Source organism: Chlorocebus sabaeus, chromosome 4 (assembly GCF_047675955.1).
Source record: "Chlorocebus sabaeus isolate Y175 chromosome 4, mChlSab1.0.hap1, whole genome shotgun sequence".
NCBI lineage: Eukaryota > Metazoa > Chordata > Mammalia > Primates > Cercopithecidae > Chlorocebus > Chlorocebus sabaeus.
Genome location: NC_132907.1, coordinates 1,400,838 through 1,545,016, shown reverse-complemented (window position 1 = coordinate 1,545,016; position 144,179 = coordinate 1,400,838). Strand labels below are relative to the sequence as shown.

At 41.2% G+C, this 144,179-nt stretch overlaps 2 protein-coding genes and 2 pseudogenes across 4 annotated transcripts; 2 read left to right on the top strand and 2 right to left on the bottom strand.

Moving 5' to 3' along the window:
• Positions 1-29,303: 29,303 nt before the first annotated feature.
• On the top strand, positions 29,304-92,889 carry RHOBTB3 (Rho related BTB domain containing 3). Its single transcript, XM_007978923.3, has 12 exons — positions 29,304-29,649; positions 29,819-30,044; positions 34,875-35,061; positions 45,843-45,997; positions 49,746-49,857; positions 52,564-52,929; positions 60,655-60,767; positions 65,144-65,264; positions 77,973-78,146; positions 81,442-81,608; positions 86,465-86,561; positions 90,823-92,889. Coding segments are annotated over exons 1-12 (1,836 nt in total). The 5' UTR covers positions 29,304-29,647; the 3' UTR covers positions 90,939-92,889.
• On the top strand, positions 66,027-68,004 carry LOC103224892 (60 kDa heat shock protein, mitochondrial-like; annotated as a pseudogene).
• An 18,174-nt stretch (positions 92,890-111,063) lies between the features above and the next one.
• GLRX (glutaredoxin) lies at positions 111,064-119,943 on the bottom strand. Of its 3 annotated transcripts, none has more exons than XM_007978938.3 (3): positions 119,659-119,942; positions 113,836-113,955; positions 111,064-112,223 (listed from the first exon to the last, which is right to left on the bottom strand). In XM_007978938.3, exons 1-2 carry the CDS (start codon positions 119,863-119,865, stop codon positions 113,842-113,844), a joined length of 321 nt encoding a protein of 106 aa, XP_007977129.1. In that variant the 5' UTR covers positions 119,866-119,942; the 3' UTR covers positions 111,064-112,223; positions 113,836-113,841. The 3 variants fall into 3 exon arrangements, with proteins under 3 accessions (XP_007977129.1, XP_007977134.1, XP_007977144.1); XM_007978943.3 differs by having other exon boundaries at positions 111,064-112,070; XM_007978953.3 differs by having other exon boundaries at positions 111,241-112,218; positions 119,659-119,943.
• Positions 119,944-129,656: 9,713 nt separating this feature from the next.
• Positions 129,657-131,058, bottom strand: LOC140711556 (gamma-glutamylcyclotransferase-like; annotated as a pseudogene).
• Between the last annotated feature and the right edge of the window lie 13,121 nt (positions 131,059-144,179).

The following is a 144,179-nucleotide window of genomic DNA, read 5'->3' as shown; positions in this document are numbered from 1 at the left end:
TCAACTCAATTACTTAAAAAAAGACTATTCATTTATTACCTGAGGGCAACAACAATAACTATAAAATCTCCCCGAGATTTGAAAGGGGTGGGAGTGGAGCACTGTGAGCTGGAACAAATGAAAGGTGCAGGCTTGAAGGTCAGTGGGAGCTTTCAGCATGCACCCTGCTCAGTTCAACTCATTTAATAAAGTGCTTTCAATACCTGCGATTCATTGAGCTTCTATTTTTGCCAGATTGAGGTTCTGCTGGGTATATTTTAATGAAGGAACAAAATGTATTTATATTTAGGGGAATGGTGTTTCATAATGATTGTAAACAGGCTAACTTGAGTTCATATCCTGGCTCTGCTACTTAAACAATGTGGCACATTTGTAAATCTGTTGGATCCTCAGTTTTCTCATCTATAAAATGAGGATAAATGATGCCTGCTTCACAGGGCTGTCATAAAGAGTAAATGAGATAATATATGTACAGTAAGTATCACAGTGCCTGGTATACAGTGACCACTCCATAGGTAGCATCAAGGATTATGATCACGCTCTTAGTGTGGTGACCTAGCCAATGGGAAACATTTCCCGGAAGTTAGTATACCAAATAGACTAAAGAGGAATCACGACTAAGAGCAGGAAGAAAAATGAGAAACATTTAGCTACAACAACAAAAACACAGTAACCATAGAAATGAAATAGAAGGGACGAATATAAAGGATATTTGAGAGGAAAATAGACACAAGAGATAACTGCTAAGACATATATGGTAAATAAAACTGAAGGAAGAGTCCAAGGCAGCTTACATTTTAAAAGCTTGGTTGGATTAGAAAATAGTAGAAATGGGAAAAATACAGAAATTGCCAGAGTGAGCAAGTTTGGTGGGTGAGCATAGTGGGAAGAAATTCTGGTTTTGTTTTGCTATATTTCGAATTTAGAAGACTGTGAGACTTTCAAGTATAAATTTCGTATAGCTATTTGAAAAGTTATTTATTTATTTATTTATTCATTCATTCATTCATTTAATATTTCTTGAAAGCCTACTGTTTGTGTCAGACACCATGCAAAGATATAGCAAGAGCAATCTAGTAAAGAGTTGAAGTTTGAATGGGACTTCTGGGCCAGATAGAAAGATCTGGGGACTTCAACATAGAGCTGGCCCCCGAAACCATGGATATGAATCAGTTTTCTATGAAGAGCGTCAAGAAGAAAAAACTTGTGAAAATATTAACAGTTAGGGAGTCATGAGGAATGATCAAAGGGGTGAAAGCTAAAGCAGTGTCTCATGTGGTAATTATTTTTATATTAAATTCTAACCACCTATAGTTTATAAATATTTAATCATGTCAAAAAAGCAATTGCATAGTAGCTATCTATATTTTTAAATTTTTGTTTTAGTTAGCAGTGAGTTCCCATTTGCCCTTCATGCAGTTTTCCCCAATAACTAATTTAAATTTTTTTTTTTAGACGGAGTCTTGCTCCATCACCCAGGCTGGAGTGCAGTGGTGCAATCTCAGCTCAATGCAACCTCCACTTCCCAGGTTCAAGTGATTCTCCTGCCTCAGCCTCCAGAGCAGCTGGGATTACAGGCGTGTGCCACCATGGCTTGCTAATTTTTGTATTTTTAGTAGAGACGGGGTTCCAGCATGTTGGTCAGGCTGGTCTCGATCTCCTGACCCCTTGATCTGCCTGCCTCAGCCTCTCAAAGTGCTGGGATTACAGACTTGAGCCACCGCGCCTGGCCAAAAAAATTTTTTTAGAGATGGGATTTCGCCATGTTGGCCAGGCTGGTCTCAAATTCCTGGCCTCAGTGATCTGCCCAGCTTGGTCTCCCAAAGTGCTGGGATTACAGGCCTGAGCCACCGTGCCCAGCCCCAGTAACTACATCTTATATAACTGTAGTACAATATCAAAACCAGGAACTTGACATTGCTCTAAACCACTGACTTGATTCAGATTTCACCAGTTTTACATGTACTAGTGTATGGTATGAGTATAGTTCTAAGCCATGTTATCACATATATGAATTCATATAATTTTAATCTTTATTTCTTAAAGTATTTTCCTTTTTATCACTTCAGTTACTTAGATGAGGTGAAGAATCCACACCACAAGAATTTGAAAAAACAATTTCTGTAGTTTACTGATACTCCCTAATGTTTAAACAGCCAAATATAGCAAAGGCCACAAAGATTCTTAAAATAGTTAATTAACAAGTAACACGTATGTATTTTACACTATTTAACAGTGCTTTATCTGTAAAATGTGAGTTATGATTTCTAAAGTCCTTTATAACTCCAAAATTCTAAAATTCTAGAATTCTAATTCCTAGGTCACTTAACCTCTTGATATAAAGCAGAAAATGGTGGCAACTGCAATAATTCTCTGGAGGCAGGATTAGTCTCTTACCTTATCAGGCCAGTGCCCAGTGGGACACAATTAATCACTGTCTTATTGTAGTAAAAACACTCTGCTAGCTTGGGAGATTTAACCACAGTCCCACAGGAACCTGCTTCTCCAAGAGGGCTTTGTAAACCTTTGATAAGGAGAGAATAAACTAATCAATAGTTGTTCTAACAAAAAAATCTACTATTTTTTGCAATAAAAATATTTTTATCATTATTGTTTTAACAATATTTTAACTAAAACATCTATACTGGTAGCATACAGTATATTAGTATTGAGCTTCATTCCCACTCACTTAAATCCAAATCTATAGTGTTCTGATCTTGGCTAGACAAAGAGAAAGCATCTTCAGTTTAGGAAGAAAATAGTATTAAGCTAGTTGTCCAGAAAATCATTCATAAACTAGATCCCCCCAACAGGTCTATAATTAATTTCATGAAAATAGTGAAAGCTTTTGTGCTTAGACAAAATGTTAGAAGATTCCTATAAGTAAGAGCAGTGTCAGAACAAATATTTGCAGGCTGAGAAGACACCACTTTGTGAAAGTTTCCATGAGATGTAAATTTGTACAACGGTTACATTTGAGAGCTTGACAGACTTCATATGTTTTACAGATTGATGACAATACACAGCAATCATAAAGCTAGATTTCTAATTCAGTGACGTTCCAGAAAAATACAGTAACAATAGTGGACTACATCATTTTTACTGAACAAAAGTTAATGGAGTATATTTAAATCCTTAAAGGATTGTTCAGTAGCTTTTTCCATTTTAAACTGTACTAGTACTTCCATTTCATGATACCAAAATTCTCTCAAGGGGAAACTTAAGAGCACATAGTACTTGCTTTCAGTCAACAATGTCAGTAGAGGAAAAAAAAAAAAAAAAAAAAAGCCTTTTCACTAAGAGGAGTAAAACATGACACCATAAAACCCAGGTGTTAAAAAAAAATTATGGCAAAACCAAAACCACACACACACGCACAATTTTTCATGTTATCTTCAAATTTTTGGCAGAGAACCACAGCACATCCTGGGGTTCAAAAAGTAGTTTGTCCTCCTATTTAAATATATGTATCCAATTTGGAAATATTCATCAAGGGATAGAATTCACACAGAGACAGAGACCATTTGCAGAGCACTTCCAGGCACAACTCTGGAAGAGAAGCCTGAGCGTCCCCAATTTACAGATGCTCAGAGGCATCAAGTGACTCTACCCTATCACTCAGCTGCCCAGGGGCAGAAATAAAATAAGAACCAATTTGTCTAACTCAAGAATTTGCTGCTCTTAGATATATTCTACATTACCATCTATGAGTCATTCCTGTATCTTTATTTAAATAGTCAGAGGCCAGACACAGTGAGTGGCTCACACCTGTAATCCCAGCACTTTCAGAGGCCAAGGCAGGACCACCACTTGAGACCAGAAGTTCCAGACAAGCCTGGGCAACATAGTAAGACCCCATTCCTACAAAAAAAAAAAAGTTTTATAAATGAACTGGGCATGTTGGCACACACCTATAGTCTAGCTACTTTGGAAGTTTAAGAAGGAGGTTTGCTTGAGCCCATGAGTTTGAGGCTGCAGTGAGCAATTATTGCACCACTACACTCCAGCCTGGGTGATAGAGGAAGACTCAACTTCAAAAAAATAAAAAGAAAAAAAGAAAGAAAGCAAACATTCTACTGAGGAACATTCAGCACTTCGCTCCTGTACTTTGCATTTACTTCATTTATTTCTTTAAAATTTCCTATAAAGTACCATTTGCATTAAATCTGAAGTCTTTTTCATTTAACTAAGTCTAACTATATGTTTGAGTATTATTTTCTGTTCTTTTGGTAAAGAAAAGTTTAAGTATAAGCAGGGGAAAATAGTATTTGGAACATATTTAGCAAAGGGCTAAAATCCTCACTTCATATGGAATTCATAAATAAGTACAAAAATATTCGAAATTAGGGAAAATGGCAAAGAACGTATACAGATGATCACAAAGTATTTCTCTATTTCTTTAACAGATACTTTCTGAATGTCTACCATGTACTCTATGCTGTGCTATGTATTAGGGATAGAATGAAAAAGTATTTATTGACTTCATGCTACATTGTTTAAAAAATGCTTTATTTAGGGCCAGGCACGGTGGTTCATGCCTGTAATCCCAGCACTTTTGGAGGCCGAGCCAGGTGGATCCCTTGAGGTCATGAGTTCGAGACCAGCCTGGCCAACATGGTGAACCCTCATCTCCACTAAAAATACAGAAATTAGCTGGACCTGGTGGCACATGACAGTAGTCCCAGCTACTTGGGAGGCTGAGGCAGAAGAATTGCTTTAACCCGGGAGGTGGAGGCTGCAGTGGGCCGAGACTGCACCACTGCACTCCAGCCTGGGCAACCAGAGTGAGAGCTCATCTCGAAAAAAAAAAAAAAAAAAGTAAAAAAAAAAATTTTCATTTTTCAAAAATATGTATGCATAATTCATAAAAATGTCTGGAAGGATATAGATCATATATTCACAAAAATATCTGGAAAGGTATATATCAAGTGATTATCAATGGTTGGTTGGATTTGTTTATTTGAAACAAAATAATAAACATTTCTTTTGTAATGAAATAGCTTCATAAAAATTAAAAACCTATAGACATTAAATCACTCAATTATTTCACATATTGTTCAGAGTTTTTGGTAATAAAAATATATTTCTTTTTTCTTATACAATGGAAGATAGACTCCAATAGAAATGGACTTTCTTCCTTTTATAACATTATCATCCCACTTCCTATATTCTACGTTCAAGACCCAACAGACACACAAACACTGACAAATGTGCATGCAGATACACAAACAGACAGAAGAAGATGGTCTCCCTCACAGTGCACACACACACACACACACACACACTCACAGAGACAGACAGAGACAAAGTCTCACTTTGATGTAAGTGAAAAAGAGTTTGGCAGAGATCTGATGGTCTTGACCTTGGAAATACTTTTTATTATTCTCTACATTTCTCTAGACTTTTCTTTCACTTGCAACCCCTGAATGCGGAATTTTTCCTGTTTGTGTATTATAAAATGTATAAATTCTTTCATTGGGAAAATAGCTCTCTGTGTGACCCCTCTGTTTGTTTTTGTGCCTGAATAATCCATTCTATCAGCTCCGAGTATTAGACAGTCTAAGGACACATGACTATAGCAGCTGCTAGTCTAAGGAGGTGGCAAATCTTTCTGTGGAATCAAAACAGATTAATGTGAAATAGTTGATAGGAGGTAGTAATTTTTCCCATTTAACTTTTAAAATTATTTTATTTAGACTCATGGATAAAATGTTACATGTCAATCTATAAAAATAGTTTTAAATAAAATACAGGTCTCCTTTAAATGATTAATAAAATAAAGTCTTAATTAAAGAGTTAAAACCAGCCCCATAATATGTTCCTTATAAATATATTGCCTTAAAAAATAAATAAATAAATATATATATATTGCCTTAGTCCATCTGTGCTGCTATAACATAGTACCTGAGACTGGGTAATTTATAAAGAACAGAAATTTATTTCTCACAGTTTTAGAGGCTGGGAAGTCCAAGACTGAGGCACGGACATTTGGTGAGGATCAGTCTCCATTTCCAAGATGGTGCCTTATTGCTGCATCCGCTGAAAGGAAGAATGCTGCATCCTTACATGGTAGCATGGTAGAAGGGACAGAGGGTCAAGACAGTGTGCCCTTCAAACTTGAGCCCTTTTATAGGGGTATTAATCCCATACATGAGGATAGAGTACTTTCTTTTTTTTTTTTTTTTTTGAGACAGAGTCTCCCTCTGTCACCCAGGCTGGAGTGCAATGGCAAGATCTCAGCTCACTGCAGCCTCAACCTCCCAGGCTCAAGTGATCCTCCCACCTTCGCTTCCTGAGTAGCTAGGACTACAGGCACACACCACCGCACCTGGCTATTTTATTCATTTATTTATTTTTATTTTTTGTATTTTTTGCAAAGATGGGTTTTGCCAAGTTGCCCAAGCTGGTCTTGAACTCCTGGACTCAAGTATTCACCCACCTCAGCCTCCTAAAGTGCTGGGATTACAGGTGTGAGCCACCAAGCCCAGCCAGGATGGAGTATTTATGACTTAATCATCTGCCAAAGGCCACATCCCTTAATATGGTTGCATTGGGGATAAATTTTCAACATGAATTTTGGAAGGGACACCATAATTTCAACCATAGCATATACAATTAAGTATTTCATTCAAGAAATTCAATAATTCCATGTTACTAGCAGGTCAATGACCATTTAAAAATATATTAATGGTTTAATCACAATGAAAGGTTATCTGATTTTCAACTTTTTCAGTTTTATGTACAGAACTCAGTGACTAAAATTTTTCTTTAAAAATACAATAAAGTTCAGCTGGTAATAATGTGTATGAAGTACACTCCTCTAATATAACCTTGTAAAAAGAAAATGAATTGAGTGTTTGTGGGGAGCTCGCTTTAAACCCAACTCTATAATGATTATAAACTAGATTAAATGTTTTCTGTAATCTAATAGTTACCCAGTTTTTTACTTCATTGTGAGAATTCTTTTCATTTTCAATGATTATTTTTCAGCTAACAACTGTCAAGAAACACACAAACATTAACTGACATCTCAACAAGAGTTGGTCAAAATCTATCTCAATATAATTATATCTCTAGTGTTTTTTCATGGGTTTTTATTACTCAGAAACATTCCCAGATTTTCTTTTTTGATATTCCAAAAGGAAGTTAGCTATCTCCTTACTTTTCCTCCCTCTCTCAGCAGCGAAACAAAAACCCATGTGGCAGACCTTCTTTTAGACTGATTAGTAACGGATCCTTTAATGGCCCACTTGATTCTATTAGGCTGTGAAGTCTTCCTGAATAAGGAGAGGATTCACTTACTTCCCAGAGGAACTGCCCAGTTGATATGGTTAGGATTTGTGTCCCCACCCAAATCTCATGTCGAATTGTAATTCCTGGTGTTGGAGGAGGGGCCGGCGGGAGGTGATTGGATCATGGGGGCGGATTTCCCCCTTGCTGATCTTCTGATAGTGAGTGAGTTCTCATGAGATCTGGTTGGTTAAAAGTATGCAGTACCTCCCCCTTCCCTCCCTTCCTCCTGCCCCAGCCACTAATGGGTGGAGACGTGCCTGCTACCCTCTCGCCTTCTGCCATGCTTGGAAATTTCCTGAGGCTTCCCCAGAAGCAGAATCCTGTACAGCCTGCAGAATTGTGAGCCAATTAAATCTCTTTTTTTTAAATAAATTACTTAGTCTCAGGTATGTCTTTACACTGTATGAGAACAGACTAATACACCAGTAGATAATCTAAGATAGATCTCCTTTACATCAGGTAAATTAAGTTGTTTCTCTCCCTTCTCATTCCTTTCATCATTTATGTAAATTCTTACATTCTAATGTTTTTTTTCTTCAGTAACTAGAAAAGAGGACAATTTCTCCCCTTCTCAATCTTATCTAAACAGAAACTCTGAATACATTATCCAAACCTTCAACAATATTTATGTTTTAAAGTCACACAAATACACATGTGCATATATATACATAATTTTGTATGCAAAGTATACCTTTATTAATATTTAATATTTCTACTTTAATGTTAAAGAGACAATAAGATCCCTGCTATCAGAAACAAGTCTTATCAAGTCACTTGTATAATATAACAGGGCAATGTAGAGTTTGATTTTGCCATTTTGACCCTACTGTTTTTGACCCTGAGGGTATTTTGATGCGAAAGTATTTTTTAATAAAAATATGTAAATCAGAAGCTAACATTAGTGAATCTCAGAATTCTATAGTCAGCTAAATTATCATTCAAGAAAAAAAGTGAAATGAAAGCTTATTTTCAGACAGAAATCAGAAGAATTTACCATGAATAGGCCCTAGCTGTGAAAGAACTACTAAAGGAGGAATTTTAGGAACAAGGAAATCCTGGAGGAAGAACAAATGTGAGAAGGAAAGATAAGAAAAGAGAATGATTAACACATGGATTAGTTCAAACAGACATGGACCTTTAGAACAAGAATAATGACTAAGTTTTACAGTTAAAAAAAAAGAATGCTGAAGTATTGGACAACAATTACATGTAAGTTGGGCATGGGGACATTCACATAAAATTTATATATTAACTAATTAAGAATTGAGATTCAAATGATGGCAAGCTGTTTCATCCAAGAACATGTATGTCAGATTACATTTTCCAAAGATGCTGCATCAGTATTTCCCATCCCACAATGTGACCTTGACACTCCTCTCATCAAGAAATGGGGTCTACGTCCTTGCCCCTTTAACCTAAGCCATCTTGTCTCTGAGTTGTAACCGGTAGAATGCAACTGAAGTGACACTGTGTGAATTCTAAGACTAGGTTATAAAAAGTGATGTAATTTTCTCCTTGTTCACTGGTACACCCACTTCTGTACCCTGGCGCCACCACTTCTGTACCCTGGCGCCACCATGTAAGATGTCCAACTACCCTGAGGCCTCTATGCCGTGAGGAATGCAAGGGCAGGGTACGTGTAGGGCAACTGGTTATCAGCCCCAGCTGAAGTCCTAGCCAACAACAAGCATCACCTGTCAGACATGAAAGTGAAGGTGCCTCCGGATGATTCCAGCCTCGAGTCACTGGGCCCCTTGAGGATGTTGAATCACCGCAAGTCATTTCAGTTTTCCCACCTGAGGCCCCAGACATCATGGAGCAGATATAAGCCATTCCCATTGTGTTCTGTCTAACCTCTGACCCACGGAATTTGTCAGTAAAATGAAATGGCTGTTTTAAGCCCCTAAACTCTAGGATAATTTTATTTGTTATCCTAATAGTAACTAGAGCAAACAGGGAAAGCCTTTTCCATGTTGTTTTTTTAATTGCTTTTCTTATTAATGTTTAAAGTTTTCTTCATATAGATCTCATGCATTTCCAGTTAGTTGCATTCCAAGAGACTTTATCCTTTTTGTTATTACTGTCAGTGAAATATTTTCTCCTATTAAGTTTGTAAGTGGGTGTTGTTTACATATATAGATTATGCGTGCATACATTTGTTCCCAGACAATTTACTTAATTTTTCAATTTGTTTTAGTTGGTTTTCTTGTTGATTCTCTTGGGACTTCCAGGCATACAATCGTATCATCTGAAAATGATGATTTTATCCCTTTCCTCTAATTTTTTATATCTCTATTTTATTTTTCTTTTACATTTGCCATGGGTAATTTAAATTCTATACATGTTGAGTTTGCATAGATACATTATTTTAGATAAAGTTAGTGAATTTTTATTATTAAGCTTGCTGGGGAAGATCAACTGGGGATGACTAGGCAATTGGATATACAGGCTCGAGGCTCAAGAGAGTAATATGGGATCTGAGAATTTGAAATCTGAGAATCATCAATGTAGGGGCAATCACTGAAGTCATGAGAGCAGATCAAAGGGCTCCAGGAGGAACAATGTATAGCAAGAGGAGAGAAAAGAGTCTAGGACAGAACCCTAAGAAACATCAACATGTAAGAGACTGACTGAACAAGTAATCCTGCAGCAGAGAAGTTGAAAAAACAAGAGCATTTTGCAATAGAAGGAAAAAAAGATGGCATTTCAAAAAGGGGGAAAGGTCTGTAAGCTCTTGAGAAAGCTAAGGATGTCCTTCGGATTGGGCAATTTGAGGGCTGTTGGTGACCTTGAAATAGCAGTGTGACTGGAGTGGTGGAGGAGGAAATAGTTTGTAGTGAGTTGAGAAATGAATGGCATGTAAGAAAGAGAGAATCATTTTTAACAAACTTTGAGGAAGTTTGTCTTAATTATTAGAATTAATAATGGGACTTAGCAGAGTTATGAAGGCAAATCAATTTCAACAAATCAACTGTATTTTTATATACCAATAAGAAAGAGGTAGATGATGAAACAGGAAATGATTCCCTTTATATTCACTTTATAATAACATCTAAAAATATCCAGTATGTAGGAATAAAACATTACTGAAAAATATTAAACAAGACTTAAATAAGTGAAGAGATACATACTATGTTTATAAATTGGAAAACTGAATCCCATATTAATTCATAGACTTAATACAATCCCAATTAAAATCTTAACTTCTTTCCTTTGTGTAACTTGATAGTCTGGTTATAAAATTTATGTAAGATTGTGGCCAGGTGTGGTGGCTAATACCTATAATCCCAGCACTTTGGGAGGCCAAGGCAGGCAGTTCACAAGGTCAGGAGATCAAGACCATCCTGGCCAACATGGTGAAACCCTGTCTCTACTGAAAATACAAAAATTAGCTGGGCGTGGTGGTGCATGCCTGTAGTCTCAGCTACTCAGGAGGCTGAGGCAGGAGAATGGCGTGAACCCGGGAGGCAGAGGTGGCAGTGAGCCGAGATCACTGCCACTGCACTCCAGCCTAGGGAACAGAGAGAGAGTCCATCTCAAAAAGAAAAAAAAAAAAAAATTATGTAAGATTGCAAAGGGCCAAGACGAGACATATTTTTCAAAGGTGAAACAATTAAGGCAGCATAGTATTGACAGGATAACCAAGTAGATGAATAGAAAAGCACAGATACTTAACATATGAAGTAGATGGCACTGCAGAGCAATAGGGAAAGGAAACTCTTCAAAAAATGAAATTCAAACAATAGAATATCCATATGGAGAAAAAGAAAATTGTTTTCCTGTTTTGTGTTATGTATAAAAATTATTTGCAGGTAGATTAAATACCTACATGTGACAGGCAAAATATAACGCTACTAAAAATAATATAGAAAAAATTTTATGATCTCAGGGTAGGGAAGAATTTCTTTAACAAGACAGAAAAGTCCTACTCATAAAGGAAAATATTGATAAATTTGATTTCATTAAACTAAAGAACTTCAGTTCAGCAAAACAAAGAAATTAAAAGATAAACTACAGAATGAGAAGCCATAAGTAACAGATATAGCTAACAAAAACTAAAATCTAGAATACAGAAAGAATTTGTTCAGATCTAGAACAAAAACCACTCAATGTAAAATATGGACAAGAGTTCAACAGATACCACATAAAAAGACAAACCCAAAATGGCTAATAAAGTCAATCTTATTGTTGTCAAGGAAATGCAAATGAAAATCACGATGACTCACTGCCCACCAGAACTGGCAAAAATACAAAAGTGTGAAAATAACAGGATGGTTACTTTGGTGAGGATAGAGAGTAACAGAATCACTGTGTACTATGGGTGCAGTGTAAATTGAAGCTACCACTTTGGAAAATTGTCTGGCATTCTCTCATAAAATTAAATATATGTATATTTTATGACGTGGTAATTCCAATCCTACATATATACCATAGAGAAAAATGTGTATATAGATGCATATATCAAAATGTTCCCAGATGCACTGTTTATGATAGCTTAAATCAGGAAACAACACACATAGTCATCAACACTAGAATGGATACATAAACCATGGTATATTCATGTATTAGAATTCCATACAGCAACAAAGATGAAAGAACTGTTATATACAACAATATGGATGAAGCTTCTATAAATAACACGGAACAAAGGGAGCACAACACAGGAAAATATACACCATGACTCCATTTATATCAAATTCAAAAGCAGGTAGTTATATGATTTAGGATTGCATGCTTGGAAAGTGTATTGGCATACTTAAGCTGAATAATTAAGGACTGATTAATAAAAGGTGTGGGCGGAGTTTAGGAAAAACTGCAAGGAATGGTGCATGCCCTCGGGCTCATAACAGCCAGAGCCATAACCAATCCTAGGCCTGAGAGAGGTTCATGGAAAGGTAAGTCTCATAAAAAACGTGGCCTTTTGGGCTGAGCGCAGTGGCTCATGCCTGTAATCCCAAATAGCAAACAACAACAAATAAATAATAGTTGTAATGTCAAAATACTTGAATAAGGGGTCCAGATATTAGCTACTTTAAGCCATTTTAGTTAGGGAGAAGATTTGTAAAAAATGCAAAGCTCTCAGGACCCTAAATTAGGAGTGAGTGTGTGTGTGTGTGTATTTTAAAAATAAAAGGCAGAATTCTCTATTTCTAAAAAGGTCTATTAAAGTTTTAATTGGGCCAGGTGTGGTGTCTCATGCCTGTAATCCCAACACTTTGGGAGGCTGAGGCAGGCAGATCACCTGAGGTCAGGAGTTCAAGACCAGCCTGCCCAACATGGCAAAACCCCATCTCTACTAAAAATACAAAAAAAAAAAAAAATTAACTGGGCATGGTGGTGATGTACTCCAGTAGTCTGAGTTACTTGGGAGGCTGAGGCAGGAGAATTGGTTGAACCCGGGAGGCAGAGGTTGCAGAGAGCTGAGATCGTACCACTGCACTCCAGCCTGGACAACAGAGGCTCCATCTCAAAAAAAATAGAAATGTGGCCTTTGTTTGGTGTGACGGTTAATTTTATGTGTCAGCTTGGCTGGTGATATGGTTTGGCTATGTCCCCACCCAAATCTCACCTTGAATTGTAGCTCCCATAATCCCCATGTGTCACGGGAGAGACCTGGTGGAAGGTAATTGACTCGTGGGGGCAGGTTTTTCCTGGGCTGTTCTCATGATAGTGAATGAGACTCATGAGATCTGATGGTTTTATAAAGGGCAGTTCCCCTGCATATGTTCTCTTGTCTGCTGCCATGTAAGACATGCCTTTGCTCCTCCTTGCCTTCTGCCATGATTGTGAGGCCTCCCCAGCCATGTGAAACTGTGAGTCCATTAAACATCTTTTTCTTTATACATTACACAGTCTCAGGTATGTCTTTATTAGCAGTCTAAGAACAGACTAGTACAATAAGTTGGTACCAGTACAGGGTGCTGCTGTAAAGATACATGAAAATAACAAGCAGAGGTTGAAACAGTTTGGAGGGCTCAGAAGAAGACAGGAAGATGTGGGGAAGTTTAGAACTTCCAAGAAACTTGTTGAATGGCTTTGACCAAAATGCTGATAATAACATGGACAATAAAGTTCAGGCTGAGGTGGTCTCAGATGGAGATGAGGAACTTGTTGGGAATTGGAGTAAAGGTCACTCTTGCTATGCAGAGACTGACAGCATTTTGCCTCTGCCCTAGAGATCTGTGGAACTTTGAACTTGAGAGAGATGATTTAGGGTATCTGGCAAAAGAAATTTCTAAGCAGCAAAGTGTTCAAGAGGAAGCAGAGTATAAGAGTTTGAAAAATTTGCAGTCTAACAATGTGACAGAAAAGAAAAAGTCATTTTCTGGGGAGAAATTCAAGTCAGCTGCAGAAAATTGCATAAGTAAGGAGGAGTCAAATGTTAATCTGGTGATTAACAAAGACAATGGGCAAAATGCCTCTAGGGCACATCAGAGACCTTGCAGCATCCCCTCCCATCACAGGCGCAAGGACTAGAAGGGAAAAATGGTTTCCTGGGCCAGGCCCAGGGCCCCCCTGCTGTGTGCAGCCTAGGGACTTGGTGCCCTGCATCCCAGCTGCTCTAGCCATGGCTAAAAGGGGCCAAAGCTCAGGCCGTGGCTTAGAGTGTGAAAGCCCCAACCCCTGGCAGCTTCCATGTGGTGCTGAGCCTGCAGGTGCACAGAAGACAAGAATTGAGATTTGGGAACCTCTACCTAGATTTCAGAGGATGTATGGAAATGCCTAGATGTCCAGGCAAAAGTTTACTGCAGGGGCAGAGCACTCATGGAGAACCTCTGCTAGGGCAGTGCAGAGGGAAATGTGGCAGGGGAGCCCCCACACAGAGTCCCCACTGGGGCACTGCCTAGTGGAGGTGTGAGAAGAGGGCTGCCATCCTCCAAACCCCAGAATGGTAGATTCACCGACAGCTTGCACTGTGCACCTGGAAAAGCCGCAGACACTCAATACCAGCCCATGAAAGCAGCCAGGAGGGGAGGTTATACCCTGCAAAGCCACATGGGCAGAGCCATGGGAGCCCACCTCTTGCATCAGTGTGACCTGCATGTGAGACATAGAGTCAAAAGAGATGATTTTAGAGTTTTAAGATTTGACTGCCCCACGGGATTTAGGACTTGCATGGAGCCTGTAGTCCCTTCATTTTGGCCAATTTCTCCCATTTGGAATAGTATATTTACCCAATGTCTGTACCCCCATTGTATCTAGGAAGTAACTAACTTGCTTTTGATTTTACAGGCTCCTAGGTGGAAGGTACTTGCCTTATCTCAGATGAGACTTTGGACTGGTGGACTTTTGAGTTAATGCTAAAATGAGTGAAGACTTTGGGAAACTGTTGGGAAGGCATGATTGGTGCTGAAATGTGAGGACATGAGATTTGGGAGGTGTCAGGGGTGGAATGATATGATTTGGCTATGTCCCCACGAAAATTTCATCTTGAATTGCAGCTCCCATAATCCCCACATGTCATGAGAGAGACCCAGTGGGAGGTAACTGAATCATGGGGGTGAGTTTTTCCCATGCTGTTCTCATGATAGTGAATAAGTCTTATGAGATCTGATGGTTTTATAAAGGGCAATTCTCCTGCACACGTTCTCTTGCCTGCCACCATGTAAGACATGCCTTTGCTCCTCCTTCACCTTCTGCCGTGATCATGAGTCCATTAAACCTCTTTCCTTGATAAATTATGCAGTCTCAGGTATGTCTTTATTAGCAGTGTGAGAACAGACTAATACGGCTGGGTCATGGGGTCCATATACTTGGTTGCTTCTGTGAAGGTATTTTTTGGATGAGATTGACATTTAAATTGTTGGACTTTGAATAAAGCAGATTATCCTCTGTAATGTGGATGGGACTTATCAAATCACTTGAAGGCCTTAATAGAAAAAAGATTGTCCTCCCTCAACCAAGAAGGATTTCAGCCAGCAGACTGCCTTTGAACTCAAACTGCAACTTTTCCCTAGGTCTCCAGCCTGCCAGCCTACCCTGTAGATTGTGGATTTATTTGAGTCTCCACAATTGCATGAGCCAATTCCTTAAAATAAATATATATCTCTCTCTCAATATATAGATATGTGTGTGTATATGTGTGCATATGTGTGTGGGTACACATATTATATACATATATGTATATGTTTGTATTTACAAACACACACAACACACACATATATATACAAACATCATGTTGGTTCTATTACTCCAGATAACTCAACTAATACAGTTGGTGACACAGGAGACTCTGCAGGGGCGGAGCCAGGGGAAGGAAATATCCTGTCTCATTCTGCTCCCTCTGATCTCTGCATTGACTAAACCTAACTAGAAGCCAGAGGCCAAAGGAATCTGTTGATATACAAGCTAGCTTCCCAGTGGATGGAGCAGGATGGAGAAGGGGAGGAATGGGCCTGGAGGGACAAAGAAAGGGTTAAACCCATAAAGAAAACGTGAGGAATCATTATAATAAAATTCAGGATGGTGGTTATCTCTAGAAGGGTGAGATCAATTTAGAAGGGACATATAGGATGGGGTTATTTCCTTGATCTAAATGACAGTTAAGCGGGTATTTGTTTTATAGTTATTCATTAAACTATACATTTATGTTTTATACCTTTTGTATATTTTGTAATTTAAAAGTTTAAAGAAGAAAACAACACTGAGCAATTAAGAACTTATAAAATATTTGAATTCTAAGTGGTAAATAATTTTCCAGGTGAGCAATTTTGTAGCATTTAAAACCAGTTTGCTTTAAACACTAGAAAATATGTTATAGACCATTATACAAGTCATAACAAGTGAAAAAGTTAAATAACCCTGAACTAAAAGATACTTTCTCTTTTTTTCTTTAAAAAAAATGTTGCTTCTAGTCATATGGGGAAGAAAGAATAATAGCTAGAGACTTGCATATGTTTAAACGCTAACAGTGAAGAGCAGTAGAGAGATAAAAGTTGAAGACAGGGGAGAAGAAAAGGGAAATAGATGCCGTGCAGTCCCTCCAAGTTAAAAGGTCTACCCACAGCACCATCAGAGGGATCAGCCTGAGATCAGATAACGCATTCTTATTGCATTTTGACTGGAGGAAAAAGTAAAGGACGGATGTGGCTACATGCACATTTGTTAGCTAATTGTGGGAAGCTGAGGGAAGTTCCCCAGTTGATGCCTCCGTTTTCTCTGTGACAGAAAACATGAGACTGAGGGAAGAGATATCAAAGTTATAGACAGGGGAAAGTGAGAAGACTTGAACCACTTTGGAGAGCCAGGCAATACCAAATGCTCAATTGAAGTTGGAGGCCATGAATTTATAGTGCCATCAATATGCACTATTTTGAGATTTTCTACCGCAATATTTTACAACCCAGATATGGGTATTGAAAAATCACACACTAAGGTTGATCCAGGGTTGGGGTTTTAGACTGAAAAACAATAGAAAGGAGCTATGAGAACAGAGACAAGAGATGCAGCATGAAATCTCAGTTGGATGGGGAAGAAAACAAAGACAGAAGAGGACTAGCAGAGAGGAAGAAAGCAGGAGGATCAAGAGTTAGCAGGTCCCAGGAGAGCAAAAGCGGGGAGCAACTGGATGATGGAAACAGGGTAGAAAGCTGCTTGTCCAAGTTGTTGGATAACTGAATGTGTTGTTTTAGATGTGGAGCTGTTGCAGGCAGTGACATTATCTAGGGTCTGGCCATGGTAAGGAGGTATAAAGTGGAAGGGAGGTGAAGGTCATCATGGAAAAAGAGGCTGAGATATTGAAAAGGAGTTCATGAGGCCATTGAGATCATAGAGGACCATGGACATATCTGGGGTCGAGAGAAAGTCAGAGGCTAGATACTGAGCATTTAATGAACAATGTGTGTGTTGAGGGGAATGAGGTTAGGTGGTTGACTGGGAGGTTGCTAAATGACAGCAACAGGAGAGAAAGACGGGAGTATAGTAAATGTCTTCCTTGAATCTCAGAAGAACAGAAGTGCTTCAGGAGGATGAAAGAGTAATTAACTGGTTCTCCCTCTCTACCCAGACTGGAATTCCAGAAGGTGAACTAGAAAGACTCGACAGGAAGCAAAGCATGGGTAAACCTAGATGGGTAAACCTAGATGGCCAAGATAAGTTACAGCTGGGCCTGTAATAAGGCTATCAGGGAATAGGGCAAGTTAGGTTAAACTGGCTATAAAATTTTCAAGAATTCATTTTAGTAATACCCTGATACTGGGCAGTGAGCAGTATTGGTCTAGCTCTGGAGATTCCAAGTTTTTACATCACTGCTTGATACGAGAATCTAACAGTAAAACACATATATGCATTACATGGAATTATTTGCATACCTGTTCAGTTGTAAGATTTCTTTGAGGAACCATATTCAGAGACTGGCTTTGTGACTGTGGCTCTTGGATGATCTTTGTAGTTAATGCCATAATGCAGAAAGGTCACCGGTCTTTCCTAAATGGCTGAACCTGCCAATCAGAAGAGAAAATTTTAGAAAATTGGTCAAGGCATAAATTGGCTTAATGCAGTTTACTCTGGAAATAGTATCTCTCTGTGATAACTCGGTGTTGGTATAGTTCTAATAAAAGTGTTTATAGACACAAAACATCCTTGGGATAAAATGTACAGGTCATTTTGATCCAGGTGCTTAAAAAATGTCTGTTGAACTGAAAAGATAATGATAATGATGCGCTTCCCATGTAGACTTTCCTATAAGGGAAGACAGTATTTGCTACCTATTATAAGTTTCTACCCCTTTAATAGTCGAGAGTCCCATTACAAATGAGCAAATAAGTATTCTAGTTTACACACTGGCCTCTTGTGCTTTGGATTGGGACAAACCTAGTCCCCTGAGTGTGATCAACCCTTGGCACCTTGACAAAATAAAGTTTGTGGACTTGCAAAACTGAAGAATGAGCCTTGGACAATGTGACTTAACAGGCAATGTCATCCTGAGGCCAGCCTGAGCAGCCCAGCTGGCCTCTCCCCATGACATTTCTAGCTCAGTTGTTTAGAATAGTGACTCTATTTAGATCAATTTCACTTCCTGCAATAAAAATCTTTGAGATCATGATGGGGATCATTAGCAAAACATTGTTGTAATCATAGTTAATGCAAAAGGACTGAGGAATTTATATTAGATCATAGTGAGTTAATAAAATGCACTGGCTGAAAATGTCTCCTAATTCTAGAGTCTAGCATGGAGAGTTACTAATAGTGTACAATTTGTGGCTGTTTGTGGGTGGTGGCCTAGTAACAGACTGTTCCATTTCAAGGCTACAGCTAGTGAGAAATAAAATGCTTGTGCTGAAACAAAACAAAGCAAAGTAAACTCTGCTTTTTTTTTTTTTGTCTGTTTTGTTTTGTTTGTGTTACATTATACTTCACTGCTGCTTGTGTTATACCAGGGCTGCACATTTCTGAGTGTCTCATTCGTTTTATTCATAGATAGACTCATAGACTTTTCCCATGATTCTGAAGAGTTAGACATACTGATCAGTAAAAACAGATTTTTGCCAATATGACAAACATTCTAGTAACAATGACTGATTATCCTTTTGTTTCTGTTCACCTACAAAAAGAATTGTGCACTAATTTGTTCAACAAAATGTCATTTGTTGCCATGTTTTACTGAAGAAAAGGATTTTCTGACTCCTTAGAATTTAATAGGTTCTTCTTATGATTTGTCAATTTCTATGGTGGTAAACCAAAGTATATAAAAGAAAAGTCAGTCTAAACATGGCACATCCCTTAATTTTACCCAGTGGTTAAGTAATCCTTATTTTTATATTAAATCAATAAGGATACACTATGACTCAAAGGCAAAAAAACTCTGGGAAGACTTTGAAGAAATCAGGGCCTGCACTGCACTATTTACATTGCAGCCTGAATGAGAGTTTAGGGATGAGAATAGTGGAGGCTCTGCTCAGGTATCTCTAACTTAGTGGAGAAGTTTGAAAAGCTCTGCTTGCCACTGAGATTAGTCCAGAAGGACCTTTGCTTGGCTATCCATACTTATTACATCACTGAGAAAGGTCTAAATGCCTTTTAATGTAGTTGGAGAGTGCCCTTGTCCTACCCAGGTCCTAGAACTGGAGGGAGCTGGTAACACAAGAACATGTTGAAGATGAACATTGAAAACACTCCTTCATTAGCACAAACAGAATGGGCCTTGTCGGAGTTGTGACAGTTACTGACGGGGCAGGGGGTTTGGATCTGGCTAAATATAGCCAGGGGAAAGAAACTAGTAGTGTAACTGGAAAGATAGTAATGATTACACGAGTCCATATGTTTTAATTTGAAGGTAAAAGAGGAGAGACTATCAATCAGAGATATTACTGAAGTCCCAGCTTAATATTTTAAATATTTAAGGAGATCTAAAGAGGAATATCTGATTCTACTTGAGAGACAGCATTTAAAAAAAAAAAAAAAAAGGAACATGAAGATCAAAATAAGTAAGAATGTGTCCAAGGGAATCTCAGGAAAGAATAAATGAGCAGGAAAAAAAAAAGTGAAAAAATGTCTGTAAGATAAGCCAAAATTGTTAAATGTTTCAGCTAGGTGATCTATTAGAATGCCAAAAGGACTATTCATGAGGGGTAGAACTGCCAACCTAATATATAATGGCATTAGCAGGACTTTTCTCAAAGAAAAATCTCTAAGAAAATTTTAATTACTATTAACTGTAAAATCAAATTTTTAACTGCAGACAGGATTATAGAGTGAGAAGTGAAAAGTTATAAACAAGTTGAGAAAAATGAGGACCAAATGTATTGTGTGAGGGCAGACGAAGTCAGGGGAAATGATCTGTGACAGCTTCTGAATAAAAAAGGAGAACATTTCAAAGCATGTTTGTAAACTGTGCCAGCTGGGATAGTACCAATGGATGGCCATAGCAGAGATGCAAGTAAACAACACAGCAAGCAAGGGAGTGCAGGAGATGGGGAAGGCTTTTAGTACAGTTAAAACATGAGCCAAATTATAGCAATACTGAACAAAATCTATTTTTTAACATATTAGAGTTCATTGAAAAGAAGACATACCAGCAAAGTATTATACCACTTAACTCTAACATACTGTATTTCTGTATGACTACAAATGGAAAACTTGAAAAAAATTATGCATAACTACATAATACACAATCAATGGTGCTTGATAACAATACTTATATTTATTTATATACATCCCTGGGGGTGGTATTTTATAATTTAAAAGAGGTTTTGTTTTTTTTTTTTGAGATGGAGTCTCGCTCTGTCACCCAGGCTTCAGTTCAGTGGTGCGATCTCAGCTCACTGCCACCTCTGCCTCCCGAGTTCAAGCGATTCTCCTGCCTCAGCCTCCCAAGTTAGTGGGACTACAGACTCCCGCCACCACGCCCGTCTAATTTTTGTATTTTCAGTAGAGGCAGGGTTTCACCTTGTTGGCCAGGCTGGTCTTGAACTCCTGTTGATCCTCCCACCTCGGCTTCCCAAAGTGCTGGGATTATAGGAGTGAGCCACTGTGCCTGGCCTAAAAGAGTCTTATCCCTTTTCAAGAGCTAAATAACAGAGCAGGCATATTAAAGGCCAGATTACCAGATTTCTTTGGCGTTCAACCCTTTGAAAAACGCTAGTAGAAAAAGGAGGCTCTGATTCAAAGAAACGTATGTTCTGCTATTTGTAAGTAATATTTTAACTGTAAAACCAAACAGTTGTTTTAAAAACATCACTGAGCACAATGATAGAGGTGGGTAGATAACCGAAGTTCAAACAAAGAAACAAACATCGACATTTTCTGAAAGAGTTTAGGATAGCTGGATTTCACACGTACATAACATTCTAGATCAGGGCTTCCCTGGGCCACACTGGAAGAAGAAGAATTGTCTTGGGCCACACATAAAATACACTAACACTAATGATAGCTGATGAACTTAAAAAAAAAATCTCATAATGTTTTAAGAAAGTTTAAAAATTTGTGTTGGGCCACATTCAAAGCCATCCTGGGCCACGTGCGGCCCTGAGGCCGCAGGTTGGACAAGCTTGTTCTAGATTCTCACTTTGACTTCTCCAAACACAACTGAGCTTACAGCCTTGCAATTTAAAAGAAATCAACAATTTAGAAGAAGACTGTAGGCTCCTTCTCTGGGAAGAATGACCCAGGGAATAAAATAAGTAAAGTCAACTTTGCTGAAGACTGACTCAGTGGTCATTGGTCTTGGTGAATTACTTTGCTTAGGTTACTGTCATGAAGTACATGCAAACTCTTGTTGTTGTTGTTTTTTTAAAAAAGCTAATCTTGAATTTTATAAATTTTGTGTAAATTTGCACACTTTATCTCTCATTAGATTAGTTAAAACAATACAAATACATTTTTTGCGGAGCTGATTTCTAGGCAAACGGGTCTGCAGTTTATCTGTGTTGCTTTTCCCTATCTCTCCTTTACTTCCTGTCTCGCAGCCTCCCTTACCACAGTAGCCAGCCCCAGTGCTGTGTTCTGCATCCTGGCAGGCCCAGCTTCACTGTGGTGTCTCTAAGCTTGTACTCCAGAGCACAGCCCAAAGCACCAGCCAGGAGTCTCCGAACTTTTTTGACTGAGCACCCCATCAGAAAAAAATGTGAGCGCACTCCCAAGGGCTATAAATTACGTGCATATATTACTATGAATGCAATACAACACAAACAGAAAATTTTTAATAGATGAGATACAGATCAAGTCAATCGTAGTTTAATGTATTAATTGTCATACATTATTTGATAATGACACATACATTATGAAATTTTCCTCTCAAAAGTTATTGTGAATAAAGCTTTACAGGGAGAAGGACAATTGAATATGTCTCATTTTAAAATCTTGGTTTACATTTTATGACACAGCAATACAGTTATCTGGTTTTATGTTCAGTTTATTTAAAGGCTCTCTGAAAAGAACTTAAAAAGATCTGTGGAATTTATCAATGAAGAACTGCTTCATGATTCTCCTTTTTCAGTCCCATTATGCAAAGGTTTTAGTTGATATTTGATGAATATATTTCCTGCTTGCAAAATGTTACTCATCTGTTTCTGAAACTAATCAAAAGTGTAATACGTTTTTACATGTTTAACACATAGTTTCAGAACTGATTGAAATTATATTTGGAAAACGCTTAGGGAGTTAGAAAATTCTATAATATGGAAGAGTTTTTATAGGTTACCTGCCTTGTTTTCAATCACAAACATTACATGATGAAGGAGGCAGTTTCAAACACTGGGTAAGGGCACAGACCCTGGGGCCAATTGTCTGAATTGGAATCCCAGCTCCTCTGCTCCCTACTTGGGTAGCTGGGATTACTTGCCTCAGCCTCCCAAGTAGCTGGGACTACAGGCTCCCACCACCATGCCCAACTAATTTTTGTAATTTTAGTAGAGATGGGGTTTCAACACGTTGGCCAGGCTGGTTTCGATCACCTGACCACAGGTGATCCACAAGTTTCTTTTGCCTCTTTTTTTCATGTGGCCAAGTTTCTTAACCTCTTGTGCCCCATTTTCTCTCCAGTAAATTAGGATAATAACAGAACCTACTCCATAAGGTGGCTGTGAGAATTAAATGAGTCAATATTTGCAAAGCACTTAATGTAATGCCTGGTATGTGGTAAGTATACTTAAGTGTATCAAGAATTATGGAGCTGGGCATGGTGGCATGCACCTGTAGTCCCAGCTACTTGGGAGGCTGAGGTGGGAGAATCAGTTGAGTCTAGCCTGGTCAACAAAGTGAAACCCCATGTCTTAAAAAACAAAATTATGTGTAGAACCCTGGACATACACATGCCATGTGACCTAGCACACCCACAAATATACTATATTTTGAAGCAAAAGTGATCCTAGCAGCTTTGTTTATAATAGGCAGAAACTGGAAATAGCCCATGAGTCTATCTACAATGGGATGGATAAATAAATGGTGGCATATATTTGCATTGGATGCTATTCAGCAATGAAAAGGAGAAAAACAAACCACAGCTACATCAACACCATTTAATCTTACAAATGATGATGAATAAAAGAATCAAGGCACAAATACATACAGTATGATCCCACTTAGAAAGCGTTCAAAAGGAAGCAAAACCAAAATATCTGTTTAGGAATGCACATAGAGGTAGTAAAAGTCTAACGAAAAATGAATAATCATTACAAAAGCCAGGCTTATTATAATCTCTGAGGGAAAGAAGAAGAGGGCTGTAGCTGAAGAGGGGCGCCGTGCGTGCACACACACAAGCACACGCCTTTGCGTGAGCACTGAGACTGCTCTCACTTTTGACCTGAGAGATTTTAGGAATGTTTATTTTATAATTATTTATTAAATCATGCGCATAGCTTTTCTGCACTTTTCTTTATGTGTGTTGTATTGCACAACAAAAACTTTTTCAAGCTGCTATAAAATTCTTGTTTCTACAAAATTAACTACTTGTATAACCTCTTACAGTGTTGTGTATTCTGGCTCCAGCTTCTTTGTTAGAATAAATTGCATAGGAGATATGCTGTGAATGAATTTCATGTGGTTGCTCTCATTGTAATGTTAGCTTGGAATTCTTCTTTTCTATTTTTTTTTTAATGTTTAGTCAAAACAACTAATCCATCAGTGGTTACATGTAAAGAAGTTTTGCATTAAACACAGTTTTTATTTTTAAACAGTCAATTATTGTTTACAGTATTGTTAAAAGATGTAGAAGAGAAAATATGTCTTCTCTACTACAGCTTTTCTTTAGTGGATCACAAAAAAAGTTATTTCAAAACGTATTTCATTTGTTGGAACACAATGTAGTAAATACTGAACTGAAACAGAATTTCTCAAATACCATAAAGTGGAACATATTAAAAACATCTGTGCTTTCAGTTTAACCTTATAGTAAACTTCCCACATTGTTTAACTTGTTCAGATACTTATGACTGGATGTTTAGCAAAACTTCATGTGAAGATTCTCAAGGTATTTGCTAACAAAGGAATGCAGTTGTTTTTTTCCATTTGTGTTCTATGTATTATTTTAGATATTTTTATCTTGGCAAGAAGAAAACTATTTCCCCAAGAGTGTGCTGCTTTTTGACTTTCATTTTTAAGAAAGCTCAGAAGAGACTTTGTAGCATTTATTCTTGGTGACTTTTCTTGAAAGTATTGACTTGTATATAGCACACTACTTAAACGTGCTAGAAACTTTATTGAGTTTGCCTTCAATACTTCGATGTTTAGTTTTTAAGTTCCTAGCTAACTGTAATCAGTTTAGAATATCATTATCTATTAACTATAATATGCACTTAGGGTGAAATCAATGTTACCAAGAATGGCTGTAAATTCATACTTAAAACAGTGTTTTTCATCATCCATTATTATGGTCAACTTCTTGGCAAATCTGATTAGTCGTTGGTTTTTACCTTGCAATGTGGCTCCCAAAGAGTGTCAGAAACATCAGCTTGGCTGGGTGTTTTTGCTTCTTCTTGCATTTTTAACACTGTCTTCCTTGGCTCCTGCTGTAACAGTAGTTTACTTAAATATCATTCATAAGTCCCCTTAGAAACAGAAACTGCAACCTGTGGCAGTATGTTGAACGTGAACAGACAGCCCTCCCGCTACCCCTCACTGTGCATCCTATTACTGCCGTGCCCCCAACACTCCTTGTGTCTGCCCACTTACTGGTCAGCCTGGGGTACCAGCAACAATCCTGACATTAACTAGTAGTAAAGCTTAATTTTTTTCTCCTCCCCCCCCCCCTTTTTTTTTTTGGTAGAAAAACAATGGGTGTGATTCGAAGTTTATTCTGGAATTTCAGGGATCATCTTCTGTACCCCACCTTGAAGACTCAGGCTCTAGATAAGTGGTCTTACAAATTGTGCTGGTTTTTAACCTTGGAAAACTCATCTTTTTAATGAAAATGAATATGAAACTTTTTTTTTTATAAAGATAGCAATAAGACCGCCCTGATGGACTTTAAGATGCAGTGTCAGAGTTCAGATCTCACTGCTTACTCTTTTTCTGCCACCTCCTCAAGCTGATTTGAAGATTCTTCTATGGAAACCTAGTTTTCCTTGAAACATAGTTGGAAAAAATCTTCTGCCAAGCCTAGATCTCTAGGCCTGACCTCACCAATGCTTACTTCCTCTCCAGTTGTTAAGGAACCAACACGTTTTTCAAAAACCGGTATATGAATATTCACAATTTGGGGACTAGTAATAGCCCACCCAATTACTTTACATGTCCTCACTGTACCTTATGCTACATCTTATTTAGGGATAAGAACATCTAATAGAGTAAATATGAAATGGTGGCATTTCAGCCACTAAAATAGGAAAAAAATATTGTTTGGGTTGGAAGCCCTTCCTGTGTGTTCCCCAGTGACCTTGAGGTTGGAGGACATGTGATATCTGTTCTGTTAACACTGGTAAAATAAAATTTTTTAAATGTGCTAATGAGAGAAACTACAAATACATAAAACAAGTAAAAATTTGAAATAAAAGGGAAATAACTTTAAAAAAGTGATCATAAGAAAATTATGAAAAGATCTTTAAGATACCAGGAAATGGACCATCTGTGATATTCTTTTAGCCAAGATAAATAACACTTGCTGCTGTAATAATTGACCTCAAAATGTCTGGCTCAACTCACTGAAGATCTATTTATCACTCAAATCACAGTACAATGCATGCTGTGAGGAAGCTCTGCTCTAACTAGTCATTCAAGGACTGGTTCCACACTGCAGTCCCAATCGCTTCAAACACCTGGCTTGAAGGTTGACCTGACTTCATGTGGTTGAGACAGGAAGATAAAAGAGAATGGAGAGACACACTTCTCTACTGCTCAGCAGGGATCCTATTCCGTTGATGAGAACTAATCATGTGGCCCTACCTATATGCACAAAATTTGAGAAATGTCATTTAGCTGTCTTGGAAGAGAAAACAGGTTTGGTGAGTATGTAGCCAGGCTTTGTACCAGATACTCAATTTGTAGCTTGAGTATCACCAGGTATGACTCCAGAAATCTCTTGGGAAGCCTCCACCACTCTTTTTTCTGCCTGCTTTAATATAGAAATCTTCATGCTAGCTCTAACTTCATCTCTTGCTGTTCCTAGGACGAGCCATGATCTTCCATTTCTTTATACCTTTGCATGTGATGTCTGTCCAGTTCTTTCAAATACTCCTTCCCTTCTAACCTCCTCTTCCTCCAACGCTAACAAACTCTTAATCTTTTAAGACCTAAGACAATGTTTACTTCCTTTATGAACTTCTGACATAGAAAGCACAGATCTCTTCCTAACATTCACTGAACTTATCTTTTACTTTGTACCTATCTCTTTTACTGACTGCCTAATCACTTAAGGAACTAGAATGTTTTCAAAAGGATTAAGTGTGCTAATATTCACAAACTAATTAATATGTCAGAGGCGTTTGAACCAGAGCAACTCCATCTTGAGTAGGGGCTGGGTACACCAAGGCTGAAACCTACTGGGCTGCATTCCTAGGAGGTTAGGCATTCTTAGCCACAGGATGAGATAGAAGGTCAGCAGAAGATACAGGTCACAAAGACCTTGCTGATAAAATAGAATGCGGTAAAAAAGCCGGCCAAAACCCACCAAAACCAAGATGGTGGTGACAGGGACCTCTGGTCAACCTCACTGCTCATTATATGCTAATTATAATATGCTAGCATGCTAAAAGACACTCCACCAGCACAATGACAGTTTACAAATGTCATGGCAACGTCAGGAAGTTACCCTATATGGTCTAAAAAGCGGAGGAACTCTCAGTTCTGGGAATTGCCCACCCTTTCCAGAAAAACTCATGAATAATCCACCCCTTGTTTAGCATATAATCAAGAAATAACTATAAAGTATACTCAGCTGAGCAGCCTATGACACTGCTCTGCCTACGGAGTAGCCATTATTTTGTTCCTTTATTTTCTTAATCACCTTGCTTTCACTTTATGGACTCCCTGAATTCCTCACTGGAGGTCCAAGAACTCTCTTTTGGAGTCGGGATTGGGACCCCTTTCTGGTAACAAATTGCCTTAGCTTCTTAAGGTCAATGACCAAGTCTTATGTATCTTGGGATCTCCCATGCCTACCCAGCACAGGCTTGGCTCACATATTCAGTAACTAAGGAAAAAGTGAATACTTTCTCCCTTTCTGACACTTCCCAGTTGTCAGCAACTTTGGTGTCTTTTTTTGTTTCATTTTTGTATTAATATTTTTATATTGCCATAAAATATAACAATATTTACCCCCTTAATCACGTTCTAGTGTTCAGTACATGTTCTAGTGTTTAGTTAATAATGTTCTAGTGTTCAGTCCTATAGTTCAGTATAGTATGAACTACAGATGCACCTCATGCAACAGATATCTATAACTTTTTCTTCCTGCAAACCTGAAACACTATACCTGTTGAACGACGACCCCTTTTCCCCTCTCCCCAGCCCCTGGCAACCATTATTCTACTTTCTGTTTCTAAGAGTTTGACTACTTTAGATACCTCCTATAAATGGAATCACTTTTTGTGATTTGCAACTGGCTGATTCCACTTAGCACAAGGTCCTCAAGGTTCATCCATGTTGTAGTTTATGAAGGAATTTTCTGCGTTTTTAAAGGCTAATCGTCCATTACATGTGTATACCACATTTTCTTTATCCATTCATCCCTTCTAGTGTCTTTGTTTTTGACTTATGGGTTTCTGGAAGAGACTGATGAGAACATATATTTTCCATTAACCCAAGAGAAAAAGTGACCCTGAATGCTGAAATTTTTAAGGATGGTTTAGGTTCTAGAGACTAAAAGAGAAATCATAGAAAATGCAAAGGGAAATCAGATTTAAAAAAATTAGTGACCACATAAAGAATGTCTCCTATTCTATCTTCTCTGAGCACGAGAAACTACTAAACTACTTTCAACCGAGCAGTAAGGGCCCATAATAAAAAGCTGTTACCCTAGTTTTTTACTACCCTACTCAATACCCTCTCTTTTATACCCTCAAAATAGCTCAGTTGAGAAAAGAAACAGTCCAATTTTACAGAAGGGAAAAATAAATAGATAAAAGGATAAGCAAGAACTCTCTTTAACACGGAGTAAGGTACTGGTTAGAATTTTAATAGTGTATAGAGGAGTCTAACCCCAGAGTAATCCCTGGCCCATTTTGGTGTTAGTAAGTGGATCCCAGTGTTCGTTTGTATTGAGGTAGTTTGAAGCACGCTAGGGATATTCATAGCCTTTACTTCAGTGCATTATTATGAAAGAATCTAAAGTATCTTTGCATTTACATGATTATGTTTTCAGTTGGTCTGCGGAGCTATTATTAAATATGTGTCCATAATGTGTACAGAAAAATCTCCAAGTGAACTAGCATTTAACTCACCAACACATTAAACCCCCATACATAACTTCCTTTAAAAACGATCACACTAAAAATCCCAGCATTTAAAATCCTGAAGTTTTCGCTAAAATACGCTAAATATAGCTCGAAATAGTAAATAATCCCCCCAAGGCGACATTAGCAAATTAATTGGTGTGCGAACAAAGAACCCTTTCTGCAGCGGCATGAATGTTGCCTTTATTTTTTCTCACAAGTATGATTTTAGGAAACAGCTGTAGCGCATGTTGACAAATGACAAAGCGGCAGTCGTGGTAAAGCACTTTCGGTCAAAGCCAAAAGGGGGGACATCGGGTTGCTGGGGCGGCACTCGCGCTGGAATCCCTGGCTTCCCTACTCCTTTTTCCAGCCCGGAGTGAGCGGGGGCCCCGTCGCCCCACCCCCCTTCCTGGCTCCGGTTACGGCCTTGCGAGTTGAACAAACTTGCTGCAGGCGGATTGGCGGTCGGGAGCTCCCGGGCTGGGGCGTCGTATTTATTAATTTAGATTCCGCGGCGCCCCGCGCGGGCCACTCCTTTGTGTCCGGCCACCGCCGCGGGAGCTCCGGGGCCTCGGCGGGGAGCGCGTTCCCCGTGTCCGCCCGACCCCCGGGGCCGGCACGTGCTGCGCCCGGTCCGCCGAGAGGGGGCGGAGGCCCCGATCTCCCTGACCCCCCTTCTCCGCCTAGAGGAGGAGCAGCGGCAGCAGCGGGAGGCGACAGCTGCCAGCCGAGGCGGCGCGGCGGAGCGGGGACTGCGGGCAGCTGCGTCCACTGGGGGCTGCGCGGCGGCCCCGCGCCCGGCGATGTTCCCGGGCGGTCTCTGAGTGGCAGCAGCTCGCCCCCCGCCCGCTAGCCCGCCCCGGTGTCCGGCTCGCTCGCTGGCTGGCGCGGCCCGGCCCCGCTCTGTCGGCCCCGCCGCGGTGGAGGCGCGCGAGAGGGACGCGGCCGGGGATGAGCGGATTGCGGGTGGACTCGCCGCCCGGGGGCCCCGCGAGGCCGTAAGCCGCTGCTTCTCCCCGAGTCGCCGCCCTGCCCTTGGAGCTGAGATCATGTACGTACGCGCCGCCGTCCTGCCATTGTCTGTCTCCAGCGCGTGCCGTGCGCCCAGGGACGGGGGCTGGTGCCCATCCCGGCCGCGCCGTCCCCGCACTTCCTGTTCCGAGGGGACCCGCGCGCTGACCGTGCTGCGCTTCTCCCCTCGCCCCTCTCTGTCCGTGCAGGTCCATCCACATCGTGGCGCTGGGGAACGAGGGGGACGCGTTCCACCAGGACAACCGGCCGTCGGGGCTCATCCGCACTTACCTGGGGAGGAGCCCTCTGGTCTCGGGGGACGAGAGCAGCTTGTTGCTGAACGCGGCCAGCACGGTGGCGCGTCCAGTGTTCACCGAGTATCAGGCCAGCGCGTTTGGGAATGTCAAGCTGGTGGTCCACGACTGTCCCGTCTGGGTAAGGAACAGCAGCTGCTCCACGCCGGGGCTGAAGCAGCTTTTCTTTCCTCTTTTCCCCCCTCCCCCTTCTGCCCACTTCCGTGAGTGTGGAGTGTCCGCGTTACATGGGCCACATTTTTAAACATTTTTGAGAAAATCTTCGGTCCTTTGTTTCACTGGGCAGCGCACAGCCCGGTCAGAGAACACTCGTAGGAAGACAGAAGGCCCCAGTGGGAATGTGGAGCACTTACTGGTACACTTCACGACTGTGGGTTGTCCCTTGGTAGGCAGCTGACAGTTGAATGTGCCAACTCCAAGGGACGGGGTCACTAAGTTTCACCAGCAGAAAGCAGTGTTTTTTTATGCCTACCCTATGGGTGATAGTGTAATATTGGTGTTCTAAAAATACAGCCTTCTCAAAGCTCAACACAGGCAAAAATACTTTCACTGGGACAGTTCAGAAATAGTTCCTCTGGAAAGCGGAGGAAAAGACAGGGACTGGGAGTTCATTTTAAATGACTCATTTATAGCACTATTAATTGATCTCTGAAAACTTTTAATTTTAATAATGCAAATACTCTATGTATTAGCCATTTGTCTTAGTGACTCATAAATCAGAAATAATATTACTAATGTTGCTTGGAAAACTTAACAAATTAAAATTTGTAATAATTGAACAAAATTGTAGTGAAGTGGATAAATTGTAGCCCGATTCTTAAGTGTTTGATTAAGGGAGAAAGGAATTTACTTTCTGACACATATAAGTATTTTCAGTATACAATAACATTATGTTTGAATGTTTTCCTTTAGTCTTATTTGAAAATCTCTGATTCTTTACTGATACTGGAGTTACGTATGTTTCAGCTAAGTTTACATTTAATAACAGAAGAAAGTTTAGTGCCTGAAAAAATACGAATTGTCATTGTGTGAGATTTCACATTTAAACAGCAATTTTAAAAACTGAATCAGGGCTATAGGAAACTATCATGCCTTTCTAAAAAATGTGTAGAGTGTACTTGGAAAAATTTTTTATGCAAAATTCCATGTAACAGAAAGAAAAGATCACTCGCTTGTGTAAGTTTTCAGTTAAAGAAGAAAGTTATGTTAATTTGGTAAAATAAAAAACAGGCCTTTTCAATTAAGAGATGCTATTAAACCCCTAGTTATGACAGTGATGACGCTGTTCATAAGAAGTATGATGGAGAGCTTACTGACCAGAGTCTATGCAGGCAAATGAAACACTTCTTTTACTTGGACGCTTTCGTCGTGAAAGATCTTACAGCCTAAAAACATAACGGTTCAACATGCAGTTGAACAAATGTTTGGTGAATAGAGTAAACGTAGGGAAAACAAAATTAGCTACATTAGGATGTTAGGATTGCTTTCCCTATATTTAATTTGAGCTGTTAACACTTTCCTGTTTATATTGTTAATTTTGCAAACAGCAATGCTTGTGATCTCATACACTTTGTCTAGTAAAATGAAATCTTCCAAATGGAGAAAATAAGCCTCTATAGTACGGATTTTTCCCATATGCGGTTGTTATGGTTTATTTTGCTAATCACTTTTTGTTTGGTTAGACTCTGGCCCTATTTAAGGCACCAAGTTTGTAACCCGGTACAATTTGCTGGGTTATAATGATCCTCAGATATGAGATTCCATTTCTAGAGTTGCTCTTTATAAGGTGCTTTTCTTCACTTGGTGGTAAGTAAAGCCCATCAGAGATACTAAAGCTGATTGCATTAATCAACTGTTATTTGACATATTACGGAATCAGAATATTACATATAGCAGAGCAGATAAAGCACAGCCTTTGATATCAAAAGGATCTGATTTCAGATTCTCACATCGCCATTTCAGGTCTGCGCGTCCTTGTTAAATCACTTACCTTCTCAGCCTTATTTTCCCTATCTATAAAATAATCTGCCTCCTAGAGCTGTGCTGAGAAGTGAATGAGAAACTAGCACGCATCAAGTTCTAAGTATAGAGGCTGACATTTAGTAGCTGCTCTATAAGTGGTAGCTAATATAAAAATAAAGTGTTTGTTATAACTTTAGTATAGTTATGTATCACTTGTATTAATACTAAGCAAAAGTAAGATTTTCGCAGGTCATTCAAGATGTATACAACTACAGTACCAGTACATTGGGGCAGTGATGTTCATTCTTCATACATGCAGCCCCACATTCAAGTAAAATAAAATAGTTTCACTGTAGAAATTGAGATTTTTTTTTTAAAGATGAGTTCAATTCTCCAAATGTGGCTCCAAGCCTTGTGTTGCATAACCCCCTAGAGGAAATCCTGGAACTGATTTACAAGGGGTGGGAGAATTTGATTTCCTTCATAATTCTAGAAATCTTTGGAGTATTTTCTCTTTGACATAGTTTGAGAAGAGATGTGTTGTTGTTGCCTTGAAGTTTAAATGAGATATCTGTGTTTCTCTTCCCTAGTTCTCTTCTATAGATCCTTAGCCTTACCCTGGATCCTTGCCTTAAATACTTGGAACTTTTAAAACAAATGTGCTGCAGATTCATTAGACATAGCACATTATTTAGTGTGTCTTTCTCTCTTTCCCATCCGTTTTTTTGGTGTGGTACATTATTATTTCATTTCACGTTTCTATATCTTTTACTATTTGTTAAAAATATTCCACAAAAAGCAGTGAGGTAGTTTAATAGATTTACAGTTTTCTTTGCAAGGTTTGAAGCTCTGCTTTGGATTACAAATAAAAGTATTTATAGTCTTCACATCCTTAATCCCACAGAGTTAAAGATCCCCAGACCCATTTTTTCATAACATTTTCCCTTAAAGGTCCTCCTCTTCCCCGGATACTTCTCCAGTAACTCTGGAATTTTGAACTATTTGGAATTCGAAAAGCAGCTACTTTTGATTTATTCTCTCAGAGTTAAATGGCTGCTTAATATTGGCCCCACTTTTGTTTAGCTTTTTATCTCGTTTGTCTTCCTTGTTATACTTATGCACTCTGTTATACTTGTATACTTTGAACTTGAATGCTATAACAGATGCATTTGGAACTGAATAGGCTGTGTGGTTTGGGATTTGGCAGTTTGAGAGTTCTGCTGGGAAGCTTTCCCATTTTCTTGCACTGTGTCCCACTTCCCTTCTCCCCCCTTGCACCCTCTACAAACTTCAAGCCTTGCCTTTGTTGTTTATAATCCATACTTTGCCTTTTTTTTTTTTTTTTTTTTGGTTCTTTTACCTTCCTTCAAAGATACTGTACGCATCCCAGTTTTGATAGGGTATTCATGACAAAAAAATTCTGCAGTTCTTGTTACTCTGAGTGTACTTGTGGGAAATGAGTGGCTGGGAGGGTATGGGGAACTGGGGGAGGCACTGATGGGAAGAAGCTTTCTCTGCAGAAGGGCATTGCTGTGTGATACTCCTCCAGAATGTTCCATTGTAGGATAAAAGCTCTGTCACGTAGACCTTGGTTGGCTGATTCAAACACTGTTAACCCTATTTTAGATTCATTATTTCAGAGTTTGAACTTTCTTAGCTCAACAGATTTTGGACCCGTTAGTCACACCTAGCTATTTTCTTAATCTAGCTTTATTACATCCTAGAAATATGTACCAAAGGCCACATAAAAGGACAAATGATTAATAGTTAACTAGAATGTGAGAAGAAAATTACTTGTACTTATTTGGTAGTGGAATTAAGATACCTAAAGATATTTTCCTTACATCACTATTCATACAAAAACTTTGAAAAATTATATTTAAAATATCAACCCAGGCCCGGCATGGTGGCTCATGCCTGTAATCTTACCACTTTGGGAGATCGAAGTGGGCAGATTGCCTGAGCTCAGAAGTTCAAGACCAGCCTGAGCATCATGGTTGAAACCCCATCTCTGCTAAAGTACAAAAAATTAGCTGTAATGGTGGTGCACACCTGTAGTCCCAGCTACTCGGGAGGCTGAGCCACAGGGATTGCTTGAACCTGGGAGGCGGAGGCTGCAGTGAGCCAAGATCATGTCACTGAACTCCATCCTGGGTGACAGAGTGTAAGACCCTGTCTCCAAGAAAAAAAAAAAAATCAAAACATTATATTTTTAAGGAATAGTGTTTGTCGTAAATTAGTTATGGCCCCAGTTCTAAATAAATATAAATGTTATTAGCTGTAGCACAAAAGTAAATATTTCAGAACTAGAAGGGTTTATCCTGTATTTTTAATTTATGTAAGCAAAATACATGAATTGAAAATATATTCCTTACCATGTTAACACCTTGTAATACACAGTATTTCTTTTTTTATAAAGGAATTTCTCCCTCACCCCACATTCATACTCTATATATACAGTACTGTCCAAAGGATGGATGAAGTTGAAAAGTATACATGAATTTTGAAAATATGAATAAAGTATATGGAACTTCACAGAATTTAAAATGTATTGCAGTTCAAAACACTGAAAATCCTGCAGTGTCTAACTGGGTCACAGGAAAACCTTTGAGGCTTCGTTACTCATACTGTTGCTCTTCCATCTAATGCCATAATGTTACACTTTTGAATTTATGAGGTGATAAAAATATAGTGTAATTTTAAAACAAAAGGCTTATTTTTAAGTGCAAATAGTGAAAGAGGTTGCTTATTTCATCTGACTCTCAAGAATTCTCAGGTTCTCCTGTTTAACCATTACATAATTGTCCAGGCTACATGAGTAAGTAAACATTTTTAAAAAGAGGGTTGGCAGACTGCAACACTTTTAATTTTATGTAGTTACTTATTTTAAAATAATTTTTTATGAATTCCAAAAATTGATGTCATAAATTATTTCAGCATTGATTGGAAGATAAGTAGACTAAAGATTGCTGTTTGCATTTTGGTTTAGGACATATTTGACAGTGATTGGTACACTTCTCGAAATCTAATTGGGGGCGCTGACATCATTGTGATCAAATACAACGTTAATGACAAGTTTTCATTCCATGAAGTAAAGGATAATTATATTCCAGTGATAAAAAGAGCATTAAATTCAGTTCCAGTAATTATTGCTGCTGTTGGTACCAGACAAAATGGTAAGTATTTAATATTCTCTTTTATAATGAGCATGCAAATATTGTATATTTTAAATAGTGCTAACTTTATTAATGAATAATAGGGTTTGTTTTTGAAAACCAGAGTGACTTTGGTTCAATGCCAGCTGCTATCACTTCATCATTTGATACGATAAAAAGGCAACAAAGGAGAGGATTATGGACTTCTGCTGTGATTCCACTGGGTGCAAATCCATCTTCTAAATGGCTCTTCTACAGTAGTGATGGAAGTCAGCAATTGTGTTATTTGGACATATGAGAGGTATTAGGCTGATGCTGAGCCCTAGAAAACTCTTTTTGATGATCTGAAGGTCTACCCAATTGGGAAGAATAGATTGTTCACATGAAAATGTGGACTTGGGAGCAGGATTTTTAGGTAGATAATAATGAGTGAGCTGGAAACAGTGATAGTGCTGCCTAAGAGAAAGGATTGCTTATTCCATGACTGGTAGATTCACTGGGTTTGGGCTGCTTCAGCCATTACTGCTGTGCATATTATTGTCAGATACCTTTGGGCCAACTCAGGATTCAGTTTGATTTGGTGGTATTTTACAGATCTTCTTAGTGGAATTTCCTTAGTAAAGCTATTTTAAAATTTTTACTTTTACACATTTCTAAAAACTTTGAAATTGAGATATTGCAAAGTAAAGGACATAAAATTTGGTCATCTTAGAGTGCAGCTAAATGCATTTTTACCTATGTATACAGCCACGCAAACCACACAGATCAAGGCATGGAACATTTGCAGCACTTGAGAAGGCTCCCTCATGCTCTTCCCAGTTAATACCTCTCCTCCTCAGAGGTAACTGCTATTCTGACGTCTAACAACATAGATTAGTTTTACCTATTTCTGAACTTGAGACCAATGAAATTATACAGTATGTGGTGGTGTCTTAGGTCAGGCTAATTTCAGTTGGCGTAATACTTTTGAGATTTGTCCATGTTGTGTTTATCTGTAGTTCGTTCTTTTTATTACTGTATATTATTCCATTGTATGAATATGCCATAATGTATCCATTCCTTTGAGGATGCTTAGGTGGTTACCCAGGAGTGGGATTGTTGGGTCAGAGGGCGGGTATCTATGTAGCATTAGTAGATACAAATAAGGCAGGCATGACCCACCCATGACCCCATATCCTCTCTATTTCCTTATCTTTCTTTTTATTTCTGGTCATGATTCATAAAAGAGGTATCCACACTTCCCGAGTCCATTTCCTATTCATTCTTCAGTTCACTACAGTCTGACTGTGACTTTCACAAGTGCACCAAGTTTGTTCTCACTCAGGGTCTCCAGTTGCTGTGGTCTGAATGTGTTCCCCCAAGTTCATGTGATGGACACAGTGTTGGGCAGTGGGACTTTAGGAGGTAATTAGGGCAAGAGAACTCTGCCCTCATAAATGGATTGATGCTATTATCTCTAGAGTGGGTTCATTATCACGGGAGTGGGCTCCTGATAAAAGGATGAGTTTGGCCCCCTTCTGCCCTCTGTCTTGTGAGCTCTCTTGGACTTCTGCCTTCCACCATGGGACGATGCTGCAGGAAGGCCTCACTGATGCTGGCACCTTGATATTGGACATCTCAGCCTCCAGAACTGTGAGAAATAAATTTTTTTTCTTTAGAAATTGCCCAGTCTGTGGTGTTCCATTTTAGCAGCACAAAATGAACTAAGACACCATTTATATCCTTGTTAGCCAAATTTAATACACTTTAATAACAATTATCTCTTACTGAAGAGATAAGAGATAATAATACTTATCACTTATTGAAATTATTGAAACATACTCTCCCTCCATTTAATAAAGCTACTGTTTCTTTCCTGGTTCTTCTAACTCTCTGTCTCCTTTACCTTTCTCCCATCTCCCACACACACAGCGGCACCAACATATCGTGGAATTGCTTCTCAGGGTTCCATCCTTTGACCTCACCTGTTCTTACTCTTCAACCAAACCATTAACCTGCTAATCTGTTACCCTGGCTTCTCCTATATAAACACTGATGACTGTTCAGTCTGTCTGTCTGGCTTTAGTCTCACTCCTGACACATATCTCCATAGACATCATCTTCCTCTGGCCAAATTCCCTGTCTTAGTGAATGATGCCAATCCTATCCATTCACCCAAACAAGAATCATCCTAGACGCAGCCCAATTCCCCATATCCAGTTGATTAAGAAACCCTTTTGCTTTTATATTTTAAATAAATCTCAAACTCATTACTTTCTCTTCATCTCCGTTGGATTTCACATTTTGGTCATTTAATTATTTGTCATGGTGGCCTTCTTTTTGGTCTCTTTAAGGGATGGTTTCAGATTTTGTAGGGCCTCAAACTTATACAATTTGGGAGGTCCTTTGTAAGGAAAAAGACCCACAAAATAACAGATACATACATGTACGAAAGTAAATATTTAGAATGATAAGTGAAAGCACAGAAAATTACAACTAAAAAAGCTGTTAAATACTATAAACATTTTTAAATACATGTATATATTTTTGAGATAGGGTCTCGCTCTGTTGCCCAGGCTGGAGTGCTGTGGCGTGATCATAGCTCACTGCAGCCTCGACCTCCTGGGCTCGAATGATCCCCTCACCTCAGCCTCCTGAGTAGCAGGGACTATAGGCACATGCCACCACACCTGGCCGATTTTTTTGCAGAGACAGAATTCTGCCATGTTGCTCAGGCTAGTCTCCATCTCCTAGGCTCAAGCCATCTGCCCCCTTCAGCCTCCCAAAGTGCTGGGGTTACAGGCATGAGCCATCACATCTGGCAACACATCTTTTTAACAGCCTGATACTTGTTCAACTTCTCTTATATTTTTTGGGTGACTATAGTCTTTGGTCATCTCTTCATATGATAACCACTGACAGGTTATGGCTGTGTCCCCACACAAATCTCACACTGAATTGTCATCATCCCTATGTGTCATGGGAGGGACCTGGTGGGAGGTAGTTGAATCATGGGAGCAGGTTTTTCCCGTGTTGTTCTCATGATAGTTAATAAGTCTTGTGAGATCTGATGGTTTTATAAAAGGGCAGTTCTGCTCATGCTCTTTTGCTTGCTGCCATGTAAGATGTGACTTTGCTCCTCCTTCACCTTCCACCATGATCGTGAGACTTCCCCAGCCATGTGGAACTATGAGTCCATTAAACCTCCTTTTCTTTATAAATTACCCAGTCTCCGGTATGTCTTTACTAGCAGCATGAGAACGGACTGATACAACCACTTTGTGATATTTTCTATAGAGAGAAGAGAATGATAATCGGTTTTTCTTTCTGCATATTTCTTCTCTTTCCACATCTTTCTGGTCCTGGGCACCAGAGTTTGTGTTGTATTCCTATTTCAGCTCAGGATTCTTGTCATAACACCAAATAAGTGTGCACTGTGGGTGGCAGAAGCATTTCTGAAAGTCATACGTGTATTAGGATAGTTATCACTCAACTATACATGGACGTGACTATAAACCACAAATAGCTAACAAAGCCTAAAGTTAAATTCCCCTTAGCAGCATCCCCAAAATGCCCATAGTTACTCCAGAGCTGCCTGATACAAGATGAAGTGATTTGGAGTGGAAAGAGACAGTCGTCTTGACTAAATATCTTATTTTGCAAATTTTACAAAAGAATGTGACCATGTGAAGATATATTGCTTAGGTTCTTCCTGGGGCTTGGAAAGGATCCATAAGAAAAGAGCCTTGAAGCTTGAGCTTCATCAGCTTCATGGTAAATTGGCCTCTGGTGTGCTATTCCTGGTTTGTCTCTTTCTGAAATAAATTCTCTCAGAATAGTCATCCTAGAATACAAGTCAGATCATGGCGCTCAATGCTTTGAATTCTTCAGGAACTTTCTTCTTTGCCTCTTATTTTGCAAAATTTCAAACCTCAGAAAGTTGACAAGAATGAGACATTGAACCCTAGATTTTATAAGCAAGCGCGCGTGCACACACACACACGCACACATTATTTTTGACTGAACTATTTGAGAGTAAATTGTAAACGTTATGAGATTTCTTTATTCCTATTTACTTTAGCATGTATTATGTCGTCATCAATCAAGAAATCTAACATACTATTATATTTTTACTATTATTTAAGATATAATCCATATTTACATTTCCCCAGTTGTTTCTTTATAATGTGCGTTAGAGCTGGAGTTTATTGTTGTTGTTGTTTAACCAATCCAGGATGCAGTTAAAAATTACACATTGCAGTTAGTTGTTATATGTCTCTATTCTCTTTTTTTTTCTTTCTTTCTTTCTTTTTTTTTTAGAGACAAGATCTTGCTATGTTGCCTAGGCCGGTCTGGAACTCCGGCTTAAGCCATTCCCCTGCCGCAGACTCCCAAGTAGCTAGGATTATCGGCATGCATTACCACATCTGCCTTCTAATCTCTTTTAATCTGGAGCAGTACTCCCAATGGTTTTTGGGGGGGAGGGACCGTGTCTTTTGTAACGTTAACATTTTTAATGAACCCAGGCCCTTTAGTTTCATAATTCCTTCATTTATGATAAATGTGCTTGGAAAATAGTGATGTTTCTATCGTTCCTCCTACACTTACTGGTTGATACTCTTCTGTAAATGGAGCTTTCCTTTTTCTGTGCTCCCAAATTTTTCTCTTAGAATTATCATGATTCACGGATTTTAAATTCAGTATTTTATAATCTGTTCTGATTATTCTTTCAAATGCTCGCATTGTTCCATATTTGCCTAGAGGTAGTCATTTCAAGCTACCTCTAATCAGTTTTTAGCCCCTTCCTTATTTTCTGGCACAAGATATTCCAGGCTCAGACTTCGCCTGTCCCAGCCCTAGAATCAGCCATTTCTTTAGGGAATTCTGGTCCCTTCTAGGGGGCAATGATATTTAGAAACCAAGGTCTGGACTCTTAGATGCTCATGACTTTAGGTGTCTTTATTTCTAAGCCCTTTAATTGGCTAGAGCCAGGGATTATACCTTTTCTTTAAATTATAGGCACCGATACCCTTATTTCAGTCCAGTATTGGTATCTCATTTCAATAACTTTTGCTTATAAAATCGCAGTCCAGTATTTGTATCTCATTTCAATAACTTTTGCTTGTAAAATCGTTACCTGAAACGCAAGATCCTTCATGAGGTAGCCTCTGACTGTTTCTAGAATCTTGCAAGGCACAATTCCCTGTCTTATGTAACAGTCACACTGAACTACTTGAAAAACTTTATGTTTTTATTTAGGTCTAGGAAAGTCTTAACTTTGTGACTTCAGATATTACCATCCCTCCATTTTCTCTATTCTCTTCTTTTGGGACTCTTGTTAGACTGATGTTGAAACTTCTGGATCTCTTCTCTGATTCTTTTATCTTTCTTTTATATTTCTCATTGCTTTATTTCCTTGTGTTGCATTATAGGAGATTTCCTTGGCCTTTTCTTCTGGTTCACACATTAGTTCTGCTGGGTCTGTTCTGCTATTCTGCCTTATTACATTTTTTGTTTCAAAAGCTTTTCATACAAGATCTGTAATGGCTGTTTTCATAATTTCTTGTTCCAGTCTTAAGGATGCAAACTTTTGCTTAAAAAAACTCTCAGAGTAATTAATGATACTTAATAATTTTATTTTGATTTGTCTATTAAGTTTGGTTTTAAGATGGCATTATAAGTCATTCTACTTGATGAGATTTTATTTTATGGTATGGATGCTTCTTAAACATTGGGTAATTCTTAATTTGCCTACCTTTGCAGTTGACTTTCCTTGTTGGATTGATGCCTTCCTCTTTCTCTGCCCAGCTGCTGTCTGGGGATGGGGGTGTAAGTACGAAAACACCCAGGATCAACAGACCTGGCTTCTTCCACAGGGGTTCTCCCACTCATCCCCAGTCATTTGCCTTTGGGCCTCCTCCTCCTTCTTGCTCCCCGCATTGTTTAGCAGAGAGCGCTCTGGATGTGGCTGCAGTGTGAACCTGTACTCAGAGTTTCAGGAGGCCTCTTTTGTCCTGTGCTGCCTGCCTTCATTCTCTCAGGCACTGCTAGTTTCTGAGCTGATGAGGTTTCCCCTCTAGTTTTTGAGTATTGCTGTCTATTCAGTCCTTCCTGCTTCCCTCTCTCTCTCCTTCCCTCTCTTCCTTCTTTCCTCCCCTCTTCCCTCCTTCCCTCTGTTCTTCCCCTCCCCCCCATTTTTTTTTTTTTTTTTGAGACAGAGTGTCACTCTGTCGCCCAGGCTGGAGTGCGGTGGCACGATCTCAGCTCACTGCAACCTCCACCTCTCAGGTTCAAGTGATTCTCCTGCCTCAGCCTCCCAAGTAACTGCAATTATAGGTATGAACCACCATGCCTGGGTAATTTCTGTATTTTTAGTAGAGATGGAGTTTCATCATATTGGCCAGGCTGGTCTCAAACTCCTGACCTCAAGTTATCCACCTGCCTCAGCCTCCCAAAGTGCTGGGATTACAGGCAGGAGACAATGCACCTATCCTCTCTCCCCCTTCCTTTTTTCCTTCCTTCCTCCCTTCTTCCTTTCCCCCCTCCCTCTCTCCTTCTTTCTTCTCTCCCTCCTCCCCCCTTTATTTCACCATCTCTGTGATTTGGCAGGGAGGGGAGATCACAGTGTGAGCTTAGCTTTCCATCTTGAAACTGAAAATGAATGTTTTCCTTTCTTCTCACACCCCATCTGTATATGCTGTATTCTTAACTGTAGTGCCCCTCTACACAGTCCCTGTCAGATCAGCATAGCAAATTCACACTTACCTTTTAAATCGTTACACTTTCGGTGAAGCCTTCCGTAATCCCCCCAGACAGTTAACTTTCTCTCCTCTGTTCTGTGGTGGCTTTGGACACCTTTATATCAGTGTTTCTTACGTTATAACTGTTTGCAGTCATGTCTATCTTGTCTCAGTTGACTATGAGTTTTTTTATCATTTCATTTTTATATCCTTGGTACTTGATGTGTGGTAGGTGCTCACTAAACGTTTATTCAGTGAGTGAATGGTTTTATGGATGATCTAAGTAAACAAAAAAATCAGTTTCACTAACGATGAAATTAATTTGCCACACAAGATGTAATTATAAAGTAATTACAAAGCTAAATCTGGCTATTCAACTCAAGGACCTTTATTGGCTTCCCCCCATCCATCCCTTGGAATACATGAAGCTGTGCTGGGTGCTCTCCTTATAATTCCCTTGGAATTCTTTTTACCTTTTTGTTTGTTTGTTTTTGGTTTAAATAGAGATGGGGCTGGCCATGGTGACTCATACCTGCAGTCCCAGCACTTTGGGAGGCTGAAGTGGAAGGATCACTTGCGATCAAGAGTTCAAGACCAGCCTGGGCAACATGGTGAAACCCCATCTCTAGTAAAAATACGAAAATTAGCCAGGTGTGGTGATGCACACCAGTAGTTCCAGCTACTAGGTAGACTGAGGTGGGAGGATCACTTGAGCCAGAAATCATACCACTGCACTCCAGCCTGGGGACAGAGTGAGACCCTGTCTCAACATAAATAAATAAATACATAAAAATTTAAAAAATAAAAAAATGGAGATGGGATTTCACGATGTCGACCAGGCTGGCCCCCAACTCCTGAGCTCAAGGGATCCTCCTACCTCAGCCTCCCAAGTAGCTGGAATTAAGCACATGCCATCATGCTCAGCTTCTTGAAATTCTTTTTAAAATTAAAAAGAATTCAGCAAATATAGTCCAGTCTCATATCTTTCCTTTGTTACCCATGTTTTTGACAACCTTGACCCTATGGATATCTTCATCATATTTGACTCGGAATAAATTTTCAGCTTGTATGAAATATTGAATCTATCTTGAAAAGAGATTTTTTTTTTTCAGAATGTGCTTAGAATGTATGCGTAGCTTTAAGCTCCCGAAGACAGTCATACTTTCAGTTATTTTTGAAACTCCAGTAGAGCCTGGTCCTTTACTAGGCTAGAATTTTTGAAAAGAATTTCTAAAACTTCCAAGCAGTGGCAGTGTTGTAAGAATTAACTTACAGGTTCCCAAAGCCACTGCTTTTCAAAGAGATGTTACCCATTTGAATGTCAGAGTTACCCTGTGCTTGCTTTAAAAGAAATAGACAGCATTTTATGATGACATCTTAAGCATGTAACCGAAAAAAAGACTATAGTGTTAGCTAGAAGTGTAGCACTGATTCAGTCACGTGACCATGCGGCACCACAGTTTAAAATTAGTTTCAGTCCTCTGCTTGTTTCTGATTAAATGGTTAATGTAAATTAATTTAATTCAGAATTGGTTCTCCTGCTATAACCAATACAAGTCAGACTTCTACTTGGAATCTTAGATCGTATAGCTGATTGATATTGAAGAATATAGGAATGGTTCAAAAGAGAACCACAAAGTAACTATTTAGAAACAAAAGCCTATCGAGAAGGTTTTAAGAAGTAAGATTTTAGAATCCAGATAAAGGGTAGGTAGCTAAGTTTCAACATAGTTACAGCATAATATGGTGTAGAATGACTAGACATTTTTTTCCTTTCTGGTGAGTGAACGAAAACAAATGTCTTCAGTGGCGTAGAAGAGTTACAGGGTGCTTTCTAGGAACCTGTGTAGGTAAGTTGCTCACCGCCATGCACAGTGGAAAACCCACCCCACTAGCATAAACCTGAAATTAGTTGTATTTTCTCCCTCAAATCAGGATTGTTAAAAATTATTTTACGTTATGTTCACTTCATTTTTCCACTTGAAACACTCCTGTCTCTGCTTGATTTCTGTCCAGAAATAAAGTTTATTAAGATGATCTGCCTACCCACTCCATTCCATCAACATAAGGAGACCTTTGTAGATATAAGAAGGTCTCTGTTTTCAGAAAACCAAAGGCACTGTTTACGAAGGCTTTGTAAAGAATGTTAAACACCAACATATTATTTTTCAAGATAGGCTAAATTCTGTATGAAAACTTTATTTGCTCCAAACTTAAAATGATCTTAGAAAAAGTAAAAGTAAAATCTCAAATTAGAATTTATGGCATAATTTAGAGAACTCAAGTTTAATGTTTAAATCACTGTATCTTTGGAATCAGTAATTCTTTACTAAAAGTATATCTTTATTTTTTCTTTTAGTGTCACTTTTCTTTTTAGGCGGAGCAAGTAGCCGTGTTATGTTGTTTATCTCTAACCCACAAAGAGACTTGGAAAAGTCACATAACCTCTCTGAGCCTCAGTTTCTTCCTCTGCAAAATGAGAATATGAATATATGGCTTCTGAGCTCCAAAATGCTTTCAGTGAAGCTAAAATTATCTAAGCCATGTGTGTCTGTGTGCATGTGTGTGTGCGCCTGTTTATGTGCATTTTTACATGTTATGCATGTGCACTAAATATAATTCGCATATACCCAATATTTACATGTATCTGCTCCATCTGTATGCAATTCATTCGTAGGGAAGTTGCTGCATATGTGATGGGGAGCTGCTCAAATGTCCTTTCAGGGCCAATGTACTTACTCCCTCAGTTATTGGGGCTTGCTGGCTGCTGCTGGTGCACATGTGAGCCGCTTTCCATGCATTAGTCTGTGCCGATGGGAGCTGCCATGCCCAAGTTATGCCTGCTCCAGGGGTTTAGTCCTTGTCTGATTACTGGTCAATTTAGGGATAGGGTACAGCTCAGCGACCTCGTTTCCCCAAATGAGGAACAACTCTAAAAGACCATCTAAGATCCAGAGCCCGCTGTAGGATCAGCTTTGGTCCCTGTTCCAACAGGACTGCAGTTCCGATTTTCCCTCTACCCAGTCCTGCATTCCTCACCACCGAGAAGGGTTTTCCCAAGATCGCTCCCCAATTAACCATCTCCACACCACTCTTCATCTTAGAGTCTTCCTCCCCACGGGAAGCCAGTCTACAACCACATGCATTTCTGGAAATGAATTTACCCTCTTTTGATCTGGCAGCCTTTCTGAATGGTGACACATCTGATGTGGTCACGATATATAACAAATCTGGCTGACAAATACGGAGTTAAACATATATTTTTAGCCTTACTAGGGATGTTCTTAATAGATAGATGGTTCTCCCACCTTCCTAACCATAGATCTGTACATGATACAACTGTGAATCTTGGGACATTTCATTTTTTGAGTTAATACTTTTTATTCCTTCAGTTTTTAATCTTAAAGGAAAAGATACAGAATGATGAATACTTTTTTATTTTTTGAGTTAATACTTTTTATTCCTTCAGTTTTTAATCTTAAAGGAAAAGATAAAGTTGAATGCTTTAGAGTTTAATGATTGAAATGTCTGAATTAATAGGAATGTACTTCATATGAAGTTTACAAAGAGAGTGACAATTTTGTTGCCTGGAAAATCAGGTCAAATTGAAGGTTCTGTTACAATAGAAGTATAAGGTTTACTCAAACTTCGTAAATAGATTTAAAGTTTGGTATATTAAAAAAGCAAATCCACTGTTTTCCATGCTCTCCATGGCAATCAAGTTGTTACGTTTATCTTCTTTTCTACTGGCCTAGAAATATTGATATTCAGGATGTCAAGGTTGTGTAAAAAGAAGCAGACCCACGAGTACTGGTTGTTTGTTAATATCCATACTTCTAAATTCTTCTATTTTCTAAAATGCTATTTATTATTCTTGCAGTGACTGCTTATTTATTTAGGGACCTTTCTATGGTCATTGACGCTTTTTATTCAGGGTTTAGTGGGTAGTGGATACACTGAAGTCTTTTGAACTGTGGCTCTGGTGTGAGCTCTTAGTTTGTTGTTTAATGTTCAGATTGTCTGTGTACCATTTTTTTTCCTGTTTAATTCCAAAACTCTTGGTTTTAAAATTTGTTTTCTCAGAAGAATTACCTTGTACATGCCCACTATGTACATCAGACAGAGGGAGCTGTGTTAGTACAACCGAAGGGATCCAACTTGCAAAAGAACTAGGAGCGACCTATCTTGAACTCCACAGCCTTGATGACTTCTACATAGGAAAGTATTTTGGAGGAGTGGTAAGTGGAAATTCCTATTAAGTATAAAGTTACTTGTCAGGTTGGCTCATTAGGTATTTTCTAGAACATCAGTTAGAACTTCAGATTTAAAAGCATGGTTTGTCTTACCTAACCTGAAGAAATAAAATGAGAGTGAGTGCAGGGGTTTTATCAGAATAAAATTATAATTTTATTTTTCTCTCCAAATGAAACCTTTTCTATTATCTGATATTTTGGAATTTTTCATTTGGTGATCTTTAGTAGTCTTTGTTGCATGTATCAAAAGCGTGTTTACTTACCCAAACCTGTGATGCCAGTTTTAATAGTCATCTTTATACAGCTGAATGAGCCTGGCAGCCTGAGCCAGCAGGCCCTGAAAGTTCTCTTTCATTTCCATCTACTAGTTGAAAAAAATAATTTTTCTTCCTCTCTGTGTGCTTTGGCAAAATTTTATATACTCCTAATTTTGTTGTAGCTCAAACAGATTCAGAGGAGCTACTTATACAAATAGCTGCTTGTTGGATATGTGGGAGCAAGTCTGCTTGCCTGGTTGCAGTGGCGCATATTGGGTTCTGCAGTCATTTTGATACTGATCTTAACACACAGCACTTCCCATATAGTATTAGGACTGTAACGTCCTTGGAGAATACTGTGGAGTTGTATCATTTAAGAATTTGCTGACATAGAAACTACATTTCCAAACCTCTAAGAAGCAACTCCTCTCAACAGACAAATCTGATATGCATGGATGAGAAGTTAAAAGCAAAGAAAACCTGCTTTACGCAGGAGCACCTTGGCATCCCTCATCGGTTCCCTAGCTCTTCACCATGTACTCATTCCAATATGCCCCAGTAGTCATTATGTAAATTCACATTGAAATGTTGACGTTCCACAGATGACTACAGAAGTGTCATTTGTGTAAATGGGTAAAATAAAGACCAAATATAAATGCTGCTAATTTCCATCAAATATCAATGGCTTTTATTTACCCAATAATATAAAGAAACATTAATATTACAATGTTAAGGAAGATATACTCACAATATTGATATTATCGATGACTGTGAGAAACTTTTGTTGCATTCATTTATAGTGATGAGCAGTGAGTAGAAAGGTGGATAAGAGAGATTTAATCTTCCTGTCAAGCAGATTATATTCTAGTGGCTTTTTAAAAATCTTAATTTGGCGAAGAATGGTACGTTTCCTAAAATACCTGGGGAGCTGGAGAGCAAAACGATGGTTTGGTTTTGCTTGTTGTGAAGGTTCATTTGTCAGGTAGTTTCATGCATTAGATTTGGTTTATTTGTTGAGGGGAGGCCGTTCCCGTGGAAGCCACAGGACTCCTTGCTCCCTGTTCCACGATCCTGAACCTGAAATTCCCAGGATCACTCTTCCCACCTTCCCACTCCCATTTTCTCTCCTCTCTTTCTCTTCTTCTGGCTCCTTTTTTCTCTTTCTTCCTAATATCTAATGTTGCAATTAGGGTTAGAGGCGTGATGAGGATTGATGTGGCCAAGGTTGGGAGAAAGACATGGCAGTTTATTTTTTCCTTAACTTAAGACCTGATGAGAATATGGAAACAAGATCAGAATGATCTCTTTTTAGATGTTTTACTTTCTAGTAAAGTACAACTGGGATCTCAAGTGTAAAATAGAATGGCATTGGCAAGCATATGGATGGAGATGATGATGTTAGAATAAAAAGAGCATTGAAAATCTGCATTTAAGGGTCAGGGTTGAAGAGCTCTGCAGTACTACCCTTAGACCTAGGCCAGAGAGAAAGCCGCCTGCCTTCCAGCTTTAGAGAGCTCCATCTGTCCGTCCTCCAGTTGCACCCCTCCCCACAGGGTACAAGTCAGTGGAGCCAAGGGTTGTGCCTACCTGGAGCTGGTGGACTTCATTCCTTTCTAGACCTGCACTGTCCATTATGGCAGCTGCTGGCTACATGTGGCTATTTATATTTAAGTGAATTGAAATAAAATAAAACCAAGTAAAATTCAGTTCTTCAAGCATATGAACCATATTTTCGGTGCTCTAGGGCTACATGTGGCTAGTGGCTACTGTATTATATAATGCATATATTACAGAACATTTCCATCCACACAGAAGGGTCTGTGGAGTAGTGCTAGGACTATGCTCCCAAACCCAGTACCCCAGAATTCTCTGGCCACTGGTCTTAGGCCTGTTTCGACCTGTGCAGGCCATTTTCCTGGGACAGTCCTCCTGATGGTGGACCACATGGCTGGTATATGCACCCCTAGGCCTGCCCGGTGACCCAATGGTGAGTCTTTATGGGGAATGGGGGAGGGGGCGGTGGACAGAGCTTGGATGTCCACTTCTGTGCACAGAGCTCTTTAAAGCATGAGTTAGAGCAGGAGGTGAGAAGAGAATGGGTGGTCTTAAGGCTCAGGAATTAGGGACCAGCTCTCCCTTTGCTATGTGAACCTCTGAAGAATCTGAGAATTTAAATATAAATCTTGCCTGCAAGGCTTTTATGATGATGTATTTGTCAAAGCAGAAGTATAGAATATCTTTTATATATAACGGTTTGTTTTCTTTGTTTACAGCATTTAAATATTTAGGTATGTGGTGGGTGGGCCTCCTTTTGGACTTTTGCCCCAGGCCTTGCAAGCTAGGGCACAGGCCTGAAGCTATGTAAATGCACCTGAGTGAGATTTTTAATTTGTAAAGGACAGATTTTAAAGAAATTTGTTCAAGAGAAGAAAGTGAAGTTTCCTGACTCATAGGAACATCTGTAGACACAGAGGTAGATCTGTTCCTGCTTTGAATTTCACTAATATTAACTGTGGTGGTTGCCCACTGAGAAAATTATTAGCAGCGTCACAATTGTAGAGATTGACTTTCTTGAGTATTCAAGAGAGTAGCTGCGTGGGATGGCATGCGCTTGTGATCCCAGTGACTTGGAAGGCTGAGGCGGGAGGATCCCTTGAGTCCAGGAGTTTGAGTCTAGCTTGTGCAACATAGCGATACTCCATTTCTAAAATTAAAATATATATATGTGTGTATATATACATATAAAATTTAAAAAAGAGAACCAACAATTCCTTCTTTTAAGAAAAAAAAACTTTTAGATTCAGGGGCACGTGTTTGTTATATAGGTAAATTGTGTGTCACAGGGGTTTGGTGTTCAGATTATTTCACCAACTAGGTAATAAGCATAGTACATGGTAGGTAGTTTTCTGATCCTCACTCTCCTCCCTCCCACCACCCTCTCAAGTAGGCCTGATGTCTGCTCGTCACTTCTTTGTGTCCATAGGTACTCAACGTTTAGCTCCCACTTACAAGTGAGAACATGTGGTATTTGGTTTCTTGTTCCTGTTAGTTCGTTTAGGATAATGGCCTCTGGCTCCATCCATTTTGCTGCAAAGGACATCGTTTCATTCTTTTTATGTCTGTGTAGTATTCCATCATGTGTATGCACCATGTTTTCTTTATCCAGTCTATCGTTGATGGACATTTAGGTTGATTCTATGTCTTTGCTGCTGTGAATAGTACATGTGTCTTTGTGGCAGAATGATTAATAACAACTCCTTCTTGAGTGGATAGTTTATTTATGTTCAGAGAAGGCACAGTCTGCTCCACTAGATTCATTTTTTTAAATAAAAAATTGTTTATATGTGTTTGCTAATGCATACATATAAATGGTACTGACATTTAAAACGTTTGACAGTTGTGACTTCGGATACAAATTTTCATGTTGGATATATAGTTTTGTTGGATCTTCAATTAAAATTCGATTCCTGTTTTAGTTGGAGTATTTTATGATTCAAGCCTTAAATCAGAAGACAAGTGAAAAAATGAAGAAAAGAAAAATGAGCAACTCGTTTCATGGAATTAGACCACCTCAACTTGAACAACCAGGTGCATTTCTTAGCCAATGTGTAGACATTCATTAGACATTCATTACAGATCCTTTCTCACAGGTCTTAGAGCAGTTGTTCTCAAACTTGAGCATGCTCAGAGCTTACCTGACATTGTGATTCAGTCAACCTTGGACAGGGCCTAGAATCTGCGTTAATCAACTTCCCAGATGATGCAGAAGCAGATTGGTACTTGAATCACATTTTGAGAAATACTGCTTTAAAAATTGAGCCTATAGATTCTAAAAGTAATATGTGTCGTGGGTGGAGAGCTGTTCTAGATTAAAGTCTAATGCTAAATAACTACTAAATGCAATGCATGAACCTTGATTGGATACTGGTTTAATAAAAATATCTAGAAGATGTTCCTGCAACATGGGTTAATTTTAATACAGACTGGAAATTAGATTATATCATGTAATTACTGTTAATTTTCTTATGTATCATAATGGTATTGTGATGAATAGGAGAATGTTCCTATTCCCAGGAGATGAAGGTGAGAGTATTTTAAAGCTGAAGCATCCTGATGACTGCAGCTTTTAAATATTTCAGCTGTGTAGCTGTGTGTGTGTATGTGTTTGCGTGTGTGTGTGTCTTTCTGTCTTTCTAGAGATAAGGGGAAAATAAAATGTTAATAATTGCAAAATCCAGGTGACGGATATATGTGAAGGGTATATGTGTGTTCATTGCATCATTCTTTCAACTTTTTTGAATGTTTGAAAGTATTTTTAATACAAAGTTCAGGGCAAATAAACTTAAAAGTAAATTATATCAACTGTTACCAGAATTTTCTGCATGATTTTGTAATAGAAATAGTAGCGTAGCACTTGATTGGATCAATATCCTTTGGAATTTAAGAGACCCCATCTCTTTAAAAAAGTGCAGCTATATAGACCACATATAAATCTAAATGATACACATTTGGCTTTGAATTTCCTGGTGTGCAAAGGGAAAGGGGAGACATGGTCTATTAGGTTGCAAACCCTTGGGCATTAAATCCTTTCTGGGTTAGAAAATGAGTGGGAAATGACCAGATAAATAATGTAGATAGTTCTTAGTTCTCATTAATCAAGAAGACAAAACATACTACATCCTCAGAGAAAGCAAAACATTACATGTCATTTAGCTCTAAAAGAAATATCTGGGCCCAGGCGTGGTGGCTCATGCCTATAATCCCAGCACTTGGGGAGGCCAAAGTGGGCAGATCAGCAGGGGTCGGGAGTTCCAGACCAGCCTGGCCAACATGGTGAAACCCTGTTTCTACTAAAAATACAAAAATTAGCGGGGCATGATGGTGACGCCTGTAGTCCCAGCTACTCACGAGGCTGAGGCAGGAGAACTGCGTGAACTGGGGAGGCAGAGGTTACAGTGAGCCGAGATCATACCACTGCACTCCAGTGAGACTCTGTCTCAAAAAAAAACAAAAAAGAGAAAAAAGAAATCTCTTGTGTGGGTCTTCATGTGGGGGCACTAAGTGATATAGTGGACAGGGCCTTCAAAAGTGTCTCTTCAGGAAATGCAGCCTCAGCGTTCACAGAGCTGTTTCTTGTACTCTTCTGTTAGGACAGCTGTGTGTAAAACACTAAAGATATCCCAGGGGTTCAGAATAATACAGTCTGGGTACATATTTAGGGCTGATTTGTTCCAAGGACGGATCCTGGGCTCTGGGGCACATCGCATTTAGGGTTTTGTGAGGGCGCCACAGGCAGTGGAAGGGAGGAGGGTGGACTGGAATACAGTGCAGGGAGAGCCTGGCCTCCAAAGGACTTTGTTGTTATCTGTTTTATAGGCTGGGGTTTGCTTTGGAAGCAAGGATTTTTATTGCTAAAGAAGTTTGAATTTCACTGATTTAGGTGGTTCCTTATCCTTCAACACTGCACAAATATTACTTTCCTTAGCTCCTCTTTGGATAAAAATGAGATGGCAGATGTTTTACAGTTAGGGTCGGTGGAGAGGGCCTGGAGTGTAGGTATTCTGAGTTGATTGAGGGCTCATCTCTCTTTATTGGTGATCAAACTAGTAGACTGAAGGTTATATCCTCTATTAGAAATTAGGGAGCTGAGTCCGCACTTTTGCTGAAGCATTTTACTAGAAGGAAAAGTACTAGTTTTGGAATCCAAATAAAGGGTTCAAAATGTTTTCCAACAATAGTGTTCAAGACCGTGAGCCTTGACTTTGAGAAGTTGCAGAATTTTAACAGCTCAGCCCTCTACCTCTGCTTCTGGTCCCAAGAGTTAAAGGACTTCAGATGTGAGGTTGGGTTCTTCGGAACTTATTCAGTACTCTGAACTTTTAAAATCGGGTAGAAGTAAAGAATGATGACTATGAAATACTAAAGTGCGGTATTTGGCAGGTTGTTCTATTTTGGGACACACAAGTAAGAAGAAATGTTATTTTATTGCTCTGTACGTCATTAGTAAGTTCTTCATTTGCTCTATAAAATGTAAATAAACATAGTATTTGTGTGTCTGTGTTATAAAATTCTGTAGTCCCTGAATAATTAGTTTATATATGTTTGTAAATTAGGTTAAGCTATACAAAATTGCTGTTTTTGTGCATCAAAAAATGGTTAAATATTGGCTGTTTCTTACGGTTTAACCTAATAATCTTTTAAAATATTATACAATTGTATTTAAAGTAAACATGAAATTATTGGGTCTGTAAACCTGAAAGGAGTTTATTATTTTTATTTTCTTTTTCAAAACAGAAAAAATGCCTGTCTTAAAGGCCGAAGCGTCACATTATAACTCTGACTTAAATAACTTGCTGTTCTGCTGCCAGTGTGTGGACGTGGTATTTTACAACCCCAACTTAAAGGAAGTTGTAGAGGCCCACAAGATCGTTCTCTGCGCTGTAAGCCATGTTTTCATGCTGCTTTTCAATGTGAAGAGTCCTACTGACATTCAGGATTCCAGTATCATCCGAACTACCCAGGATCTCTTTGCTGTAAACAGAGATACTGCATTTCCAGGTGCTAGCCAGGAATCTTCAGGCAACCCACCATTACGAGTCATTGTTAAAGACGCCGTCTTCTGTTCTTGTTTATCAGACATCCTTCGCTTCATTTATTCAGGTATCTTGTCAAGTGGTTCTGGTTACTTACAATCTCATAAACTTTGCAAATGAAACGTGCCTGTGGTGCTCAAGGGTACTGATTAGTTTTACAGTGATCTTTTCCTACCATCTGGGATGAAGATTCTACATGAAATATTATTTGCTTTATATATAGGAATTGGTCCAAGCTTTCTGTTTTCCTTACAAACGTACTTGCCTCATCTTTTTCCTATCAATTTCATTTTACTGTGGTAAAATATATGGAACATAAATTTTACTATCTTAACCATTTTTAAGAACACAGTTCAGTGGAATTAAACACATTCATAATGTTATGTAACTATCACCACCATCCGTGTCCATAATTCTTTTCATCTTATAAAACTGAAACTCTCTACCCATTAAACAATGATTCCCCATTCCACCCTCTTTCCAGCCACTGACAGCCATCATTCCACTTTCTGTCTCTGTGATTTTAACTCTCCTAAGTGCCTCATGTAAGTGGAATCATACAGTATTTGTCATTTTGTGATTGACTTATTTTACTTAGCATAATGTCTTAAAGGTTCATCCAAGTTGTGGTGTGTATCAGGATTTTCTTCCTTTGAAGGTTGATCATATTCTGTAGTACCTATAGACCACATTTTGTTAACCCATTCATTCATCCGTGGACACGTGGGTTGCTTCTGCTGTTGCAGTGATTGTGAATAATGCTGCTGTGAACACAGTGTACAAATACCTCTTTTGAGACTCTGCTTTTATTTTTTGTTTGCATATATACACAGAAGTGGAATTGCTGGATCACATGGTAATTCTATTTTTGATGTTTTACAGAACTGTCATACTGTTTTCCACAGTAGCTATACCACTTCACGTGCCTACAAACTGTGCACAAGGGTTCCGATTTCTACACATCCTTGCCAACACTTGCTATTTATTTTAATGGTAGCCATCTTAATGGGTATGACGTGGTATCTAATTTTGGTATTGATTTGCATTTCCCTAATAATTAGTGATATCAAGCATCTTTTCATATGTTTTTGTATTTGCCTTGGTTTTAAATCTACTTGTAAAAACAATAATCTACCAAACAGATATGTTAATATTTTATTTCTTTAAAAAACATCCAAAACATGAAATATGAGAATTTATTGTCCAATTTTGTTTTAAAGACATAAAATATTCCAAGAGTAAGTAAAATCAAATGTCTATACCTTAAAACCTAGCTATTCACTCTTCAGTTCGACTCTTAGATTTTGTAGGCCGTCAAAGAGAGAGTTGCATTCAGCTTAGGAACTGGAAATCAATATCCAGTGTTAGTTGAGGTCTGATTAACTTTGGCCATGACTATCATAGACGTTACTTTTTTTTTTTTCTTTACTGTGCCCTTTCTTTTTAAGATTAGCTTATCAAGTATTTTTCTCTTTGCCCTTTTAAAACCTCAGCAGCAACTATATTTTAAAGATAGAAGTTCTATCTGAGTCATTTTAGCAAATGAATCGAAGATCTTACATCTAAGTGTCCCATGTAAGAATGGAAAAGAACAGATGTAAAATGAATTTTAATGTAAGCATCTACATATAAGTTTTCTGAGAACTCCTGTCTTTAATTTTCTTTACCCACTTCAAATCATGTACCGATGACATGTTAGGCTAAGGTCACTCCTGCCCTGTAATGTGTCTGGAGAAACATTTATAATTAATTTGTTTTTAGGCTTCCAATAAAGCCTAATTGGGAACAGATAAAAAGTTTAAGGTTTGCAAAACAAGTATCATTTCCTACAGGTAGGGAAATTTGGGGCAGCCTTTATTTAAGTAATTGATGTTAAAAATGAGGTATTACTTTGTTCATGTGGGTTGTGATCATGTAATTTTATAAGTTAAAACTTAAATTATGATTTTGAAAAGTACAGTTGCAGCATGCAGATTTATGTGGATAAAAAGTACATACTGGAGTAGAATGTGGTGCTAGGTTAGTGAAATATTGGCTTGGGAAAGGCATAAATTAAGCACCTGTACAGCACACACCCAGCACGTTGCCTTCAACGGGTTCTCTCTAAGTTTTAGTTGAATTACAGAGAAGGCTCCAGAAGCCGGGCATCATCTTATCAGTAAGCCAAACTACTTAAAGACTTCATTTAGTACTATAGATTTTAACGTTTAAACTTAGAATGTCACAGTTCAGAATTTTAAGATTTTGAAAAACTGACATGTTTACATGTTAAGAGAAAAAAAATATTTTTAATCATATGTCTAAGGAACTGTGAGGGACGTGACTTTTTTATGATAATTTTCTGTTGAAATTAAGTGAATTATTCAGCAGGTTTCCAAAATTATTATTGACTACTTTCAAAGACACATGAGCACTCTGAAGTCTTATATCCTTTTTAATACAGTAGCAGTAAAATAGCTAGATGTATCTCCAGTGGTTGATCCTGCCTAGCTATTCTCTTAGGGGGAGTGCTTTATTTAATTGCAAAATTAATACAGGCAGATGGAAAAAAAGGGAAAGAAAAGAAAAAAGTTATCCTTTTACCCCAGACCCTTTCCCCAGAGTCATTTACCTGTTGTAAATTTTTTGTGCATTCATTCTGATACTGTTTGAAACAGATTAATATACTGGGGACATTTGCATTAGTAAAAATGTAATCCTAGGTAGCTGCTGCTTTCCAGGGATTACAGGCCATTTCCCATGACTGGAGTATAGAGTGAAAGGTGATGGCTGGTGGGTGATGAAGTGGGCAAGGTCTGTGGAAGCTGTTCCTGCTGCTCTTAGACTTGTGTTAGAGTTTTAAGCATGATCAGTCTGGGCTTTAGAAAGCTCATCTCTGGTGATGGTTGGAGGGTGGAACAGTGCAGCCAAGACAGGCATTCAATCAGGAGGTCCCATTACTCTGGCGATCAGCCTCAGGAAGGCCAACATTCAGACAATGGGTGGCCCTGCCCTTGGCCCTTCATCGTCTAGACCAGTGCTTTTCAAACCTTCAAGTGTATGCAGATCATCTGAAGATCTTGTTCCTGTGGAGATTCTGATTCAGTTGCCTGGAGTGGGGCATGAGATTCTGTGTTTCCAGTAGTCAGTCTCCCAGGTGGTGCTGGATCTCTGGACTACCAGAAGCAGCTGGAATACCTGCTTTTGGAAGAACTGGGAACCAGCCAAAGCCAGCAAACTAGGGCCTAGGAAGGCTACCAAGTTATCAGCTTAGGATTCAAAGTAAAAATGGGGTGAGCTGCAAGGCTGACTGAGGCAGGGCTATTTGGAACTGGGGCTCTCAGTGCCCTGTGTGTCCCCTGCCTGACATGAGGAAAAGTGGATGCCTAGTGGTTGGGTGGAAATTAAGTAAGGCTGGAATAGGGATCGGAGGGCAGGCGGGCATGATGGTGTGAAGAGCCTGCTGAGCTACAGGTCTTCAACCAGTTCAGAGTCCTGGCTTCTTAACCTGACACTCACCTGTTCCATTTCGGCTGTGATCGCTCCTTGTATGTCTCGGCCAAAGCCGGAGATGCTGTCTGCTCTGAGCAGGGGCACGGGCCGTTGACCTGGGGCTGCAGAGACCCAGATACTGGTTAAGGAAAAGTGAAAATAACTGGTTCTGCAGGTACCTATTTATTATTCTTTTAATTATTTACAGATTACAACCTCTGGCTCAAGGAAAGGTTTCATTTACATTATGTTAAAAAGAGATATCAAAGCTGTATTTGCACAGAAAAGACAATTTTGAAAAATGCTGAAAATTAAGAGAAAAAAATTTACCCAGATTCCACTATCAACAGAAAATGTCTAAACATTTATTGTTTTGTTTGATCCTCTGGTCATTTGTGTATGAATAAGTGACACTGGTTTTGAAAACATGTATTTTGTAAGCAAATCAAACAAAAATTTTAAACCTACATGTTTCTCAAAGACTTCAATAAATGGGCCAGGGTTTTTTGTTTGTTTGTTTGTTTTTTAACATTTTTAAACCTGTGAGTAGAATACAAGTGTTAAGGCACAGTTTTGCAGTGGTTTTCCCACAGAAGTGCTGTGGTCTGCCCTTGGGTTATGCTAGAGAACCATTGAAGACAGGAGTTGTTTGTTTGTATTCCCATCAGATGAGCTGGTAAAGCAGAGGTTGAACTCCATCGTGGGCTCAGGAATATTTGCCTTGAGCAAACATGGGCTAGAAAATTGTAATAAGCCTATCTCGTGTACTTTTTTTTTTTTAAAAAGAACCAAATTACAAAGAATATCTTAATTCTTTTTAAATAACATGCTTTTTTTAACCTTTAGGAATTTGAAATTTGGTGTGTATTGTGTCACCATGAACATTTGGGTCGTTATTTAGGAGGGACCTGTTTAACAACAGTCCAGTTAACATTTTACACCTATATATTCCTATTCAAATTTTTGATTCAATAGACACAGTCAAGGTATGTCTGTTTTGTATATGTTAGTTTTCTATTGAATAACAACAAACACTGCGTAACCTGTAAGTACTTAACTACTAATCCTAAAGAACAAGGAGTAATGTGATAAGTGAAGCCAACCCCTTCCTGGTCTTTAGGGAGTAATTCTTACATGGCATACAATTGTAACATTCTTATAATACTTGATACAGTCTTATGCTTGCACATTCTTGAGTCACATGATCCCAGATGGTTAGGAAGTGAAGTAATTGTAAGAACCTCAAGAATTTAGCTTTGAGCTCTTCCTGCCACAGATCAGATGGCCCTTAGAGTTTCACATCACTTATTGAAATGCCATCAGAGTAAACAAATATGTAGAAGCAAGCTTTCATCTTCAGTTTGCATAGCATTCTCCAGTTCTTAGAATTATTCCATGGCATGCCCTTTTCTGTATTGCGTAAAAACACAGTGTAGTATACATAAGTATACCATGCGCTCTAAAAGTCTAAGTGAATTCAGTGCTTTAAGAAGTTAACTAAAGAAAATCCCAGTCAGTGAAGCAAGATGTCATCCTGCCCTTATCTGCAGTCAGTCAGTAAAGTTATACAAGATGAGTAAGTTCTGGAGACCTGCTGTATGACATTTTGCCTATCGTTAATGATATTGTATTATATACTTAAAAGTTTGCTAAGAGGGTAAATCTGATGTTAAATGTTTTTACCACTGGAAAAATAAAAGGAAAGTCCCAGCCTTAGGACTATTGGCTTATTAGGACCTGAAAGTTTCAAAGATGACTTGAATGTTTCTAATGATGAAAACGGCCCAATCATCAGTGTGCTCTTGAGAATTAGTCTTGCTTTCATTTTCAGTGATTGATTCTTCCTGTGTGTGTTCTCAGACAGTTCAGTGGCCTGTGGGGATTTACCTGCTACTAATTCCATCTACTTAGATTATCTGATGCTTGCTTGCTTGCTTTTAGATAATCTTCTGAATGGAGATATTTTATAGGTGTTTTTTAGTTAATATGCTTTTACTTAAATAACAATGTAACTTTTACATATATAAGTATATAAGAGAACAAAGAGACAGTACTTGTGTTCTTCTTTAGACTGGATGAGTGTAGACAATAAAAAATACCTACATGTTCCCTTTTCTCTTTTCTGCATACCACTAACACTGGGTTTCGGTAATGGCTGAAATTTCTTTCCTTTTTCCTCTTTTTTTTTTTTTTTTTTTTGAGACGGGGTCTCACTCTGTTGCTCCCGCTGGAGTGCACTGGCATGATCACGGCTCACTGAAATCTCTGCCTCCTGGGTTCAGTCAGTTCTGCCTCAGCCTCCCGAGTAGCTGGGATTATAGGCACATACCACCATGCCCAGCTATTTTTTGTATTTTTAGTAGAGACGGGGCTTCCCCATGTTAGCCAGGCTGGTCTCGAACTCAGTGGCTGAAATTTCTAAAGGGAAAACAGTGGCCATCAGCAGCATGCAATGCACATTAGGGTCACCAGGGAGGATTTTAAAACACTGATGCCAGGGGCTTCAAGCCCAGAAATTCTAATTTACTTGATCTGGAGATGAGACCTCCTCTGATGGTATTTTATAAAAGATCTCAGGTATTTATAATACACAGGTGTGGTTGATAGTCACTGGCATAGAGTAATTTTCTTGATCTGGGATCCATTGGCTTCTAAGGGGTTCTTAGGCTCTGACATTGTTATACTGACTTTAATGTTTGTGTGCACATTAAATTTTCTGGTGATACAATCCAAAGAATTTATGAGATGGGAAAAGACGATGTGGCCACAAAGTTAAAAAGCATTCATGCAGAAAGAGAGAAACAGAAATCATAGAGCTCTTCTACGCTCCACAGCTTTGAGAATTTGAGGAGGAAGGGGAGCAATCAGTGAAGGCATAAAAAGCGCTAGCAAAGGCAGAAAGAAGCAGTGGTGTGCTGGAGCTGGTACCAGCTTGTGAGAGCCCAGTTGTGCTTATCATCTCCATTTCCTTGTTCTGTGATGTCATGTTGGTAGTATCACAGAAATGGCAAATGCTACATATCATTTGACTCCCTCCCCCAGGACACACTGTAAGTATTAAGAAGGCGAGGTGGGGAGAAGTTGAAAGGATGCACAATAGTGCTCAGTGCTGCCAGGCTCAACTGTGTAAAGAGCCTGAGAGCTTCTGGACTTGCAGTCTGCCCCTTCCGATTGGATTTGATTCCAGAGTGGCTGCAATTGCCTGATCTCATTGGTTTAATAAGTGTTTATGTGCCTGCCTCATACCCCAATATCCATGAATGCATCTGGTGAGTGCTGAATACAGGAAGGGAAACATCAGAAGAAATAACTGAGAGCAGATTGAAAAGGATCTCGAATTACCCAGAGAGGTGAAGTGACTTGTCACACTAGTAGTCAATAGCTGAGGTAGAACTGGATCCTAACTATACTGCCCACACTAGGCTTCCTGAATTCTATTTTATGAAATAGGACCTTCTATAAATCATAGGATGGATGCGAGTAATCTCTTGGAATATCATGATCAGATTTGTGCTTTCGAAAACTCACCAACTTTGAGTAATAGGATGGGTTTGATGGGGAAAAGACTGTTACGGAGCAGGGAGGTTGGATGGGAGGTTGCTGCAGGCCAAGTGAGAGAAGTCCTTGGGGAAAAGGTCAGCTTTTGCTGACCATAGAATAAGAATTTTGTAAGACATAGAGGAAAAGGAGCTGACAGAGTGGGAGAAGTGAAATGAGCTTGGAGAGAGTTTTGAAGTGAGCTGGGGAAAGGCAAGGGATGGTGGGGTGATTTTGCTCCAATGACATGAGCTACATGGATGATGTAGCTCCCTTCCTCGGGCTGGTTTTGTAGAGTTGACTCTCAGACATCCCAGTCTGCCCCTGACAAAACATGAGACCTTCTGAATGCATTCTATGGCTGCTGCATGTTCCTCTACCTGATGATAGTCACTGCTGCCCATGCCTAGTAAGATTTAATTCGCCCTTGGGAAAGACCACATCTACTTACTCAGGACAAGTAAATAATTTGGATGCTGGACCACTTGTCATGGTAATTCATATTCAGACCATTGCTGCTATCACTAGCTGGCCACCTATTGCAGAGAGGTAGCAGCAGTCCGGGGAGGAAGAGTTCAGATTTTGAGAAATAATTTAGGGGAAGTTAAACTGTTTTTTCGAAATGTAAGTACTGTTTAAATGTTTTAGTATAGTTATAAGGATATATACATAGTAAAGTAAAATTAAAGCACTAAAAAAGGGAATATTGTATTTAATAAGAGATTTACTTGAGTTACTTCCTCATTTTAACAGAAAAATCCAGCATGTACTAATTTGTTTACAGGTGCTTTTCAGTGGGAAGAATTGGAAGAAGATATCAGGAAGAAGTTGAAAGATTCTGGGGATGTTTCAAATGTAATCGAGAAAGTTAAATGCATTTTAAAAACACCAGGAAAGGTAAATTAATTTGTTGTAAGTTAGTTAACTTTGACTCTCTGAATTATAACTCACATACTATGATGAATATAAAATTGAGTCCTTAGAAGAGTCAAATACTATATAAATGTAAATGTTTCCCTTAAGTATATTTTGCCATTTAAATACTGAAAACATAAGCATGGGTTATTTGTATCTTAGACTGTGTGTGTGTGTGTGTGTGTGTGTGTGTGTGTGTGTGTTGCCCCAGTGGGAGTACGGTGACATGATCTTGGCTCACTGCAGCCTCCACCTCCTGGGCTCAAGTGACATCTCCCACCTCAGCCCCCCCAGGGGCTGGGACTACAGATATGCGTCACCACACCTGGCTAATTTTTATATTTTTTGTAGAGATGTGGTTTTTCCATGTTGCCCAGGCTAGTCTCAAACTCCTGGGCTCAAGCGATCTGCCCACCATAGCCTCCCAAGGTGCTGGGATTACAGGCATGAGCCACCACACTCGGCCCTATCTTAGACTTTATGTAAGAATTAAAATATGTGTGAGTCATGTCTTTAAAATGCTCGTTTGCGAATTCTGCCTTCTGAAACATTCCCCTGGAGCTCTGGGAATACACCATCTATATCAACAATAAAAGGCTGTTGAATTTGTCCAGCTACGGTTAAGGATATTAGAGGGGCTGCCTTCTCACGCCTCACAGTTTAAGTTTCAAATAGTTTCTGAGAGGAAGGCAGTTCTGTATGTCCCTTTTTCAAGTGTTCTGAGAAATCTATTCAATGAGGTGGACAGTTAGGGATTATCTCATCCATTATAGGTTCAAAATTATAAATTAGATTCAAGTTTATAAAAACAGACTTTGTATATTGCCATAGACTGGTGCACATTAAAACTCTAGTAACTTGATATTGTATAGTCTGTAAGGGCTTTAAAAAACATTTCAAAACTTTAACACATTACACAGTTTAGCCAGTGTATTCTTTTTTCTGATTTTGTGATAAACAAATTGGCTGCAGTACATAAATAAGGTAAGTTATATGCAATGCTTAGCGGAATAAAGATATATATTGACTATAAGAAGAATGATTATTCCTTTAATTTTTTAATACAGATGACTTTTCTGTTTTTTAAAACCTGTTAACATTTTAAAGTTAATGTTTTACAAATATAAAACTGTACTAGCTTTGAGTGAAGATTCTTGATTGTTCTTTAGTTGAGAAATAGTCTTTTTTGCAAACAAAGTAACGTGGAATTAAGGAGTAAGTTTTTTTTTTTGTTTTTTTTTTTAGTAACACATTGAAGCAGGTATACAGAAGCTGTCCAGTTTTACAAGTATATGGCAGGATGGTAGCTCTTGCAGTCTAATTCAACTAAATAATCCTTTGTAAAAATGTGCACATATGCCTATATTCTCATTTTCAAAACAGTTCATCTAGTTGTCTTGATTAACTTGTTTATGCACCAGTAAAAATGTACATCACATACATTTGTGTTCTCTCAAACTTCTGCCCTCCCGTTTTTTTCAAATTCAAAACAATTGATGAGGGAATCTGTTTATAGATTCTCTCCCTCTCTCTCCAGTTCTCTCTCTCATACATTCATGTGTAATATACGTCTATAAAATATTCACAATATGCAAATTCATAACCTTTATATGGCTGACAAGTACAGAAATGTTGACTTTTCTTCTAACCCTGAACCTTTTCTTGAGTCTGATTCGGAACACATTCCTTTGAATACGGAGAATAAAATGAATTTTTGTTGGGGAAAGGGAAGGCTGGGTAATATGATTCCGTGGTATTGCACTGAATTCCCTCTGCACAGGGGGAAAGAAGAGTTCTTTCACCCCTTCTTCTTGTGCTTTCCCAGGTATCATTTACTCAATACCACAGGGGATGTAACCCTGAATTGGGACTCGGGGAAATGGTAGATTACAGTTGTGAATTTGCCACAAATCATCTCTGTGGCTTTGAGTGCGTCAGGGCTTCCTATAAAATAAGGAATAAATTGGATGGTTTTTGAAGACTCTGTGAGCTGTCCACTTTGGTGACGCTTTTTGTTTGTTTGTTGTTTTTTTGAGATGGAGTCTCGCTCAGTCACCCAGGCTGGAGTGTCGTGGCGCGATCTTGGCTCACTGCAAGCTCTGCCTCCCAGATTCACGCCATTCTCCTGCCTCAGCCTCTTGAGTAGCTGGGAATACAGGCGCCCGCCACCACCATGCCTGGCTAATTTTTTTGTATTTTTAGTAGAGACGGGGTTTCACTGTGTTAGCCAGGATGGTCTCGATCTTCTGACCTCGTGATCCGCCTGCCTCGGCTTCCCAAAGTGCTGAGATTACAGGCATGAGCCGCCGCACCCAGCCGGTGATGCTTTTTGACTGTTACTCTCCTTTACGCGTGGCAGGCACTTGACTCCCATCCCTGAATTCCTTTATGGTATGTTGTGTATAGGATCTTAGAGTGACTGTATAGGACCAGGATTTGTATGATCCTGTTTTGCCTATGGATGCCATTCTGGAATGTTTTCTGCTGTTTTAGAAGGAAGAATATTATCATTTTCCGGCCCCCCACCACCAAATATTTTAAACTTCCTACCATAGTAGATTAATTTAGAGTGAGAAGTAGATGTCATTTATTCTTATTACTGCTAATGTTGTGTGTTTATTTCTTAGGGATAAAGCTTTCAGAGTTCCCTAGCTAGCTGAGCAGAGGATTAGCATTCTGACCAGGCCTGGGGCTCTGAGATTCAGCAGGGGGAATGGGTGGAGACATCAGAATTTAAAATGAATAAAATATGATATTTCAATACAAATCCCAACTAAATCATTCCAAATTAGGGAACAACATAGACTTTAAGCAAGATTGCGGTCCTAATGAATCCTAGTATTTAAAATGACTTATTATTTCATCATCATTTGGGTAACATCACCTGAAAATATTCAGGCTTGTTTTGTTTATCCACTGTAAATAGAGTAAAATTAAAAGAAAGAGAGAGAGAGAGAAAGGAAGAAAGGAAAAGAAAAGAAATGGGTGGAGGGTATGGAAAGGGAGGCTGGTCCTTGACTACCAGGAGGGTTGGCACAAAGGGGATGCCTGAAGACCACAGAAAGGATAAAGCACTGAAGCCTGAGTTAGACAGAGGGGCTGCTCCCAGAGCCACCAGCTCCAGCCAGGTGCGTCAGGACAGACGAGTTATCAAGGGAGAGGGTCTCAGGAATGCCAGATCAGAAACCCAGGAAGGTCTTTATAGGTTCTAGTGGGCTCTGCTGTGAGTAGGAAGGACAATTAGGATTATAAGATTGGACATGAAGATGGAGGTGAACCAGCTGGGCCTGGTGGCTCACACCTGTAATCCTAGCATTTTGGGAGACCGAGGCAGGCACATTGCCTGAGGTTAGGAGTTTGAGACCAGCCTGGGAAACATGGAAAAACCCTGTCTCTACAAAAAATTAGCTGGGCGTGGTGGTGCACACTTGTAGTCCCAGCTTCTCAGGAGGCTGAGGCATGAGAAGCACTTGAGCCTGGGAGGTGGAGGTTGCAGTGAGCCAAGATCGCACCATTGCACTCTAGCCTGGGCCACAGAGCAAGACTCCATCTCAAAAAAGATGGAGATGAACCAACTCATCGGTTATTTTTTAAATGTTCACTGCTTTAAGAGAAAGTGTTAAGCTAGTAAGCAGAAGGATATGGTGTGATAAGGGAAAGATGTATTTTTCTTTTTTTTTTTTCCCTCGGAGACAGGGTCTCACTGTCGCCCAGGCTGGAGTGCAGTGGCGTAATCTCAGCTCACTACAGCCCCCACCTCCCGGGTTCAAGTGATTCTACTGCCTCAGCCTCCCGAGTAGCTGTTATTACAGGCACGCACCACCATGTACAACTAATTTTTGTATTTTCAGTAGAAACGGGGTTTCGCTATGTTGGCCAGGCTCGTCTCAAACTCCAGACCTCAAGTGTCCACCTTGGCCTCCAAAGTGCTGAGCCACTGCGCTCAGCCAAAAAATGTATTTTTCTTAATTACAAATCAAGTACTATCTTAATGAACAAATTAGGTTGTACTTGTAAACGTATTTTAGTAGTAGGCATTTGTGTGGGGTTGGACTACTGTTGTTTGTTTCCCAACAAAGACTCATGGAGGTTTTAGGACCTTGCAGCTTCTCAGCCATGGAGCTGAGTTTTCTCTTAGGCAATTCGTTTACTGCTGTGAATGCTGAAGAGAGCAGTGTTGTTCACTGACAGGCAGCCCATACCGTTCTTGAAGGTAAGTTCCTTTGAAACCTATGCCATAGAGTATGGAATCATATTTCTTTTGAGATTTAGCATAATTTTCCAAATTCTCAGCCTAGCCTGTATGTTATCAAAGCATATTAAACACCTTCCCCCTGTATTTTTGTTTTCTCTGATAGATTAATTGCCTAAGGAATTGCAAAACCTATCAAGCCAGAAAACCTCTGTGGTTTTATAACACTTCACTCAAGTTTTTCCTTAATAAGCCAATGCTTGCCGATGTTGTCTTCGAAATTCAAGGTATGGATGAACTTTTACAAAGTTTATGATTCATTTTTATTTCTTGTTTCTTTCCTTGCTGTCTACTTCAGATTGGAATGTTTGTTGTGAAGGAATGATTATTCCCTCTTATTCCCTATTGAGGGATGTAGATTAAAGCTACCTTAATGTCAACAAAATCTTCCGGGTAAATAGGAAGTATTTTATTAAAATGAGAAGAGAAATTTATATTTCCCTTAGTATTTTTTTCCTTTGCCATATGCTTCATCAACTTTTAGGGCCTAGCAAGGGATGGGATGATCTGTAATATTTTATTATATATTTTTGTGTGTATTTCTTTAAGATCCTAGTGTTTGCTGCATCTGGAGCTAACCCCCTTAAAATTATATTATATCTAGCTTATTTTATCCTGCTCTCTTCCTTTTTATTTGAGAAAAAGAAATTGACCATTATTTTATTCAGCTGTCTTCTGTTTCTTTTGAGAAAAAGGATTGAGGGTTATGCCTGGCCCACCTCAGGCACCCATAGATATTGCTACATTTATTCCTTACAGCACTTTGAGAATTTTATCACCAGAGCAACTGAGAGCTGCTGCTTATCTCTCTAAGAAAGTAAGACTACCTAATTTTAATGAAGATGGGCTGTTTGAGTGCCCATTATTGATTACTCGCTTGGATAATTTTGTCACTTTAGTAGATTAAGATCTAAAGAATGTGGTGGGAGCTGCCAGCACACAAGGTGCCAACGGGCAGGGGAGAGGCAGAGGGAGGAGACGTGGGCTTATCGCCATGTGCGTCTTGCATTCTGTCCCTCACTGGCCACTGACCTGCCTGACTGCACCAGCTCTGCTGCTGCCCCACAGAAATACTTGGATTACCCAGTCTTTCCGCACATGAGACCGGTGTCAGAATACTGGGCTCCTCATCTCATTTGGGCTTATGCCAAAGATGTAAAATTTGGTGCAGGTGCCTGAGCCTTAATGCTTCAAAGTGTCAACCTTTTAGTCAAAGCCATAGCTGCTACGGTGGGGCCAAAGGGAAGAACTGTGATTATTGAACAAAGCTAGGGAAGTCCCAGAGTAACAAAAGATGGTGTGACTGTTGCAAAGTCAATTGGCTTAAAGGATAAATATAAAAATATTGGAGCTAATCTTGTTGCCAGTAACACTAAGATGTTGCCAATAACACAAATGAAGAGGCTGGGGGTGGCACCACCACTGCTACTGTATTCGCACACCCTATGATCAAGAAAGGTTTTGAGAAGATTAGCAGAGGTGCTAATCCAGTGAAAATCAGAAAAGGTATGATGTTAGCTATTGATGCTCTAATTGCTGAACTTAAGAAGCAGCCTAACTCCAGCCTGGGCAACAGAGCGAGACTCCATCTCAAAAAAATAAAAAGCAGTCTAAACCTGTGACAACCCTTGAAGAAATTATTCAGGTTGCTACAATTTCTGCAAATAGAGACAAAAAAAGTCAGCAACATCATTTCTGAAGCAACGAAAGGGGTTGGAAGAAAGGCTGTCATTACAGTAAAGGATGGAAAAACACTGAATGGTGCATTAGAATCACCATATCTAATTTTTGCATACCTATTAATACATCGAAATTTTTGCATAGTTTATTAATACATTGAATAATTAGGCTAAATTTTCGCATAACTTATTAATACATCGAAAGGTCAGAAACATGAATTCAAGGATGCCTGTGTTCCATTGAGTGAAACAGAAATGTCTAGTACCCAGTCTGTTGTACCGACTCTTGAAATTGCCAGTGCTCACTATAAGCCTTTGGTTGTCATTGCTGAAGATGTTGATGGAGAAGCTCTACAAACTTTCCTTTTGAATAGGCTGAAAGTTGATCTTCAGGTTATAGCAGTGAAAGCTCCAGGTTTGTTGACAATAGAAAGAACCAGCTTAAAGATATGGCTCTTGCTGCTGGTAGTGCAGTGTTTGCAGAAGAGGGGTTGGCCTCATAACACAGGAAAAGTTGGAGAGGTCATTGTGACCAAAGGTGACACTGTGCTCTTTAAAGGAAATGGTGACAAGTCTTGAATTGAAAATTATATTCAAGAAATCATTGAGCAGTTAGATATCACAGCTAGTGAATATGAAAAGGGAAAACTGAATGAATGGCAAAACTTTAAAATGGAGTAGCTGTGCTGAAGGTTGGTGTGGCAAGTGATGTCAAAATGAATGAAAAGAAAGAGTTACAGATGCCCTTAATGCTATAAGAGCTGCTATTGAAGAAAACATCATTCTGGGATGGGGTTGTGCCTTGCTTCAGTGCATTACAGCCTTGGACTCATTAACTCCAACTAATAAAAATAAAAAATCGGTATAGAAATTATTAAAAGAATACTCAACATTCTGGCAGTGACCACTGCTAAGAATGCAGGTGTTGAAGGATCTTTGGTAGTTGAGGCAATTGCGCAGCGTTCCTTAGAAGTTGGTTATGGAGCTATGGTTGGGGATTTTGTGAATATGGTGGAAAAGAAATCATTGACCCAACGAAGGATGTGAGAACTGCTTTATTAGATGCTGCTTGGGTGCCTTCTCCATTAATTACAGCAGAAGTTGTAGTCACAGAAATTCCTAAAGAAGAGAAGGACCCTGGAATGGGTGCTGTAGGTGGGATGGGAGGTGACATTTCTGATTCCTAGAATAGAGCTTGACCTTTATTCATGAACTTGTGATAGGAAGCTCAAAGCAGTATTTCTCACCAGTAACTGAAGAAGAGGTTGGGTGATGTTTTTAAAAAGTCACTATAACCATCAGTTACTGGTTTATGTTTTAAATCACTGTAACCATCAGTTACTGATTTCAGCTGACAATAAATAGCAGTTTACTGCTGTCATTGTCCATGCCTACAAATAATTATTTTGTACTTTTGGATAAAAACACATTTTACATTCCTGATACTGGGTGAAAGAGCCGCGTACCAATGTACTGCTTTCAGCTTGAATCACTGAGACATTTTTACTACTATGCTGTTAAAATCAGGATTTTAGTGCTTGCTAACAACAGATGAGAAGTTAAGAAGCAGCTTTTCTGTGGAGAGTAAGAATAATTGTGTACAACGTAGAGGAATACCCAATTATGTGACAACCTTTATGTAATACAAATTTGTTTAAAGTTAGAAAAGAATGAATTGTTAGATACCTTCAGTTATGCAAGAAAGATTGAATTCCACTATATTCACAGAATCCCCAACCATAGCTCATAACCAGCTTCTGAGGAACGCTGCACAATTGCCTCAGCTACCAAAGATCCTTCAACACCTGCATTCTTAGCAGTGGTCACTGCCAGAATGTTGAGTATTCTTTTAATAATTTCTATACCAATTTTTTATTTTTATTAGTTGGAGTTAATGAGTCCAAGGTTGGAATGCACTACTGTTTTCCAATGAAAATCTAAGTAGAACTTTAGATGGGCAATTACTAAAAGGAAGATATAATCTAATTTAATGGTAGAATTGTGTAGCAGCTAACAATAGTCATTTACTTTTAAAAATATTTCCTCAGAAAGATGCACATTACTTTTAACTTTGGTCATCTGCCAAGACAGGGAAATGGAAACTTTCCAATGTACCTTCCGACAAGCCACGGCCAGCCCCGTGTGCAGTGTGAGCTTGGGACCCTGAAAGTAGGGCAGCGAGAGTGACCTTGAGATACAGAAAAACGACTGGGAAAAAAGCTAACAAGAGGACACAGACTTTATATCATGCTTTCGTCATTTTAGACCTAAAACTGGCTCTAAGCCCCTCATGTGATCACATCTTCATTTATTTGTTGCCTAAATAAAGGTCCAAACTTTCTATCTAGAGACAGCTTTCATAAATTACTCATTATAGGTAGGGCACTCCTAGTCAGGGATAAAGCTCCTGGTGATTACAGAATTCTCTCATTAGCTTCTAGGAGAAAACTCTCTGTTGATGAAGACATTTACTAAAAGTGTTTGGTATGCTCTATCTATACCAGAGAAACACAGGAATAGATAATTTTGTACAAATCATCTAAGAAGCTTCTCATTTCAACAGAAAAGACTACATCCATTGTTAAGAAGAGATATGATTAGTAAATTAAAAAGTATTTCCATCTTTCTAAAATTAGCTTTTTAAAAAAGTCTAGTTTGTGGAGATTGGATCAGTTTCTGCATTCTGAAAGGAGAATGACGCTGCTGGAGATGGCTGAATGCTGTCTTCCAGATGACATCGTGGGGGGCACTGGGGTCACCCGTGATTTAGGGTTGATTGTGAGCAGACTCCGCAAGATGGAGATAAGGTGGGGGCAAACCATTCCAGTGACCATTATAACAACCTAGGGCACTGCTTTTCATAACCAGAAAAAGAATTAGTCATCTGAAGGTTATGTGGTGAACATATGAGAGTAGTGTCTAGTGGTGTTTGATCCAGGGCATGGTGAGTTCTGATAGATGGTCTTCTGTTCTATAACAATAGTGTTCGTATTAATCAGACCAAGCATCTCTGATCTTCCTGGATCTTCTAGCTACTGGTTCTATGGCCAGGGCTGACCAATCTCTTAGCATTTGCACAATATTTGATACAAATTAAGTACAGCGTACTCGACTAGGTATTTACTTCCTAAGTCCTGAGTATGTTTTAGTCCTTTGCTATTTTTTTTTTTTAACCTAGGTCCTCTTGATTGGAGTTTCGGATGTTCCCAAACCTCTCAGTCGTCCCCTAAGACTCTGGAATTTTGGGTTATTCTCTAAATGACTAATCTCTTTCTTTGTGTGTGTGCTTTAGAAGTTTAACTATGAGAAGGAAGCCATAATTCCTGGTCACAGGAGGAAACTTAAAATTTCCACTAATAAAGGAGCTATGTTATTATGTTGCTGTGTCTCCTACAGTCCCTAGAACTGTGACTCGCCTTTAATAAATGGCTATTGATAGTAAGATTAATGGTCCTGAACTTGGGAATCCACCACCGAAGCATAAATGCACTTGAAGAAGACTTTGCATTGTAATAAACTTGTAAAAGGAAAGAGGGTCCATCTCTTTGCCAGGGACGTTCATTTTGCAGCACAGTTTGAGAGCAATCTTTTTCAAGTAAATTGAATATGAATGCCTGTCCCCATCATACAGTAATGAATTAGGGATTGTCTCCCATCCCCACCTTTTCTCTTTTGCTGTGTTATAAAATAGCTACCAAATTTGCTTGTAATTTGCATAGAAGGCATTGGCATCAAACGTGATGTCAGCGTAACTCACTGAAAAGATTTTCTGAAGGAATATGGAACACATGAAAATATATGTCATATTAAAAACGAGAGATAAGCAGTGATGTGGTGAACCCTTGCTCCTCCTAATCTCGTGCTTTTCTTCCATGATTCTACTTACTGCAGGCACCTGCTCCCCTTTCACCCTTTATGCAGGGGCTGGGGTCAGGAGGGCTGGCTGGGTGATGATGTGCAGCGACTGCTGTGGTGCTCTTTATTGCTTCCCTAGCTCTGAAACCAAGTCTTCTTAGGAGTCGGAAGCAGGGAACAGCAGCAGTGGTGGAGGCAGGATCTGGCAGCAGCTTCTCTAAAGTCAGCTGTAGGCCAGGCACACCAGCTCCTAAGAACTGGGGTGGGGAGGGGAGCTGTAGACAGCAGCAGTGTTGTTTCCTCAGGATGGGCCTCAATTCCAGCCTTGGCTTTGTGTCCTGACCAGTGTGTCTGTGGGCAAGTCACCTGACATTTCTTGTCTTCAAGTCTCGTTTGTGAAGTGAAGAGGGTGACGAACCATACAGATTCTAAAAGGTTCTTTTTAGTTGTGTAACTAATAGGCATCCTTCTTTGATTCTCCTTGCACTACTTGCAGGGTAGCAGTGAGAAAACTAAGAAGAAACTTTGAGTTAGAAGTTGAGTGAATTCTTGCTCCTTTCATGGTTAAAATATGTGACCACCAGCCCGTTGAATGGAATGGAGCGTGTTTGAATTCTCCTCCCTGTGGTCACTCTGGCAGCCGGCTCAGCTTACTAGGGCCATTTCTCTAATGTACCTTTGGAATTCTTCCACAATGTATAGGGAGAAGTAGAAAAACCAGAGGCGTTCTGAGTGAGGAAAGAAGCAGATGACTCAGCAGATCAGCAATCTCCTTCATTTCCTTGAACAGCAAATAGTTGAATTTCATGAAGAAACTTTAATTTTTTTCTGATTATGAAAGTCTTATATGATGGTTTTAACCAACTGTGCAGAGAATGATCACACTTATAGACAATGTCTGTTTTGTTCATAGGTGAATTTAAAAGGTCAGGAAAGATATATTCCATATTGTGAACAGTGGTCATGTTTAGAAACTGAAATGGGCATGGTGATTAGAAAAATGTTGGCCAGGCGCGGTGGCTCAAGGGCCGGGCGCGGTGGCTCAAGCCTGTAATCCCAGCACTTTGGGAGGCCGAGACGGGCGGATCACGAGGTCAGGAGATCGAGACCATCCTGGCTAACACAGTGAAACCCCGTCTCTACTAAAAACACAAAAAAATTAGCCGGGCGAGGTGGCGGGCGCCTGTAGTCCCCGCTACTTGGGAGGCTGAGGCAGGAGAATGGCGTGAACCCGGGAGGCGGAGCTTGCAGTGAGCTGAGATCCGGCCACTGCACTCCAGCCCGGGCAATAGAGCAAGACTCCGTCTCAAAAAAAAAAATAAAAATAAAATAAAAAAAGAAAAATGTTATAAGTGCCCATTGTAGGACAGTCAGATAATATATAATGATGCAAAAAATAAAAAATAAAAATCACCCATAATCCTATGCCTCAATAACAATCACAGTTTGATTTTGGCAAAAATCCCTCAAGTCAGTTTTCCTCTGCTTAGAAAAAGGGGCTGGGAAAATAGATACTGTCTACCCAATTGTGTGTCTTTTATTTTTAAACTTGTGTCTTAAGCATTTTATACTGGATTAAAAACCCCTTTTTAACATTTTTAATATAGGTGTAAATTTTAACTATTTTAACTATAGATGTAAATGTAGGTATCTCCTTTATTTTCACTTTTAGAAATAACAGCTGCATTGAAGATTTAATGTAAATATCTCACTCTGAAATTGGGATTATGTCCTTAGAATAGTTTCCTTGTCAAAGAATAGGAACATCTGTAAGACATCATAGATGCTATGAAATTGTATGTGTCCAGAATGATTGTACTAATTTACATTCCCATCGGCAGTGTATGAAAGCGCTTGTTTTCATACAAACAAATCCTTGTCAGCATGAAGTATGCTTACATCTTAATTTTTCTTGCAAATTTGATACAACTGTGTGTTTTTAATATTCTAATCTAGAATCAAGAAGTTCAGACTGTGCAAATCAAAATCCAAATCTCCTCTGATCCATTGAATCTTTTAGTATTGAGACATTTGTATTACATATATATATGATAGCATTGACTCTGGCAGCAACTCTACTAGAGATTATATATGTAAATCTCAAGTCTTGAAACAGTATTGTATTTTGGTATTGGTATTCACAACCCTACTTGCCACATGATAGTGGAGCTGAGATTTGCACCTTAACTCAAAGGCGAGCATGAGAGTGCTTAAAACACCTGGTTAGTGCACCTAGAAAAATTAGATTGATTTCAGAATGGCACAGTCATAACTGTTGCTCTATTTAAAGTCAAGTTGCATTCTCTCATGTATCCTATTTTACATTCTTATCATTATCTGAAAATTTATAAAGGTTGAGTACCCTTAATCTAAAACCCTAAAATCCAAAATATCCTAAAATCCAAGATTTTTTGAGTGCTGATATGTGCTCAAAGAAAATGCTCATTGGAGCATTTTGGATTTGGGATTTTCGGATTAGAGATGCTAAACTATTAAGGAGATTAGAAATGCTAAACTATTAAGAATGTGTATATATATATGTACTATTAAATATTCTTAATAATATATATATACACACACATATATATATCTATCTCTATATATATATATTTATCAAATTTTCCAAAATCTAAAATAAAATGGAAGCCTTGAAACATCTCTGGTCCCAAGCATTTCAGATAAGGGATACTCAACCTATGCCAGGCATGAAGGTTTGCTTTTTAGATCATGTTAATGCCTCTCAGTGTGACAGCCTTTGGTCTCTATGGTTTTGAATTGTAGTTAAATTATTAACAGACAGCTAAATTTTAATGTCACTCTGAAAAATGAATGTCTAATTTTGGGGGCTATAAATAGGAATAGCAATTGGAAGTGTGAAAGTACTTCTAACTTTATCAGTGATGTGTAATTCAAATGTTTTGCACCAAACCAAAAAAAAAATTGGAAAGGAAAATATTTTTATATTTTAAATTTATTTATGTCGAACTTAAGACAGACCCTGAAAGTAAGGATTGGGTAACCAGTCTCAAATCTTAATTATAAACTTTTTTTTAAGTTACAGTGCAGTCTTCAGATAAATTTACAATTTTTTTTTTTGCTATACACTTTACTTAAAATATGATGCAAAATACACACTTCAAAAGATTCATAGTTGTGAAATAATTCACACTGGAATGTAACTTTAATATCAGTACAAATTTATGTGAAGTAATTGGAATAATAATTTAAAAATTAGATGAGTATCCATTTAAATGTATTGTTTTGGCTGGGCATGGAGACTCATGGCTGTAATCCCAGTGCTTTTGGAGGCCAAGGTGGGTGGATCACCTGAGGTCGGGAGTTCAAGACCAGCCTGGCCAACGTGGTGAAACCCCATCTCTACTAAAAATACAAAAATCAGCCGGGCAAGGTGGCACATGCCTATAATCCCAGCTACCCGGAAGGCTGAGGCACAAGAATCGCTTGAACCCGGGAAGCAGAGGAAGCTGTGAGCTAAGGTCACACCACTGTACTCTAGCCAGAAGACAGTAAGACTCTGTCTCAAAAAGTAAAATTTTTAAAAAATGTAATTTATTTTATAATTATATTTTGTAATTATTTCACACAATAATAATAAATCTGAAGTCACACATACTAAGTCTTTGGCTTCTTTACTCCAGTTTTGAGCATGAATATTAACCTCATGAGATGTTTAAGGAAAACTAAATGAGAATGGAATCTATGGAACAATTTAGACCAGAACTGATATACTGAGGCACCTTGATGAGGTGGTGGTAGTGCCATGGGTCAGAAAGACCTGGTTAAGATCTTTGCTTGGATGCATACTTACTATGTAGGTTTGACTATGTTACTTTACATTTCTGCTTTTTTTTTTTTTTTTTTGCCTATAAAATAGGGATACTAATTTCTACCTTGTGGTGTGGTCATGGGGGTTGAGATAGTGCATACAAAGGACAAGCAGAGGCTTCACCTGCAGACTCCACTCCCCTTCACCTGCAATGGCAGCTAGTTTAGTACTGGTGGATCGCTGTACTTTTTCCTGCTGAACCCACGTTCCGCAGCCAGTCTTTCTTTTAAAGTGTCCCAGGCCTTCACCAAAAACTGGCTGAAATTAGCCTACGATAGAAAATGGGATACCATCCCTCTAATAGGTGATCATCAAATATATATTTTCTTTACCACTCCCAATTTGTTGTTTTGGCGTGTGGGGGAAAAAAAACACACACAGTTACTATAGCAGTTCTAAAGTCAGTCTTGGTAAGTATTTAGAGAGGTACGGATGTACTTTTGACATGAGTCTGTGTCACATGAAGAGTTCTTTAGAAAATTACATTCCTTCCCCATTTACTTAGCTAGTATATGTTCTGAATCTCCCTTGAGCTAGATAGGTATCCTTTTTTAGCAATGAAACTAAAAACAGTTGTAAAAATTTCACTTTTGAAACCTGGAAAGTAGTATGAAGAAAGTGTGACAAATTTAGTATTTTATTTTAGTAAACAGTGGAAACAAAGATTCTTGATAATCTCTGTAAAGTGACTAGAAAACTTGGGCTTTTCATTTTTATTTCACTCTTGTAGTTCTTTTCCTTAGAAAAAAATTCTTAAAATTGTAACATCAAATGAATACTACAAAGAGAAGATAGTTTGGCCTTGACAGGTTAAAGGAACATGATTATCTTTTAACTAGAAAATGCTGTCTTCTATTTCCTTAAGTAATTTCTTTACCTGTATCCTATTGCCAGTTAGTACGTAAACCACATTATGTTCCTTCAGCATATTTTTATATACAGTGTTGAAAGATCTAACCATACTAAGGTACTGTATTACAGTTTCACAACAGAACAATTTATAACATCAAAACAGTAGTTTAAAGAGGTGAAAAACTGAAGTTGATGTTTTCTTAACAGGAAGTGTAATCGTTTTCCAAACTAAATTCCAATATTGAAATAGGCTTAAAAATGCTTTAAGGTACAGTTGTCGACCAGGTGCAGGGGCTCACGCCAGTAATGCCAGCAATTTGAGAGGCTGAAGTGGGCGCATCACTTGAAGCCAGGAGTTCAAGACCAGCCTGGCCACCACAGCAAAACCCTGTCTCTAGTGAAAATACAAAAAAATTTAGCCAGGCATAGTAACGCAGGCCTGTAATCTCAGCTGCTCGGAGGCTGAGGCATGAGAATCATTTGAACCAGGGAGGCGGAGGTTGTGATGAGAGATTGTGCTGCTGTACTCCAGCCTGGACAACAAAGCAAGACTCTGTCTCAAAAAAGAAAAAAGAAAAGAAAAAAGGTACAGTTGTTCCTTGATGTCCATGGGGGATTGGTTGCAAGGACCTCCTGCAGACGCCCAGATCTGCTATGCTCAAGTTCATGATATTAAATGGCTTAGTATTTACATGTAACCTATGCATATCCTCTTGCATATACCTAAAATCGTCTCTAGATTACTTATAATATCTAACACAATGTAAATGTTATATAAATAGTTGTTATACTGTATTGTTTAGGGAATAATGACAATTTTTTTAAAATTTTGGGTATGTTCAATACAGTTGCAGGGTTTTTTTCTGAATATTTTCCACTCTCTGTTGGTTCAGTCTGTGGATGTGGAACCCATGGATTCGGAGAGCTAACTGTACTGAGTGTTTTGTTGCTGGGTTTTGCAACTCTGTTATAACCACATTATCAACAGAAAATTTCTGTTAAAATTTCAAGGTTACTTATCAAATTCTACCCCCATCAACCATCTACTTGGTATTTTTTGGTAGATCTTAAATCCCTGTGCTTACCCCAAGTTATAGATCATCCAGTTTATTTAAGTCATGCTTCTAATTATTAAAAAAATAGTGCCCTATTTATCTTTAACATTTTAAAACCTTACAATTACAAGTGAAATGGCATTACCTGTTTGTATTCTTTATTAACTGCTGCACACAGATATAGCCAGCATGCTTTAATTATGGAAACTGGTCCTTCCCGGTGGAGGGACATTGTCACAGTGAGGCAAGGAGGGGAGTGTGCCTGCCGGGAGGTGAGTGTTGACTGGGCGGGAGGGCTTCACGAGTTACTTCCCTGCTCCTCGGGTAGTTGTAGCCGTGCAAATCGCAGTGCCAAGCAGTAGACGCAAAGCTGGCAGTGCCAGGTGTTGCTTGTAGATCCTCAGTGATTATTGGCTTTGGAAAAAGCCACTGGGCTTAGATATAACTCTTTTTCTTCTTTCCTGAGTCAGGAAATGGTTTGCTTGGATTTAAAAGGGATGAAGAACCCAATAATTGTAAATGCTTTAGAGAAGACTATATAACCCTGATAAGTATTAGATTTTGGAGATATGTCGGTAAACTCTTGGGCAGGGCTGAGTGGTTTGGTTGGAGAGTTACTTTCTGGAATGCGACAGCTTTGTCACCCACACTGGCTGTGGTGTCTTCCATGAAAGTAAAAACTGCTCCAAAGCAGAGGTAGCTTTGTCTTCCTCCTCTTTGTATCTTCAATTCCAAATGCAATGATTGGCACATGCTGATGCTCAGTGATAATCTGTTGAAGTGATCCAGGCTGAACTGAAGACTGGCAGTGTGTATTCGTGGTTTCCTAAGGTGGTACAAGTGGAGAGCCCTGGCCACCTGTGGCCCTATCCAGCGCTGCCTTTGTGTGGTGCAGCAGTAGCTACAAAGCCTAGCAAGCTTTTCCTAGAGAGTCAGTTCAGTTCAGTGTGTTCAGTGAGCAGTATGGGCTGAGAGGGCCCTCATAATTCAATGTAGCGCTGGCTCTCCCAGCAGCAGGCATTGGTCATGTGAGAGAATGGTTGCCTGGGGAAGTAGTGTGCTGGCTGGGGAGACTGCAGGGATTAAGGTCATCCTCTTCCAGATTTTTGTTAAGTCTGAAATGCTGTCCTTGGCTCCACGAGAGATCCTCTTGCTATTCCTACTGTGGTGTATGGACTGCTTATGGTTTACTTCTTACAGTTTCTCGTTTCAGATAAGGGGAAGCGTGGCCAAGATGGTTCTGTGAGTCAGGCCCAGAAGGGTAGTGGGGTTGTTTTCTTGGGAAGCACATGGGCACGGGTAGTATTATTAATATTTCAAGCCAATTGGAAAGGATTGATGTTTCATTATAAAAATGTGAAGCAAAATATTTCGTTTCAGTGTTTCTATTTCTGGAAATACAAACCAAGTGACAAATAGTTGTCTGACTTGCGAATTGTTGGTTTCAAGGTCAACATCTGAACTTTCTTTATTGCTCCCTTTAAAATTAAGAAGTTTCTGGATTAATGGTAGTTATCACTCCCAAATTTAGATTCTGCATATCAGCCTAGCTGTCCCTAATGTAGTAGTCTAATTAGAAGGAAAATTGCTGGAATAACCCTGCAGGTTTATTTCACTTGTTTCTTGTTTCCCTTTTGAACCTTTCAGGTACGACAGTGCCAGCCCACAGGGCCATCCTGGTGGCCCGTTGTGAAGTGATGGCAGCCATGTTTAATGGTAATTACATGGAAGCTAAGAGTGTCCTGATTCCCGTTTATGGTGTTTCCAAAGAGACTTTCTTGTCATTTTTAGAATACCTGTACACAGACTCCTGCTGCCCAGGTTAGCAATACAAATGTTGGTAGTATCTTATAATTGTTTCTTTCCTTGCCACCCATTTTGTTAAATTGCGTTCTATGAAATCTATTTTCATTTAAGATTTATAAGTTGACATCATGGAATGTACTAAGCAGTTAGAGGTGGTGCTGGAACAACAACGAATTTTCATTCAGTTCAAGTGGAGGTGCAGTGATTGGGTGCCTTTCATGGATCTCCAATGCCGGCCCAAGTTCACATGTCCCAGCCAGCACCTACAGCATGGGGATCACTGTAGGCACCCGGAAATGAAGGTGTCTTGTGGTACCCATGGCTACTCTAATTCTAGAGATTGGGGCAGATTGTTACTTGAAGCACTGTCTCATCCACAAGAAGAGGAGGGTTGTGCAACTGCTTTGATGGCTGTGACTTCTGATTGGGTCACTTCTAAGGACTTTCAATATTCTGAGACTTTTTTGGTCTTCTTTCTGGCCCAGAGGATGTGGGATTTGTAAAGGCCTCCTTCTGACTTCTGCTAAAGTCAGAAACTCCTCAAACTGACTTCTCTGAAAACTTTTCTTGAGATGTTTAGAATGCCCAGTGGACTATAGGATTCATTTCCAAATTCACTGACCAAGGACTGTCTTTGACCAGGAACCAAACATCTGTGGCAGCTCTAGGTTGGAACAGATCCAGCAGGGTTCTTCTAGCTGGAGGCACTTGAAGAAATAGCAAAATTTTTTCTACAGGCCTGGAGCCTTGCTTGGGATGCTGGCAGGGAAGCCCTCTGTGAGTAGTCTTCAGCCTTTGGCCACCAGATGGCTCCCATCACAAGCACAAGTAGATTCGGCCCCGTGGAGCTCAGTTCTGGAGCCTGAGACCTTGATTAGAAAATCTGGTCAAGCACCCTAATAAAAATAAAAAGCACACACACATTTCAGGCCAGACCCCTCTTCAGATTCACTGCTTTAATTTTAGAATGGAAAGGTTTCTTACATTAGGTATTGAAATAAGTTTTAAACAAGTCATGAGCCCTCTAGTGAAAGATTTTAGAAGTTCAAAAAGAAGCGAATTTATTTGTTTTGATTAAATTAATTCTGGTCTTGCAGCTTGCTGTAGAGTATTTTGGAGCCAGTTACAGTTGTTTCTGTCAGTGTTAAAGACTGACTTATCGCCAGGTGCGGTGGCTCATGCCTGTAATCCTAGCACTTTGGAAGGCTGAGACGAGCAGATCACCTGAAGTCAGGAGTTCAAGAACAGCCTGACCAACATGGTGAAACCCTGTCTCTACTAAAAATACAAAAATTAGCTGGGTGTCACGACGTGCGCCTGTAATCCCAGCTACGCGGGAGGCAGAGGCAGGAGAATCGCCTGAACCTGTGAGGCAGTGGTTGCAGTGAGCCAAGATGGTGCCACCACACTCCAGCCTGGGTGACACAGTGAGACTCTGTCTCAAAAAGAGACTGACTTATTATTTTTGCCTAATAAAAGTGAAAGCATTGGTTCTTTTTGGAAATAAAACTTATTGTTTATTATTTCATTGTTGGCAAATTTGTATATAAAATTTTAAAATTGACCAGATTTGAAATAATAGGAAAATCTGATTTTCAGTCATCCTCTCACTCAAGTAATTGAAATTGCTAATATTAAGTTTTACCTTTTGCTAATTAGAAAAAATTACAGAGGAAAGCAGTAATAATGATAGGATTTTTTTTTAAATTGGCAAAAATGTGTTAGGGAAAAATGAGTCACAATGAATAATCGAAAAGTTAAGCCAGATACTGGAATCTATGCATTGGGAAGATCACAGAAGACAGGTAATGTTATTATGTTAAATATTCACCATACACAGTGTTCTTGGTTCCATAGCTACAAAAGAATGTGAGAAATGTAAGAATGTAAGGTGGGATAAGAACGAGAATTACATGAAAAACCAGATTTCTAGGGAAGTATTGAATTGAGTGGTTGCCAGGGGCTGGGGAAAGGGGAAAACAGGGAGTTAGTGTTTAATGGGTGCAGAGTTTCAGTGTGGGAAGAAGAAACATGTTCTGGTGGTGATGACTGCATAGCAGTGTGAATATGCTTCGTGCCAATGAATCATATACTTAAAAATGGTTAAAATGGGCCGGGTGTGGTGGCTCAAGCCTGTAATCCCAGCACTTTGGGAGGCCGAGGCGGGTGGATCACAAGGTCAGGAGATCAAGACCATCCTGGCTAACACGGTGAAACCCTGTCTTTACTAAGAATACAAAAAAATTATCTGGGCTTGGTGGCGGGCGCCTGTAGTCCCGGCTACCCGGGAGGCTGAGGCAGGAGAATGGTGTGAACCCGGGAGGCGGAGCTTGCAGTGAGCCAAGATCGCGCCACTGCACTCCAGCCTGGGCAACAGAGCAAGACTCCGTCTCAAAAAAAAAAAAAAAGGCTAAAATGGTAAATTTCATGTTATGTTTATTTTATCACAATAAAAGCAAAACAACAGACCAACCAACCACCCTGAAGACTAAAGTCAAGAAAAAAAATGGCAAAGATCTAGTCCTGGAATTAATTTTTAAGGGCAATTATAGAGTCACCTTTTCTGAAGAATTAAAAAAAAAAAAAAGAAGAATAGGTTCCGTTCTGCGTATGAAGGCTTAAACATGGATTCTTTTTATTATTTTATTTTATTTTTATTTTTATTTTCTTGAGATGGAGTATCGCTCTGTCACCCAGGCTGCAGTGCAGTGGCACAATGTCGGCTCACTGCGACCTTCGCCTCCCAGGTTCTAGTGATTCTCCTGCCTCAGCCTCCCTAGTAGCTGGGACTACAGGAACCCGCCACCACACCTGGCTAATTTTTTTGTATTTTTAGTAGAGACAGGGTTTCACCATGTTGGCCAGAATGGTCTTGATCTCGACCTCATGATCTGCCCACCTCGGCCTCCCAAAGTGCTGGGATTACAGGTGTGAACCACTGAGCCCGGCCTTCTTTTTAAAATGGAATAATAGGCTGGGTGTGGTGGCTCACATATGTAATCCCAGCACTTTGGGAGGCCAAGGTGGGAGGATCATTTGAGCTCAGGAGTTCAAGACCAACCTGGGCAACATAGTGAGACCTGTCTCTACAAAAAAAAAAAAGAAAAAAAGATAAAATGGAGTAAACGTGCAGAATGCTGGCTCCCTTGAGGCTTTTCCTAAGTATTCTATTCTATGGCGGATGATACGGCCAGCATGTTTTTTTAATTGTTGTTTTTTTGGGGGGGTGTGTGTGTGTGTGTGTGTGTGTTTAGGTCATTAAAGAAACGGTTTTATCATCCACTTTATCTCATGTCCCTTTTCTCATCAGCTGGCATATTCCAGGCCATGTGTCTCCTGATCTGTGCCGAGATGTACCAAGTGTCCAGACTGCAGCACATCTGTGAGCTGTTCATCATTACCCAGCTGCAGAGCATGCCAAGCAGGGAACTGGCATCCATGAACCTTGATATAGTTGACCTGCTCAAAAAGGCCAAGGTAATTGACTCTGGGTATCTGACAGCCTAATTTTTTATAAAATAGTTTTTAAATTATACTATTTTAAAATTTCTCCTTTTTAAGCATACATTAATACTAGTCTTAGTTTGGAAGTTTGGCGAATGAGGCTAAAGTGCCTTCACAACAGTTTGTCTGGCTAGATAATTTTGAAGCATTAGGGTTTGTGCACAGTCCCTTTATAAGGAGGCAAAATGTCCAGACATGGAATTTTTTTAACTAAATAGTGGCCCGTAGCAAAGTCATTTGAATGTGGTGCTATACTGTGTCACATAGGCATTGTAGGAAATAGAATTTACATTGAATTTCCCCAAACAATCACATCTTCAGGTTCCTAAAAGGAAAATGACAGAATTGGCCCATATATACTGATAGCGATGGTTAAGTTAAACTCATTTACTTCTTCATTTTTTCATCATATAATGAACATGTTTTGAAGTTTCAGTTGTATGTAGGAGATACTGGTGTGCCTCATTTATCCTTGCAGAATGCCTTTTGTTTTCATGTCTCACTATTAGCAGTCACTGCTGTATATATACATGCTTCTTCTCGGCCTCTTGTAAGCTCAGAGTCTTTTGTTTTCAATAATTGTATCATTACTGATTTTAGAGAATGGGGGTTGGGGGGTTACATAATTAAGTTAATTTTAAGTCACTGCAGTTACAGAGACCCTAAATTATGAATTGGAGCCAGGTCTGTAAATAAACTAGGACTACTGTGTTGAAATCTACTTCCCAAACCCCTAGATGTGCTCACGGTCAAAAACCTGCCAAATCCTCCCTTCCCACTTTCTTTCATTCCTGGAAGCAGAAAAGCTTATTCAGATGGGCCATCCTACCGTTGGCCATTCTGCCATTCCATCCACTGCCCCAGACAGTTTCAGGACTTGTGGTGGTTATGGCATACTCTTGTGTACTCAACTTGTGGTAAGCTGAGCCCTCTAGGTTTTTTTCACAGGAATATATTTGTTCCGTCACTACAGAGTGTCAGTCATTCTTGAAATACTATCTGGCATCCAACATATCTATACCTATCAACTTTGACATCCAGGGTTACAAAAGCATGACAACTTTTGTCTCCATCCACATTGCTAAAATGGAGCCGCATGATGGGGCAAATTGCAGATCTGTCACAGCTGAATGCTTGCCTCCAAGCTGAGACGAATTCATTCATCAACACTTCTGTTTATAGAAGGGAATGTATTTAAAGCATTTAGGTCTTCTCCTGCTATCTCCTTAACTATTTTGGACTTCATTCCTCTCATAATCAAGTCTTACGATCACCTGTATTTAATATTAGGGATAACAACAAATTTAAAAATTGAGTAACACGGATCTCTCTTTGTAATATATTTACATTCATCTCATGATAAATAAATAGCTCCCCTCCAAATTTAGTTTACAGGTTTTTAAATTCTTTCTAGTAGTTCCACAATCTCAGTTCATTTTTGATGTATCATTTTCATACTATTCTAACAAGTTGTTCATACTTTTTAAAAAATTGGACACAAGGTTATTTTTCCTTATCTTTTAGTATCCTCTTAAATCGTTTATGTATAAGAGAACTTCCCATGTGGTCCCATTGATTTCTTGAGGTGCCTCTCCTCTCTGCCCCCCTACATTTGGTTCCTCATCAGAATCATTTTTGATTGCACTGTCAGAAATTCTTGACTGGTTTTCCCTGATTTTGTGGTTTCTGACTCTGTGATTGTCTTTATCTTTTCCCCTTGAATTTAAAACAATCTAAGATACCAGCTCATTTTGAATTTGGTTTCTGAAGACTTTTTATTTTCTAAGATTATGCCTAAATTTACCAGTTTTCCTTTATTCTTTTCCTGGTGGTTCCTAATTTGGCAGTTGTGAATTCCAGATAACAGAAGTTTTCTTCCCAAGTTTTCTTTGAAGTTCCTGGTTTGAGGTTTCACTTCACCAGCCAGTTCACCCTGTTGGTCAGAATTTGGTTAACTTTTCTCTTGCCATTTCTCTGACTTTTAGGAGTGAAATTGTCTTTTAGCAGAATTAGACTCCCAGTAGCTCTCCAAATAATCAAAATTTCTGATCACTCTGCCAGTTTTGTACTGTGTGTCAGGAAATATCATTCATACTTTCTTAGATAGATGAGCAGTGTGGGTATTCTCTCACTTCTCTGTCCATTTTCCCCTAACCTCTCTCAGATCTCTACCATGATTTACCTTCAGGTTTCCATCAAGGAGGACTCTTAAAATACAAGAGTTGAGATGCAGATTCCTTATCTCTACTCCTGTTTAAACCCTATCTGTTTAAACTTTGGTGATTCCTATGAAGTTGTATTTAGTCTCGTATTAACAATTTTAATGCATCTTCTTATTTATAATCTATGTATTAATATTTGGCTACCTGAAGCTACAAGTTGTATTTCAGGAGTTTCTGGGTACTTCCTTTTGAGTTTATGGGTATTTTCTCCACATTCTTCTTGTAGCTGTTACGTTCCATTGCATTTGGCTTATGGCTTTTTAATGCCTTTTTAACAATTCTGTTGCTTAGTTCAGTTTGAACCCATTTTCTTACATCAACACATATCCTTCTAAAACCTAGTTTTTACAGTGAGACATATTCCATTCCTGTTACAGAGGCCCTAGATTATGAATCTGGGCCAGGTCTGTACATTAGCTAGGACTGCTGTGTTGAAATCTACTTCCCAAACCTCTACATGTGCTACCAATTCCTCATTCCTCAATTCTTTCATTCCTGGAAGCAGAAAGCTTATTCAGTTGTGTCATCCATCCTACTGTATTTAAGATATTTTGGATAATATAGTAAGATTTAAGATACTGTCATTGTGGGCTCTTTGCAAAAGAGTTACAAAAGCATGACAACTTTTATCTTCCATCCACATTGCTAAAATGGAGCCACATGACGGGGCAGATTCCAGATCTGTGACAGCTGAATGCCTGCCTCCAAGCTGAGACGAATTCATTCATCAACACTTCTGTTTATAGAAGGGAAGGTATTTAAAGCCTCTAGGTCTTCTCCTGCTATCTCCTTAACCATTTTGGACTTCATTCCTCTCATAATCAAGTCTTACGATCACCTGTATTTAATATTAGGGATTAAAAACAAATTCAAAAATTGAGTGTGGACTGTTTGCAAAAGAGTCCACAATTGAAATATCTTGAAAGTATCTTAAATCTTGGTCAAAAATATAATTCTTCATTTTTAAGCATGCTTTTGTGGCCAGCTGTTTATTTCTGTGACCTCCCTTTTCCTTCTCAATCACAGCCCTTAAGGCAATGTCCTAACTTCCTGGTTTGTTATCTGCTCTGGGTTAATCATCTAATAGTAGTGGTGGCTTCTTTAAAAAGCTGAAGGGTCTTACTCTGTTCCCTTGAGATTGCACACATTCATCTGCTAAAAGATAAGGGGAGAAAAAACTGTTAAAATGTTATGTGGGATTAGATAAACTATAAAGTTATTTCCAGTTCAAAAATTCTGATTTTATGTAATGAAAATAACAGGGACCTGTGAATATATGTGTTTAAATACTCTCACACTATACAGCTTTAAAAAAAAAAAAAAGCAAATCCTTGAGTTTTTTTCATTAAGGTTTGAGATTACTAATCACTCTTCAATTTAGCATTACTTGTTGCTTCCTTCATATTTTTGCATCTCCTTAGAAGAGCTATACTTAGCCAAAAGATGGAAACAACCCGAACGTCCATTGACAGGTGAAGAGATAAACAAAATGTGGTATATATGTACAATGGGATATTGTTCAGCCTTAAGCAGGAATGAAATTTTGATATCTGCTACAACATGGATGAAACTTGGAAAATATTACCCCAAATGAGCCATTCATAAAAGGACAAATATTTTACAATTTCCCTTACATGAGGTACCTAGAATAGTGAAATTCACAGAGACAGAAAGTAAAGCAGTGGGTGCTAGGACCTGGTAGGGATAGGGAGGAAACTGTTTAATGGGACAGAGTTTCATTTTGGGGTGATAGAAGAGGTCTGGAAACGGATAGTGGTGTTGGGTCGCCCCACCATGTGTATGTACTTATTGATGGCACTTAACTGTACCCTTACGGATTGTTAAAATGGTAAGTCTTGTGTTATACATACTGTGCCACAATAATAATAAAAAAAGAGTTCTATACTCATGTACCAAAGTTGCTGCCAGCAAGTCATCTGTGTGGGTGGTTGGGTGGATCAGTGAGTGTCAGTGCATGGACACCAAGGTGATGATGTCAGTGGCCTGCTTGCTTGGAGTTTTCCCTCCATTAGCAGCTGTTGGAACTCTGAATGAGGAGAATGGAGCTGGAAATCCTGCTCAGTTTACTGTAGATCTCATTAAAAGCAAATATTTAGACACAGCTTTCTCTTAGAAACATTTACACATTGAAACCCATGCCTTCGACCAATGGTGTTTCCTCCTCAAAATGTTTTGACTTGCTCCTCAGGTGAACTTGTTTCAACATTGCTCACCATCATCTGCTACACAGATACAGGTGCAGTTAGTGACGTCCGTGGCTTTAGATTAAAAGCTTAAATTAAATCTTCAAGAACCTCAAACAGATGCAGCCATGCATTGCTTAAAGATGTTTGGCCACTCCGGCAGCCATAGATTGTTATTCGCTGTTGGTTTGGCTTCTTCCAAGAATGTACTTTTAACATTACCTGTTAATAGTGCTCCCTCATCCTGTCTGCTGTCACAGTAGACTGAAAGCTGCATCAGGTAAAGGCACATGAAACATGAATATGGGCTCTCCGTGATTGCTCCCAGGCCGTTCTCTTGATCTAATCATCATACTGGTGGCCATTATGTGCAATGTTGTTTCACTTTTCATTTTTCTTGCAGTTTCACCACTCTGATTGCCTTTCAACCTGGCTACTTCATTTCATTGCTACTAACTACCTCATCTTCAGTCAGAAGCCTGAATTTCAGGATCTTTCAGGTAGATTGCCAATTTCTATTTTGAAAAGAAAACTTTATGTTCTTTGTTCTTAGATTTGAGACATAAGTTGTAGAAGTAGTGCTTTTAGCAAAATAAGAATAGTCAATGTAATAAATTTCTTGTAAATTATGCAGTGTGGTAATTATGGAAACAATTTCTAGTCACCTGTGTTACATAAGTGGCTTAACCTGTGTTACACAAGAAGTTTTCTAATGATTATTTTATAGCTCCCATCCATTTTTAAACACATTTTCTTTCCCTGAAATAGATAAGGTGACAAAATGTGTCCTCAGGTGGCATTTACTTGTGAAAAATGATATCTTAGTTGTAACTACCTAAGTTAGTAGCAAAGTTTAGACAGTACAGATTTTAAAATTTAACTCTTGTTAACTGTATGATATATAGCTTTATTGTACTGGATATCTGTATTTACTGAGTATATCTATATGGGAGTCCATTATATTTGCAATAACGGTTTTTCATATATAAAAGAATGTTGTGAAACTTACTGAGAGTACATGTAATATGCTTTCTAAGGTAAATTATAAAGATTAAAACCAAAGTGTGAACTCTACTGAGTACTGCATAAAAAGAAAAAAATGAAAATATTATAGTTGACAGAATAGACAGTTTAGATGCAATGGTTTGCTCATGTTATTTTCTAGCATAGACTCAAGGAAAATTTGAGCTAAAAAGAAAAGGAAGTGAAAGATTACCTTTTCAAGGAGTTTCACACTTTGGACAAACAAATCTCCGTGGAGATAACTGAAGTGACTTCTAGGGTGGGGGGCAGAAGGTAGGGAGTGGGTGAGGAGAAGAAGAGAGAGAGGGAGTAAGGGAAAGGGAAAGAGAGCGCTAAAATGTAAGCTCTTGGACTCTTCCCTTCCTTCTTCAGTCAGAGTACTTCCACTTTATCTGTTTCATATCTTGAGTTCTACCTAAAATTATACATCCTAAAAAAGACTTTGCTGGTAAAAGATATAAAAATCATGTAGTCAAGATGGTAATTCTACCTCGGTGTAATCTCAGCCGACTTGGGAGGCTGAGGCTGAAGGATCACTTGAACTCAGGAGTTTGAGTCCAGCCTGAGCAACATAACAAGACCCCTGTCTCTAAAAGAAAAAAAAGTAAAAGTCTCTTGTTTTTATTCAGCTACTTGTTGTACAATTAAAGGAAACCCAGGAACACACAATCAGTTTTTAGGAGATGTATTCAGCCAGTCAGCAAACATTATATGTCTATTGGGAGCCTCCTTACGTAAGTCAACTGTTAGTACAGTAGAGAAGCATAATCACATCAAAACAAAACAACAGGTATTAATTAGCTAGGTACTTTGTGCAAGGAAAAAACAAAGTCGGTTCATAAAAAGATAAGACTTGTGTATGCTTGCTGTCAGTAGGAACATTCTTCTACAGTTATTCTTTTTTTTTTTTTTGAGACGGAGTCTTGCTCTGTTGTCCAGGCTGGAATGCACTGGTGCCATCTCAGCTCACTGCAAGCTCCGCCTCCCCGGCTCACGCCATTCTCCTACCTTAGCCTCCCAAGTAGCTGGGATTACAGGCGCCCGCCACCACGCTCAGCTAATTTTTTTTTGTATTTTTCGTAGAGATGGGGTTTCACTGTGTTAGCCAGGATGGTCTTGATCTCCTGAGCTTGTGATCTGCCCACCTCGGCCTCCCAAAGTGCTGGGATTACAGGCATGAGCCACCGCGCCCCGTCCAGTTATTCTTTAAGTAGCTGCTTCTATAGTTATTTAAGAAGCTAGCTAAAAGTTAAATGAATTGCACTTTGGTCCTGGATCCACTTTCATCATGCTACCTTAGGTCACTCTTATTTGTAAAAGAAGAATAAGATTATTTTCTACTTACTATCTTGTGTAGATATGTGGTATATATGGAGTACTATTACAACCTTGGGAGAAAGATGCTCTATAAATCCTTTTAGTTATGAATTTTCATTATATGGTATTCCTCAATTGCCTATAAAGTATGTTAGGACATCTGGCATGGTGCAAAGCAGCGCTTCCAGTGCGATGTGAGGTGGCAGGCTAAGGAGGACAGGCTGTGTCGATGTTGCCTTCTGTTCCTTTGATGGGAATTAAAAGGGAATCATGAGGACTCTCATTCTGCAGTGCCTCTTCCTGTCCAGGGACCTGCTATGAGGTGTCATCCTCTTGGGCAGAGGAAAAAAGCACCTTTTGGATAAGGGAGAATTTAATTGTCTAAATCAGTAGTTACTCACTGACTGTCTATGGTTTAGGTGTAGCCTGCCAATGTGTTTTATTTGGACCCCACAGTTAAAAATATATAGTGCTGGTATTTTAAAATACCATATTTGTGACTTCTTTTGAAAAATTGGAAGATCTGGCTACCCCAGGCCCATCTTCCTAGTGGCAACATGTGGCTTGGCACTGGGGGCCCACCTAAAGGAGTATGCCCTCTCCAGAGGGTCACAGTCACTTCTCTCCAGTGCTTTACACTTGGCCTGCTGCACACGGTGACTTGAAGTTGGGAAAGGTTCTTGTCACAGTCACTCTACAGCTTCCTTATAGAACTGCCCATCTTCAGTTTCAAAAGTTCTCAAATTATTATTGGAATTCTACAACTTGTTTTCTGTTGACTGAGAGTATTTCATTTTTAGACGTGTTTAGAAATCAAAAAGTGAGACTGGAAAAGATGTCATGTCAGTACAGGCACAGATACATCAGAACCCAGTTAAAACGTCATTAAATATTAGGTTTTTATATACTGGACTCATGAACACAAGCAGCAGTGCACAGGAATATGTTACCCTTGGCATTTATGGATTCATTATTCTCACAGTTTAATTTAGCTCAATATTATGTGTTCTGTGTTATGGGGTTGTTTGTTTTGTTTTGTTTTGCTGGCTGCCAGAGCTCATCTGTAATAACTTTTCTCTGGTTTTTGATATTTACTGAGGGAGTAGCCTCATGTCACCTTTGCTTCCTGTTGAAACTTAGAGCTGAGCAGCTAGTTTGTATGATCCTGCAGCCTGAATCAAGACCTTATTAATCTGAATTATAATAGATGAGGTTAAACAGTAGATGGAGAATCAAGCGATTCTCCTGCCTCATCCTCCTCAGCAGCTGGGATTATAGGCGTGCGCCACCACACCCAGCTAATTTTTTTTTTTTGGTAGAGACGGGGTTTTACCGTGTTGGCCAGGCTGGTCTCGAACTCCTGACCTCAAATAATCCGCCCACCTCGGCCTCCCAAAGTGGTGGGATTACAGACATGAGCCATCGCGCCTGATCTCCAGCAAGGTCTTTATGATCTGTATCTTGTGTCGATCTCTTATCTCATTCTGTAACCTAGAATGCCTAACTGTCTGGGAATGCAGCCCGGCAGGTTTCAGCCTCATTGTCCCCAGCCCCTATTCAAGATGCAGTTGCTCTGGTTCAAATGCCTCTGACAGTTGTGCTTCACCAAAACTAGAGAATGAACAAAGCGAAGGACCTGGAGTTCAAGAATGGAGGGATCCAATCCCAAGGCAAGAAGCAGGTCCAGAAAGCAGGCAGGGCAGCAGCAACAGGAGAGAACAGCTTATCTGATGACTGGCTGGGTGGGAAGCACAACTGAGAAGAGTTGAAGGATTTTGGAAGACTAAGTCAGCTACAAAGAAAACTAAGTATTATAAAGTGAAAAAAAAAATCTGTCATATCCAGGAAAAACAAACATTTTATTGAAAAAGAAAAGGAAGCCAGGCATATGGTGGCTCACGCCTGTAATCCCAGCACTTTGGGAGGCTGAGGCGGGCAGATCATGAGGTCAGGAGATCTACCATCCTGGCCAACAAGGTGAAACACCATCTCTACTAAAAATACAAAAAATTAGCTGGGCGTGGTGACACACACCTGTAGTCCCAGCTACTCGGGAGGCTGAGGTGGGATAATTGCTTGAAACATGGAGGCAGAGGTTGCAGTGAGCTGAGATTATGGCATTGCACTCCAGCCTGGGTGACAGAGGGAGACTCCATCTCAAAAAAGAAAAAGAAAAGGAAAATAATCAAATACTACTCAAAGTAGTGGACAAAATGTATATAATTGTAAGTCACATCATAACTTAAATCCTGATACTAATTTAACCAAAATGGTAGTAAATTGTTTGGGAAAGCTTGCGAGAATGGTAGGAGGTGTATCACAGAGCTTGAATCTCATCTATTAAAGAGGAAATCAATAGCTGACATCTTAATTGATCCACAATAAAACATTCAATTAACATTCTTTTTCTTAACACTTCAGTGGAAGAACGCAGTTTTGTTGAAAAGCACAGATGGCCGTCGAATATGTACTTGAAGCAGCTTGCGGAATACAGGAAGTATATTCACTCCCGGAAATGTCGTTGCTTAGTAATGTAACCTGGAGCTTTTATATACTGCATTTCTTTTTTATTATTATGAAGAACGGGATACTTCCAGGTTCCAGTAAAATTCTTCTGACTGAAACCAGTGTGGGTGTTAGAAAAATTACCATATAGCTTAATATGTTTATCAGTTCTCTTTGGAAAAAAACTACCATTGTGTTCTTAGAAAGGGAACAAAATATACCATAGGCTAAAACTAAGGCTTTCATTCTAGAATGCAAGGCTGTTTTGCAGCTATGTTTTCCCTTAAAGATGTCCTGTTGCTTTAGTGATATTTAGACCCCTCTCAGTTAAGAAGTGCTTAAATTAAAAAAAATTATATAGGATTAATACAGAAATTTTATCGTGTCTGATTAATTGCTCTATTAAAATAAGGGGCATTTAAAGACCCAGCATAACTATTTGTATGATGAGAAATCTGGGGGAAAACCAATCAGTCCAACATGAGATTTTAGGAATAGTAATTTACCTGCCCCTTGGAAAGTGAAATGCCACTTGGTTCCCACTTGGTGACAGTGTTTGAATCATCATAGAAAAACTTCTGCTTTTCACCTGGACAACTCAATTGAGCCACTTTGACTCCTTTTGGCAATCTGAGTAGGCAGGGAACCTAGGCAGGGCTGGCTTTCTTAGCATGTAACTTGTGTAGCAGCACAGGGCCCACACTTGGAAGGACCCCGCACTTGGTTCAAGGCTCTGCTATAGCGGAAATTCTTAATGATGCTTGAAGAAGGGTCCCATGATTTCATTTTGTGCTAAGCCCTCAAAATTATGTCTGTTTCTTGGCAGGAAATATCCTATGTTTTCTTGCTCAAACAGCTTTCTCTGTTTGAGCAGAAAAGAGGCACTGATATAAAGGGAAGAGAAGGGGGCTCACCAGAGGGAAGAGAACATAGTGAAAATTCCTGCCTTTGGGGAGGTCTGAACCACCCAGGGCCCCCACTGCCACCTCGGCTGGCAAGGGAGAAATGTGTTGTGTTGTCTTAGCTTTAAAACAGTCACAGTTCTTGCTCTATCATAGATGAACAAATACTTTCTTGATCATTCTGTAAGACCAGGAGGTTGGTAAGAGTGACTAACCAGCCTAACTTTAATACACATGTATAAAGATGCTCTCAGAGAAAGATGCTTTGTAGAGAATTGGCTACTGAAGTTGGCTTAAGAATTTTTTTTAGTGTTATTTACCAAGATTAGGACGTCAGTGGCTTAAATTCTTTGAATTCTTCTCAAGGACTACAAGATTATTTGATAAAGAGTAGCATGAATGTTGTCCTCTAAGGTTACACAGTAAGTTCAAAGGAAGGATATAAGTCAAAGGCTTGTTACATAGAGGGAGAATGGGCTGGGATAGAGGACAGAATGATGGTTTCTTCCTTTCATATCACATGTATAGAGAAATAATTATATCAGAAACTCACAAACCTAGAGATGGAAAAACAGATTACTGTCTATTGTCAGCATCATTTTAATCTGTAAGTCAGTACTGGAATGTGTTTTTCTTTTAATTTCCAGTGACTTTAGAATACACACAGTTTTTCCAACTTTTCAAAATTTTGACTAAATGGTTTTATAGCATATTGTTGGGGCCCCATACCGTTAGCCGTTGTGTGTATACCAACACTGCCAAAGTGAGACATTAGGCCAGGCATGGTGGCTCAGGCCTGTAATAACAGCATTTTGCGAGTCTGAGGCAGGTGGATAACTTGAGGTCAGGAGTTCAACACCAGCCTGGCCAATACAGTGAAACCCCGTTTCTACTAAAAATACAAAATTAGCCGGGTGTGGTGGCACACACCTGTAATCCCAGCTACTCAGGAAGCTGAGGCAGGAAAATCGCTTGAATCCGGGAGGTGGATGTTGTAGTGAGCTGAGGTCATACCACTGCACTCCAGCCTGGATGATGAGTGAAACTCCATCTCAAAAAAAAAAAAAAAAAAAAAACCAAAGTGAAACATTAAAAATTCCCTATAGATATATTCCAGGAAACATTTTAATTGAGCAGGTTTTAATGAGGGTGTATCAGTGAAGATTGCTGAAATCGATTTTATGTGTTTTGTATTTTAATCACTTGAGTTAATCAACCACCGGCAAATCCCATTTGAGAAGGATTAGCATTGTAAAAAATAGATACTGTGGTAGATTTCTCGAAATTCATTCACATTTAAGACTTTTAAAATGCAATAATAGCCTTTTGTTTTTCATGAGCATATTCTCACCTATATAAATTATGGCATTTAAAGTTCAAACTCAGTAACTTTTAATCTAGGAAATTGAAAAATATAAGTTGCAAAGCAAAAAAAGGTATTTTGAAAATACTATTTAACGTTTAACTAGACTATAGGTAGTTCCTTAAGGTTGTTTGGCCTGAAGTGGAGTTGGGTTTGGAAGCTGGTGCCCAGTTGGTACGGAGCATGTAGTTTTGTTATGAAAGTTCTTTACCACCTGTGTAAGTGACACCAACACCCAGATGTCATGGCTCTCCAGAGCTAGTCAGAAGAGAAATCAAATTAGTGTTTAAACCCATTTGCATATAGACTCGTCAGTACATTTAACGCAACATAACAAGAAATTGTAAAATACTTATATCTTAGAGAAATGAGTGCTGGTTTTGAGCGTTGTTTTTTAACTGAAAGATTATTTCTAGATGGGTATGTGCTTTGTGCTGGTTTCTGCTTCCGTATATTTCCCAGGCATTTTAATTAGAGAAGACACTCTGTGGTAGAACTTTCCTTTCCTTTCTTGGCCAGAGTCTTTACCCTATTTAACCCTTTGTGTATTTCTGACTGCTCACTGTTCATATTATAGGAGACTACATTTGTAATATAGAACTCTCCATAACACGAATGAAATTAATCCCGTCCAAGCCAGCATGGTGGCTTCATATTGAGTAGTAACAGAAGTCTGAACAATTGGATAAATTTGACTTCCAAGACAGCTAAACTTTTCAACTGCAATTTTAAAAACTACACTACACTGTTATAGTTAATCTGACAAAAATGTCCTCAAAGAGTACTTTATTTTATTTAAAGCATCTGTTTAATTCAACCTTTAATAATTTTGCAAAGAAGGGTATGTGTGTATTTTAATATAGCCTGACCTGAATTTATATGTTTTTAGCTTTAGTATTTAACATTTTGTAACAAATAAACCTTTTTTAAAACAAGTTTAATGAAGCGTCCTGTGGTTATTTTACCTTGGATGTTGAAATACTGAAATGATTTGGAGAATGCTGCCTTGTATTTCTCAAGCATAATTATGCTTCACAGATAATTTTCATTATGTATAAAATATTTAGAATGTGGCTGATATTATAGATGACTCATATGTGTCATGAGATAAAGAAATTTATATTATCTTTAACAGTCAAGACCAGAATTTATCTCAGCAAAATAATTGCCTTTATTAAGAAAAGTGCTTTGATAATTAAACATAGAAGTGAGCCCCTTATAGGCTTGAGTGTTGTCTGGGACCAAGGCTTGGGAAGTGGAGAAGCTGCTCTACATAATAGATGGAAAAGAATCTGGAATTTCCCAGGGCTGAGGAGCCCAGGTAGGGAGGGGAAAGAGATGAGACAGCCATACCATGAGAATGGATGGTGCATGGAATGGTGCGGCTCCTCCCCAGCAGGTTCCCAAATTTTCAGTAAAGCCTACTAAACTCACGAAGGGCTCCACAGTTCCTTTGGAATTATTTCCTCACACAGATCTTATCTGGACACACATCTTCATAGAAGAGCCCTATTGCCTTTAGTTACCTCCACAGTCCTCTTTGCCATGAGGCCTTTTATGACTTAGCCCTGTCTTTTCTGCCTGAGCACTCCTCCCGCAGGCAGAAAAGGTGCTGCCATCTTGACACACTGGACTGTCCATTAAGATTGTGTACTTGCAGACTTTAAACTCTCCGATGGCTTGAGGTGGCTGCCATTCCCTGTCTACTTTGCGAACCCCTGCATATCCTGAAAAGCCCGTCTTAAATATCATTTCTCTTTTGTGTTCTGTCACTTTCCCAGAAAGAATTTGTTGCTTTTGTGTGTGTCTTTCCTTAGCTCTTTGTTCATACCTTTGTTATGGTGCTTATGGCATTTCTAGGTATTTGTGTATTGGTGGTCTCTACTGGGCTATTACTTGAGGGGCAGGGACTGTGTCTTGAATTTTCTTCATGACCTGTTTCCCAACCCTCCATCTAGCATAGGGCCTGGCATAACCTGTGTAATACATGGGACTGAAAAGGCCAGATTGCTTCAGTTGGAACAATAATTGGAAGCTTGCAAATGAAAATGAAAAGCATGCTAACACTTGAAACTGTTCGCTCAATGTCAGGAGTAGCCAGTATCAGCCAGCATGTAGGACCAGGGTGATCAGCGAGGCCAAGTGTATGGGGAGTTGATGAACATAGAATGGAAAAGTGATAAGTGATGGACCACTGAGGAGATGCAGAACATGAACAAAATAGTCCTTAGAGACGTCTTTGCCTGGGAGTCTTCACTGGAGTTTGGGCAGTAAGATGAGATGGGGAGACAGAAGAGTTTTTGTTGGGCATAACAAAGTTGGAAATGCTCTTGGTGCTATACACAGTGTTTGACTGTATGCAGATGTTCCTTTAACTGCATGTACTTAATTTTCCATGTCCTGAGGCAGGCTGTGTCTCAAAATCTCAGTTGTCCTCTACTGTTATAGCTTAATGTTCAACAGTAAACTAATGATCAACATTAGCATAAAAGTGTCTGGCATTCTCTCACATGTTCAGAGCAAAGAGCTCTCTTATTTATAATTATTTAAGAAAATAGCATGCAGTTTATGTCACAGCTTGACAAGTTCTTCCTGCCTGCTGCCTCCCAAAAAAACAATGCATTGAGAGCAGCAAGTGTTGTAGCAAAGAAACAACACTTGCAGGGCCAGCCAGGTGAGGAGAATGGGAGACTTTTCTTAATCCACCTCCCTAACAATTCAGCTACTAGGGTTTTCAAGGGTACTTTGGTGGTTAGGGAGCTGGGGAACTGAAATAATTGATTGGCTGGGGATGGAATTACAGGGGTGTGTGTCTAAACTGCCTTCATGCATCTGAGTCAGTTCTGAGGAGGGGGTCTCAGGACCAGGTGGTATCTCTTGGTCTACCAAAATGCTAAATCTGAAAAATACCTGAAAAACCAGTTCTCTAGGTTTCAAAATAGTGATATTATCCGTAGGAGTAGTTGGGGAAATTACAAATTTTGCAGCCTTCGGTTGTATAACTCTGGGGCAGTAAGCAACTTACAGAAAAGCAAGTTAAGCAAACAATGGATGGTTATTGTTCACCCATGCCTATTCTTTAGCAAAGTTCAGGCCCCTATCATAATTCTAACCTTGTGACCTCGTGTTGGTATTTACAAATACGGGTTCAATTTTTGAACAAGGAGATCAGTTCAAGGAGGGAAAGGACTGTTATGATTTCCACACAAGAATGAGCAAAAGCACTTTAGCTTGTTAGAAGCAAGATGGAATCAGTTATGTTAAACTTCCCTTACTACTATAATTTTTGCAAAGGCAGTTTCATTTAATGGACAGGATATATTATTATTTTTTAATTAAGGAGAAAGGAATGGGGATCTCAACCCCTCTTCCTTTGTTGGGCACTTGGAAGATCTGAAGAACTTTTTAACTTAAAAACATATGAACAAAATCCAAAACATTAACTTGCCTTGAAGGTCAAGCCCAGTCCCTCATCTTTAACTTAGTGCCTATCCTGTTTTGTTCATGCCCAAGCAAGATTCTGTTTCTTCCCCTACTACCTACATCACCACTAAAATGCTTTTGCTTTCAATACTTGTAACCTCTAGGACTCCAAAGGTCCCAGTGGTTTGATCTGTGATATGTCGTATTCAAACTGAATGGTTCAACACTCAGAAATTACTAAAAGGGGTCTAATCCCCTTATTTTTTGATAGTTAACATTGTGTAAAAGGTAATATATTTGCCTGGCTCAAAGCTCAAAATAATATAAAAAGTCAACTTTGAGAAGAAAGTGCTAGCTCCCATTCCTTCCCCTCGTGCCCTGCATCCTTCACAGGTGCTCAGATTTCTTAGTGTCTTGTGCATGAAAACTGTTTATTCATGTGAATACAAGCAAACAAAAGTGCATATTTCTCATCTTCCTCCCTGTAGCAAACTATAGCCTCCTCCAAAATGTCCATATTCCTAATCCCCAGAACCTGTGAATAGGTTGCCTTTCATGGCAAAAGGGATTTTGCTGATTTGATTAAGTTAAGGATCTTGAGATACAGAGATTGTTCCGAGAGGGTTCGTTGTAATCATGAGGGCCTTTATAGGAGGGTGGCAGTAGAATGAGCATTAGAGGAGAGGGCAGTGTGATGGCAAGAGATTTGAAGTGGCTGCCCTTTGCCCTCAGGGGCCCTGAGCCAAGGAATAAAGATGGGTTCTAGAAGCTGGAAATGCCAAGGGGATGGAGTCTTTCCTCAGTTCCCCCAGAAGGAACCAACCTTGCTGAGACCTGGACTTCAGTCCAGTCATTCTGATTTTGGACTTCTGACCTCCAAAGCTATAAAGAGAATAAGTCCTTTTTTTTGTTTTTTTGTTTTTTTTTTCAGACGGAGTCTCACTCTGTCACCGGGATAGGAGTGCAGTGGCCAGATCTCAGCTCACTGCAAGCTCCGCCTCCCGGGTTTACGCCATTCTCCTGCCTCAGCCTCCCGAGTAGCTGGGACTACAGGTGCCCGCCACCTCGCCCGGCTAGTTTTTTTTTTTTTTTTTGTATTTTTTAGTAGAGACAGGGTTTCACCGTGTTAGCCAGGATGGTCTTGATCTCCTGACCTCGTGATCCGCCCGTCTCGGCCTCCCGAAGTGCTGGGATTACAGGCTTGAGCCACCGCGCCTGGCCCCCCCATATTGTTTTAAGCGACTGTGTTTGGAATAATTTGTTACAGCAGCTCAGTCAGTCCAGTAAACAGCTGGTTTAATGAATTCTTTTGTGAGGTCTTAATACCTGAAACACAGCATTTTGTTAAACAAGTTGTTCTCAAACTGTGGCATCATCAGAATCCCCTGAAGGGCTAATTAAAACAGGGGCTGGGTGTGGTGGAATGTGCCTGTAGGCCCAGTTACTTTGTACGCTGAGGTGAAGGATTGCTTGAGCCTGGGAGTTGGAGTACAGCCTGAGGAACACAGTGACAGCTTGTCTCCTAAAAAATAAAATTAAGGCTGGGCACAGCTGGCTCAAGCGTGTAATCCCAGCACTTTGGGAAGTCGAGGCTGGCAGATCACTTGAGGTCGGTAGTTCAAGAGACCAGTCTGACCAACATGAAGAAACCCCGTCTCTACAAAAAATGCAAAATTAGCCAGGTGTGGTGGCGGGTGCCTGTAATCCCAGCTACTCGGGAGGCTGAGGCAGAAGAATCGCTTAAACCCAGGAGGCGGAGGTTGCAGTGAGCTGAGATCGTTCATTGCACTCCAGCCTGGGTAAGAGCGAAACCCTGTCTCAAAAAATCAATAAAAATTAAATTAAAATACAATTTAAAAACCCAGAAACAATGCTGGGCCTCAGTCGCAGAGTTCTGATTTTGTCCATCTGGGGTGGGACCTGAGAATTTGCATTTATAAGAAGTTCCCAGGTGATGCTTATATGTCACTGGTCCACAGATCATGCTTTGAGAACCCATAAGACAATTAATTCCAGTTTTCAGGTCTGGAGCAGCACCCAGCTCCTTGAGGGCCGTTCCTTCTCCTCCACTCTGCCCCAGCCCACAGGAGCTTCCCTTGCCCTTCCACCACCAGTGTGACCTTTGACCTCTAGGACCAGGCTCCTCCTTTCTCCTTGATAGTTTTTCCAGTTCCATCACTCAACCCCCATTTTTCTAATTATGTTTCACAAACATTTGACCGAAAGACCAGACTTTTCCCTGAGGCATAGGGTAGCCTAGCGGCTACTGCCTCCCAAAAATGATCTCTCTTTGTGGGAGGGTAGGTGGGAGCTGGGAGCTGATCTAGACCTTCTCAGGATCACACATTCAGCCCTGTGCCCTCCTTTCACATTTTGTTGACCTTATAATTTCTCCTGCTCAGGGTTTCTCTGGGCTTATACTGAGTGCTGTGTCCTGGACCCTTTGGACCAATCAAAGACCCAGGACTGTGAATTCTTATGGAGTTGATACACAAGTTATTAAGAAATAATTTGTAGGCAGATAGTAAGGTTTTTGGTGGAATTTTTCCTGTAATAAGAATCCCTGAACCATCTCTTTCCTAACAGAAAGGGTGGCTTGAACGGCCAGGCCAGCAAGCTTTGATATGCCAATACAGGCCCGTAAAAACTGGGTTCACTCAATATGGTGATTCCCACCATCTTTTCCTTGTCACCAGGTGTACCAAATGTCATGGCCACCTCCAGATAACACCATGGGTTCAGAACGTCATGGTGACCCGTATTTGCATACCAAAGGGCTAAGGTGGGAGGGCCAGGCTTTTTGCCGGCTAGGTGAATGACACACCTGGTCAAACCAATCCCCTGGGCCCTATGCAAACCAGACACCACCTCCTCCAGCATCCAAATATAAGCAGCCACTTTTTGGTGCACACAGGGTTTTCTCTTTGTTCGAATCCCCCTCCCTCTGTCTCTGTCCTGGGGAGGTACTTTCTTCTTCCTTTCTTGTTTCTTGCCTATTAAACTTTTTGATCCTTAAAATCACTCCACGTGTGCTCATATCATTACTCCTATTGGCTCGAGGCCAAGAACCCTGGTGCTCCTCCAGCCATCAGAGCCGTATCAGAGTTAATGTAAAATTAAATTCTGAAAAAACTTAGCAACAGTCTTATATGAATTTTTAAAGCATTTTAAACATAAAATTTGAGTCCCTCAATATTTTTTGTTTACAATGATAGAATTTTCTACTGTCTCAGAATATATATTTTTTACCTGAGTTGTCTACCTTTTTGTTAATTTCTGATTTTTAAAAAATATTCAGCCGCCTTGTAAGAATGAGAAGAAATATTGGAGCAGAATCATAAATGAATAATCTTTTTAAGCCTAAGAGCCTTGCAACACCAAATTTGGCTAAGCAAGTTCTAAAGAGAGTTACTGAGTAACCGCTCCCCTCAGGCAGGCTGGCTTGGAACGGGAGGGTGCTTTTTCCTTCCTCCTCCCAAGTGGAAGCATCTTGCTTTTGCCTTTACTTTTCATAAATTTAAGGCTGAGGAAAAATGCAACATCCTCAGTTTCAGTTTCCATAAAATTAAAATTTATGTAGGCAATTTTCATTTTCCTCAACATCTCTTGTCTAATTCTCTCCCTATTGTCAAGCCTCAGTCACTGAACATACCATTGTTCTGGGGGCTTCTGTCCCATTGGTTGGAAGAGGACTAGGGTTGGTTTTCTAAATTTAGTGACTTCCTCTGAGGAATGGATGGCCTCTGAGGCAATAAAGCCGTTCTAGTTTAAAGTAACTACATACCAAAATCCCTGAGAGGCCACCTGCTAGAACCCTGCTTGCAATGCTGCAGTGCCCAGGCGAGGTTAAAATGCTTTCTTTGACTAGACAGAAAGCAAAAGTTAAAAAAATTCCTTAGCAAGAACTCAGATATAAAGATTATGCACAAAAGCTAACAGGTGCTATTAAGTATGCCTGGGCATTTTTCTAAGCTGTACATCACCACCACCAACAACAACAATAACAACAAAACCTTCTCTTTTACAACCCTCACAATTTTTTTTTGTTTTGAGACGGAGTCTCATTCCATTGCCCAGGTGATCTCCGTTCACTTCAGCCTCTGCCAGCCGGGTTCAAGTGATTCTTTTGCCTCAACCTCCCAAGTAGCTGGGGTTACAGGCACCCACCATCACACTCTGCTAATTTTTGTTATTTTTAGTAGAGACAGGGTTTCACCATGTTGGCCAGACTGGTCTCGAACTCCTGGCCTCAAATGATCCACCTGCCTTGGCCTCCCAAAGTGCTAGGATTACAGGTGTGAGCCACAGCTCCCAGCCTGACCCTCATGACTTTTAATGAATGTGATAAGAAAGACTGATTTTGTATAGCACCTTAGTATGCATTAGGTGGCCCTATGCTGCTAGAGGGTGTCCTTGTAAACATATTTGTTGCTTGTAACTTACTTTTTTTTTTATTTGTTGTTCACAAATGTCATTTGCTCAGACATCCAAGGAAGATGGGTTACCATTAGCTCTTACTTTTTGTGTGTCTTCTAACACTTTCTCCAAAATATAATAGTTGCTTAGGAAATGTCTGTTGAATGTAACAGAACACAGCAGGGAACACAATGTCACTGGTCTCCAAGTGGATGGTATTGACTGTTTCGGTCCAGATACCCATTTGTGCTTGGGGCCCAGGGAACTTGGCCAGAGGGCTCAGGGGAGAGGCATAGGGGACACCAACATCAGTGGAAGGGTGAGACACCACCTCAAGGGACTTCACAGGCAGAACCTCAGGGAGGGGCAAGTATGGAAGGACAGGAGGTCCATGGGAGGCACCCCAAGAATAACTTCAGGAGACAATGGGGCCTGGTTTTGGAGCAGGCAAGAGGTGTTTGCATGAATTCCATAAGCTGGTGAGGCCTGAGGAAATGGAAGTATTAGTTATTTCAGTATCACCATTTATTGTGCTCTTACTGAGGGCCAGACATTCTGCGTACATGATTTCCTTCAGAAGAGCTGATATGGCACAGGAAAGCGGTCTGGTGGGGTGGCTGAGCATGTGATGAAGCCAGACTGCGCAGGCAAATTCACATCCCAGCTCCAACCCTTACTGTGTGACCTCAGACAGGTAAAGTGACCTCTCTCTGGACTTTAGCTGCTCATTGTAACATGCAGCTAATGGACTACTAACCCCATAGTGTCACTGGGAAGAGTAAATGAGGTCATACACATTAAGTGCTGAAACCAGTGCCTTGCACAGAGTTAGCACTCTGCAAGTATAACCACTCTCATTATCTCTATCATTTTATTGTCCCAGCAATCCAGTGGCCAGGGGCTGTCAGTATCTCTATTCTAAAATGAGCACAGTGAGTCACCGCCTAAGGCCATGTGGTTAATAAGTCGCAGAGCTGGGAAGAACTGGGACCTGACTCCAAAGCTCACATACTTCCCTGACTAGCAAACAGCCTCCATAAGCATTCTAAGAAAAATGTACAATAATCCAGCAAACACGGACGTCAATGCCCTCCTCTGAGGCTGCTGTTGCATTGCTGTCTTTGGGCAATGTGCGGGAGGCTGGGCATGTTGCTGGGAGACACATTCTTTTAGTTGACTTGCCAGGCTGACTCCAAGGTCAAGGAGTTATTAAGGTCATCCTCCCTCCCCACTGTCCTTCCCACCCACCTATGAGGAAACTATTCCAAAGTCTGACCTGATTAGGATTCTTCAAATGTGGTGACTTGTGAACACACCAACCTTGTGGTTAATATTTGACTTAACCCAAAAAGGATAATAGGAAAAAACAGCATGCTTGGTAGGAAGTGTTTGGGGAGAATGGAGAGCTGCTTGCAGGGCTCATTCAGCCTCGGGGAAGCCAGACAGTGAGGTTTCTCTGTTAATCACCTTTAATTTTAATTTAATTAGTTAATTTAATGTTCATTATCCTTAATTCTTATAATAAGAAGCCAAACTGGAGAGATTTGCTAACCTATAGTCACACAGTTGGGAAATCGCCTAACCAGGATTTGAATTCAGTCCACGTGGCTTCTAATCCATGAAAGGAGCAGGAATATTAGATTCTAGGGTCAGTTCCTGTTAGGAGCTGAGCAACTTAAACATTTTCTCATTAAAGAAAATATACTTAAATTAAAGAAATATACAATAAAGTTGTAGAAAAAGGAAGAAAGAGGGAAGAGAGAAAAGAAAGGAGGAAGGAGGAAGGGAGGGCAGGAGAGAAGGAAGGGAGGAAGAAAAGTATAGGTAGCTAGAACAATGTGTTCTGACTGGTTCTGTAACCACTGTAGACCAGTGACATGTTCAAAGCAAGGCCAGCAAAACTGGATAAAAATGGAAAAATTTTGTTTCTGGGCAAATGCTTCTCACACCTTCTTGTGATCTTCTTCTGACTTTAATTACCCACCGTGACACCCACAATACAGCCTTGTGACCATGGAATTCTACAATCCATGAAGAGCAAGTGCACGTTTTTGTGTTTGCTTTTGCTAACTGCTTGCTGCAGTTAACAGAGTCCTAGAATTTATGATTTTCCAGGAGAGTTCAGTCTTAACAATGCCTTTTATACACTTACTGATGCTTGGGACTGTATTGATAAATCAGCTCTAACAGCTCTTGGCACAGACTTTGGTCTATAATGATGCTTGAATTGAACCAGGAGATGAAGACTTTGATGGACTCTGTGTCATTATTAAGAAACTTGGGAATTATGCCAGATTATCAGCTGAAAGTGTAAATAAGTTACAGAATGCTGACATAGAAGAAATGCCAAACATTGACATGATGCACCCATTCAGCATCTGTCTCAGACTGTCAGAGCTGCTATAACAAAATACCATAGACTGGGTAGCTTATATACAACAGAAATATATTTCTCATAGTCCTGAAGGCTGGGAAGTCCAAGACCAAGCTCCTGGCTGCTTCAGTGTCTGAAGAGAACACATTTCCTGGCTTGTAGATGGTGCCTTCTCACTGTGTCCTCACATGGTGGAAAGGACAAGCTAGCCCTCTGGGTCCTCTTTAAAAGGGCACTAATCCCATTCATGAGGGCTCCACCATTATGACCTAATCACCTCCCACACGGTCCCACTTCCTAATACCATCACCTTAGGGGTTAGGATTTCAACATATGAATTTAGGAGGGGCAGAAACATTCAGACCATAAGAGCATTCCTTGCATGAAATGGTGTTAACTGTGGAAAAGCAAGTGAGAGCAGCAAAGGGAAGAGAAGTGAAAGGGCAAAATATTAGCATTTCCAGTGCTTGTGACCCATAAAATGAATTCTGAGAGAGGTGCTTCTTGAAAAAAGGGCAGGTAAAAACTTTGAAATATAATGGGTACTTAGTTACTACTTTGGAAATTCACAATGCATGTAACATATTAAAGGCTCTGGCAAGTCCCAAGGTCAAGCTTCCAGTCCGTCTGTCTTCACAAGCCTGTGTGAATGTCTGCTAAGTAAATTTACCAAGCTTGGGGTCTTGCCAGTGCTACCCCCTTGCTCTGCCGCTAGTGTCCTGGACAAATGAAACATCTACTTCTTTCTTTCTTTCTTTCTTTTTTTGTCTGAAATGAAGTCTTACTCTGCCAGCCAGGCTGGAGTACAGTGGCACAATCTCTGCTTTCGCTCACTGCAACCTCCACCTCCCAGGTTCAAGCGATTCTCCTGCCTCAGCCTCCCGGGGAGCTGGGAGTACAGGTGCACACCACTATGCCCGGCTTTTTTTTTTTTTTTTTTTTGAGATGGAGTCTCACTCTGTTACCCAGGCTGGAGTGCAATGCCGCGATCTCAGCTCACTGCAACCTACACTTCCTGGGTTCAAGTGATTCTCCTGCCTCTGCCTCCTGAGTAGCTAGGATTACAGGTGCCCACGACCACACCCAGTTAATTTTTGTATTTTTAGTAGAGATGGGGTTTCCCCATATTGGCCAGGCTGGTTTCGAACTCCTGACCTTAGGTGGTCCACCCACATCGGCCTCCCAAAGTGCTGGGATTACAGGTGTGAGCCACCGCGTTTGGCCTAATTTTTGTATTTTTAGTAGAGACAGGGTCTCATCATGTCGATCAGCATAGTCTAGAACTCCTGACCTCAAGTGATCCACCCATCTCGGCCTCCCAAAGTGCTGGGATTACAGGCATGGGCCACCGTGCCCAGCTGAAACATCTAACATGTTGCAGATACTAATTCCACAGTACTTCCGGAGTGTCTCAAGGGTAAGACTGGATTAGGAGCCCTGACTGAGCTCACCTGCTGTATTACTCCACATGACTCATCCTTTCATCATCCCTCTAAGCTGGAGGTGCCTCTCAGGGAGGCCGTTTTCCATCCATCCTCTGTTGCCCTTTCCTATATCTCAGCAAAGGGAAAGAGGTAAATATTTTACATGCTTGTGGGGTTTAATGAGGCTAAGAGTATCTGTTTTTAAAGTTTATCAGATAAAAGGCATAGACTCTCAAAATGGGCACAAGTCCTGCAGGCCAGCACTGCATAGCCCAGCATTTCCAAACTCATGGAACCCATTTTTTCATGTAACATTTGCTGATGTGCCATGGAACCAGTGTTCTGAGACAGCTGCTCTGGAGACTCTGAGCTCAAGTAGCTGGGATTACAGGCATGTGCCACCATGCCAGCTAATTTTTGTATTTTTGGTAGAGATGGGTCTTCACCATGTTAGCCAGGCTGGTCTTGAATTCCTGACGTAAAGCGACCTCAAGCAATACACCTGCCTTGGACTCCCAAAGTGCTGTATACAGCCTCTTTGAATGCCTGGGAGACACTGCTGAAGATTCCTTATACCCTGACCTTGGTAAGAGTAGACCATTATTTGGTACTACCCTCACATGGCAGCAATTTGCTAGATTCTCTGTAAGCAGGAAATTTCCGAACTACCAGTGTCAGCCACCTCTTTGGTTCAGAGCAGTAATTTTCAACATTTCCAAGCTTGTAGACCCCCCCTTTTTTTTTTTGCTATAGTAAAAGATGGGGCAGACCACAGCCTCTCCACATATATTGGTGAGCTTTTGCCATCAACTGAGAAAGCAGAATTGGTCAAAAGCTACTATGAATGCTGGGATTTTTTTTTTTAAAGTAAATTAAATATTTTGAATAGATAATTATATGCACATGGCAGTTATCCTTGAACTGAGTTTATATTGTATTCCTTGCTGCTTCCGCCATACAGAAAATAAACCAGGAAAAACTTCTAACTGGGTAAATCAGCTGTTCACCTTTATTGAAATATTGGAAAAGGGCCAGGCATGGTGGCTCATGCCTGTAATTCCAACACTTTGGAAGGCCGAGGCAGGCAGAGCTCATGCTCCTTAGTGGGGATCACTTATCCCTCACTTATCAAATTCCTATAAAGGAGGAGGGATTTTTCTTCTCCTTCCAGCTCAGGGAGTGTTGAAGGAGCACTTTGCATCCTTTGCTCCTTTTCTCACTTGGAGGAGGAGGAGTTCTCTGGTTAGATTAAGGACAGTCTATCTGCCATTGGACCACACCTTCACACAGGGGTGGGGAAACTGACTCAAAAATAACCTAAGGTGTGGCCGCCCCTCCCCTGTGCTGCCAGCTAAAGGCTTCCTGGATGGGGAAGAGACCTAGGGCTCCTTGGTTTTCCTGTGGTTTACCTGTCTGGAGATGCCCACACTGTTCCCTTTCTGGGGGCAGCCGTCCCTGCCACCCCCTGCATTTTTTAATTGTACAGTGACTGCTTTGGTGAGGCTAAAGGAGATCTTCTATGCAGAGGGCTGGATAAAGGCACCCAGAGTCAGCTCTACACAAGGGTTGCATTCTAGATGTCAGGGGACAGCCCCCATGGCCACAGGTTCCAGCTGTGCTCTTTAATTCTGTCTTCCCAGGAGTTGCTGGTCCTCCATTCCCAGAGTGGGTCCTTTGGTCCCCATTTAACACATCTGGCTAGAACCCTGGGCAGACTGTGTTAAAGATCATCCACACTCAGTTCTCAAGGATGCCTTAATAATGGGAGGAAGCGCAAAATCTCCACCCCATAAACAGCTGTAATTTTACATATGAAGTGTCTTAAGTTTTACAAGGCACACAAGAGAATAGGAAGGAGGCATCTCTGCTTGCTTCTGAGAAAGCGCAGCTGCAGGTCCCCAGAGGCTTGAGCCCAGTCAACTAGGGAGGAGTTGAGCGCGCAGGAAGAGCCGGTAAAAAACCCCAGAGCCTCGGGTTGCCTCTGTGCTCTCACGTTTTGTGCCGTCATTGACTCTCCTAGTTACCCCTCTCTCTCCCACTTTCAGCTCCACACAGCTCACCAGAAAAGTCGCCTGGGGACAGGAAGTATAAACTTGTCCATAAATATAGACCCATTTTAAACGTCACTTGTGCTTAAAGGGACCAGACCAGAATTCTCTTCCCCTAATGAGCAAGATTAAATTCTGCCCCTTCAAACATTCGGTGTATTTAATAAGAAGACCCGGGGTGTGGTGGCTCACGCCCATAATCCCAGCACTTTGGGAGGCCGAGTGGGTGGATCTCTTGAGGTCAGGAGTTTGAGACCAGCCTGGCCAACATGGTGAAATCCTGTCTTTACTAAAAATACAAAATAGCCAGGTGTGGTGGTGTGCATCTGTAATTCCAGCTACTCAGGAGGCTGAGGCAGGATAATCACTTGAACCCAGGAGGCGGAGGTTGTAGTGAGCCAAGATCACGCCACTGCATTCCAGCCTGGGCGACAGAGTAAGACTCGTTTCAAAAAAAAAAAAAAAAAAAAAAAAAAAAAAAAAAAAAAAAAAAAGGCCCCTATTAATATAAGAAAGGAATTCTAAGTAAAATATCTCAGGAGCCCAGTTCTTTACAATATTATGGTATAGTCAATTAGGGAGCATGGCTTTCTCTGGCAACCAAATGTCAAGATAACGACCTAACAATACTCACAGGGGATATAAATAGTGTGGTCTGGGCCACATAGATCCATTTATCACCAGTTTAAGAATTTACCATTGGTTTAGGAATTTACCAGTTCTTTCTCCCTCCTTAAGGGGCATCTTTGGACAGCCTTGAATTGGAAGAAATGGCTCTCTAGAGTCCAGCCCAAAGAGCCAGGCTGGAGGAAGCAGAGAAGGTGGTTTTTAAAATCAACAACATTCGCAGGAGATTGGATCACTTACTTTCTTCAGTAAACAGAAAGAGTAGAGCTTTGGCTGTGGATTTTTTGGTTGGTAATTTTTGGTTTTTGTTTTGTTTTGTTTTGTTTGCCAGCCCCTAGTACCAGTCTTTCCGTACTCTTTGAAAGATCATTCTTTCTGTCCTTGCATATCACACAGAGCTACTCAGCAAGGAGCAGGGCAGAAAACAGGAGGTTACATGAGGTGTCCACACACCGGCCAGGGAGCTGCCAAGTCCCTTTTCCCTGCTTGGCAGCCAGAACCCTGACGATGAGGCGCAACCCCCAGCTGTGAAGCTGGAGACACTGAATGGCTCAAAAGAAAAGGTGTCCAGAAACCAGTAATTCGGGGAGCTCCCAGTGAGACAGCCAGATCCATACCTGTTCATTTATTCTTTAATCTGTTCACTCAAGAAAGAGCCTACTATCTGCCAGTCTTGATGCTGCAGATACAGCAGTAAATAGACACCAATCCCTGACTTCAAGGCACTTATATTCTAGTAGGGAAGAGACAGTAAACTAAATAAATCATACCATATATTAAAAGATAGACTGGGTGTGGTGCCTCACACCTGTAATCTCAGCACTTTGGGAGGCCAAGGCAGGTGGATCACTTGAGCTCAGGAGTTCGAGATCAGCCTGGGCAATAAGATGAAACCCTGTCTCTACCAAAAATACAAAAAATTAGGTGAGCTTCCATGGAGGCATGTGTCTGTGATCCCATCTACTCAGGAGGCTGAGGTGGGAGAATCACTTGAGCGTCGGAGGATTGCTTGAGCCCAGGAGGCAGAGGTTACAGTGAGCTAAGATCGTGCCACTGCACTCCAGCCTGGATGACAGAGTAAGACCACATCTCAAAAAAAAAAAAAAAAAAAAAAAAAAAAAAAAGATAAATGTTATAGAAAAAAATAAATTGATAAAGAGGGATAGGGAATGCTAAGTGAAAGTGGAAGGGAGAGTGTTAGATAGGGGGATGGGAGAGCCCTTGCTGAGAGGGTGAGATTTGAACAAAGACTCCATCTATGGTGAAGCTATCAGTTGGCAAGCCTAACCTATGTACACAAGTCTTCCAATCAGTTTTTTAGTGCCTCATTCTTTAAATATTTACAGATAGTCACATCTCCAGACATTTGAGGAAGGCTTTCAGATGTAAAAGAGAAAGAAAATTGGGGCTCAGAGGAAAAACAATAAAAAAGAGAAAGATGCAGTTTGCTAATTTTCTTTCCATAGCCATTCTCCCCTTCTTCTTATATAGATCTCCTTCTTTTTGTGTAGTTTTAGTGAGTTTTAGTTGGGCAAGAAGCTTCCCAGGCAGGGGCCCCTCTGTCTAGCCTGCCCTGCAGCTGGTGGGGCTATCACACTAAGTTCTGGCCAATGGGATGTGAGCAGAAGTGGTACATATGACCCCTGGGTCAGTCATGACCCCTTGGAGCAAATGCCACCTGCCTGCCTCTGGACTTTTTTGATAAAGAAGCTTCTATCAGGCATTATATCTTCGTTATAGCAGCCTAGCATGTATTCTGACTCATACATGTGGGTCAAAGGAAAGAGGAGATCCAACATAGGAGAGAAAAAGGGAATCCCCAGAATGACAGTGAAGGGAGATCCCAGATAGAGAACCCTGTCTGCCTCAGGACAGAGGGCAGCAGTCCAGATTGGAGCAGTGTAATTTTCCATGTTGAGGGTTCTCTGTAGTTGTACAGTTTTTAACTTGAGGACAGAAAGCTGAAATGGGCCTGAAGCAGATCTTTGTCTGTACTTAGCTTGCCTGGTGGTGATGACATTTCTGTTCTCCCTGCTACACAGCTGGCCAGCTGAAGAGGTGTGGGTGTGCTTTGAGCTCCTCCTGAAAGCTGGGGGCAGGGACATGCTGAGCTTAGAAACAGAAAATGCAGAGCAGCCCTCTGCCATTATCACATTTCTGGGGGACACTCCACGCTTGGTTCACACAATAGCCTCCCTGATCGTGGCGTGCTGTGTTTCCAGGGACTCACTCAGCACCACTTCTGCTTCCCCAGAGGAGGCTCTGGAAAACTTGCAAGGGATACTGAAGCCAGTCTATAACTCAGTCAGTGTTCAGTTTACCTGTTCTTGGGATTGTTTGTCTAATTGTGATATCACCTTTTTCTTACACAGCTAGGTCGGTGTTACTGTTTTTCAAAAGTAAAACGTATTGCTTAGAGATATTATAAGGAGTAACACTATAAAGTATCAGAATGATTACAACAAAAATGAACTAGTGGTTACCTCTATGGAGGGTTGGAGAGAGGGAATACCCTTGGGGAGGGGCACATGGCCCTGTAAGGTACTTTATCAGGACCTGGGTTTGAGGCAGTTAGAGCAGAAAAGACTTTTAGTACTATTGGCTTTTTAAACCATATGCATACATTGCTTTGATAAAATAGCTCTTCTATGCTGGGAACTGGGTTTCCATAGTTAAGTCTAGGTTCTTGCCTTTGGGTACTTCTTTTTTTTTTTTTTTGAGACAGAGTCTCGCTCTGTTACCCAGGCTGGAGTGCAATGGCATGATCTCAGCTCACTGCAACCTCCGCCTCCCAGGTTCTAGCAATTCTTCTGCCTCAGCCTCCTGAGTGGCTGTGACTACAGGCACGTGCCACCACACCCGGGTAATTTTTATATTTTTAGTAGAGATGGGGTTTCACCATATTGGCTAGGCTGGTCTCGAACTCCCAACCTCGTGATCCACCTGCCTGGGCCTCCCAAAGTGCTGGGATTACAGGCATGAGCCACTGTGCCCAGTCGCCTTCGTGTACTTCTGAATTTGGCAAGAAACCAATACAGATGATTAACTACAGCGTAGCCTGATAACAGCCGTACGGTATCTATATGCAGTGTTTTTGAATTCCAGAAGAGGAAACGATGATTTTCAGTCAAAAGGCCATGAGAGGAGAGAGAAAAGATAGGGGAACAGTCTAAATCAGGCCTTGAACAAGGAGGAGTTTCAAAGGAAAACAAAGGAGAAGAAAAGGCATCTCAGGAGAAAGAAACACAATGAGCATGGACAAAGAAGTGTGAAAGTGCAGGGAAGTGGTCCAGAGCCGATCAGGCACTGTAACCTCCGGCGGGGGAGGGGAGGGGCGGCATTCATATTGTGCAGTGTGTAACCTGAACAATCATCCGTAGCGATCCTGGTTGAAGGGAGTGGTTAGGGCCCACAAAAGAAAGAAGCGAGAAGTACACGGGCCTTAAGTGGGAAATGGCAAAAAGGAATATGAAATGAAAAAAGACTGTTATTAAACCCTAAGCATTATTCAGTAAGCTGGAGCTGGCATTTATTTCAATATGAAATTTCAAAATTATATCAACCATTTGTACTCAATGAGTGACAGCAGCACATGTCTTTATTTATATTGGCATGGCCAAACATAAACACAGTTTTAAGTGAGTATATTTCGCCTAACATTCCTTAATGTTAACATTCATTAACATTCCTTAATGTTAACATTCCTTAACATTCCTTAATTGAGAACATGGAAACGAATTGGACAAAAATCACTGAATCATCTACAGGTATTTTTTTATTAGAAAAGAAATTAAGTGTTGTCACTAGAGACTGAAGAAGGAAATTAACAATCTTACAATTCTAGAACAGGCAAACTTCATAAGGGATTCTTAAGTTTTCAAAGTGTGGGGGTCTTTCACAGATACACTCTTGGTGTAGGGGGCTGTAAGTTTTCTCAGATGTTCTATACTTCGTGCTTTAATCGTTGCTGGTAGTCTAAATTAAACAAATACACAGTGTTCAGGATTATCTGGATAGCCATCTTAAATAACAGAGTGTTCCGCATGACCACAGTCTCTGCACTTGTGCCTCTGATCCATGTGACACCAAGACCAACTATACTTTTCATATGATTTCTCCAGTTGGGTCCTGTGACCTTTCACAGAATTGTTGAACATTTCCTATGAGATCTATGGAGGACAAGGTGGAGAACACTGGTTCGGAGCAATGATTTTCAAGGTGGGATGGGATGGGGTGGGGTTGAGTGGAGAGATGCATGTAGTTTAAAAGAACACATTCAAAATACCCACTGATTTCATAATACAAACTCCATAAAGTCAAGCAGCAAAATGATTTCAGCTAATGGACAGTAGCAGATAACCAACTATGGATTCATCATTGTGGAGAAGGAGTCTGGATAAACATAGTTGAAAAACACTGGCTTAGAGGTAGAGACATGCCGACACGTGGAGAACAGTAAGAAACGTGTGCCAAAGAGAACAGTTGAGGGTCAGCGAGGGAATCCTGGGCCAGAACTTGTCACAGTCTTCTGAAAACCAAAGAGCGCATCCAGAAGAAAACCAAGATGGCCCGTCAACCTTCTTGGCCCTGTGGTTAAGAGCAAGTTGATTCACTTTTAAATACGGAGCCAAAAGAGGAAAAAAGCTGTCTGTGCCCCCAAATTCATCCACCAGGAAGTGCTGTCATCATTTGCAATTCCATCCAGCTCTTGAGGACAGATGTCAGCATGGGGGGCCTGCTCTGCCAGGAAAGAAAGAATGGGATCTCCTTGTAAGGCAAAATCCTTCCTTTCTCTCATTACCAGAACACTTACACCTGCCATTTCAACACACTCTGTTGCAGATGGCCTTGAGATGCAGCTGCCAGTAAAATAATGACAGCATAGAACACTGAAGGGAAAGCCAAATGCAAGACAGGAGACTTTCTGAATATGGGGGACTCTAATGCCCACACCAAAATAGAAGCAGTTTGAGAAATGACATTTCCCATCTTCTCCCATTCTTAATCTAAGCCTAAATTGCTAAACATGTCTCAGAATAGGAAACATTTGGTACCACCATTAATTGGGTTTGAGTGCTTTCAGTACCAGTGGTAAGGCTAGGAAGTGAACTCAGACAGACATAGGGTGCACCTGCTGTGATGATATTGTAGAATTACTATTAGAAGATTTATAGCATTGACTATTTCATTTCAGGGAAATCAGTTGTATTTTTTCAGATCTTTTTCCCCCTTCTGTTGCTATGTGGAGTAACTATCACAAATTATGTATACTCATTACCAAAGAGATGAGTTATTAATTAGCAGGCAATAGATACCCCTCCAAGAACATTTTGGTTAAAGAACCATTCATTTCTCCCTCGACTAAAGCAGCCCTTACGTCTCTCTGTGTACAGGTCTCTGAATTGGCCTGCTTGGGAGCTGGCTAGCGCTAGCTGTGCTGGAGAACTGGGGGAGGGAGGAGCTCAGACTCCAAAACCATCATGGTTTCTTTCTAAAATGTTCATTGCCCTGTGGTTTTCCACAGAGCCAAAGATCTCCTTTAGGTTACTGATTTTAGAAAACTTTGTTTTGGCTTTTGGGAAGCCAATTAATAATTAGAGTTGATCGGCCAAATGAACACAGGTAAAGCCAAAATGACCTCAGTTTCACATCACATTTTGAATAAATCCAAATTGTTTACCACGGCCTGGGTACTCTGGCCCCTGCTCACCTTTCTCGCTATTCTTCCTTCTTACTGCACTTCATTTACTCTATTCATGCTTTCTTTCTGTTCCATGAACATCCCTTACCTGTTGCCACCTCAGAGTCTTTGTACTTGCTATTCCCTCTGCCTGAAAAGCTCTTCTGCTTCATCTCTGCTTAGCAGTCTCCTTGTCAATCAGGTCTCAGCTCAACCCTTCCTGAGAAAGGCCCTCCCTTACCATGTTAGCTCAATTTTCTCCCCACCCCCTGACATAGTCAATCACATTATTCTATTCTATTTAAGGATTTGCCTGTTTTTGATCTGTCTGCCTCTCTGGAATATAAGTTCCAGGTTATCATTTTATGCATCATTATATTCTCATGCATCTGGCACATGCTCAATAAATATTTGTTAAATGAAGGTGGAGTGAAAGAATTTCTCCCATTGACACAATGTCTTTGTAAAGTGTGAAATTCATTAAGTAATTGATATCACCATTCCTCAACTTACCCCAAGTCATCTTTCCCCAGCCAGAATGCTGTCCTACAATGTAACAAACCATGACAGAAGAATTCCACGGTGTCCCATGTTCCTGGCCTAGCACCTCACCTGCCAGAAGAATTCCACGGTGTCCCATATTCCTGGCCTAGCACCTCACCTGCCACTCACCTGTGGTTACTGCAGAGCTCCAATCTGCTTTAGCCGCGTCAGCAGTTCCCCACTCTGTTGCATAGAGACTAGATCACTGCATCCGCCTATACAATCTTTACCGATAAAGACTCGAGGAACCTAAAAAAGCACACAACCCAGGACATTACTACATTACTAGACTAGAAAGAACATATCCCACCACGAAATAGTTCCCATGATTCCAAATTTTTAAAATCACTTTACAACCTCCTCATGTATATGCTTATAGGACAGGACTTCCTTACTGTTATAAGGGGTAACATTATAAACCCAAGAATGTTTTTAAGCCAGAAGAGTTTTCAAGTTGAGTGTGCTATGCATGAGCTTGTCCAACTTGCCAAAGGGATTTTAAAATTTCACTCTACAGAAACATGTTTCAGGAGAATTTTGATTGGCTGCAGTCAGACCACCTAGATTGAACTCTACTTTCTCTGCATCAGGGATTGTAAACTGGGTCACAACAATCAGGAAGGAAGGAATTCATTTCTAAATACAGCTGGAAAAGTATTTGCATTAGGTCTCTGATTTTTCAGGTCCACAGTTTTTTAAATACAATCATCTCTCTGTGTTGTTAAAACACAGGTGAGGGCCAGGCACAGTGGCTCTTGACTGTAATCCTACTACTTTTGTGAGGCTGAGGTGGGAGGGTCACTTGAGCCCAAGAGTTCAAGACCGGCCTAGGTAACATAGTGAGACCCCCGTCTCTACAAAAAATACAAAAATTAGCCAGGCATGGCGGTGCATGCCTATAGTCCCAGCTACTCAGGAAGCTGAAGTGGGAGGATCTCTTTGGCCCGGGAGGTCGAGGCTGCAGTAAGCTGTGATGGTGCCATTGCACTTACACCTGTGTGACAGAGCAAAACAAAACAAAACAATACAGGCAAGCTCTGTCCTCAACCAGGGGAGTGTAGTGGTATTTGAGTCTCCTTTAATCACTGGTCCACTATAAGATGGTTAAGTCACCCCGGACGTGGGTGTATCACCCATGCCAAGCCACAGTCATGACACCTGCTGAATAGGCTTCTCTCTAGTTCCATGCTTCCTCCCTGCTGCTAGGAGCAGACACATGACAGAATTCCAGAGGGCTTTTAGAATTGCGAGGGAGGAGGAAACACCCTCAACGTGGCTGAATTTCCAGGCCAAGGGTGTTCCACCAAGGCTGCCTGGCAGTGAAGAAACAAGCCCCATGGAGGTCACCATGTCATCAGAGCCAGCAGGCCTTTCCCCAAGTACCAGGAACGCACTGGAGGGGAGGGAGAGGTGGAGGCAGAAAGCAGTGAGACTATTTTTCAAAGCTTTGGGCTTTCCTCAGAAAGCACAGTAATTGGAGCAAATTGTCCAAAAAGTGAGAAAGATGAGAAAAGGGGCTTAATGATTGTGGGTAAGTTCTTACAGCACTTTTATTAAAAAGGGGATCTGGGTGAAGGTAGGCATTAAAAATAAAGTCTAAAAATTAAAAACAAATCTTGCACATTTCCGTGGCTATTTCCTGTGCTCTCACAGGATAACTGAGGCTTTGAAAACCCACAGCCCTGGAGCTGCCCCCCAGCCTCCTGAGACGACCCTGAAATGTGACCAGGCTGCCCCCAGCGTGGAGTTTTGCGCTCAGTGTCTGGCAAAGAAGCGAAAGGCTCCTTTCCCCTCACACCCATCCTCTAGTCTGGACAACTGCAAAACTGCCTTAAATCGTATCGGTGAATGGTACCCCTAATGGGAGATGAACGGCAGGCTGTACAGGACGGCACGGAGGGCTGTGGCAGTGAAACCGAAGCAAGTACTGTTGACAAAGCTGAGCAAAGAAGAGGAACTAGCCTGCGCTGCCTCCCCTCCCGTCCCGTCCCAGCCTCCTCCTTAGAGGAACTTGAGAGTCCACTGCTGTCAAGGAGAGGAAAGAACTGCCGCCCCAAAATGCGTTTGGTAATCCTGTGGTTCTTACTCTCCTGGAGTAGGTTCCCCCAGCCTCAGCCAGGCAGCGTCTCCTGCACACTAGCTAGAGTGACACAAATGCAACTACTCAAAAGCGATTTCTCAGCACTTCCTCAGCTTCCTCCCTGGTACAAGCCACCTTCATTTGTCACCCGAATAACTGCTATAGCCTCCCAATGTCTCCCAGCTTCAACCTTCACTCTTGCCCTACGGTCTCTTTTCCCCACAGCTGCCAGAGTGGCCCTTTCTTTTTTTTTTGTTTGAGACAGAGTCTCGCTCTGTTGCCCAGGCTGGAGTGCAGTGGCGAGATCTCGGCTCACTGCAAGCTCCGCCTCCTGGGTTCACACCATTCTCCTGCCTCAACCTCCCGAGTAGCTGGGACTACAGGTGCCTGCCACCACACCCAGCTAATTTTTTGTATTTTTATAGAGACGGGGTTTCACTGTGTTAGCCAGGATGGTCTCGATCTCCTGCCCTCGTGATCCGCCTGCCTTGGCTTCCCGAAGTGCTGGGATTACAGGCGTGAGCCACCGCGCCCAGCCCAGAGTGGCCCTTTCAAAATGGGGTCAGATCAAGTGACTCGTCTGCTCAGCATCCACCGAGGGCATCTCATCTCACACCGAGTACCAGTCACAGTTCTTCCAAGCTCCCATCAGGTCTCAGACCTCACCTCCACTAACTCTCCTACTGGCTCACAGTGCTGCAACCATACTGGCCTCCTTACTATTCCACAAACCTGCCACGCAGACATCTACCCTGGGAACTTTGCATTCACGCTTCCTGTAAATTGTGTATGCTCATCTCCCTCAGCTCCTGTAGATATCTGCTCGAATGTTCCCTTCTCAGTGAGACGCAATGGCTCCATCTAAAACTGGACCCTGCTGCTTCTTCCCTACCTTTTCTACTTTTCCTCATAGCACGTGCCACTTACCACCTCTCAACATACTGTTTTATTATTGTATTTGTTTGTCTCCCCCACTAAAATATAGGTTCAACAAATGCAGAAGGTTTTTTTTTTCATGGCAGAAAAGACAGATTTTTTTCCCCACTGTCCATAAAAGTGCCTGGTACATAGTAGATGCTTAAAAGTATTTGTTGCATGCAGTAAAATCATCATTCAAATGTGAAGGAGAAATACTTTCTAAAATAAACAAAACTTGAGGAAATGTGTTACCAATGGAATCACCTTGCAAGAAATGCCCAAAGAAGTTCTTCAGAGAGAAAGGAAATGATATAGGTCAGAAACTCAGATCTATGTAAAGAAAAGTGCATTACAGGAGAAATAAATGAAGGCACTAATTTAGGAGCTGTGACTATAGCAAAACAAAAACAGGTTTCACCAAGTACATGGCTTGATTGAAGGCACTAACTTTCCATAATCATGTCCTGCTGATTACCTACTAGATACTTTACAGAATAATTAAGACCGCAGGTTCAGGCTGGGTGCGGTGGCTCACGCCTGTAATCCCAGCACTTTGGGAGGCTGAGGCAGATGGATCACGAGGTCAGGAGATTGAGACTATCCCGGCTAACACAGTGAAAACCTCATCTCTACTAAACACACAAAAAATTAGCTGGGCGTGGTGGCGGGTGCCTGTATTCCCAGCTACTCGGGAGGCTGAGGCAGGAGAATGGCGTGAACCCGGACACGGAGTTTGCAGTGAGCCAAGATCTCACCACTGCACTCCAGCCTGGGGGACAGAGCAAGACTCTGTCTCAAAAAAACAAACAAACAAGCAAAAAACCCACAGGAGCTTTCAGAGCCTTTGAATACAAACACTTACCTGTTGGGGATCAAACAAGCAGCTTTAAAAGATTTGTTCTTCCCCTAGGAGGAATGCATTCAGAATTCAAGAATCTGTGAAAAACATTTTTCTAAAAATGAAAAACAGGCTTGTTGAGGTGGATCATGTCTGTAATCCCAGCAGTTTGGGAGGCCAAGGTGGAAGGATAGCTGGAGGCCAGGAGTTCAAGACCAGCCTGGGCAACATAACAAGACCCTCATCTGTACAAAAACCTTAAAAAATTAGCTGGGTACGATGGCTCATGCCTGTAGTCCCAGCCATGGGATACTGAGGTGGGAGGGTCACTTCAGCCCAGGAGTTCGAGGCTGCAGTCAGCTATCATTGCACCCCTGCACTCCAGCCTGGGTGACAGAGCAAGACTCTGTCTCTTAAAAAACAAAAAACAAAAAAAAAAACCCAAAAAAAAAAAAACCTTAAAAGATCACTACAAGAAATATTGTTGTTCTACAAAGACATGAAAAAGCAATTGTTGGCCAGGTGTGGTGGCTCACGCTTACACTTTGGGAGGCTGAGGTGGGTGGATCACCTAAGGTCAGGAGTTCAAGACCAGCCTGGCCAATATGGTGAAACCCCATCTCTACTAAAAATACAAAAATTAGCTGGGCATGGTGGCATGTGGTTGTAATCCCAGCTACTTGGGAGGCTGAGGGAGGAGAACCCAGGAGGCAGAGGTTGCAGTGAGCCAAGATTGCACCATTGCACTCCAGCCTGGGTGACGAGTGAAACTCTGTCTCAAAAAAAAAAAAAAAACTCATGCTTGGCTCCCACCTCTGACATTGTGATTTAGTTATTGAGGGGCATAATTTGGTTATAAGGATTGTTTTATAAGCTCTCTAGGTGATCGTAATGTGCAGCAAAGTTTGGGAACCAATGGCTAAAAGGTCCTCAGGGTGGCAGCCACAGTGGGGCCCGTAGTAGTGTTTGCACTGCCCTTTACACCTCTCAGGGCCTGGGCATCCTATGCAGCTGTGGTCCCAGTAGGCAGCAATAGCCTCTGTCGTCATTGTGTACACTCCAGGACCTCAGCACACAGCAGTAGGGTAACACACTAAGCCCTCTCTGCACCAAAATGCTGACTTCTTATTAGAGAGGAGAGAAACAACCTCCAATGCTTTACACTCAGAACCCAGTAACAACCTTGTAAGTCAAACTAAAACTAAAATAGCATATGTGCTTGGCCCAACACTGTGCTGTAGAATGTGCATCCCAAAAGGGAACTTAGCTGAACTGGTGGGACATTTCTCATCCCACCTTGCAGCAGAACTGATACAGGTGACGTGGTTGGCATCCCTCCTGAAGCCCAGGACGCAAAGCCAAGGATACTAAAGACAGGGAAGTCTTTCAGATGGAGAAGAGCAATTTTTAGAGGGTCCCACAGCCTATTCATAGCAAATGAGACTTTGCGGTCACCTAATCTGGTCTTGCAGCTGGGATCTTTGAGGACTACAGGAGTGGTGACTTGCCCAGGATCACACAGCCAGCCATTATAAGAGCCAGGCCAGAACTGCAGGCTATGATTCCCTACAATGTGGGGCCTGGAAACATCCATAATTAATTTAGAACAAGGGGCAGATAATGGTACATTAGATGTTTCCAGTGAGAGGAATTAAATAAGGAAGAATGAGCAAATTAGAAAAAGAAAGCCTAGAGAAGAGAATGAAGAACATGACTCTCATGTTAAATAACCAACACATCACACCCGGCCCTCCACCCCAGCTTCCACCTCCAGCCCTGCCAGCTGAGAACTGTCATTTTGGCAGTGCTTAAAACAAAGACTCTAGATAATTCCCCGGGGACTCCCCGGCAAGCTGCTGGGCCCACTTACCCTGTCGCACAGCAGACATCAGCTGTACCCCCTCTTCGGCTGTGAGAGGACCTTTGGCTGCAGTGCCACCGCTGATTCAAGTGACCGAGATCCTCTCTAAGGCGCCCTCCCCCACACCCCCCGCCCCGCACAGCCCTCTGGACGCCTTGAAGGACGGAGCCGCAGCCTTGTCCTAAAGACAGACACAGCTCTGACAAGAAAAGGCAATCCGGGAGCCTTTCCCTAGCCGTTTAAAATGAAACTCACCGTCCTTGCTCCCGTGAGCTGTTGCAAATAATCTTGAATCTCGTTAGTGTGGTCGGTGGCTGTGATATCGACAAATTCCAGAAGCCCTTGTTTGATGGGCAATTGACTGAGGATCTCTTGGGCCCTCCTGCAGTATGGGCAGGTGGGCTTGATGAACACAACCACCTTCCCAGGCTGGATTTTGCCGTTCACAAACTCTTGAGCCATGCCGATGGGCTGCAGTCTCCCCGGGAAGAGTCCTCAGTTGCAGGTATTGCTTGAGGTATTGAGCCCCGACCCAGCCAGTTGGCTCCTATTTAATAAGGAACCTCCCTGGAGGCGGAGTTTGCCTGGTAGCTTGCTCGAGTTTTAAAGGGACAGCCTCAAAGACATTTCCATCTGGTATACTTCACTAGTTAGCAATGCCTAGGAATGCAATACTTGCTATTTAATCGTTGGTAGCTATGAAAGACACTCTGGGTATCTTTGTTGTCCCTGGACATTTGGGGAGTGCCTGCCCATCGGCAATGATCAGAGTTTAGTCACCTCTAGGGAAGCATACATTGCTTACTCACAAAGGGGCTGAGGAAGCAGTGACTTCTTAGAGCAAACTCTTGTTTTACCTCTCGGAGATACCGTTGTATTTTAAAATGCAAACAGAATCACTTAAGAAACAGAACACTTTGAAATCTCTTTAGAGGAAGTGAAATTGAAACTGTGACTTTGCACTCCTTATGAAGGTCGCTCTCAGAGCGTTTTGCTTGGACTGTATGGTGGGTGTTTGTTGTTGTGATCTTTTTATTGAAATTATTCTCAGTATTTAAAAATCTGGAGGTCTCACAAAACAATGTGGACTTACAACTTCTCTCCGAAAAGTCAGGTCGGCAATACAGAGCTTGCATCTTTTAGTTGAAGCTGCTGGAGCTGACAGCTGATGTCCCCTTTGTATAGGGCAAGTAGTGGCTTTGGTTTGCCACAGGTCACAACGACAGGCCCATGCCTGAGACACCGGCTTCGCCCCATAACCATTTGAGTTGGTAACCCTTGAACAGCAGTTTAATACGGAGGCAAATTCCAACACAATCCCTGATACAAAACTACAGATGAAATGAGAATCTTTTTTTTCTGGTTGACCCTCTGTTTGTGACCCTCTGCTTTTACTGTTTGTGAGGGGAGTAGTGTTGTCACTCAGACACCACATTCACTTCAGGTGTTATTAAGACACGGGTTGTACCCGTCGGAAACCTTTCGCCCTTCGCCAGGGTGCCCGTTCTCCTTACCCCGCAGAGCACAGTCTTCTACTCTTGGGTCTAGTTCCAGCCCCTCTAGCGTATGGTAGCTTTTACATAAACAAATGATGGAAAAACCATGTCCTTTCAACGTGAGTCATCCTTTCCCTGGGAAGCTAGCTTTACCGTGAAACTGGAGTATCTTCAAAGAGTTGGGGCCAAGGCCACAGCTGGACACTGCCACTGCCCGTGCGAGGAATCCCAAGCAAACTGCGATCAAGGGAAGGGAAGAAAATCCACTCCCGGAACCAGCTTTTTACTGTGACTCTCATCGTTAATAAAATTAAAATAGTAAAATGAAAGTCAGATTCTGAGTCACGGAGGGGAGCTAAGTGACAGCTCTGTCCAGAGAAAAGGATGTGGCTGGGAGGCCCCTCGGCACGGTCAGGGCCCCGGACTTTCCACTTCCCTCCAGAGGAGGCTCCGGCACAGAGTCTGACTCTCCTCTCTTTTTTCAGTCTTTTACCTCCGAACCCTGTGGCCAGGCTCCTTCCAGAGACCCCCGCCAGGAGGCCCAGGGTCTCTTTCAGGGCCCTCAGGGCTGCTGCCTTAGGTTCCCTCAGCCTGAGGATTTTCCGCACGACTTGCACCTGCTACTCACTCAGAGCCTTTCTCTTCTCCGGTCTGTGGTTGGCTCCTCCCTTCCTGCTGCCTCTTCCTCGGCCTGCCACTGTGTTCAAGGGAAAAGCCACCACCACCACCACCACCACTCTCCATTTCCTGCTTTCCTGCCTCTGCCCCTTCGTGAAATTTACTGTCTGTACCTTTCTCACCTCCATTCTCTCATTTTGTTGCAATCTGACCTTGTCAACCATTCTGCTGAATTGTTGGCCGACACCAATCATGGCCTCTATGTCGCCAAATAACCATTTAGCTAGGTATCCTGACCTTTTGCAATTAGTCACCTGCCCCAAACCTGGGGTAGAGGCTGGGGTCCAGGGAGACTATTGTCTGCCTCTCACTCAGTCCCAGGGACTGCCTGGTGTCTGAAGCATTAGGACATAAGGCACAAGCTAAAGAAGGCTTTTTTTTTTTTTTTTTGGTGAGGCATCATGTGGAACACGGGTGACAAAGAGATGGCAAAGAGGGGGTGTCCTCTCCATTTCTCAGAAAATGCTGTGGCTTCAACTCAGTGAAAAATGATGAGCCTAGAAGCCTCTGCTGCATTGTATAGCAGGAGCTGAAACCCAGCATGGACCTCAGGGCATCTCAGTGGGAAGCCGCCATGGGGGCTGCAGATGCCTCAAGTGCTGTAGATGGAAAGAGGGGTGTGCGCGTGGACTAACACATGTGGACTCTCCTTCGGCTTGTGTGAGACACCCCCAGGCACTCCCAGAAAATACATCTTGGAGGGTGAGAAGTGAGGGCATTTTTTAGGGGAGAATCAGTCCTGCTGTGCAGATGGTTGGCAACAAGCTAGTGAAATATGTGTGGTTACTCTTAATGTGACTTCATCTGTACTCACAGGCTGATGAGGGCTGCAAAAAATGTGGCCACAAATGAACGTTCTTTAGGTTTTTTCCTTACTTACTCACTGTGCAGGGTTTGACCTTGTACATCCCTGCAGGCCCCTGGAAGTTTTCCTCTTCCCAATGCCCATTGCAGCATGATCTTTTTGCTCTTTCTATCTGGATATTGTCTCAGTCTCTTTGTTAAAAATTTTACCTACACATATGGTCTGTCTTGGGGCTTGATCTTCCCACTGTGTACACACCCACTCCTTGAGAGGTTGTAGCTCCACACATGGCTCCAGCTGTCAGTTTTTACTTATCAGCATCACATATTTTTCTTTATCTGGACCTGTCTCCTAAGCTTCAGGGATGGCTATCTCATTGCCTACTGAAAAGACCCACCTGGGGATTCCTTAAGCCTCTCAGCCTCTAGGGAACCAAAACTGAATCTCCCCTGAAGCCGCCCTCTTTCCTCCATAACTGCTCAGTGAGCCTGCATGCACCTTCATGTACTTTTTTGGCCAGGGTGGAAACCTGGCAGGCATCTGTGCTACCCTCTGCTTTTACTTATGCACAGTGGCCAAACCCTACCAAGTTTGCCCCCTGAGTGCCTCCCTGGTCTGAACACCTGACTGCTCCCATTGGTCCAGCCCTCATTAGTTCTTCACTGCCTCTTGTAGCACCTCCCACCTCGCCTCGCTACCTACTCCACACTGCTGCTGGGGCAATCTTTAAAAATACACACCCTATCTTGTTCCATCTTAAAACTAGTCCATGGGCTGGGCACGGTGGCTCATGCCTGTAATCCCAACACTTTAGGAGGCCAAGGTGGGCGGATCACGAGTCAGGAGTTTGAGACCAGTCTGGCCAATATGGTGAAACCCCATCTCTACTAAAAGTACAAAAGTTAGCTGGGTGTGGTGGCATGAGCCTGTGGTCCCAGCTCTTCGAGAGGCTGAGGCAGGAGAATCTCTTGAACCCGGGAGGCAGAAGTTGCAGTGAGCCGAGATCGTGCCACCACACTGGGCAACGGAACAAGACTCCATCTCAAAAAACAAACAAACAAAAAACTAGTCCATGTTTCCCCAGGACAAAATCCAGATTTCCTTGTGGGGATGTGGCCCTATGTGATGGGTCCTCCCTGCCCTGTTCACCATATCCCAGCCTCCCCTCAACATCTTAGAGACAGGAGGCAGCCAGTGGTCCCTGGTAAAACCCTGCCTCCAAGTCTAAAACAACCTGAAGGCTGAAAAACTGGATTGCTGTCCTAGCACTTTGGGAGGCCGAGGCGGGTGGATCACCTGAGGTCAGGAGTTAAAGACTAGCCTGGCCAACACAGTGAAACCCCATCTCTACTAAAAATACAAAAAAATTAGTTGGGTGTGGTGGTGGGTGCCTGTAATCCCAACTACTTGGAAGGCTGAGGCAGGAGAATTGCTTCAACCCAGGAGGCGGAGGTTGCAGTGAGCGAGATCTTGCCATTGCACTCCAGCCTGGGCTACAAGAGCAAAAGTCTGTCTCAAAAAATACCGGAAGCAAAGACAAAACACTGGACAGCTGGTCCCAGATGAGGCCTGCCCTTTCCCAACTGATTCTTTCTGAATAATGTCCACCTGTGCACTGGGAAGATGGAGTGGAACCTTGGGAAGTTTGCACCGTTTGCAGCGAGGAGGAGCCTGGTCTTTCCTGTTCCTGTGTGCTGACCTGGAACTCAATCTGTGAGCTGGGAAACCTGCTATCAGGACTCTCTCTTGTTTTGCTGAGAGTTATTTTTCCTTTTTAATTTTCATCCAATAAATTCCATTTTCCTCACCCTTCTATGTGTCCGCAAGCCTAATCTTTCCTGGTCGTGTGACAAGAGCCCAGTTTTACCTGAACTAAGGTGAACGTTCTGTAACAATTTCTCCTTTGCTCCAACTGTTTGGACTCTGAGCCATGTCCTCACTGCTGCCACTCACACTTGGGACCTGTTGCTCCCTGTGCCCAGGGTGCCCTTCCTCTTGTTTCTGTATGGCTGACTCTTGCTGGCCCAAAGGGATCCAGATCAGGATGGTGTGTTAGTACCTCTAAGAAGTACCCAAAAACACTCACCTCTTTCCCCCATGGGATGGGTGCTCCTCCATGGAGCTCACGTGTCATACTGCGCCCTGACTCATCACATGTCATTGTTCCTTTGTATTAATTTTCTGTGATCTATAGTGAGTTCCTTGAGGGCAGGGAAAGGACTTTTATCTCTGCATTACCACAGCCCACACAGGTTCTTATCCATCCATCCACCCATCCATCCAACAGACATTTATTAATCAACTACTCTCAGCCAAACACAAACATCCATCACACAGCCCCAGGTCTTAGGAGTTTATAGTTTAGTGGGCGATATAAACACGGAAAATGGACTGTTAGAAAGTCTTCTGGTTAACAGAAATGTGTATGGGCATTAGGTTAACCAAAGGGAGTAATCATTCCCACCTGGAGGTTGGCTGGGGAAAGGGGCCATATCAAAGGAGAGCCAGGCTGAATCTTGAGGGATAGGAAGAAGCTTGTGAGTGTACAAGGAAGGGAAGGGCATTGCAGGCAGAGGGAGTAGGAAGAAGAACAACAACATAAACAGTGCTCAACATTGAACATGAATAGAGCATTGGGGTTTCAGTGGGGAGAGGAAAAAGAGACAACTGGAGAGCAGGCAGAGAACAAGGGAACTTTACCACATTGCAGAGGGAGGACTTCATACACAGGCACCGAGGAGCTGGAACAGGTATACTTTACACATGGATAGATATGTAGTCAAATGTTTGATGTATTAGTGACAGTGTCACATGAGTACCTAAATGCAGTTTGATCACAGAAAGGCTGTAATTAGTGACAGGAATGCTTTGGAGCTGGCAAAACTTTCAGGGTCCCTCTGTGTTCACCCTGGGACCAGTCCTGGCTTCCACAAGGCTTGAAGTGTACAAAGGGGCGGTTCAGGGGGTGGTGGGCTGCCATTGCTCCAGCTGCCCTCAAGGCTGCTACACTAAGCATGGCTGCCCACGTGGCCCCCTAGGCATGCTGCTGTGGAGGCTCAGGTGAGAGAGCCTTAGTACCAGCCGCCCTTTTCAACCTCAGACAATGAAGGTTCTGGTTTGGGGCCGTGCCTTGTTTTCAGAGTCTAATTCTTTAGGAAGCTCTCTCTGGCCCTCTCCAGATTTGACTGAGGGGGTCACTGGCTCTGGCTCTAACTGCAGTCTCTCTGGCCAGATGTTTCCTTGCCTTCTACCTCTATGTGGGGCTGTGTGATACTGAACTCGGTAACACTGACAGCTGCCATTTACTATGTACCTACTGTGTGCCGGGCTCAGTGCTAAGAGCTTTATATGCATGATCTCTAATCATCACAGCAACTTTGAAAAGTTGATATTTTGGATCCCAAACTGACTGGAAGAATAAGGACAGTCTTCCTAACTTGAGGGACTTGAAGTTCAACCAAAGTCAGGAGTACAGGCTGCCTCCCTACAGGCTTGGCCATACATTTGGAAAGTCTCTCTTGTTGCCCCGTCTCTGCAAACAACCATATCCAGAGGAAATGGGAAAGTGTTATTCTAAAGTTTTCCCACAGGAAACCTCACCTTGTGTTATTGGTTAAATTGCATCACAGGCTAATTCCTGACCCAGAGACTAGCAAAAAGAATGGAGTGACCACCACTTTTGGAGAAAATGAGGCCCATTGCTGGATTGGAAATGGTTTGACTTCTAAAGGGAGAACTCTGATGGGGAGAAGTAGATTCCTTAACAAACAGGAATTCCCTAGGAAGGAAGAAGAGAAAAATGGTGGTGGGGTAGGCAACCAACTGCGTTCATTGCCAACTCCTAGCACAAACTTCTTACAACCAGTAAGCCACCAATGGGAACTTTATCTTGCTTAGACAGACAAAACTGAAAACGCTGAAATAAAAGGTGGGGCTTGTGCTGTTGAGAAGAAGGTTTTATCTACTCCAGGCCTAAATGTTTTTCAGTGAGGTTATCGAAATGATATTTATTTAACAAATAAATATCCCATTACCGTAGGTATCAGTACCTGCCATTTGCAGGTAAGAAAACAGACAGAGGAAGGTTAGGAGACTTTGTCCCGGGCTTCCCAGCAAGGAAGAGACAGATGGGGGATTCAAGTTCAGGTGCTGGGTCCAAAGCAGATGCTCTCTCTGCTGCTCTACAGAGCAAATTCCAAGGTCTTAAAGGAAAGATAACACAAGCCTGAAAGGGGTCCCGAAGACCATCTACTCTAACCCCTTCATGAGCTTGCCTCCATGCCATGGCATTTTCCCACTGGGCACTTGTCCAGCCTCCCCTTGAGCCCCTCCATGGAACAGGCAGGAATTCACATCTATGAAAAGAATGCTGAGTGTCCCTCATGCAGCAGGAGCCCACTCCTCAGGGAAACTGTGTGCCTGCACCCAAGGCACACACAAGTTTCAAGTAAGAGGGAACATGTCATAGTGTCATTCAGGATCTCAGATCCAGGATCAGGGAGAGGCAGCACCTGTGTGCAAGACATCATATGAGATAGAATCACAGCCTTGCTTGTGAGAAAGAAAAAGAGTGGTCCCAAACAGAAGTGAATTGAGATTCACATTGCAAGACTTTTCTGAAAACACACCTGAGCACATTTCTCTCTGAAATCTATTTGTGATGTTTCTACCAGCTGGTGGTCTGTCTGAGCACCAGCTCCTTCCTAAGCTAGGCTTACTCCACACAGCTGATAGAGGCTCAGCAGTGCTTAACTAGGCCTGTCATAAACTCACCCCACAACTAAAATGAGACATTCCTGTTATCATCTTATTCCTAGTCTAACTTTTATCTGGATAATTCTTTTTGTCTATACATGTTCAACCCCCAAACAATCTATGAACTGGATATCTTTTTGTTGTAAATAAAAAAATAAAACATTGACAAGCATTCAGTTTAAATACTCCTTGAAGGGGCACTAATCAGAAATATATCAATATAATGAAATACTTTAAAATGTTTTTTTAAGAGGCAGAATTAAGTCAGTTGATATGAAATAACATATCTCTAGGATATTATTAAGATATTGATAAGATGTTATTAAGATACGTTATTAAGATGCAGCACAGTGACATCAGTATGCTAGCTACCATTTATGTTAAAAAATGGTATCTCGAGTGGGACTTTCTTGTTTGTTAGAGTAGAATTGGAAGGGCAAAGCTGAGGGCTATGAAGGATAAATAACGCACCTTGTATAGAAAGCCGCCAACAACAGGCCAGAATTCCTTTCCAGGGCTTTCTTAAGGATGAAACAACTGACCTTGCAGCTATCAGCACACACTCCCCAACTTCCCACCCTAGTTGGCCTAGTAACCAGTGTTGGAGTTTTTCCTTTCCCACCATGCCCTGCTGCAAGCCACATGAAATGGGCCCCAAGAGAAACATCATTAAAGATTGGAGTTTACTTGCAAGAAGAGGAGGCCGGTGCCTCATTTACCAATTGGTCAGCTGCTTAGGTATAGTTGATGCATTGATCTGCCCTGTTCCTGCTGAGCAGGGGCAAAGAGCCTTCGGAGAAACGGCAGAGTCTGGCTTGAAAGGGACACATGAGTCTCCCATGGACAAGTGGACACCATGGAAGGTGACAGTCTTGAGTTGTCTTGTTTCCTGTCACTGGGCAAGGAGACCCAAGCAGAGGCAGAGGCTGAGGGGCTGGAAGAGGTCAACCTACAGCTGGATCCGCCACACTGGGGAAGCCGTGTGTGTGAGAGAGCCTCTCTGAAGAATTTACCTGGCAGCCTCAAAGAGCCTGTTTTAGGGTGCCAGACATTCAGATGGTTAGTGTTGGTCAGTGAGGCCATGAGCATTCACAGAGAAAGAACCATAACGCTGGAAGTTCAGTAAGGAGACAGTTACCCTCCCTCCCCATTGCCTCTCCCAGTCCCCAACTTTGATAAAGGACAGGCAGAAGCTGTCATTGAACCTGACCATGACTCATCCCTCTCTACTCCAAGAGGAAAAGTGAGGGGACAGGAGTAAAAGACAGATATGCCCCTTGCCCACTGCAGGTGCCCCCAGGTCATGATGGGGGTGGGTGGTTTGAGTAGATATGATCATAATTTTAGACTAGATTAGACCAGAATTTTTAACAGCTAAAAGCAAGAAGAAAGCTATGGGACCCCTTCATTTTCTGCCTCCCTCATAGGGATGGGAGATTGGACAGCGCACTCTTGTAAGTTGTGATCAGTTAAAACCCCCCTCCCACATTTTAGGTTAGTTTCCCACAGCTCCATATATGTGGATATGGGCAGACTCTCTCTGGAAGGATAGAGAAGAAATCAGGATATGCCTCTTGAAGAATGACTTGCAGACTGACCCCAGGCCAGATATACTTCCTGCATATCTTTTGTGCTAGTTTTTGTGTTCTTGTTATCACATATAAATATTACACAAAATAGGCAGAAGGCATGCCAAAGCAGTGAGAGGGAACAGGGAGGATGAAAGAATGGAGACAGGACCCTTATAGCTCAGAAAAAAGCAATCAAATTTATCTCTTTAAGGTAACAGGTTCACACTGAGGTGCAAAACTCAAATCTATTATTTGTCCCAGAAGGAGTGGGTGCAGGGGTGATGGGAGCTACTCTGCACTCGGTTTGGTCCTGAGGGGCAGAGGAAGTGAGGATAAATGAGGATACTTCCAGACAAGTTGCATGCTACCATTGGCCTATCCGGTTGGCAGGAGACAGAAGAGACACTGGGATGCACACAGCCTTCCACCTGCCTGCCCTCTGCCTAAAGGAGTCTCTTACCCACATCCTGGGTCATGAGAGCATTCCAGAAAGTGGAACCTGACCCTGGCCTTCCCCAGCAGACCACCTGCAAAGGAAAACTCGCCAGATTCAAGTATGAGTCGTCAGAAAGCGCCATCACGAGATCTGCGTACAGACAACAACAGAGGAAAGGGGTCTGGGACAGGGAGAGAAGAAACATCACCGTGGCATTACAGATACATGTACCGGATTCTCCCTGTGACGCTGTTTGTAATAACGATGATAATAATCACTTTAAAGGGGAGAGAATGGCCTAAATATCCATGAATAAGGAACTAATTATACAAATCATGGTACATCTATATAACTAGTTCTTTTGAAGCCTATTTTGTGTAATATTTGTACATGATAACAAGCAACCAAAAACCAGCACGAAAGGTATGCAGGAAGTATACCTGACCTGGGGTCCGTCTGCAAGGCATTCCTCAGGAGGCTTTTCCTCATTCCTTCTGTATCTTTCCAGAGACAGTCTGCCCATATCCACAAAATCATGAGTTCTGTCTGTACATGCTAATATGGAAAGATATTCAGGATACATAAATCACTTTAAGTGACTTATTAAATAGGCAACATGTAAACATAGTATAAAATCCTAATAATACAAAAGAGTATACAGTGCAAAGGAAGTTGCTCTTTTTTTAAAAACCACAAACATGTTTATTCTTCTAAAAACAGTATGCCATCTTTCCAGTTTTCAAAATGTTATTATCAATTATCTGCAGATTACTCTCATTAATCTGAGTTTTACAAATCTGACAGAGCAGAGCAATTCACCAGCACCATCATCAAGCGAGCTACAAATCTATTCTTTACCGAAGCAAGGAGACACTTAAGATCAAGTCAAGAGAAGAGCTTTCAGTGTTTACAGAAGGGTAACTCACATCCATTTGTCATACATTTCAGGGTCCCATATCCCCCTTTTAAATTGTCTAACTCCTAACTCAGTTTATTTTTATAGTGTGAAAACAAGGAGTCACCCAAGTGAGATATTCCTTCAGAGCACTGTTGAAAATGAATCAAACATAGAGATCCCCCAGATCCCTGTTTTCAAGTGTTAAAAATATTTTATATTAGCACACAGAATATCCTTAGATATATTCCATTATGTTCTAAAGAGTTTGTGTTTCCCCCTTTTTGATGATGTTTTCAATTTCTTCCGAGACCTTTCCTGTATAGTCAATTGGTTCTATTGCTTTTAACTTCTCTTGATACTCCAGTGGCAAACCATTTTTTTTGCACCCATGCAAATAATCTTTTTAAACTGTGAAGACAGAGGAGTACTTTCGTAATTTGTCATCAGATAACTTTGACAGGTTAGTTCTCTTTCTTCTTGAGTTGAAACTTTAACTTCTATTGCAACATATTTTCCTTTTTTTTTTTTTTTTTTTGAGACGGAGTCTCGCTCTGTCACCAGGCTGGAGCGCTGTGGGGCAATCTCGGCTCACTGCAAGCTCCGCCTTCCGGATTCAAGCCATTCTCCTGCCTCAGCCTCCTGGGTAAGTGGGATTACAGGTGTGCGCCACCTCACCCAGCTAAGTTTTGTATTTGTAGTAGAGACGGAGTTTCACCATGTTGGCCTGGGTGGTCTCGATCTGCAGGCGGGCCACACAAAAGAACGCTGCTGAGGGGTTTCGGAGGTGGATACTCTCGTCAGCAGGTTGCTGCCGTAGACGAAGTACAGAAAACTGTCCTCATCCGGGCCCGGGACGTCCCTGCAGCCCGAGTTCGCCATGTCCCACTGCTGCCTGAATGGGAACCTGGAGCAGAGCTGTGAGGAGCAGCCAGAGAGAGCAGCGCGGGGGCCCAGGACCCTGGCCCAGTGACTGCCTGGCCGCCGCCTCCAGCAAGTTGCTCTTTTACCTTATTCCTCATCAGTTCAGATTCTCTCACCAGGGGCAACCCCTATTTTTGGATTCTTGTGCCAGGATATGTTATTAAATTTTTTTAAAAAGGCCAGACCAGCGTATGATTCCATATGTGTGAAATTTAGAAGATTACATATATATTTGCAGGTGTGGGTATATGTACAATATATATAATATGTTATACATATACACAATACAATATATAAAATCAATATATATTATTTTTTCTAAAAAGGGACTGATGACTCAATTCATTAATTAATTAATAATTTCCCTATCAGTCAGATGAGGAAGGGGCTTTTTATTGTCCATCTTTCTTCATTGACTATTTATCATATGCACTTCCACTTGTATGTTTACTCTTTTTATTTATTTAAAGTAGGTACTGGGATGTAGGGAGGTGGAGAAACCAGTTTGGACTAGACTTTAAAGAACGGTGGCAGAAGGGTATGAGATACAATAATAACCTGAGGGAATAGCAGTGTTGAGAAAAAGCATCTTTTGTTTAAGGGAACCTTGACTATATTTGTTTTATTTTTTCCTTTTGTAGAGGAAGCAACTAGTTGACAGGGGAAAATATGAGCGAGAGAGAGGCAGAGAGAGAAAAAGAGGATGCTTGATGGAGCAAAGTCACCAACAGCACTGGAGGAGGGGACAGAGGGCCAGGCAGTGGGACTGACCTCAGAAAAGACAGGTGCACCTTTGGAGGGTGCACCAGAGGGGGCGGAGAGGGGACAGACAAGGAGGGTGCTGAGGCTGAGGATGGGCAAGCTAACTGGCCACACTGCAAGCCCAAGGGGACAACAGATTCCAGACTCTGGACACATGGCCGAAATAGCCAACTGTGGGTTCCTGGCTACAGAGGAGGTTAGTGGAGCCAGGAGAAGAAGATGAGAGAGCAGAGTGGGGAGGCATTAAGTCAAGATGAAAATGAAAACTGGTTTAGTGCCAGGGTTTAAAAAAACAATAATATTTTTAAAAGGTTATGCTCAATGACAGGAAATTCAGGCTCTGCGTGACAGGAAATTCAGTAGGCACTCGTGGGCTGCATGACTGAATTTGTGTAGCAATGTCAGAAATGTTGAAACAAAACAATAAAGTTTTTTAAAAAATACTTTCAAGCTTTTGGGAAACATAATTTTGGTTAACATGACCCCACAATTAAATGAAGTCTATTTAATTAGGGAGGCAGTACTTCTGGAGGAAAACAAATTGCCTAGGCTGTCAGTTTAGCAATGCAACAAACATGAAATCAATAGTTTATTAATATCAGGTGTATGGGTATAGACTTGCCTTATACAGAAGAGTTTCATTCACACACCTGGTTGCAAAGAAATTAAACATGAGCTGAGATGCTCAAAGGAAATAATCACTTAGGGATAGAGCATCTTCAATTAGAAAGGACAGTTTGTCCCACCCAGAAACAATCTCTGGGCTCATGTGTAGATGGAACTGTCACTTGGAATGACTTGTCAAAAGAGCTTGAGGTCAAACTAAAGCTGAAACTGAAAGGTAAAACTCTGAGCTAATAATAACTATTGACCCACATCACCAGAAAGTTTAGGAAAGGAATCAAGAGGAAACAACAGCCACTTAGCCCTTCCTCATCCAAGAATCCTTTCTGCCATTCCTTTCCATCCAGCACTTTTTCCCTGTGTAGTAACTTTCGGCTTTCATATTTCATTACTCCTCCGCAGAATATGAGGTTCAACTACAGGACTCTCACACAGATAGATGAGAAGTGTACTTGTGACAAAATGTTCTCCAGTGGGCTTCTGGCTAATATATTTTTGGCACATCCAAACTATGAAAGAGGATGCAATTGTTGATAAAACCAAGGAAGGAATGTATGTGCTGAGTATTCTGTGTCTAAAATCAAAGTGGGCTGGATGCAGTGGCTCAGGCCTGTAATCTCAGCACTTTGGGGGACCGAGGTGGGTGGATCATTTAAGGTCAGGAGTTTGAGATCAGCCTGGCCAACACGGTGAAACCCCATCTCTACCAAAAACACAAAACTTAGCTGGGTGTGGTGGCATGTGCCTGTAATCCCAGCTACTTGGGAGGCTGAGGCAAGAGAATCACTTGAATCTAGGAGGTGGAAGTTGCAGTGAACTGAGATCACAGCACTGCACTCCAGTCTGGGTGATAGAGTGAGACTCCATCTCAAAACAAAACAAAACAAGAAGAAAACAAACAAACAAACAAACAAAACAAAACCACTCACAAAAAACAAAAAACAAAGTGCAGAACCATGTGTGTAGGACAATCCTTTTTTATGAATATAACAATCTAGGGTATGAAAGCATTATATATGTGTGTGTATGATTATATACGAATGAGATAGAGCTGTATATCCTAACATGAAACCTTTCCAAGCAAAAAACATACTAAGTTTGTTACTTTGCAAAGTAATATCTATATCTAAAAAATGAAAAAAAAAATTACACATGTATAGATGCATGTTCTGTGCAGGGTGGGTGCCTAGACAGGGGACTGGGCAGTGCGACCTTGAGCAGGAGTGACCTGGAGCAGGATGGTGCAGGTTTTCAGCTTTCCTCTGTAGGTTTCTATATTATTTGAAACTTACACAATCAGGATATATTCCTATATGACTTACGTAAGAAAATAAAGAGAAACAGTAAGCGCCAAAAATGAAAAGTACGTAATCAACTCTTTGAGGCCTTCATGGGAAACTGGAGAACCAGACAGGAGTTAATACGAACATGAAACACATCCAGGTCTACTAATCATGACCACACTGGGAAAGAGGGGACAGAGGGTTTGGTAGTCGTGGCAGGCCCAAGTATCTTGCTTCTGCAGTATTCAGAGAAATGTGGAGACACCGAGCTTGCAAGTCCATCTCAAAAGGTCTTTGCCCTTTTGCAGTGACATGGCAGTGGGGAGGAAGGAAGAAAACAGGCTGTCTCTGTGTGACTGGTGATGCCTAAGGGCTGGAGCATGAGATGGTCCCCAGGCCCTGTGCCATAACTGACATGCAGGAATAGGTGTTGGCACTGGTGAGAGCCAGTCTGCGTGTGACAGAAGCAGCAGATGATCAGAAATGGAGGGGGCTTTCTGACAAGGGCACCATCATCCCATGGGGAAGGAACATCTGACTCTTGGCTCACACTAAGATGCTGCCAGAGCGGCTGGTCTCAAAGGGCAAAACAACAGCCCCAGATGGAAAATCTTCACGACGCAGCCTCTGAGGTCCTTCTGCTCAAGGTAAGACCCCTGCTTGCCTGGCTCTATCTGGATTGCTGAAAATACTCAAGCACAGGGCAAGCTGAGGAAGGGGCGTGTGGAGGGACGTGAGTGGTGGCAACAAGTCAGTCTTCTGAATCCCCTATCAAAAATCTGGGAAAGGTAACTTTTTACAATGAGGGTTGGAAACACTGACGCAGAAGATGCTGACTGGGGAGGTTTGGAGCCAACCATGGGTCCAGGTCGGTCCATTACAATAGAACCAACACGGCAACCTGGAGTCACATAGGCTAATCTAAACCAGCCTGACGGATCCCCATGTCCTTCCCAGGCCTTCACTGCTCCAAGAGTAACCAGTCACATGTCTCAGTAGCAGGAAGGAAGTCATTGACTTCACAGCAAGTGAAGCTGGTGAAGGAACAGAAGAGAGGTGAGAAACTCCACAATGAGGGGAGGGCAGCATGGAAGAGGGAGTCCAGGCCCTGCCAGCTGAGGAGATGGGGACATAAGGCACAGCTGTGGAAACCCTGGGCCACCACTCTGCAGTGTCCCCAAAGCCTGCTGTGGTACTCTGTGGCTGCCCTCTGCATCCCGTCTGGCTACCAAGGCAAAAGGGTCTCAGCTGTTTAGGCTAGTGCCAGCCACACTCCCTCTAATGCCTAAGTGAGGGTTCCTGAGGCCTCCACTTCAGCATCTGGGATACCACAAGGGGGTGCCAGGAGGGGAAGAGGCCCTAAACATGAGCAGGGGATTTTGGCATCCAAATGTGTTGGCCTGGAGACTGTGAGGAACATAGAAGCTTGGAGAACACACAGCAGGTGTTGGTGTGAGGCTGGGCGATGCGAAAATGGAGACTGGGGTTGGGAAACCAACTCATGGTACAGAGGAAACACAATACTGTAGGCGTTTACATAACCAGCTTTCAACCTGTCTGTACAGGAGAGTCTCCTGGGAAGCTTTAAAAATACCTGTCTGGGCCCCAACCCGGAACAATTAAATTGGAACCCCGGGAGTCCTCTTGGACTTATGCTCCTTCCAGAGACCTTCCTTCCTCAGAGGAAAACACACTCAAAGGTGTCTTTTCCGTCTTTGCTGGGGGCAGAAAATTCACTTGGTGCACAGGCTTCTCTGCCATGTCTTGGGAAGTTTACCTGCTCTGTGAGGTGCTGTTTCACTACGAAATTTACTCCCCTGTGGCTTTCAATCCAGGAAACTGAGTCTCAGGGACCCTGGCTAACGACAGCCCTCACCTCCCTTTGGGTGTATCCCCATTTATTTATGGAAAGTATTTTCTGCCACTTGAAGCACAAAGATTTACTGAGGGGAGAGTGTAGCAGAGTGGTGAGTTAATCCTGAGTGGAGTTGCTTTGCTGCGCAGGTAACTTCCTCTTCCCCCTTATGGCATGAACAGACACAGGTGTTCTGAGTTCTGGATTCTCTTGTCCTGGGTGTGGAATGGACAAATGCTAAGCTCTTTTGCTTTTTAGAATGGAGATGTTGTTTTGAAATGTAAGCTGGAGAGAGGTAGGGGATGGCAACCAGGCTTTGAGAAGAAGGGAGTGGCCTGGCTCTGATGGCAGAGAGAGGGTGGCCAGTCTTGAGTGGTGGGGACTTGTGTGCCATTCACCATCCAGCACCCAAGTTGAGACATACATCTCAGGTGAACCGAGAGAACTGAGGCCCTGGATACCTGGGGATGACACCCAGGGTCTTAGGAACTGGGGGCCAAGTGAAAGGGCCAAGGATCTTGCCTGACCTGGAGATGGTGGGGGCCACCAGAGGAGCCTGTAGATGGGGACATTGTCCTGGGGGCCTGGACAAGGAGCATGGCTACCATGCTGCACTAAAGGCCCCTACCCAATGTTCCTGAATGGTGGAAACTCTAGGACTCTGGACTTCTTTGATCTTCCCAAGGGAGGGATGAGGGCAAGGTGATTGGGGACTGGGCCAGATTTAATTTTCTTTAGAGAAATTAAGAAACGTAGCAATTCTTTTGTTTGTTTGTTTTTGAGATGGAGTCTCGCTCTGTCACCAGGCTGGAGTGCAGCAGTGCAATCTCAGCTCACTGCAGTCTCCACCTCCTGGGTTCACGCCATTCTCTTGCCTCAGCCTCCTGAGTAGCTGGGACTACAGGCACCCGCCACCACACCCAGCTAATTTTCGTATTTTTAGTAGAGACGGGGTTTCACCACGTTGCCCAGGGTGGTGTCGATCTCTTGACCTCGTGATCCACCCACCTCAGCCTCCCAAAGTGCTGGGATTACAGGCTGAGCCACCGTGCCCGGCTGAAATGTGGCAATTCTTATGCTCTAGGGTAGTGGAGTGATTCACACGACCTATATAGATTTGTTGGTTTAAGCAGATCATTGAGAGAGGGCGTTTCCATGCAGTGACTTTGAAGAAGAGGGTAGAATTAAAGTCTGGTGTACGGCATGAAAAAACCCAACAGAGCCAAAGGGGTGATGCAGGAGAGCCAGGGGAGGAGATCTTGGTAGCAGGTGTTCTAAAAGGAACTTTTTCCTCCTCTAGGGCATCTTCGGTGAAGTTGAAACTGGTTCCCCAACATTTACATGTGATGGCTTCTCTTACCCCAATTCCTTCTTGGAAATGTTTTAAAGTAACTCTGATTTATTGTTACAAAAACTCCTATAAAAATGTGTTTCCTGACATTCCTGACCTCTAGCTTCAGTTCCTCTCGCCAAAAGCAACTGCTGTTACCAGTTTCTCGTGTCTCCTTCTGGGGACGCCCTTCACATATTTTTTCTTAAACAGTATCATTTCTGCTGCTGTTCCACCCCAGCCCTGGTCACTTTGCAATTGACCTTGAGCAGATATATCCCTAACTCATTTTTAGAATGCTACTCACGATTCCATTTTGTGAATGTACCCTCATACATTCAACCAGTCTCCTGTTATTGGAGTTTCCAGCATGACTTTCCCTTCTATGTGAGTGTTTTCTTTTGGAGAACTCAGAGGTACCTGGCGGGGGGGGGGGTGGGGGGGGGTGGGGGGGAACTCAGGAACTTGAGGTCAGAGGACCCAGAGAGTTGGAATTCTGGGGAATTGTTAATATTGGGGAACTTTGGGGTTTCCCCAGCCAAGGCATTGGAGATTTGAGGTGATACTAAAAATATCTCAAGGGTTGATATTTCAGTTTTTTACCTCCTCTAACTCCCAGAAATTTCTGGACTAAGCTTCCCTTATGTGCGTTAGTGGAGGGCTGAAGAGAAAGCACCTTTCCATGCCCTGCGGTCTGACCCAGAGGCTCTCCACAAAATTGGATTGAATTGAATATACCTTATCTTTTGTGAACAAAAATACAGCATTTGTTGCACAGTTGTTTTTTTCCTCCTCTGAATCTTCCAGTAGAGAATGGCAGTCCTTGCAAAGACCTTCTTATTAGTTTTGGGAATCAGCAGATGGTGTCTGACATGCACTTAATTTGTTTTTTCCTTCCCCCGCAACTCTGGCCCCGTCTCTTTTAGGCCCTGCTGTTTTGCTGGGCTGAGCAGTGTCCCTGCCTTCAACATCACCCTGAAGGCCCTGACCCGTGAGTACTGATTCACAGGCGGTGTCGGAGGCACTTTAAGATTCCTGCCATGTCATCCTGTTCCTCTTCTGACACAGGCGAGAGCAGTAATGTTCCAGCTGGGCGTTGGCTTCTTCCAGGACTGGGTCAACATTCAGGAATTATGAAACTAGGTGCCTCATTTCCTCATGATCTGAAAAACCAATGGAAATTCCCTCAGGAGGAACAATGGGCGGCTGCCGTATAGACACCAGCTGGGTACCCTCATAGCTGGAGTTTGAGATGAGGAAAGGGTGATGCCCCTTGATAGCAACTTAATGCACATGGGGCATTATTCGCACACACAGTGACACAGCTGGCTGTTGTTACTTCTCTTGGATTATTCCATCCCTTGTACTGAGAGCAAGGTCAGCCCCACCAGGCTGAAGCAATTGGTTGGGAGGAAGGTTTACATAATAGAAAGGAGAAAGAGAATGATGCAATCTGCATTTTTATTTCTTCCTCACCTAGTTGAATTCTATGGCAACATTTGCAGAAACACTAGGTCCTAGCTCAGGATTCCCAGTTGTGGCGGTGGGAGAGGTGCCTTCAGGAAGCATTGCAGGACTTCTGGAAGTATACACAGGGCCGATGCTAGGCAGCATTTCACCATGCGGCAAGGACCAGCAGCAGTTCTGATTGGTTGGGGCCAACGCCATCTGGGGTGTTAATATTTTAAATATGTCTGGGTGTGTTCTGATATTGAATATTACATGAATATTTTATATGTGGAACATAAAGGAGGGGATTTCTTTTGTAATTCAAACTACAGGAATTGGTAGATGAGATGGAGAAATTTTGCCATTGGCAAAATCCACTGGCGGTTGAGATGGAGAAATGCAAAAATCACAGTGGGAGGAAAGAAATCCCTGGGGACCATCCGAGCATTTGGGATGGTGGTAGTAAAAATTTGGCACTTATCAGAAAGGCACATGAGTAAAATATGGTTGAGAAACACTACATAAAATAGAGGTGGTTCTGGTTTGATACCAGCAGGGGCGACACACGAGGAAAACCCCCATTGTAAATCTGTGCATGCCGTTGGGGGGTGGTGTGCTGACAGACATAGAGACTGAAATCATTCAGCCTTGTGGTCATGAGGCGTGCCAATGGCCTTCCCGAGTCTTTGGGGGGCTCCTGAGCAGTGTTCCAGGCACCCTCGTTTGTTCTTACCATTCTGTGGTTTCAGGCGAACGTGCTGGAAAAGGGCTTCCTGAAGTAGAGGCCCACAGAAGGGACTATAGTGTGGTGGTCAAGAGCGTGGTTTCAGTCCCAGGCAGACCCAGTCCCAGTTCCTCGGCTGCCACTCACTGGCCACAGAATGCAAGGGAGTAACTTCATCTCTCCAGCCCCCAGTTTCCTCTTTGGTGAGGGTCATAGGACTTACTGCAGAGGAGAGGGGAGGAGCATTTGAGATGATATACTGATAATGTGTTTTCCACAGGGCCTAGCCTAGAGTAGGTGCTTAGCAAGTAGTAGCTGGCACTGCCAGTGCACAGGAGCAAGAGGGCCTGTGAGTTCCACTTCAGCCACAGAAGAGGAGGCAGAAATGCCAGGAAGGTTGAGAATTGGAAAAGGGCGATGATCAGGAATAATGACCCTAAGGAAGCAGGAAGACTTCCGAATCCTCGAACATTTCCCAGTCCCCAGTAAATCTCCAGTCCTGATGAAGACAAAAATCTTGTTTCTTGTTTTTCTGAGTGTCAGAAGTAGCTGGAAAGATGTGTCCTGAGCCTAGCCAAAGTTAGGAGAAGAGAAAACACCTAGGAACCAGAGGAAAAAAAAAAAAGCTGGAACCTGGGGCTTGGGGCTTGTAGAAAGGCAAAAATATATATATATATAGCTGACAGTCAGCCAAGACTCCAAGTGTGGCTCCAGGGGCTTGGCCAACAAGAAGCCTGTGGTAATTCCTGACACAGTAGTTCTGGGAAGTTGATTTACCCAATAACCCTCCCTGCATGGGCTCAGTTTAGTTTGTGGCTTACTATAAATAAACATTTGTTCAACGAACACAACTGAATGGGCAGGCTAGCTTGGCTAATAGTATCTATGATTTAGCTACTCTAGAGCCCTCCAAAGATATCAGGTGTGCCTTATCCATTAGCACAGCGAGGCACAGGGCTGAGCAGGCGAAGAGAGTACACAGCTGTGGTCTGACCTGCTCAATATCCCTTCTTCCTGAAACAGAACCTATCTTTTCTTCTTGGGGAGCCACCCCTCCCCTACTCTTAGCCCTTGGCTTAGGTTCCTCTTTTTAAGACTCAGTTCTACCAGGAGGTAACCTCTGGTAAATTCTCAGACCCCAGGACACAATTTGAACCAATGAGATGCAATTCAATACGTGGAGCCCCTGGGCCAGAGCTGCTCTCTTGCTAGAGAACTTTGAGTTTGTATATCTGTAATTATTGGGGTTTTGTCTTCTCTCCAAGAAAGCCTCAGTAAGGATGAAGACAACAGGATAAAGCAGAACCAAGAGAGGGAGAGACACCATTTGAGCTCTCCTGACACCATTTGAGCTCCTCCTTCTCCAGGTGAGCATGAGCCAGTCCTGCATTTTTCCATTGCTTGGGCTTGTAAATTCTCTTTGTGCTTAAGTGGGTTTGAGGTGAGCATCTTTCACCTAAATACGCTGGGAAACTGAGAGGAAACCTTCTGTTTTCTCTTCACCAGCAGAGTGGAAAAGCAACAGAGTCCTCCTTGTGACCTGAATTACAGATTTTGCAGCACTTTTCAAGGGTTAGCCTCTGTGTTGACTTTTGGTCTTCCCAACTCAGGTGCTTGACTCAAGCTCTAGTCTGAAATTAATTCCACATTTTGTGAAATAAGGAGGAAACAGAGTTGGTGAGGAAGCATCAATATTTTACAATAAGATTGATTTATATAAAATTGCTAAAAATCTACCAATGTATCCACTGCTGAGCCTGGATTATCACCTCCCGCATGGAGTACTGTCTTTTTCTTAATTGCATGGGAGCTATTCTGAGAAACAGTAGTAAATAACTTTGTCAAAAGATGGAGAAGAGTCATCTGGACAATGGAAATTAATATTCTATTACCTTTCAAGTTTGATGAGTATGGGTTTGGGGTTTAGTAAGTAGTAAATATGATTTGCATGTCCGTGTCTCTGGCAAGAGAATATATATCTCTGAATAGAACCTGAGCAGCATATATAAACTGCCTTTAGGTTCATGTAATTTGACAACTATATGCTTTTCTAACCTGTGGGTTAGATGCAGATGTGGTTCTTTCCTGTTCCCTGCAGACACCCTGGTCTCCGTGTTAGTCCATTTTCACACTGCTATAAAGAATATCTGAGACCAGGTAATTTATTAAAAACAAAGAGGTTTAATTGACTCACAGTTCAGCATGGCTGGCAAGGTTGCAGGAAACTTACAATCATGGTGGAAGGCAAAGGGGGAAGCAAGGCATGTCTTTCATGGCGGGAGGAGAGAGAGACAGCAAGTGAAGAGGACACTTTTAAACCATCAGATCTCCTGAGAACTCACTCACTATCACAAGAACAGCATGGGGGAAACCACCCCCATGATCCAATCACCTCCCACTGGTTCCTCCCTCAACACTTAGGGATTATAATTCAAGATGAGATTTGGGTGGGGGCAGAAAGCCAAACCATATCACCCTTCTTCAACATATCCAAAATGTTCCTTACCTTTTCAGTTCAAGCCATGTGTGAGCTTGGGAAAGTTCTCAATGTGTTTCAGTGATGTTATCCGTAAAATGAGCAGCTTGGACTAGATCAGTGGTTCCAACTTTTTAAAAAAGGAGTAGAATTCTTTGTTCAAACAGAGCTTATACCGAACACCCATAAAGTAAACCGATAAAACTGGAGCTGTTGAAATGTGGGTGGGACCTGGAAGCCTCCTTGGTTGGCCTCAAGGATGGCTCTTGAGGTATCTTTATAAGGCTTTAAGACTCAGATGAATGGCCAGGCCTGGTGGCTCATGACTGTAATCCCAGCACTTTGGGAGGCCAAGGAGGGCAGATGACCTGAGGTCAGGAGTTTGAGACTAGTCTGGCCAACTTGGTGAAACCCAGTCTTTACTAAAAATACAAAAATTAGCCAGGTGCGGTGGAAGGTGCCTGTAGTCCCAGCTACTTGGGAGGCTGAGGCAGGAGAATCTCTTGAACTCGGGAGGTAGAGGTTGCAGTGAGCTGAGATTGCACCACTGCACTCCAGCCTGGGCAACAGAGAGGGTCTCCATTTAAAAAAAAAAAAAGACTCAGATGAACATTTCAGACCAGATGTTCTCTAAGACCTTTTCCAGTTCCAAACATTGCAGTCCTGTTTTTAAGTGCCACATCTTCTGTGAAGTCTTTTTAATACCCTGGCTCATGCAGATTGCTTCTTTTTCTGTGCCACTTAGCGTTTGTGACTATGCACACACACTGCCCGTGTTTGTACACTGAACCATGTATGGAGATTGTCTTTTTTTGAAGCTTGTACCTCTATGTGATTCTTTTGGGAACTGACTCAAAACTGACTAGTAAGTTGCAGAATATAACTGAGAGAATTCCAGGAAATGGGAAGATAAATTTTGTTTACAGCCCAGGGAAGGGTCTGCCCTCCTGGGGCAAGTCACGTGTGCTGACAAATGGTGAGCTGCTAGCCCAGAGCAAATCAAATCTGGATAGATAGGAAGCATGGGTACCAGGCACAGCTGGGCAGGCACAGACCAAAGATCTCCATAATTGGTCTTTCTCCCAGATCTTTTTTTCCTGGTGCTCGTGTTGGCCAAGCTGTGGTAGTTGGAAGGCCATGGAAGATGTTTGCATAGCCTCACCTTTCAGCACCACTGGGCTAGCCACAGCAGTAGATGGTTAGGTTACTACTAAAGACACCATCGGGGGAAAACCCTGGGCTTGTCTCTACTACTCCACCTGCCTTAGTTATTTTCCTTCCACTGTGGGTCGAGTTCCTTTTCCTGAATAGCGGACTTTTTTACTGTCACCCTCACTCTGGAGTTCTGTGTAAACTTTAGGGAGCTTACAAACATACCTCACACTGGATGTGATTTTTGCAAGACCAGCCACGTTCAGTGGGACCTACCCTAGGACAGTAGGTAGTGAACAGCTTCCGGAGGCTCAGGAAACGACATTATGGCTGGAGCACCACCTAGTGGCAGTGAAGAACAGTGCGTGTGGGGAACAAATGATCTTCCCAATGAAGTGTAAATGGGTAAATATTAAGTTAAATCGCTTTCAGGGATTCCCTTTCTCCAAAAACAATCCCATTTAAAATATGCTTTAAAGCAAAAACTATACTGGACATAATTTTTAGTCTTTTACTAATTATTCCAAAGATATCAGTGTCACTATAATGAAGACTAATTATTCTAGAGTTCTCAGTGATAAGATGCTTAATACTAGCCTATAAATGATTGCTATCATTTACAAGAGGAATTAGGAGAAAATATGTGGCAAATTCAGTGGAAACTCACTTCTGAAAATTATTCAGGTTGCCACAGAACTTTTGGAATAGTGAATCTTAGAATCCTTGTATTGTGAAAAGTCTCAAGGATACACTAGTCCTGTGCTGAACATTTTCTTAGCCATGGAACTCTTTCTTCTAATAAAATCTTATTCTGCCACCTGTATTACCTTCAAACCCTTAGAGCTGTCAACAAGGGAAGCCATGCAGTTGTCGATATGTTCAAATTTGATGTACATATGAAGTACAGCTTATGCTGTGGTCATACTGAGTTTTTCCACAAACCTACTAAAACACATACCAAAAAAAAAAAAAAAAATCGCCACTAAAGGAGTCATCTTCAGAGGCAGTACTTTTATGCCAATAGAACCACCACTGATCGAGACAATTTGGGGACTTCTCTTTTAAAACTGCCTTTGTACTGGTTTATACTGGTGACATGAAAATCATCTTACATTACTTTGGGTCCTACTTGTTTGGAACAAAAAACTGCATTACACAGCTCAGTCAATGTTCTTAATTATCAAATTTATCAGATATCCTCTGTTTCTCAAAACTAAATCCTTCCAAAATGTACAAAGATAATAGTCACGGATTTTGCAGTACATCTCTGTGCTTCTCAAACTCTGGGAGATGATTTACCCTTGAAAGAGCTCAAGGTAATGGTCTTTAAATGGTTTGCAGATACAAGGAGAGGGATAGATGGGCAAAGAAGTGCAATTCATTTTCTATTAGAAAATATGCCTCTAATTTCTAATTAGAAAAGTTTTCAAGTGATGTAGAAGGTATGACTAGGGTGAGTGGGGGTAATGAGAATGAGAAAGTCTTTAACAGGGGGACTATTAAAAGACTCACTCCTTCAGGATGGCTTTGGTATAATGTGTATGATTGTAGAGACAGACTT

Excerpts from the sequence above, each read along its gene's own strand:
- RHOBTB3 (XM_007978923.3), top strand. Across the intron at positions 35,062-45,842 it reads TGTTGGTACCAGACAAAATG|AAGAATTACCTTGTACATGC; the intron begins GTAAGTATTTAA and ends TTGTTTTCTCAG. Across the intron at positions 60,768-65,143 it reads TTTTAAAAACACCAGGAAAG|ATTAATTGCCTAAGGAATTG; the intron begins GTAAATTAATTT and ends TTTCTCTGATAG.
- GLRX (XM_007978953.3), bottom strand. The coding sequence starts at position 119,865 with ATGGCTCAAGAGTTTGTGAACGGCAAAATCCAGCCTGGGAAGGTGGTT. Across the intron at positions 113,956-119,658 it reads AGCTCACGGGAGCAAGGACG|GTTCCTCGAGTCTTTATCGG; the intron begins GTGAGTTTCATT and ends GTGCTTTTTTAG.